The sequence below is a fragment of the Poecilia reticulata genome, chromosome 4 (assembly GCF_904066995.2).
Source record: "Poecilia reticulata chromosome 4, P_reticulata-male-v2, whole genome shotgun sequence".
In the NCBI taxonomy this organism is placed as follows: domain Eukaryota; kingdom Metazoa; phylum Chordata; class Actinopteri; order Cyprinodontiformes; family Poeciliidae; genus Poecilia; species Poecilia reticulata.
In genome coordinates this window covers 33,603,576-33,747,754 of record NC_088833.1, presented here as the reverse complement: position 1 = coordinate 33,747,754, position 144,179 = coordinate 33,603,576, and the positions used below count along the sequence as shown (strand labels likewise).

Below are 144,179 nucleotides of genomic sequence, written 5' to 3'. Positions count from 1 at the left end.
ACTCCAGGAGCCTCATGTATAAAAGAGTGCGCAATTTTCACACTAAAACTTAGCGTATGGACAAATTTAGAAAAGTGTGGCGCACAAAAAAATTCAGATGTATAAAGCTGGATGTACGCACATACCTGCTCACCGTTTTATAAATCTTGAAATCTTAATTTGCGGGAAATAGAGTGCAGCCGCTGGTCTGCCCTGTCGCCACCCATAAATACATATGTAAATTAGTATAAATACCGGGAAGACTGCCAACATTTGAAGCAATAACCATGGCAACGGTACTTGTTTGCAGCAGTACAAGTACTTATTGTAGTAATAATTATATATTTTATTTAAAAGGTATTTTCAGGGCACATAAGGTCACCTCATAAAAAATAAAAATAATACATTAAGAAAAAAATTCCCAGTAGAAAAAAAGGAAAATAAAGAGATCCAAGTGTAAATGCTTGTTTGAACAGCAGAAAGTTCAGCTGGGATGTAAAGACAGATAGCATGCCAGAGAGTCCATTGTGGTGAGTGGGGAATGTGGAAGTTTATTAAATTCATGTTGCAGAATGGAGATGCTTTCTGTCAATAAAGGCGCATTCATAAAGCTGGCGGCTCGACTGAAGGATGACTGTCTCAACTTGTCAACAGCTCCAGCTGGACCGGTAACGCACGGCTCCTTCTTCCTGCGCAGAGCTCCAGGATTGGTCAGTGTGGGCAATCTAAACGCTAATAAATCATAATCAACATTTTCCAGCAGATCAATATAGTCTACATAAATAAAAGAAGTCACGTTTCAGTGTAGTTAGGTGAATTTTGGCGCTTTGTAGTTTCTTATTGTCCACAAAAAAAGTTTGCGTGGCTGCCGCACATTTTCATGTCAAGTAAAAGGTTTACGTACAGTTACGCAAACTGTCACGCCACGTTCATTTTTATACACACTGTCTTGTGCATAAAATATGGCGGTGCACATTTTTTGTGCGTACGCATGCTTTATACATGAGGCCCCAGAACTCACTGACTAAATAGCATACATTCAACAACGTTTACACTGTGACTTAAAGGAAATGGAACCAAAATAAAGACAATACATACCTGCATTCGTGGTGGAAATGAGGGTTCTCTTTGGCCCCATGGAGGCTGATCAGTCTGGTTCCCCCAGGGGAGCTGCTGATCAAATGAATTCCAAGACGGGGGACCCTGCTCAGAACCCCCTGGCCCACTCCAGGGGCCTCCATCTCTCGGAGGACCTCCACTCCAGTTTCCTGGTTCTCTCTGCTCGTTCCACATTCCCTCATGACTGTTCCACGGAGGACAGGGAGGTGGGGGCTGGTTCATGTCAAAGGGAGGCTGGGGAAACAGGCAGTTTTCTGATGTGTTGCATTACTTCTATGCTGATGCTTATTTACAATATGATTATTTTAATCTGCATAAATAGGCTTTGGTTGAAGCTTTGTGTTGTCAGATTTTTAGACCATATAGATGGCCTAAAAAAAGCCTGTGAATGACTGTGAAGACTCCTTTCTTGCGTTTATATGACCACAAAGCAACAAGTCAAAGTTGACTCAACTTTCATCATGTTGACTTTGACTTTAAAGAAATATGCAATCATGCAGCCCCTAACATGCAGTAGAGATGTCCAATATGACATAATATTCATATCACAACAACAGGGTTTATACAAGAATTCTAGACTTGAATTCACTACCTTTTACTATCTATTTTTACTACCTCTACAATATTTTTTACTACCCACACAAAATTGAGCAGCAGTGTCTTTTGGGGAGCAGTGAATTCTCGGGGTGCACTGAGATACATGTATGGTATCAGCTGACGAATCGTGTACAGGTAAAATTTTACTACTTTTCCTAAAATTGCATTAGAATTTCAATTTTGGCTCATGTTCTCTCTGCCATCTGTTTGTAATGCAGTTGGTGATGTGATTTAACTTACGTTAGTAGCAGTGGTGTTTAGGCACCAGAGTAGCTCAGCTCTAGATGTCAATGGTACCAGTAAGGTCTGCCTGTCTGCGCCACCCGTCAGCTTTCTACTGAGGTGTGACGGCAATACTTGGTCGTAGCTGAGCTTGATGCCGCACCAAAAAATTAAATAGGCATCTGCTCCCCTGCGCAGGAATCCACTGCTAATGAACGGTAGATGCTCCGCTCGGTTTGATCAGTCACGCCGTTGCAGATCAGATTAATATTTGTCCTGCATACTTTACAAAGCGCTTCTCTGTCACCTGGTCATCAAGCCAAAGTAATAAAAACTTATATTTTCTCATGGCGAGGCTCAAAATGACTCACTAGTATCAACATGTTACGCATGTGCACAACAGATCGGACAGCGGAACCAATCAAGTCTATCAACGTCAGCTCATGTGCTGGGAGTAGTTATAATTTTCAGTACAGATTTTTTAGTTAAACGAACTTAAAACAAAAAAGTCAGCATCAATGTAAAATTCTAAATATATTGAAGGGCTCATGGAAATATTTTTGAAAAATTTACTACCAAGTCAAATTCTATTTGTTACCTTTTACTGGCCTTAATTAGGGTTAATTGAATTTACTACCTCTTGGAAACCCTGCACAAAATATATTGTGCAGGGTGGCAGTGTCACATTATGTTTGCATTACAATAGAAACCACAAAGAAAAATTTTGTTTAATGCATTTATTTGTATGTGTTAGATTGTTTAACACTTGTTTTTTTGGATGTTATTTGAATGTAATGTTTCAACTTTTATTTTAGGTTGCTGCCAGGTCTCCCTTGAAAAATCTCATTTTAAGTGAGACCTGGCAATGATCAGCAGCAGCACATTAATCTCAATGATGACTACCTGGTTAAATCAAAGTTAACCAGGTTAACCAGGAGCTGGCCATAAAATTAGAATATCATGAAAGTTTACTTAAATCAGCTTTTCCATTGAAAAAATGAAACTTGTATATTATACTTGTTCATTACACAAAAGAGTGATATATTTCAAATGTTTATTTTGTTTAATGTTGGTGATTTTTACTGACAGCTAATGAAAAGGTCAAATTCAGTATCTCTGAATATTTTGAGAAGGTTCAATATTGAAGGCACTTGGTGCCACACTTTGATCAACTAATTAATTCAAAACACCTGAAAAAATCTTTAAATGGCCCTAAGTCTAGTTTTTTAGTGTAAGCAATCACGGCTACATTTAAAAATGTGGGGGAGATTCACAAAAAGTGGACTGCAGCTGGAGTCAGTGCTTCAAGAACCACCACACACAAATATATGCAAGACATGGGTTTCAGCTGTCGCATTCTTGAAAATGAGACGGCATCAGAAGTGTCTCACCTGGGCTGAAGAGGAAAAGAACTGACTGCTGCTGAGTGGACTGGTGTTGGTCCACTGTGTTTTATGAGGTCCAAGGTCAACACAGCCATCTACCAAGGGAGCTTTAGAGCACTTCCTGCTTCCTGCTGCTGACCAACTTTATAGAGAGTGCCAAAAGTAGCAGTACCCGGTTTAAGAATCCTGGCATCCCTGTTCTTAATTGGCCAGCAAACTCTCTTGACCTTCACCCCATAGAACATATATGAGCTATTGTGAAGAGGAAGATGCGATACACCAGACACAAAAATTCAGAAGAGCTGAAGGTCACTATCAAAGCAACCTAGACTCTCATAACACCTGAGCAGTGCCACAGACTGATCGGCTGAATGTCACGCTGCAGTAATCCAGACAAAAGGAGCCGTGTTCTGTTTTGAAGTTATAAATGCTATATTCCCATTCAGTCGATTCATTCGGTACAACACAGAGAGTATGGGATATCACGCCCCCACGTGGCCTAACTGAAGACGCCTTTAGGCAAATGACGTGTGATGACGGGCGGTAGGCCCCGCCTGCATATAAATACACCCCCATCACAGTCATTCAGTTCTTACACTCTTCACCTCGCTGAGAACACCTAATTTCCAACCCGTGCTTTCTAGTTGCTGCTAGCCAGCATCGCTCTTGTTTTTTCCAAAACTAGCTTAACTGCTCCAGTTGGTGTTAGCTACTGTGTCTGCCCTCTGAGGGCTAGTTGTAATTTTCTCATTTGTCCATTTTTATTTTCTTTGGTTTCATGGTTCGGGATCAGCACGAAGCAAAAAATGGCGAACCATAAGTCTTCCGTTTGCCCCATGTTCTCAGAAGTGCAGCTTCACGCTTCACGAAAAAGACCAGCACGAAGCATGCCCCGTCAGCCTTGGAATTATCCACACCAGAAGAGCGTTGTCGGAGCCGGACGCTTGTGCTTTTTGTAGCCAGCTTCGGCGCTCCATGTTTGAACGGTGGGTAAAGTTTGTGCAGAAAGTGCTGGGAGAGGTTACAGTGTCACAACAAGACCGCATTATCTCAGAGTCTATGAATCCGGTTTCGTCCAAGTCTGACGAGGACGACGGGGCCAAAGCTTTCACTTCTAGCTGGGCAGCCCCCGCTTCCAGCTAAGCAGACCATATGGAGTATATGGACAAGTTAGCAGAAACGGTGCAGGACATCTCACTATCATCTCGAGTCTCAGAGTGACGATGAAAAGCTAAACATCGGCCTGGAAGGTCACAGTCTTTTGGAAGACGATGACAACAACTTTTCCACAGCCCAGTGTCCATCTGCTGCAACTGCCTCTCCGGTGGGTCAGGACGACACATCGTTCGTTTCCCTTTGCCAGCGTCTAATAAGTTAGACGTCGAGTGGCCAACCCCTTCGCCTGCTCAGAAGGTGTCCTGGTTCACTGGATACTACCTTCCGACAGAGTCGGCTGTGGTTAAAAACCGCCTGCCCATGTTCCCAGATTTTGTCTCGGAGCTAATGTCGTCCTGGAACAAACCATTGTCCACGCGTGTTATAGCACTGCAGCCAGCTGATCTTCACAGCACACTTTTGTTCGGTTTTATCATCTGGATGTGACAGCCCCTTTGTGGCTCACTCTGTTCTTTCTGCTGGGTTGGAGGTTTCAAACCAACTCAGTGCATTTGTTTCAGGTTTGATGGCTGCTCCGCGGGGTGTGTATACAGTATATGTCCCATACTCTGTGTTGTACCGAGTAAATCGACTGAAAGGGAACGTAATGTTATGCATATAATTACTGTTCCCTGAAGAAGAAGAACGAGGTACAACACCCTTTTTCTGCCCCGCTGTAGAGCGGCCATCGAACTCAATAATGACTGTGCCATCACAGTCATTGTGATGGCACACACAATGATTGTATTTATATGCAGGTGGGGCCTGCCACCCGTCATCACACGTCATCTGCCTAAAGGCGTGATTAAAGGTGCCTTCAGTTAGGCCACGCTGGGGCGTGATATCCCATACTGTGTTGTACCTCGTTCCTCTCCTTCAGGGAACAGTAGTTACATGCATAACATTACGTTTTCAGTATGTATACAAAAAAAAAAGGGGGAAAGTCTGCCCTCATGTGTTCTTTTCAGGAATTGCAACCCTTGCAATCTTTTGTTGTTTTTGAAATAAACCCTATCGAACAGCGGTTGCGCTCTAAGACACAGTCCGCATTCACTTTGTGAGGTCCGGTCAATTGATTCTGCAAACATCTTTTCTTTATGGTCGAATTGCCGGTACGTATTGTGAAAATATTTATGATTGTTTCTGTGCTATATGTAGCTTCCTAATGTGCTATTTTGACTGCGAATAAGTATTTTTTAATTATTATTTTATTTATTTATTTTTTTTGCCGTTGTGTAATTAACTGTTACCGTATCGGTTGCCTAGATACACTTATAGATGTTCGGCAGAAACTCTAGTTAAGTGTAATTTATGCGGCGTATACCGATATATTTATTGTGTCTTTTGTCTTGTTTTCAGTTTCACCCTTTTGTCAATAAACCTGCTGACAACGGCCTTCGGTCTTCAGAGTCGTGACATGAGAAAGGCATCCTGCCTTTGCATCAGTGTGCGTCAGTAACGGCACAAGCCCAACTAAGTATTAAGTGCTGTACATTTCGAAATATCTTTTTTTGTATTGGTCTTAAGTAATATTCCAATTTTATGAGAAACTCAATTTGAGTTTTTCATTACTTGTCAGAAATAATCATCAATATTAAACAAAATAAACATTTGAAAAACATCAGTCTGTGTTTAATTAACAAATATAATACACAAGTTTCACTTCTTTCAATGGAATTACTGACTTAAATCAACTTTTCATAATATTCTAATTTTATGGCCAGCACCTGTATCTCTTTATAAAAACAAATTAACTTTGAACAAATTGCATTGAACCAGCTTTTTCTTCCCAGTGTTGTGACTGGAACTTATAGTTAGATGGTATTCAAGCACATGTATCTTTTTAAGGAGGCAAAACAAAATGCCACCTTTGCCACCTGTACACTGTCCAGCGGGGTTGCACTGTGTGCTTTTACAAAGTTTTTTTTGTGTGGTTTTGTAAAGATCACCATCCTTCCCCACAGCACTTCCTCACTATCTGACCGCGACATTTGCCGAGCTCCTGAGCATTGCGCGAAGACCCCGGGAATTGGGAAGGTTAAGAAAAGGGGTCCAAGGGACCCAGCGAGCTTTACCCTGTGCACATCCCGGCAAGGTTGCACTGACCTTGCTTGCGCTTTTACCCCTTGGTTCCCCGCTGTCTGACCGTGACATCTACCGTAATCCTCTTGAGCGTCACGCCAAGATCGCTGGAGGTTAAACCCGAACATCATGCGATAAGGAAGAGCATGATGAGGAAGAGCAGGGTTTATGGTTGTAGCTCAGCTGGCTCTGTTTTGATACCAGCTGATTACATCATCAACTAGCAGATCTCTATCGAGGCCTCTATCATTTCTACCATATACTGGATATATTGCACATTCCTAACTCGCACATATGCGGAGATGATCTAAAAACATCTGAAACCATGAAGAAGGTTGTCACTTTTCACAAATACAGAGATACATGGACGTTTACCGGCTGGTTGGGGTTCCAGGGTCCGACATGCTGAGGCTCAAACCACGTAGGCTTGTTGGGTGGCATATCAGATGGCCCACTGGAGTTTTTAGGGTCTTGTGATCTGACTGCAGCCCCGTCAAAGTCTCCAGGAGGAGGGCCAATCACAGGTGGCTTCACATCTCCTGCACCTAAAAAGATAAAATTAGAGCTATAGGAGACAGGCTTGTTATGGCCACCTGAATACTTTGATTTGGGTTGACTTTGGGAGTGTGTCAGTTTTTTTTTTTTTTTTTATTCTTTATTCAAAATTCTACTAATATACTTTTGTTTTTGCTTCATTGTCACTCAAATCTTTGAGATTATGAAATATTTTTCTGTATGGGAAAAGATAACCTGACTAAATACAAAAAGCAGTTTTGTTTTACCCTGATTTTTCCAATAAGGGAGAAATGGTCCGACACCCCACCTGGCAATCTGGGGAATAGTAATTGCCTCACTTATTAAAAGTAATTAACTGCGATTAAAGAGTAACTCACCCCAAGATCAACGTCTTTACTGATAAACTGTCTAAATAGGTTATTTAGGGATCTATTTTTACGTTTGTGTGAATTTTGACAATTTTGTGTAAATGTATTAATTTGCATTTTTTAGTCAAAAATGATTTTGTCCTGGCCTCCTTTGGTCAAACAGTGCTTAGCCAGTTGGATTCTCCTACTGGTTTAAAACAGATCACTCACTCAACCCCATGTTCGGGTGTAAACCCGTTGCACTCAGACACATGCCCCGCCTCGGTAGTGAGTGAGAAGTTGGAATAGCGAGCGTTGCCATGGCAACCGCTGATCGGTAGCAATAAGGCCCCAATATACTCGGGCGTACCTCAGTCCGCGGAGGTCTGCGTGGAATTGAAGCGGACGTCCACCGGCCATGTCCGCGCAAGGATAGATTTTTATGACCGCGTATGCGTACTCAGTGTCGCACAGTAAACTGTCTGGTGGAAACAGTGTTCACATCATGTGACACTGGGCTGATAAGGTTGATAACTTTATTCATATAACCCAGAGTTATACGAGTTCATATTGTTTCAATGTTGAGATTAACATAAAGTTGTCAGGGGGACGTGATGGACACGTAAGCGAAAATACTTAACAGCAACAGGCTTTATATATTCACGCAAATATTGACATGGTGAATAATGCAGAATTATGAGAACAAAAAACAAGACATCATCCCATACTTCTTTATCAGCAGCGGAGCAGAGAGGTGGTCCGATAAGTTGAGTCTGACTCTTTTTTTTCTCCCAACGACGGCAAGAAATAATGATCGGGTATGTGCTCATTTTCGATTGCTGCACAATTATTACACTGATCACAATTGTGCTTTCGGAACATAATAAACAGAGCTAATTGAATGGATCCCTGATTACAGCTAAAGCCAGTGCAGCCTCTTGCTGCTCCTCTGCCCGCAGTAGGAAGCTGTGCTGCTGCGGGCAGCGGTTCACTGTCTTTGCCGGATGAACCGACATGTCACTGCCTTTCTCTGTCCCGCACCACGAGGTGAGTTAAAGCTTCTCAAATGGAGAAGAAACAGAGCTAGGTGCCCAAATAGATAATCAAACTTGCTAGTTCTCATTAAGATTGTGTGAAATAAAGGAATCTGTCACGAGAGAATTTCAGGTAATCAGTACGTTCGAGTATGAAGACACAACCGTCCGCAGACAGTCCGTGCGGTTCATGGAATGCGCACAGTACGCCCGAGTATATTGGGGCCTTTATTCAGCTTTACAAATGTGCCAATTATTTCCAATATGGACACAGAGTGGAATTGGTCTGCTCTGCTCTAACTACTGACGACAGTATTCTGCAGGACTATTGATTGTCAGGCTGACGGCAGTGTTTGGGAAGCAGGAAGTGCAGCTCAGGACACAGCAAGGTTGCAGCTGAGCTGAAAAGTGTTAACACCATAGCAGTATCCAACAAGACAGAAAAAATGAACTGTGTCGTTAGTTTTTCATAGTTATAACAGTTATAAGAGCTTCTAAACTTTGTCATTACAAAGTTTAGAAATAAGCAACAGCTCTTCTTTCATCCTGACCACAGCCCCTGTGACCCTTTTCGCTCATCCTCACACTCAACCTCTCTGTTACTTAATTCGCCCACTTTGCAGGAATTTTTCAAAATTTGTTTGGCGTGGGGTTATGCTTTGAATAACCTTTTTAGAAAGCTGAGCTCAATTTTACAAACATTATTATTGATGTACATGTGTAGTAAGTAAATTAAATAAAAACCAAAAAGTATCTTGAAGGCCCATGTGACCATAGCAACAGAAATAGTAAGTAGGGGAACAGAGCCGCATTAGATTTGAAAAGATTAATCTTGAAAAATGCATAAAATTACCAAGTATTTGAAAGTAAATATTGGACTGACTCCTTTTTTTAACATTAAAACTGAACAAACGCTCAGATCGTTTGTTGGACTGATTCTCTTACCGGCTTGGGTTGTAATAGGCGGGGCTTTTTCAGCTTCAGCAGGGGGAGCTGCTGTTCCTGCAGGGCAAGCCTGCTGCTGCTTCAAACTAGTAACAAACTTCTCATGTTGGGTCTTTAAAGCCTGAATCTGCTGCTGAAAGGCCAGCTGGATGGGCTGCACCACAGCAGCATACTCTGTTATAAGGGAAGCCTGAAAAATCAAGAGCAAAATCATAAAGAGTTCCAGACTGACTACACCTAACTACCAAGGTTTAACTTCTCAATCATTCACAACTATGCAAGCAAACATATTTTGATATTTGAACAAAATTATCAAAATATAAACAAACACAGCTCAACCAATGTGAAAGTAAACGGAGTGCATCGTTAGTCAGGCCAGTAAAATGAAAGACTGATGATTGGCTCTTTAAAATGAGTCACTGATGAAATGCTCCATGGGTACTGTGAGACTGAATGACTTTTACACAGACCTGGTACTGTCCAATGCCAAGTGCTGGGTTCTGCAGCTGCTGGATGGTCTCTTCATCAAAATACCTGTTCTTCTCCCAAAGCTGCAGCAACTGCAGAGATACAAGGAACCATGGGTTGTAATCAAAAAGACGATGAAAAGCTGCATCTCCATAAAAAAAAGAATAGAATAAATACATTAATTAACTTCGGGCCTTTTTGCAAAGCAGGGCCCGGAGCTGGGTTTAGTCCTCCATTTGAGACAAGCAGAGGGGTTTGAAGTCAGCTGCTACAGAGATAAGACATTTTCTAGAACTCTTGTCAGAGTTTGGACTAGACTTACTTGATGTCCATCATTTTGACAGACAGCATAAAAAAATCCCACCATACTCTATTTTCACCTATTGAACAGCTGAAAAGAGAATCTAGATCAGGGGTGTCAAACTCCAGTCCTCGAGGGCCGGTGTCCTGCAACTTTTAGAAGTGCCTCTGCTGCACCACACCTGAATAGAATAATTAAGTCATTAGCAAGGCTCTGGAGAACTGAGGAGGTAATTAAGCCATTTGATTCAAGTGTTTTGTACCTGTGGCACATCTAAAAACTGCAGGACAGCGGCCCTTCAGGACTGGAGTTTGACACCCCTGATCTAGATTGTGCCATCACACACCAAGCAGATTGATATATTACACTTTTTCTTAGCAGTGACAAAAACCAACCACTGTGGCCCCAGTAACTACATATAAACAATTCCCTAAATTATGAGCACCAGCTTGTGCTTAATCAAATGTTTTAAGGTTTTAATGTTGATCTGGGTGCTGAATCTGAGAACTGTGCTCCACTGGAGACTGGAAATACAAGCACCACTCTAGCCAAAGTTTTGAAATCAGGGAACATTTTTCCATTTTTTGATCAGAAGTTAGTAAGACTCTGTGATGAAGGGTTTTCTGGTCAGGAGGAAAAGAAGCTCAGAGATGAAACTGATGATTTTTTAATGCAATACAGAAAGAGCAGGAAAAGACAATGAGGAATGAAAAAGTGTTCCACCAGAAAAAATTCAAACAACCAGGACCAGAATATAACAGGACTGGGCCAGGGCGGGACCTGTAGTGCAAAAATACCTGTTTTCAAGATATTAACATTTTTTTGTAATCTACTGCCAGTGATGTCAATAACGCGTTACTAACGTCGGACCACTTTTTTCAGTAGCGAGCAATCTAACGCTTTGCTATTTCAAATCCAGTAGTCAGACTACAGTTACTAATCAAAATCGCTTTGCGTTACCATTTTCTTTTGTAATTTAACTTTATTTCCTCTACACATCTTGGGGAGTAACCGCCGTTTCTATGTGACAGTATAACCAGAAACAGAAACAAAGGAGGGAAGAGGGAGGTGCGCATTTTGTTGCTGATAAAACAGGAACTATTTTGAGTCTGATTATTATAAGCAGCTTTGGGCTTGTTTTTTTCCCCCTAAAGTTGCTTGCAGATTTAATGAGTCGCGTATTGGGGGTTTTGGCCTTGCAAATAAACAGACATAAACCCCAGAATTTGTCTGACATCCAGTTAGTTTTGGTCAGACTCTCCCTGTCCATCATTTCCCGGATGATCCGTCCCGCTGTGTCTTTGTCAATTTCAAGTTAATATATTACCTGTGAATGACACCGAGCTTTGCATTGCGCTCCAGAAAACTGCAAACATCGAGACTGATATGAACAGTGCAATAAACATGAAAACAGCCACGAGTGAACGTGTCCATAAAGTTGTGCAACTAAACGCCATTATAATTATTAATAGCACAAATCTGTACAGCGGGTCATCTGAGTTGTAGAGTGGCAGGAGGAGCTCTGTGCGCTGCGCTCTGACAGCAAAAACAGGGCCGTAACGCACAACCTGGATGATGGGGCGGAGGGGGCATCTAAAATCCTATTTATAATTTGCCAGACAATACTGGAACACCCAAAAACCCGCACAAATTACTAAAGTTTTTTTTTTTTTGTACTGTTGTAACCATTAAACAATCTCCCCTTCAGTTCAACCATATAAGTGGAGACACATTGTTGATGTTACCATTATAAAATAACTTGCAGTTAAGTTTTGGCAAAGATCAATGTAATTTTCACAGGTGGTGAAGCGTCGTCAGCAGCTGCTGAAAGTAACTAAAAGTTACTTTTAATGTAACTTAGTTACTTTCTAAATCAAGTAATCAGTAATCTAACTAAGTTACTTTTTCAAGGAGTAATCAAGTAATCTGATTAAAGTTACTTTTTAAAAGCAACTATGCCATCACTGTCTACTGCATAAAGTAATGCACAAAACTGAACATTTGAGTTTCATTTCACATTTCTGATACCCCTCTCCTTGGGCTGCCACCTTATCGCGGTGGAGGGGTTTGAGTGTCCCAATGATCCTAGGAGCTATGCTGTCTGGGGCTTTATGCCCCTGGTAGGGTCACCCAAGGAAGACAGGTCCTAGGTGAGGAACCAGACAAAGTGCAGCCCGAAGACCCCTATGATGAATACAAACTTTGGACTGCGTTTTCCCTCGCCCGGACGCGGGTCACCGGGGCCCCACTCTGGAGCCAGGCCTGGAGGTGGGGCACGATGGCGAGCGCCTGGTGGCCGGGCTTTTACCCACGAAGCCCGGCCGGGCTCAGCCCGAAGAGGAGACGTGGGTCCCCCTTCCGATGGGCTCACCACCTGTCCGAGGGGCCAAAGGGGTCGGGTGCATTGTGCTATGGGCGGCAGCCAAGGGAGGGGACCCTGGTGGTCTGATCCTAGGCTGCAGAAGCTGGCTCTTGGGACGTGGAACGTCACCTCTCTGGTGGGGAAGGAGTCGGAGCTAGTGTGCGAGGCTGAGAGGTTCCGGCTAGAAATAGTCGGCCTCACCTCGACGCATGGCTCTGGTTCTGGAACCAGTCTCCTTGAGAGGGGCTGGACGTACTTCCACTCTGGAGTTGCCCACGGTGAGAGGCGCCGGGCTGGAGTGGGCATACTTGTTTCCCCCCATTTGGGCGCCTGTACGTTGGGGTTCACCCCGGTGAACGAGAGGGTAGCCTCCCTCCGCCTACGGGTGGGGGGACGGGTTCTGACTGTTGTTTGTGCTTACGGGCCGAACGGCAGTTCAGATTACCCACCCTTCTTGGAGTCCTTAGAGGGGGTACTGGAGAGTGCCCCTCCTGGGGACTCCCTTGTTCTACTGGGAGACTTCAACGCTCACGTGGGCAATGACAGTGAGACCTGGAGAAGCGTGGTTGGGAGGAACGGCCCCCCCGTTCTGAACCCAAGCGGTGTTCTGTTGTTGGACTTCTGTGCTCGTCACGGATTGTCCATCACGAACACCATGTTCAGGCATAAGGGCGTCCATATGTGCACTTGGCACCAGGACGCCCTAGGCCGCAGTTCGATGATTGACTTTGTCATCGTCTCATCGGATTTGCGGCCGTATGTCTTGGACACTCAGGTGAAGAGAGGTGCGGAGCTGTCCACTGACCACTACCTGGTGACGAGTTGGCTCCGGTGGTGGGGGAGGAAGCCGGTCAGACCTGGCAGGCCCAAACGTGTAGTGAGGGTCTGCTGGGAACGTCTGGCGGAGTCCCCTGTGAGACGGAGCTTCAACTCTCATCTCCGGCAGAACTTCGAACACGTTCCGGGGGAGGTGGGGGACATTGAGTCTGAGTGGACCATGTTCCGTACCTCCATTGCCGAGGCGGCCTATCGGAGCTGCGGCCGCAAGGTTGTTGGTGCCTGTCGCGGCGGCAACCCTCGAACCCGTTGGTGGACACCTTCGGTGAGGGATGCTGTCAAGCTGAAGAAGGAGTCCTACCGGGCCTTTTTGGCCTGTGGGACTCCAGAAGCAGCTGATGGGTACCGGCTGGCGAAACGGCATGCGGCTCGGGTTGTCGCTGAGGCAAAAACTCGGGCGTGGGAGGAATTTGGAGAGGCCATGGAGACAAACTTCCGTACGGCTTCGTGGCGATTCTGGTCCACCATCCGGCGTCTCAGGAGGGGGAAGCAGTGCAGCACCAACACTGTTTATAGTGGGGATGGTGCGCTGCTGACCTCAACTCGGGACGTTGTGGGCCGGTGGGCGGAATACTTCGAAGACCTCCTCAATCCCACCAACATGCCTTCTGTTGAGGAAGCTGAGCATGGGGACTCTGGGCTGGGCTCTGTGGTTTTCGTCCTGGTCGTGGAACACTGGACCAGCTCTACACCCTCAGCGGGGTCCTGAAGGGTGCATGGGAGTTCGCCCAACCAGTCTACATGTGTTTTGTGGACTTGGAGAAGGCGTTCGACCGTGTTCCTCGGGGGGCCCTGTGGGGGGTACTCCGGGAGTATGGGGTACCGGGACCTTTGACACGGGCTGTCAGGTCCCTGTATGACCGGTGTCAGAGTCTGGTCCGCATTGCCAGCAGTAAGTCGGGCTCGTTTCCGGTGAGAGTTGGACTCCGCCAAGGCTGCCCTTTGTCACCGATTCTGTTCATTACTTTTATGGACAGAATTTGTAGGCGCAGCCAAGGTGTTGAGGGGATCCGTTTTGGTGGCCTTAGGATCGCATCTCTGCTTTTTGCGGATGATGTGGTCCTGTTGGCTTCATCGGAACGTGATCTGCAGCTCTCACTGGAGCGGTTCGCAGCCGAGTGTGAAGCGGCCGGGATGAGGCTCAGTGCCTCCAAATCCGAGGCCATGGTCTAGAGCCGGAAAAGGGTAGAGTGCCTTCTCCGGGTCAGGGGGGTCGTCCTGCCTCAAGTGGAGGAGTTTAAGTATCTGGGAATCTTGTTCACAAATGAGGGAAGAAGGGAGCGGGAGATCGACAGGCGGATTTGGGCAGCGTCTACTGTGAAGCGGGCGCTGTACCGGTCCGTCGTGGTGAAGAGAGAGCTGAGCCAAAAAGCAAAGCTCTCGATTTACCGGTCGATCTACGTTCCCACCCTCATCTATGGTCATGAGCTTTGGGTCATGACCGAAAGAACGAGATCACGGGTACAAGCGGCCGAAATGGGTTTCCTCCGCAGGGTGGCTGGGCTCTCCCTTAGAGATAGGGTGAGAAGCTTGGTCATCCGGGAGGGACTCAGAGTAGAGCCGCTGCTCCTCCACGTCGAGAGGAGCCAGTTGAGGTGGCTCGGGCATCTGGTAAGGATGCCTCCTGGACGCCTCCCTGGTGAGGTGTTCCGGGCACGTCCCAGCAGGAGGAGGCCTCGGGGAAGACCCAGGATACGCTGGAGGGATTACGTCTCTTGGCTGGCCTGGGAACGCCTTGGGATTCCCCCGGAGGAGCTGGAAGAAGTGGCTGGGGAGAGGGAAGTCTGGGCCTCCCTTCTGAAGCTGCTGCCCCCGCGACCCGACCCCGGATAAGCGGAAGAAAATGGATGGATGGATGGATGGATTTCTGATACCATGAAATGTGACTAGAGATTAGCAAGTGTAGAAGGATTTACCCGGGTAATCTTCTGCTGCTTCTCTTCCTCTACTGCTAGAAAACTAGTGCAGTAGATGGGAACAACCACCTTCTGCAATGCCGCCAACAAATCCTTCTGCTGCTTCCGCTGGCTGGGATAAAAAAAAACAAACAAAAAAAAACACTAATATGCTTCAATACACAAAAAACATTCCAAGTTTCTAAATCAACAATACTGCTTCTTTTTAAATTCAATAAACTTATTTTAAATTATATCTGAATATACCGATTCGTAACTAATTTCTCGCTTGCATAATAATAATAATACAAATTATATACCAGTGATGAAGAACGTCATTGGTTAAATAGATGAGGTGTAGGCGGAGCTCAAAATGTGCGCTGTCAACAGTGATGCGATTACGAAGATGTGATGCCATCAGTTCACAGTGCTGTGGCCCCTTAGCATTGTTGAACATCCAGTTTTTACCAGCCTGAGAGGAAGACCACTTTAATTGTCAGATAGAAAACTTTGTTTTAGATATCTAAATAGCTTTTGACCACATCGTGTTTACAGAGATGGCATCTTTAGTGCAGGTGTCGATGATGGGCTGCAGCAGGTTGTCGAACTCTGTGATGTCCAACTGAGTTTCTACCAGAAGCTTCTGGATCTGCTGCTCCATTGCCAGGGTGATGGCAGCAGTCACTTGCTCCTACATGAAAAACAAAACAATATTTTGTATAATTCAACTGAAATGTATTGAGGCGTAACAATATCTGACTCAAGATTGAGTTTACAGGAACAAGTTGGGATTTTCATATTACATTTAACAAAACTTCATAGATCGAATTTATGCTGCAAAGACACAAATCCTAGATTTGTATTGATTTTGCGACAAACTCAATAAACTGACGTCTTTTTTCTGATTTATTTTCATCTCTTCAGATCAGTTGTCACACTAGTCTGTTTTACTGTCTGTCATTTTGACTCAAGGAATAAAAAAAAACTCTGTTGTATCCTATTTTTCAATGATTTTTAAATAATATTGACACAGGCTATTGAGTTGCATTTAATATTTATCCAGTTAAATATTCAAGTTAACAAAAAATCTGGATTCCATCCAGAGGTCGCGTTAACGGAATATTTTTCATATTTGACAGGTTATTTTTATAAACGACAGGAAAATTTAAAGTCCGTCGGTCATTTGACAGGACCAAACTAAAAGGTCGGAAAGACCTTTTAGTTTGGTCTATAACTCTTCAACTCGTGTTGAAGAGTTATAGACCGGACGCTTTGGAGCGTTAGGAAGTCCATTCAAAAACTTTGGTAGAAATGGCGCGTTTAATTTCAGTCTCCATTACATACAGAACAAAGAAAACTAAAGAGAATACAATGCTGAATCCATTTATAGTCTAAACAGAGGAGTCAGCAGTTTATCTTGAGGAAATAAATAAAGGTACACAAGTTAATTTGATCGTAATATGCGCAGTGCACTGTGGCTGCACAACCAATTCGGCTCTGCTGCTGCGAAGGATTAAACTTAACATCCTGCGGATTTAGCAAATGGAGTTGAAGACGTTACCCTCCCATACCCAGAAGGGCAGTGGTGCTTAGAAGCACGGCAGGAGCAAGAATTGTATGCTTCGGGGAAGTGAAACCACGCAAAAAAAAAAACAAAAAAAAATCCCCATAAAAGCACAACACATGGTAAAAAAAAAAAAAAAAAAAAAAAAGTTCAATGGATCAGTTTGGTTCAGGCAGATCCAACTGCCCGATGAACTAGCCCAGATTTCTCTGCAGATGCTAACCAGGAGGAATTTGTGAAGCTGTGCGTTCAGACCCCTGCAGGTGAAGTGCTGGTAATTTAAGTGGAGTGGTTTTAATTTATTATAAGTTATTGGGGGAATAGTCATTGGTTTTTGTCACTATGAAGAAAAAGTTAGATGCATATATGTGTGATGGGATCTGTATTCACGGTTCAACTGGGTGAATATTAACAAAACCGCATAAAAAGGCGGCTAAATAGCCAATGTTAATGTAATTATAATTTGACGAGTAAAAATAGAACATGTCCGATTTTTTAAAATCCTGTCGGTTAAAATGACGGAGAACAAAAAAGTCTAGTGCGACCTCTGATCCCATCACACATCAAGCAATTTTTTGGATCACACCAGTTTTATCTGTTATGACTGTTTATAAATGCACTAAGAACAGCATTTATAAATGCAAATACAACTACTATTTTTGTTGTACAGTTTGCTGTACAATGACAATAAATCAGATCTGTCTAATCTATCCAACACATGTAAGTTTTTCTAGACCTGTTGCCGTGGCCTCCGACAACATCCCTGTTAACCGTAGAGCAAAAAGTAATATACTGACCAGAATGCCCCGGCACAGTCAGCTTTTTGCTTTTGGAGCAGTCTTTGATCCACATGCATTCACACTACTTTCCAACTGCTAGAGTTCACTTTAGCCAGACGAAGACCTAGGTTTTCAGGCGAATCAGAGTTCACTTTTTAGTCCATTTGGAATTCAAATTTGCATTCACTCTCCCCAAATGACTCAAACTTTCAACCTTTTTCGGGCCAGCGCCCCCCTATCCATTATCCAGGTCCCTTACCGCCCAGAAACTGAATTCAACTTTGCACTGAATATTATTTTATTGTTAACATTACTATCACTATTGTTGATGTTTTGACTTTTATGGTTGTTTCTGTATTTATCACCAAAAATAATTTCCCAGAGAACAAAAAAGCTATGCGAATAGAAATTATTTTTACAGGTGTACAAAAAATGTAATGGACATTCAACTTAAAATCGGTAGGCCTAACAGCAGCCAATCAGAGTGGAAAAAATATTCCAATATAATATGTAATATACCTTTATATTATTTTACCTTTTATCTGAAAAACCTTTTATCTGAAAACAGCGTCTGTTTGTTCTTGCTCTGTATTAATTATTGCTCGAAAGGTCTTGCCATACCAGTTTATTCCTCTGTATTTAATTTAGTTTCTTAGTTTATTCTTGCATTTTGTTCTTTGTGCATTTTCATTCAGTTTTCTTTGATTATTATTGTCCTCTCTTGGATTAGATATGTTCTCTTTAGTTTCTTTCCTGTTGCTAGTTCATTTTATTGTTTTTACTGACGCTCACCACCTGTAATCTTCACTCATCACCTGCTGCAGCGCTTAATCATCATGTGTTTTACCTTATTTGACACTAGGCCTGTCATGATAGCAAATTTTGCTGGACGATTAATTGTCTAAAAAATTATTGCGATAAACAATAATATTGTTTCAAGACCTTTTGACACTGATTTAATGGAAATGACTAATAATGCATGCAATTTCCTGCCATAGACAGATGCACTTTATTTTCAAAAGAACACACAACACAGGAACTGATAAACTAAATCAGTTCCAGTGTTAATGGATTCTCAGTCTCCATTAACAAAAAATTATGAAGTCTGTATACTATATTGCCGTTCAGTAATCACTAGATTTAAATAGAGACGACGGGCACATCCGACTATCTAATGCAATAGTTCATACTACACAATTTCTTGCCCCTATTTTCCCCTTACGATAAATCTTAGATCGTTGGCCGATCTAAGATTGTCGCTGGTGATTTCGTAAACGATCATCCTGTAGTGTGATTTAGATCGTCGTGGCCGCTCCGATATAAATCTGGGGTTTTCCCCGACTGGGAGCTTAACGCTGAATGTGACAGGTAGCCAATCAGAAAGCGCAGATTCTCCTCCGTACTTTCCGAGGGAAAATAATGAGGGGAATCCCAAACAGCTGACACGGCGCAACATGAAGTCCAGGGACATTGGAGATGATATGTGGAAACAACATTAATATTTATTCAAAATTTTGTGCAAAGAATATAGAAATGATAAGGAGAGGAGTTGGAGCCAAATTGCTACCGCCGTTGATAAACCCGGTAAGTTTTCAGCTGTTCTTCGTTAACGTGGCATAAATAGGTTACAATGATTTTCATTAAGTCATGACTTTACGCTGACTCTAGCCACATACATTGCAGGTAGATTCTAGTAAAGCATTGATTAATGCCTGATTTTAAAATTACTTTATTTTAAAATCAGGCATTATTTTGTGCCCAGGTGACTGGACACCACACAGCACGATCGAACCCAATCGAACCGTTACACCTAGGATTTCTGTCGGCTAATGTGTGGTCTCTCAGGTTTTGAAAATGGGCCGACAACTTGTGTAGTGTAAGCTGGACATTACACTAAGGAAATAGGAAGGGAGGGTCAGTGGAGAGCACAGGAGTTGAGCCTTTTTCATTCAGTGTCATCAGCAGAAAGAGAAAAAGGCAGGAAGAGACGATAAAGCCGATAATTAGAGGTCGATGGGTTTAATTTATCGTGCGATTAATTGATTTATCGTTTATTGCGACAGGCCTATTTGACAATCATATTGATTTTTCACTGTTAAGCGCCGAATTCTCTGTTTTTATGCCCTGATTCACATCTAGTTCGTCGCTCCGTTCTATGTCCCGGTTCTCCTGTTTCTGAGTTTTGCACAACGTGCACGTCTTTTTTTTTTTTACCCCCCTCCGGTGCAGTGTATTGATGGAAAAAAGCAGATTTGAGTAAGCTTTTTAAAACTGAAAAAAAATCCCGATATATTCTGATGATTAAAATTCAAAAGTGCTGTGATACTACCGTTTCATACCAAACCATAGAGCACCAATATTAACTGTATAAAATGAAAGCTGTCTATCGTGGTATCCACCCACGGAAGGATTTTTTACTATTATTATTTAAATGGACTCATTTTTCAGAGGGATACACAGTAAGGGTATCATGATTTTAGTCATTACATGTAGGCCTGTCGCGATAAACGATAAATTAATTAATCGCACGATAAATTAAACCTATCGAGCTCATTTTAATTATCGGCTTTATTGTCTCTTCTTGCCTTTTCTTTTCTTTCTGTTGAGGACACTGAATGAAAAAAGGCTAAATTCCAGTGTTCTCCACTGACCTTCCTATTTCCTTAGTGTAATGTCCAGCGCACACGACACGAGTTTTCAGCCCATTTTCAAAACCTGAGAGACCACACACTAGCCGACAGAAATCCTAGGTGTAACGGTTCGATCGGGTTCGATAGTGCTGTGTGGTGTCCAGCCACACAGCCATTATTTTGGACTTGTAGCCCAAAATAATGGCTACAAGTCCAGTTAACTAATTTTAAAATCAGGCATTAATCAATGCTTTACTAGAATCTACCTGTGATGCATGTGGCTAGAGTCAGCATAAAGTCCTGAACGAATGAAAATCATTATAACCTATTTATGCCACGTTAACGAACAGCAGCTGAAAAGTTACCAGGTATTTCAACTGCGGTAGCAATTTGGCTCCAATTCCTCCTCTTGTCATTTCTATATTCTTGCACGAAATGTTGAATAAATATTAATGTTTCCACATATTATCTCCTATGTCCGATGGACTTCGGGTTGCGCTGTGCCGTGTCAGCTGTTTGGGATTCCCCTCCGTAATTTCCCCTTAGAAAGCGCAGAGGAGAATGCGCGCTTTCTGATTGGCTACCCGTCACCTTCAGCTCCCAGTCGGGGAAAACCCCTGATTTAGATCAGAGCGGCCACGACGATCTAAATCACACTACAGGATGATCGGTTACGAAATCACCAGAGACAATCTTAGATCGGCCAACGATCCAAATTATCATAAGGGGAAAATGGGGACAAAAAATTGTGTAGTATGAACTACTGCATTAGGTTGTCGGATGTGCCCATCTTCTCTATTTAAATCTAGTGATTACTGAAGGGCAATATAGTATACAGACTTCATAATCTGCACTCTTTTGATTGAAAGCAGTATTTATTTCCACTTTGGCTTTATGCTGTTTAGTTTTTATTCAATTCCTTTTTTTGTTAATGGAGACTGAGAATACATTTTATTTTTGTTTTTGGTTGGTTTATTTAGTTTATCAGTTAGTGTTATGTGTTCTTTTGAAAATAAAGTGTATCTATATGGCAGGAAATAGTGTACATTAGTCATTTCCATTAAATCAGTGTCAAAAGGTATTGAAACAATATTATCGTTTATCGCAATAATTTTTTAGACAATTAATCGCTCAGCAAAATTTGCTATCGTGACAGGCCTAATTACATGTTTATCAGAGTGATATTCCGTTGTCCTTCCATGAAAATGTGCAGCATTCAGATGAACATTAAAACACTTTTCAATATAAGTTGCTGACAAAAGCACTGACAAAACATGTGTACAAAAATCCTCAATAAAACATAAAATATTTTAAAATCAGACAACAGACAAGTGAATCACAGCAACGTCATCAGCCGGTGTAACGCTGAACTGATGCGGTGAAGCTACTAGTAACAGGAACGCGGAGCTGCGCCAAGAAGCTACAAACACTGAAGAGAAGGAGAGTTGTCGTCGATACAGTTGTTGGCAAGCATGTTTTACTGTTACACAATAAAGCTTTTGCAAGTTGCTCAAAGTCTAAACTGGTATTGTTGTTCATTTAAGGTGTAAAGTTTACCTTCGAGCAAACACCCCCCCAAAGGAATCCCAGCACCCCCCTTTTGTAAAGATGCCGTCCTCTGAATGCCCACCGGGGGGCGGTACCGCCCCCGTTGAGAAACGCTGTACTATAGGCTTGATAAATGCATCACTTCAGTGTTGAATGTGCTATTCAACCAGATGCGCTCCAAAGCGACCATTACTGTCCATTACTCTTTCATACACAATCAGCTCCCAGTCAGCAAAATGCATTTAGTTTATTGTCAGATGATATTTTGAAATTATTTTTTTTTAGTGATTGATTTAGTTGTCAACATAATATACTATATGAGTAAAGTTGAAACTGTCTGTGCATGGGCTTCAGATTTTTCGGTGATTAAAAAATTACTCATTACAGAAAGTATTCCCTTAATGCAATCCCTTCTTCAGAATTATGGGTAGTGCTTCAGCTATGCCTGATCTGTTATTGGGATGTAGCTCAATAACATACCTCCAGACATTTAGCCACTGGTTGTTATAGCGATACTTTCTGCCTCCTTCAGTATCTGAACAAGTTGCAGTTGTTACGTATGCAATGTCAGACATTTAGGTTTAACTTGCCCAGTGAGAGGCCTACTGGAGGTGGAAACACTCTCCTGAATATGCCAGACCATGAAACAGCATACCGCTCGGTGGAAATGAGGCAAAAAGAGGCCAACAGTGTGTCAAGAAAATACTCCTCATACAATCAAGTCACTACCATTAGAGTCAACCATTGCTACAATAAGGGATGGATCAATACTTTTGTTTTTCACTCCAAATTCTCACCCTGCCATCTAAATGTTGCAGCTTAAATCAAGACCTGTCGGACAAGCAGACATTTGTCCAGTCCGTCATTGGTCAGTTTTATTGAGCTGTGGGACTTGTAGTTTCAGCTTCAAAATGTTGGTTGAATCTAAAGGAAACAGTCTTTGCAAACCCTATTGATGGCTGTGCAAGAAACCCAATAGATCAACTGTTTCTGAAATGCTGAGAACAATCTAAGGTCAGAATCCAAAAACTGTACCACATTCAAAATTACTTCAATTCCACTTTTTTACCTTAGCCTTATACATGGTTTAAACAACAGGTCATCTTCAGCATGAACAAAAGTCTAAAAATGTTTTATATAAAAACTTCAACAAGTATTAAGAATGTGAGCTTTAAGTGTACTCAAAGTACCTAGTAGCTCCATATTAATATTTCTACACCAGTTAATCTTTGGTGACATTTTGCCTTTGGGAATGGTGATGTAGATAGTCTTGCGCTATGGCTTCAATTATTGTTTCCTCTTTATTCTATTACCTGTCTGAGAGTGTGCAGGTGCTGCTCTTGCTGCTGCAAGTTCCACTGGCTCTGTTGAATGAGCTCATCTATCGAGGGCGCAGCTGACAGAGCAATTGGAGGTGGAGGAACCAGCTGCATTGATGGAGGGGGAATGTCAACCACATCTTTGTTTCCAGGGTTGAAAAGATCTACAAAAATAGAATAACATTCACTTATTATTAATAAGGCTCCAGAAAATAATCAACTCTTTGAAACACTACTGAAATGCTACAACTGCAATGATCCACAGTCGATGTACACAGACATAAATGATCACCGTTTCACTCTTCTATTTACAGTCAGCTCCTCTGAGATGCATTAATCATGGGCCTAATAAAATGCTCATTTAGGGACATCAGTGACATTGCTTTCACAGTGTCAATGCAAAAGTCAGAACTGAATGGTGCCGCTACGCTACATTAACTGCTTCGTGTCTTTAACTACATACGTTGCTGTTGCTCCATAGCAAGTTTGCACTTATAGTAGCTGAAATATTCTCCCCCAAACAGGAAGGAGAATTTTGGGTTGTCCTTCTGCTTCTCCATGGTCATCTTTTCAAACTCAGGCCCATTCCGAGCCACGAACTGGGCCAGTTTATCAATCACATTCCTCAGCTCTTGATCTGAAAAAGGAAAGGATAAGGAAAATCAGATGAATTTGTAACCAAAAATCAATAAAAATGTATGTAACTTAAACATTCTTTAACATTTCCTAGACTTTTAGAAATAGCTGGTTAGACACAAAGCTGAAGTTGGCTTCGGATTGCAGCTTCTAGTCTCTTGACTAGAAGCTGCAATCTCTTAACTAATGAGACCATTCTGCCTAATTTTTCACGACCTTGGCAATCTTTAATCTGTTTTTGTTTGAATGTTTTTACTAATTAGGGGCATGCCATAGCAATGCATAAGGAGAGCAGTACTGACTTGCGAAGCAAGTCAGTACTGCCTCCATGCATTGCATGGCAGGCACCTATTGTTCTACACCTAATAGAATGTCTCTTTATTTATTTTTCTTCCATTACCGTTAATGCGGCTCGTACCGCTGCGTGCCCACCCACAAAAGTGGTATCAAATCGTGCGGCTCGATGCCGAGAAGGGAGCTATTATTTTTATTGGGGATTGGAGTTAAAATGATTACATAAATTAATAAAAACGAAAAAATTTGAGATTTTGTGTCTCACAGAATCAGTAATCTTTCTCTATGAAACACACACACAGGACTGTTTATGGCTGACTCAAAAACCCTTTTTAAATCCCCCTCACAGGCATAAATATCGCCCTATTGGTCTGAAAGTTGGTCATAACATAGATACACATGCCTGCTCATGTACAATGTTTACAAAAATTTGCTAGGGCTTATGCTTTTTGTCAGGGTCCTTCAGACTAACGCCTGGTGTCTCCCAAGTATAGAAACTGTGTCTGAAGAGGATTTTCCCGCTCTTTGGCTCTCACAGCTGCAGGGGATTAATTACCATAGCAACAGAACAGTGTCTGGAACTGCAGCTCCCCAGGACTGCACTGTAGGGTTTACTGGTATTTACAACTGCTTGTGTTTTCAGCATTATACTACTGATTCAAGACTATAACCATTACACATATGTCCCCCCATGTTAAAATCTGACATAAATAAGAATAAATAGTTGATTAAAAGTCTATGGACAGAAAATAACGTCGCCGCTCCTTTAAGGAACCAGCGGCACAGACGCAGCGCCTGCGATGCTACAGATCACAAACCTGACAGAGAGAGCAGAAGAGGATTCGTAGGAAAAGAGCGGTGATGCTCAGCAAGGCAGTTCATTAGCATTTGTACAAAAGTTAGCATTTCACTGTCTATGACTAGTGCACTAGCACTTTTACCTAAAGTTAGCTTTTACCTAATTTTCTCATTAATTAGACATGTTTAGTATACTGAATAGAGTAGTAAAATTAAAACAACATGGTCGTGTTGCTCCACATGCTACTGCCAGCATTTAAGCTAACATTAGCATATTGGCTAATTTTAGCTTATGCATCAATTCTAACATAATGAATGGTACAACTACAGTTTATTAAACATGCTTCTGCCTCTCCAAAGGTTATTGACTACGTTGCAGCTTTCTTTAGCATTAATGCTAATTTTTTAACATCATAGCGCTGCGTCAAAGCCGACAGGCACACTTTGGCATGCCCCTTTAAAATTTCTGCAGGAATTTTCTAGTTATTCTTCCATCACCGTTAATGCGGCTCGTACCGCTGCGTGCCCACCCACAAAAGTGGTATCAAATCGTGCGGCTCGATGCCGAGAAGGGAGCTATTACTTTTATAGGGGATCGGAGTTACGACGGCGACGTAAAAAGCGAAAAACGAGCGAAATTTCCAACTGCCGAAACGTTAGAGTGTAACTGAAACCAACTGCCGCTTTTTAGAGTGAGAAAGAGGGTGGAATTTTCACCCAAAAATAATTTTGAAATTGTTCTCATGGCCGTAAAACTTGTGCTATTGGTATGAAAGTTGGTCAGGAGATAGCACCGCATGTCTGCTCCGGTAAAATGTTTTCGAAATTTCTCTATGGCTTACGGTTTTCTGTCCAGGTGCTTCAGAGCAAAGTGATGGGACATGACCAACTGACGCTCCTCCTCAGTGTTTAATATAGGTTTTTGAAAAATTACTGAGCTCACCACACACCATTTTTCTCTCATCAGTGCAATTATTGTGAATGACCTACAGATATGAATCACGGGACTATCGGAGACGACAAGTAGCCCTCTCATACGCTTCAAACGGTTTTTGGATCGGCATAACGGTTCCCGAAGGGGTCGTTCAGACTGCTTTTTTCATGAAAAGTGACTGGGTGTTCTCAAAGTTGCATGAAGTGTCTCTCACACACACACAGCAGTTGGCAGAGGCTTGATCGCTATGGCAACTGCTGGTTTGGCCTACAAGGTCTCTGTAGTTCTAAACATGGTGGAACACCATAATACAGAGGGCAGAGCAGAAGGTCAGAACTACAACATGGCGGATCATTCAGTTATTACAGAGGAGGGCTGAGCTGGAATGTAGAGCTACTTGCTGTTTTGGGCATTATATTGGTGGATTAACCAAACCACTGTTACACATTGGATTAGTGTGTCTATTTAAAATGAAGTTTACTGAAAATTTCAAAATAAAAGCCCTGACATTTTTCACATCAGGTTATTGGTCTTTTGGGCTTTATTGGACTGGTTTAAACAAACCAGAGTTGCACATTGAATTAGCGTGGTCATTAAAATGAAGCTTACTGAAAGTTTCAAATTAAAAGTCTGCCTATTCCTCTAGTGTTAGTGCACCGCCGAAGGCGGTGCAATAATATTAGCCTTTTTTATGTCATTTATTTCTCAGGATAGTGAACTGCCTTGCGCAGCAAGGCAGTTTATTAACATTAGCACAAACATTAGCATTTCACCCCCTTTGACTATATGCTTCACACCGTTTTTGGATCACTCTACAAGATCCTGAATAGGAAGGAGATGTTTGGACTGCTTTGTTCAGATAAATTAACTGCTTCAAACCGTTAGAATCTGTTTATCCCTTTGTGTCTCACTCACACAATAGTTGAGCTGCTCTTTAGAATTACAATGACTGAAGGTCAGAACTACAACATGGCGGAACTCTCAAATAGCACATAGTGATGAGCTGGCTCTTAGATCTGCTTGCTGTATGGGGCATTATTTAGCTGGATTAACCAAACCACAGTTACACATTGGATTAGTGTGTAATCCACTGTAAATAAAAAAGCTATTGTAAAGCTATTCTAAATAAAGCTTACTGAAAGTTTCAAAATAAAAGCCTTGACATTTTTCACATCAGGTCATTACTCTTTTGGCCTTTATGTGACTGGTTTAAACAAACTACTGTAACACAATAAATTGGTGTGGTAGTTAAAATGAATTTTACTGAAAGTTTCAAAATAAAAGCCTTGGCATTTTTCACATCAGGTATTTCCTTTTTTGTGCTTTATGTGACTGGTTTAAACAAACTACAGTAACACAATGAATTGGTGTGGTAGTTAAAAAGACGCTAACTGAAAGTTTCAAAATAAAAGTCTGCATATTCCTCTCGTGTTAGTGCACCGCCGTAGGCGGTGCAATAATATAAGCTTTTCTTATGTTATTTATTTCTCAGGATAGTGAACTGCCTTGCGCAGCAAGGCAGTTCATTAACATTAGCACAAACATTAGCATTTCACTTCCTTTGACTAGTGTACTAGCACTTTTACCTAAAGTTAGCTATTAGCTAATTTTTTCATTTATTACACATGTATACTGAATGGAGCAGTAAAATTAAAACAACATGGTCCTGTTGCTCCACATGCTACTGCCAGCATTTAAGCTCACATTAGCATATTGGCTAATTTTAGCTTATGCATCAATTTTAACATAATGAATGGTACAAGTACAGCTTAGTCAACATGCTTCTGCCTCTCCACAGGTTATTGACTACGTTGCAGCTTTCTTTAGCATTAATGCACATTTTTAGCACCATAACGCTGGGTCAAAGCCGACGGGCAAACTTTGGCATGCCCCTTTAAAATTTCTGCAGGAATTTTCTAGTTGAATCTACATTCTACTTTAACTTTGACATCCCAAGGACCAATTTGTGTTTCACACTTTGAGTTAGTGTTTAATGTTCTTTTTTGCTATTGTTCATAAATACAGCCATATAATAACAAAAACACCCTGAAAAATATACGCCCAAAGGTTTAAACTGGAAAAGGCCGTCTTGTCTTAAAGGGTTTCTTCTCATTTCTGACACACGATTAATTTGACAAGCATTTTCTTTATTAACTGGTATTTCAGCTGCTTTTGATTTAAAGAGCATTTTTCATTTTCTTAATTAAGTGAAACTCATATTTAATTATACACAGTAAACCTGAAATATATTATTTTATTCAAGTTACATTTTGCAAGAAAAGTTAACTAAATCAATAGAAATGTACCAGTATTTGTTGCTGCGATTGTTTAAAAAGCATTCTGAGAATTATTCAAGCAACAATTCAGTGTAAAGCAATGGAGAAAATCAGATTCCATCTACAGAAAGCTGCTTTACAAGGTCACTGGGTCCCGTCAGCACACAGATGTTAGCTGACAAGATCTAGAAGCTTTTTAATATTTCATTAATGATGTGTGTAATTCCTGCAACAAGGGGGAAATCTCTTGCCAGAGACGGTGCTCAGACAGGTAGGAGGTTAGAGAACAAGTGATTATCATGTAAAGGAAAATCAACATCAATCTGTACTTTCTGAGCTGAACCAGTTCTGAGACGGCCCAGACGCAAAAGTAAAAAAATAAACACACACGTATCAATATTTTTTTATAAATCATAAAAGGTTTCACTAATAATAAACTGCGTTTGAAAAATTTTGCTAATGTATAATAATCTAGTCGGAGCTTGAAGAGCGTACATTTAGTTCTTAAACAAGAGCAGGTTCAAGACTAAACGGTGAAAAAATAAAGTGGAATGGCCCTGAAGCCTATTAAAACGTCATCGTTTAAATTTGCCTTTTAACTGATGGTCACCTCATAACTTAGTTTTTTTGTTTTGTTTTGTTGTGTGTTCTACTTTTATTCATTTATTTTCACTGTTTACGCTACTGATGAATTTTACACGTGCAGCCCTTTAGTCGACTATTGTTTTAAATGTCCTGAAATATGAAAACTTCTTTTTAGACAAGCCTACTCCACTTTTAAATGACTGTCTTTTTTTTATTGTTTTTGATTGTTGATTTTATTTGTTTTTAGCTGCACCATGTAGCATTTTGAGATTTTTATTAATGAAAAGTGGATTATAAATTAAATTTATTATTATTATTATTATTATGAGGCAGCAATAGCTAAATACCTCCGTTACACATAATCCCTCAACATTTAAAGCAAAGAATGCGCCGCTGGAACCGCACCTTTATTCACCGAGTTAGCTGGAGCGGCTAACATCGTGGCTATTAGCTGCGATGCAGCAGAGCTCTGCTCACCTTCAGGAGGGTTCGGGACATCCATGTTGGTTCTGTGTCACAGCCAAACGCTGTAGCTCAGGGTATAAAGCGGCTACTATAGCTGAAATATTCAATTTTTCATCCAACGACCCTCACAAAAATAATGAGCAAAAACACAATTCCGTTGTTGTCCACCGGAAGAACTTAACAGAAGCAGCGCGAAGAGGGGAGGAGTTGCTAGTCCACATACTACAGCGATAACATTAGATACTGCCACCTGCTGACAGAAACCCTTTTTAAATAAATAATTAAACAAACAAACAAATTAATGCAATAAAGAAGAACCTCTCTAAAAAAATCAATGTTGGTAACCAAGGCAAAAGATGTCTCTCGTCCTGCTGTCACTCACTGCATTAGCTCTCTAGACCTACCTCATAAATAAACCGGAGAACCTCGCCATAGTGTCGCAAAAAAGTAAAAAATAAAAAAATAAATAGAATGCGTTGTACAACTTATTCTGAACCCTTATTCTGAGCCCTTATGAGTTAAATGGTTTAGAGTTCCATACTTTAAATAATCCATACAAGATAGATTGGTTAAGCCAGTTGATCAGATGTTGGGTGGCAATTGCAAACATTCTTGTTTGTAATTATATATTGATAAAATCCCTATGAACATGTCTGCATTTTTTAAAATCTTTTATTTATAAAAAATTCAAAATAAAAGAATTTATTTCACTGCCAGACTTTTTTGTCATGGAATCAGGGACATTTTGTAATCTAAAGAGTAATCTCTGTTTTCTGGGAAATGAGTTAGATAATTTAATATTGGTAAATCAATTATTGAACCCGGATGGTATGTTGTCCCCCTTTTGAAGAATTTAACAATTTTGATTCTCAATTGTCTTAGTTGTTCTTTTTTTCTTTTTCTTTTTGTATATGCAAATGATGTTCATGAAGTGCACCGTTCTGTCTAAAAAGCTTTTAAAAATACAATTTAGAGAAGAAACTCAACTTCTATCCGCAACCATTTCACATGTATTTTCAAATTAGCTGGCCTAGAATTTGTTCTCTGAATAAGTTTCCAAAATTACCCAGTAATTTTTCCAACTCCCTCTAAGTTAGTTTGATCTCTCATTATAACGTTTCTCCACGTTTTTTTTTCTTTTTGGGGGGAGAAGGAGCGGATCTTTGTGATCACAAAGAGGATGTTAAAACGTATTTCTGATTATCAGTCTGATTTTGTTTCTTACAAAGTTTCATGATTTCAAAAGTAAAATTATGCATCATAAGCCACTTTTTGAGCTCTCTGAATGATCTACAACTCCATCTTGAGATAATCCCACATTTTAACATATAAAAATGAAAAGTAACTTTAACTTCATAACTTGCATTTAATCTATTTAATTAATTTATTGATACATTAATTTATTTATTCTCTCTTTAATTGTTCTTAGAAGTTGAGCACGGATTGATGTGATAAATATCTGTAGAAAATGCAAACTCTTGAAAAACAGATTAATCCTCCGGACCACTTGGTGGCAGTACTTCCTTCATGTTCAGATTTGCAAAACGCGTCAGAGAAGAAGAAACCTCAGCAATATTTCGGCTTCTGGACTCGATGTCGGAGGTTGGTATGTTTATGTCAAATGTTCTGCTTCTTTGTTAAGAAGGTCAGAGGTTGTCCGGGACTTTCTGTGTGTGGTTAGGTGATCGTAAGAACAGAGAATTGGTCTGTGTTAGTGGACACGCGGCTCTAGTTCAGGCTGCCTGTCAGTTGAATTTTGAACAAATTATAGAATTACGTGTTAGCTTCTGCTTGGACTGTGTTATGAGATTGTTCAATAAACTAGTGATGATCAGATAAATCTTTATGAAGCAGTTAAATCTTTCCAACGACGTTATTTTGGCTTGTTCTTGCTCGCGCACACCCCCTGCAGGTCATGAACTGTAATGGGTAAAAGTGAATTTTCTCAAAACTGTGTTAAATAAATTTAACTATTGTTGAGAAACGAGATATTTTCTACTTGTTGCTCGTTGTTATCTCGTCTCTCCAGGTCCGTTAATGTCGTGTGTAAAAGTGAAACCACAAAGATAACAGTCATTGTTCAACTTCACAATCATCCAGAATTTATTCAAACGATCAATTGCATAAAATCACACTAACAGCTCAACATAATCATCAGAAACCAAAGCCACAAAGAAGAAATTAATTACCTTCGAAAAATACAAACATACGAAGACGCGCTTTCGGAGACCACTGTGTGCGGCAGTTAAGGCAGTTCCGCCCCTGTTAGCTCAATTACTTTTATATCAAGGCTGGTTCTTTACTGTCTGACGTACGGTTTAGAGGTGGTCTCAAACAGCCCGTAATGACGTGTTGCTGTTTGCACGCCAGAGACCATGCAGGTAAACATAATTAAAACTAGCATAATTAAACAAATATTTCCAACACAATGCATATTTCTCGTGTGAGCAAATGATCAATCACGTGTGTTTGTCTCTTATTAGGGGCATGCCATAGCAATGCATAAGGAGAGCAGTACTGACTTGCGAAGCAAGTCAGTACTGCCTCCATGCATTGCATGGCAGGCACCTATTGTTCTACACCCAATAGAATGTCTCTTTATTATTTATTATTCTTCCATCACCGTTAATGCGGCTCGTACCGCTGCGTGCCCACCCACAAAAGTGGTATCAAATCGTGCGGCTCGATGCCGAGAAGGGAGCTATTACTTTTATAGGGGATCGGAGTTACGACAGCGACGTAAAAAGCGAAAAACGAGCGAAATTTCCAACTGCCGAAACGTTAGAGTGTAACTGAAACCAACTGCCGCTTTTTAGAGTGAGAAAGAGGGTGGAATTTTGACCCAAAAATAATTTTGAAATCGTTCTCATGGCCGTAAAACTTATGCTATTGGTATGAACGTTGGTCAGGAGATAGCACCGCATCTCTGCTCCGGTAAAATGTTTTCGAAATTTCTCTAGGGCTTACGGTTTTCTGTCCAGGTGCTTCAGAGCAAAGTGACGGGACATGACCAACTGACGCTCCCCCTCAGTGTTTAATATAGGTTTTTGAAAAATTACTGAGCTCTACACACACCATATTTCTCTCATCACTGCAATTCCTGTGAATGACCTACAGATATGAATCACGGGACTATCGGAGACGACAAGAAGCCCTCTCATATGCTTCAAACGGTTTTTGGATCGGCCTAACGGTTCCCGAACGGGAAGGGGTCGTTCAGACTGCTTTTTTCATTAAAAGTGACTGGGTGTTCTCAAAGTTACATGAAGTGTCTCTCACACACACACAGCAGTTGGCAGAGGCTTGATCGCTATGGCAACTGCTGGTTTGGCCTACAAGGTCTCTGTAGTTCTAAACATGGCGGAACACCTTAATACAGAGGGCAGAGCAGAAGGTCAGAACTACAACATGGCGGATCATTCAGTTATTACAGAGGAGGGCTGAGCTGGAATGTAGAGCTACTTGCTGTTTTGGGCATTATATTGGTGGATTAACCAAACCACTGTTACACATTGGATTAGTGTGTCTATTTAAAATGAAGCTTACTGAAAATTTCAAAATAAAAGTCCTGACATTTTTCACATCAGGTTATTGCTCTTTTGGGCTTTATGGGACTGGTTTAAACAAACCAGAGTTGCACATTGAATTAGCGTGGTCATTAAAATGAAGCTTACTGAAAGTTTCAAATTAAAAGTCTGCCTATTCCTCTAGTGTTAGTGCACCGCCGAAGGCGGTGCAATAATATTAGCCTTTTTTATGTTATTTATTTCTCAGGATAGTGAACTGCCTTGCGCAGCAAGGCAGTTCATTAACATTAGCACAAACATTAGCATTTGAGCCCCCTTGACTATATGCTTCACACGGTTTTCGGATCACTCTAAAATATCCTGAATAGGATGGAGATGTTTGGACTGCTTTGTTCAGATAAACTAACTGCTTCAAACCGTTAGAATCTGTTTATCCCTTTGTGTCTCACTCACACGATAGTTGAGCTGCTCTTTAGAACTACAATGACTGAAGGTCAGAACTACAACATGGCGGAACTCCCAAATGTCACATAGGGATGAGCTGGCTCTTAGATCTGCTTGCTGTATGGGACTTTATATAGCTGGATTAACCAAACCACAGTTACACATTGGATTAGTGTGTAATCCACTGTAAATAAAAAAGCTATTGTAAAGCTATTGTAAATAAAGCTTACTGAAAGTTTCAAAATAAAAGCCTTGACATTTTTCACATCAGGTCATTACTCTTTTGTGCTTTATGTGACTGGTTTAAACAAACTACAGTAACACAATGAATTGGTGTGGTAGTTAAAAAGACGCTAGCTGAAAGTTTCAAAATAAAAGTCTGCATATTCCTCTCGTGTTAGTGCACCGCCGTAGGCGGTGCAATAATATAAGCTTTTTTTATGTTATATATTTCTCAGGATTGTGAACTGCCTTGCGCAGCAAGGCAGTTCATTAACATTAGCACAAACATTAGCATTTCACTTCCTTTGACTAGTGTACTAGCACTTTTACCTAAAGTTAGCTATTAGCTAATTTTTTCATTTATTAGACATGTTTAGTATACTGAATGGAGTAGTAAAATTAAAACAACATGGTCCTGTTGCTCCACATGCTACTGCCAGCATTTAGGCTAACATTAGCATATTGGCTAATTTTAGCTTATGCATTAATTTTAACATAATGAATGGTACAAGTACAGCTTAGTCAACATGCTTCTTCCTCTCCACAGGTTATTGACTACGTTGCAGCTTTCTTTAGCATTAATGCTAATTTTTAGCATCAAAGCGCTGCGTCAAAGCCGACGGGCACACTTTGGCATGCCCCTTTAAAATTTCTGCAGGAATTTTCTAGTTAAGTCTTGTTAGGTATCTTTTACATTCTGGTCAACACACCTGTCATAGTGAAGGTACCCCCTCCTTTTCATGAATGAAAAACTCATGTAATAACTACAGGGGCAATTATGTTTTCAAACTAGCTCAGTGTTAACAGTAAAGAGGAGTGCACAATAGATATAGGGATCCTTTAACCTTTGTTTAAACAGCTTCCTAAGCCTCATCATCAAATCTTCCTGAATTTCTGGCCACACACTAAGGTATTAGGACAGCTGATACCATGTTTCCCAGTTGTGTTGATATGCAGTTCTGCTACAGGATGGCCACTGTGGAGCAGTTGACCGCTATAGGGCAGGTTCTGGTCAACCCAGATCTGGACCTGTCGCAGCGCTTCAGAGCACTGTTCACCTTGAGGAATCTGGGAGGTAAATCTGCAAGAAGCAATTTTAAATATTAAAATTAAAGGTGTTTTTATACCAAAAATACTAAAACATGTTATTTCATGGCCTAGGATCCCATTTCCATAATGTACTGTGGTCCAGAAGGGCCAACAAAATGAAAAAACCATAATGGAGGTTATGAAAAAATTTGCTAACTCAGTTTTTGTTGTTGGTTTTGCATTCTGTTGACCCTACTGGGCTACGGAAAATTGTTACAATATTATGTTTTGATTAGCTGTTGTAAGTTAGTGTTCAGTATAATATGTCAGAAACATTTAGACTTTATCATTTAGACTTTAGACGTTAACATTACTAATGATAATTACTGTTCTGTGTGGGACAAGACTTTTTTCAGCTGTATATTTGCCAGTCCAATCAACTGGTTCTGACAAATTTTCAAGTTTAAAATGTGTGGAACATCTGGATTTACTTGAATATCTTCTGACAGGTGCTGAAGCCATAGAGTGGATCAGCAAGGCTTTCACTGATGATTCGGCCTTACTGAAGCATGAGTTGGCCTACTGCCTGGGCCAAATGCAGGACAGACGGGCCATCCCGGTTCTTACAACTGTTCTCAAAGATACCAAGCAGGAGCCAATGGTCAGGCACGAAGCAGGTGAGACCTGGTATGGAGATGTAACAACTTTCTGTCAAATACATGGCATAGAGTTTGTCAACCATTTATTTACAATCAGCTGGTACAAAATACACTCACTGACAAGTAGACCCCCAGAGAGGACAGTTCAGTTTGGTTTATACCAGACGCCTCATGCACCGCTCTTGCCTATTGTCGCTGACGAGATGTAGGGCCGCCATCTTGGAGCGGTCGCCCGCTTCACTCAGCGTTATACATTTGGCAGGCGCAATGAAGTATCAGCGCATCTAAATCTGTTTATTATCACTGAATACTAAACAGATTTTCACACTTTTTTGCGAAAAATCTTATTCCAACAGCTTTCATAGCTACATGTACAAGGACATTTATTTTTAAAGTATTTTTGAGTTGGGTTGATATATGATTGACCATATTTAAATATTCTTAGTGGGGAAAACAGAATAGAATAAGAATAGAATAGATTGATGTATGATGAGTATTTTATAAAGCACACAGCCACTCAAGATTTGTTTGTCTACTAATATCAATACTAGAGGTGTGCCGATCGATCGGAATACTAGAGGTGTGCCGATTGATCGGCCACCGATCATTATTGACCGATTTGCGTGAAAATGTGTATGATCTGTGATAGCCGATCACAATCTCTTGTTGGCGATCGCCTGTATCTCATTCGCAGCCTGTGTGTATAGCTGTTTCCTCTTTCCTTCACACTGCGCAAGCGCGCAGCAGTTTCACACTTAAGCAATATGGTGTGAAACTTGAACGCTCCGAGAGTAAACGTTTGGTGTTGGGGTGGAAAATTACCTTTTTATAAGTGAAGTATGACTGTCCAGTTAGAAATTAAAACCTTTGTCCCCTTCATGAGACTATTTACTTTTAATTTATAAGACTCAACTGACTAAACATAATGAACAACTTTTGAGTTGGTACTTACCATTATTTCTTATCTCTGGATTTATAAGCAAGAAACATTAAAATAATTATTTAATATTTAATTTGTATCAACCTATATGTAGTCAGAGCTTTAAACTCAAATTTTACAAAATAAACAGAGACAAAATGTTTTCATAAAAATTTATTTACAATAACATACAATCAGATATTCAGCCAAAACGAACGAAAAAACGAACTGCCTGAAAATACACAGACCGAGCCGTTGTCTGATTTCCGCTTTTGGTTTAAAAAATGAAAAAACGAGTCTATTTTCATTTTCTCATTTTTCATTTCAAACGAAAAAACCAACTGCCTGAAAATACATGGACCAAAGGCATTTCCCACTTCCTCACATCCTTGTCTTTAGGAAACCTTCAAAACAAAAACAGGAGATTTGGGAGGTGTCTTACTTCTAGTAGAGTGAAATAATTACATATAAATAATAGTCTTTTCCACTTGTGTCAATTTTTTTAATGTTATAATACATAATATAATATTTATAATAATATTGTTTTATTTCTAAGGTAGGCTCTTAATTTAAATCAATGTTGGGCAATAATTAAAACTTTTTAAGATTTACAAAATCTCGGCTACCTTTCATAGCGGAGGCTGAACCCTGGTATTAAACCAAGCACTATAGCTAATATTAACTGTGAGGGAAGTAAAACAAAGTGCTACAAATGCAAGATGAATTTCAAATCTTAACGTTTAAGCACTCTTTCAAATAAAGTTATTCAACTTGAAAAATGGAGGTGAATTTTAGAAAGCAGTATTTATTAATAAAAACAGGATTAAATTAATATCATAATTTAACTCTTCATCTGATGTTAGAAGACCAAATTTTATTATATTAAAACTTAAAAATGGAGTAGATTTCTTGCACAATACCTACTTTTGAAATTTTTTTCGCAAAACATTCATGAAGTTGTAATTGAAAAAAGGTCCATTGTGTCAAAATCTCAGTCACAAAATGCACAGAAATTCATTTTTTAATTTCGTTCGCAGAAAGTCATTGCATGGCATGTACCTTCATACATACTTATGAAAAAGTAGCCCGCATTCCTGCCATAGTGGCGTGCCGAGTGAATCTTTCCCCAGTGAACACAAAAGTGTACATGAGAATTTTTGAGGAATTTTATGGACAGTTGATGCTGGAAGAACGCGAGTACGCCTTCTTCCAACAGGACGGCGCGACTTGTCACACGTGTCACCGGACACGAATACGGGAGGCATTTACAGAAGACAGGATTATCACCAAAGGATTGTGGCCACCGAGATCGCCGGACTTAACAACTTGTGACTTTTATCTGTGGGGCAATTTGAAGGGAAAAGTGTACGCTAATAACCCGAGTACTTTACAGCAGTTGAAAGACAATATTCGTAATGCAATTCAGAGCATTGGTGCCCCAGAGTTGCGTCGCATATATGACAATATGTTAAGGCGCGTTGACGCACAAGGGGATCATTTCCAGCACTTTCTGTAAAGAATGAGTAAAGATTTTGGCATTTCATGTTCTTTCTTTCTTTACGGAAGGCCGCCAGTAATACTATAGTAACGCAGGCTACTTTATTGTGGGCCACCCTGTAGTTATGAATTTAATATATAATTTTTTTGTGGGAGTGGAATAGAAAGCTATTTGGTTCTTATTTTCTTTAGATATATCATTTATGATTTTTAAACAAATTGGGGGGGGGGTTTCAGGCTAGAGGGGAAAAAAATAATTTCAGAGTTCCTTATGAATTATCCATTAGTCCTTTTATTTTTCACAATTTTTAAAAAATATTTTTTTATACATGTGCCGTACGTTTGTCTTTAACTTGACCTTTCTTTGCACATTAGCTCCACTTTATACCTATGGAGAGCCATTTCAGCCAAAATTAAATAAATAAATGGGTGAAATAAATAAAAAAGGAGTAAAATAAATCTGAAAATGAGTGAATTAAATAAAAAATATGTTAAATAATTTTGCTTTTTTATTAACCTAATTTTTCATTTATTTATTTTTCATATGATCAATTTCTCAATTTCCTTTTTTTCATTAATCTATTTTTCATTTACCCATTTTTCATTAATCTATTTTTTCATTTAACCATTTTTTAATTTAGCTTTTTCATTTATTTATTTTTAATATTATCAATTTCTCTTTTTCATTTATCTATTTTTCATTTATCCATTTATCAATTGTTCATTAATCTATTTTTCATTTAACCACTTTTCAATTTCCCTATTTCATTAACCCAATTTTTTCATTAATTTATTTTTCAGATTATCAATTTCTCTTTTTCATTTATCTATTTTTCATTTGTCCATTTTTCATTTATCCTTTTATCTATTTACCCATTTTTCATTAATCTATTTTTTAATTTAACAATTTTTCAATTTCCTTTTTCCATTAACCTGATTTTCTATTTCCCAGTTTCATTAATCAATTAATGATATATCCCTTTTTTATTTACCCATTTTTCTTTTATCTATTTTTCATTTAACATTTGTTTGAAAAATTGTTACTTTTCCCATTTCCCAATTTCCCTTATTCATTTAGTATTTCCTTATTTTCTTATTTATCACATTCTATTTCCCCGCAAAACTTGGAAAAAATAAATGCAAATGAGGAGAGGCACGTCATCAGGCTACAACTTCCCCAATTGCTTGGTTAGCGTCACACCCATACTTTGCTTCAAGAAAGATGGCGACCTACTAACCAGTTATCAATAAGCTGAAGCTCATTAACTTCATTAGAAAATAGTGTTATTACTCCTGACTTTAGTTCTCATGTGGCCGCTCAGACAGAACGTGTTCCAGTTGGCGGCTCTCATGGACTCAGAGCTTCACCGTCGGGAGTTTTTATAGTTTGAACGAAGCGGCCGCTGAAGTTGGCTTAAGATTGAAGGTTCGGGACACCTTCGTAGCTACCAGCTGTGATCCAACTATAAGGAGCAGATTTTACTGTACATCGTAAGTGAACTGCAATATCCAGAGGCAGCTCTATGGAGAATCGAGCAGAAAGAATGAGAGTGGAGAGCCTTGGAGATCTTCGTCGGAGGCCATCTTTCAGACATGCACCGCTGCTGTCCTTCCAGGATCCTCCGGTTGCCCAGACGTTGCACGGTAAGTTACCGCTGATGTTTGTTTTCCAACTACAGTCATATTTAATCAATAGGGCTCAATTACGATCACGGAAGGTTTTGAGTTGATCTCGGCAGTAGGTGACAAACTGAACGCCTCCAGGATGTTGAGACCAGCACGTCCTCTGATCCAATACATCTTATTAAGGATAAAATCAACAAAACGTCTTCAAATTAATGGACCAACAAAATTAATAATCTCAGTAATTATTGTTTAAACAAGGTGCGTGCATTTCGGTACCATTACAAAAATAAAAAGGGACTCAAAGACCCTGATGAGAAGAGCGAAGTTTAAATTGGCTAATGTTCATGAGGAGATGCTTGTTAACCGAGAATTAAATATGAAGCCTGAAAACCTAATATCTTAACGGACTGAATCCGTTGTGTTTTTAGTTAATCTATGCTGGGTTTGTGGGGCGCAAGCGGTTGCCACGGTAACAGGTTGATTAAACGACAGTAATAAGGTAGGAGAGCTTTAGAGTCGATCGCCGTTATTTTACCTTTGTAAACAGACAACCTGAATACAGTGACATTTAGTGAGGGTACAGAATGGAGAATGGATAAAAGCTGAACTCCTGCTACAATCTTTGCCTCTCTTGGTTACATCCCTGAGGTGTGCCAAGTGTGGCCCACATGCATATGCATATAAAGTAAATATGACTATTAATTTAAGCAGTTCTTTGTATGTATAACTTGCCCGCCTTAGTTTGCCTGTTTTTGGTCAACATATGTGCCTCAACATTTGGTTACTGTTCCTTAGAGGTGGACAGAGGACCCACAATTTATACTCCAGGAATAACAGTAGCACTTCAACATGTTTTTACTCAAGTAAAAAGTAGCTGAATAAGAAATTACACAAGAGTAAAGAAGCATTTGGTGAAAAGTTTCAGTACTGAGTACCTGATCAAGTTATAAATTATTTCATATCTTTAAAAAATTACACAATTAGAAGGCCCAAAATATTATGTTCAGTGGAAATTTTGGTATTTTAAAGACAAAATTAAAAATTTGTTTAAGTAATAGTGATGCTTCATAATAAAATGACTTGAGTAAAAGTAAAAAGTCCGTAAATGAACACAATCATTATTCAATAAATCAAGCTGTGTAAAATAACTGTTAGGGTTGCTATTAAGAACCCAATATGTCATGTTTGTTCATTTCTACGTTGTCGTACATACAAGGTACTCCACTCACTGTTTAGCTTCATTTTGAAGAATCTTCAGTGTAATGAAACCAAAAAATAAAACAGGTCCAAAACTTTCAATCTGTATTCTATTTTTGTAGCTTTGTTCTATTAAGATTGTTTCGTTTATTTTAAGCTACAAACAAACCATTTCATTGTCTCTGGGACGTGAAAACATGAGATTTGATTAAATTAGAACTTCACAGATTAGAAGGAACACAGATTTCAAAATAAAACATTTTGTTTATTCAAAACAGTAAAATACAGACGGTTCATGCATATCAATTCTATAAGAACAGGCACATTTTTCTTAAATGAATGTGTCACCAGTGCATTTGGCCGGGTGTTCCTGCTCCAGAAAGGTGAAGGTCTGGTCATCCTGAAGCTTTGAGCCCAGTGGGAGTCTGAAGGGAAACACTGAGACCAGAGGCCTGCAGGATGGACTGCATCTGAAAACATACATGATGGAAACATTAATGAATGTACTGCGCCAAAAAGCTGTACTTTTGACCTGGTGGCGATGGAACCAGTTATGGTAGATCTGAACTTTGGTTTGATGACCCAAATATGAGAAGCTTCAGACTGACAGGAGTTGGGTTAAAGCCACATCTTGTGAAGTTGGTATATTTTTCCTCCAACAGGATCCAGAGGAATCGCAACAAACCAGAAGTTGGACTAGAATTTATTTCAATGTCATTTGTGAATGTCAGCTTCTCATTTTCAACAGTGGAGCTTTAAAAGTTGAAAGGTTATTTTGGAGATAGTTTTAACGCATCAATATTTCCACTAAATAAATAGCATGTTTGATACAGGAAAAACCTCTCAGACTCAAAGCAAGATGCCAGAGCGCACAAAACTTTAAAAAAATATTAATTTAATTTCACATAATTATCGCGGTAGAAGCCATTTGTTTGTTACTTAATGAAATATAGTCGCAGACGAACGAGGTAGTTAGTCCAAGTTTGTCGTTTATTGAACGTTCATAAACTACAGCAGCTGTAAATGCATCTCAGCCAGTGGCGCAACTACACATTATTCAGGTGGATGCGAAAACATAGATCTGCGCCCCCCTTCCCCCCGAGGGAAGGAACGTCAGGGTGAAGGAGCGAAGCTCACTCAACAACCCCCCCCCCAGGCGACGATACGTGAAAGGTAAAACTCGCTACATTTACCTCGTTATGTGCGCGAGGTAAGGCACGCTGAAGTGTATGGGAGAACATCGGCGTGCCACCCCCTCCAGACGGGGTTTTGGCGCGCCCTCTGGTGCTGCGCCCCTATGCGTTGCATACCCTGCATACCCACTTTTTGCGCCACTGATCTCAGCAAAGGTAAACAAAGGTAAAACAGGGCGATCGACTCTAAACCTCTCCTAACTTTTTAATGTCATTTAATCAACCTGTTGCCGTGGCAACCGCTTGCGCCCCACAAACCCAGCAGAGATTAACTAAAAACACAAAAGATTCAGTCCGTTAAGAAAGTCCGTTAAGAAAAGTCAGTTTTCAGGCTTCATATTTACTGCTCTGCTCATCAGGGTCTTTGAGTCCCTTTTTATTTTTGTAATGGTACCGAAATGCACACACCTTCACACCTTGTTTAAACAATAATTACTGAGATTATTAATTTTGTTGGGCCATTAATTTGAAGACGTTTTGTTGATTTTATTCTTAATAAGATGTATTGAATCAGAGGACGTGCTGGTCTCAACATCCTGGAGGCGTTCAGTTTGTCACCTACTGCCGAGATCAACTCAAAACTTTCCGCGATCGTAATTGAGCCCTATTGATTAAATATGACTGTAGTTGGAAAACAAACATCAGCGGTAGCTTACCGTGCAACGTCTGGGCAACCGGAGGATCCTGGACGGACAGCAGCGGTGCATGTCTGAAAGATGGCCTCCGACGAAGATCTCCAAGGCTCTCCACTCTCATTCTTTCTGCTCGATGCTCCATAGAGCTGCCTCTGGATATTGCAGTTCACTTACGATGTACAGTAAAATCTGCTCCTTATAGTTGGATCACAGCTGGTAGCTACGAAGGTGTCCCGAACCTTCAATCGTAAGCCAACTTCAGCGGCCGCTACGTCCAAACTATAAAAACTCCCGACGGTGAAGCTCTGAGTCCATGAGAGCCGCCAACTAAAACACGTTATGTCTGAGCGGCCACACGAGAACTAAAGTCAGGAGTAATAACACTATTTTCTAATGAAGTTAATGAGCTTCAAGAAAGCATACTTTGCTTTCTTGAAGCAAAGTATGCTTCAAGAAAGCATACTTTGCTTTCTTGAAGCAAAGTATGGGTGTGATGCTAACCAACCAATTGGGGAAGTTGTAGCCTGATGACGTGCCTCTCCTCATTTGCATTTATTTTTTCCAAGTTTTGCGGGGAAATAGAATGTGATGAATAAGAAAATAAGGAAATACTTAATGAATAAGGGAAATTGGAAAATGGGAAAAGTAACTATTTTTCAAACAAATGTTAAATGGGTAAATAAAGGTATATATGAGAAATTGATTAATGAAGCTGGGAAATAGAAAATCAGGTTAAAGGAAAAAGGAAATTGAAAAATTGTTAAATTAAAAAATGGATTAATGAAAAATGGGTAAATAGATAAAGGGATAAATGAAAACTGGACAAATGAAAAATAGATCAATGAAAAATAGATCAATGAAAAAGAGAAATTGATAATCTGAAAAATAAATAAATTAAAAAATTGGGTTAATTAAATAGGGAAATTGAAAAGTGGTTAAATGAAAAATGGGTAAATGGATAAAGGGATCAATTAAAAATAGATTAATGAAATAAGGGAAATTGAGAAATTGATAATATGAAAAATAAATATATGAAAAATTGAAAAAGCTAAATTATTTATTTAACAATTTTTTTATTTATTTCACTCATTTTCTTCATTTTTTGATTTATTTCACCCATTTATTTATTTTTTTAATTTTGGCTGAAACGGCTCTCCATAGAAACGGCTCTCCATATATACCAAACTAACGTTTAGCCATAAAAGAGATGGGTTTTTTCCGAGTAACAGCTGAATATGTAATCATGTCTCTTATTAGTCAAATTGAAGGGAGAATTGCCTTTAGACTGTTAAATTGAATATTAGTACATTTTAATGTGTATTTTTTTGCACATTAAATATGGAAATATTAATATTAAATATTATGCTCTGTATTCAACAAGACATAACAAAAAACATTTGAACAGCAAAATATGTCTAGCGATGACTTTGGAAAGCGAAAATACCTTTACTGTACATTTAAAATCAACATGTTTTTGTTGTAGTTGTACTTTTTAGCAGCACATGCATAAACTGTGGCTGGCATTTTGGATGTTGAAGTTTCAACACAGAGGCGTTCTGTCCCAATTCTCGCATTTTTGCACGCTTGTAACCTGCACACTCAAACCCTTATGTGCACTTTGACCGAGACCACACTTCACAGAGGGGCGAAGAGCGCAGCCCGAGTATTGGGACTGGGCCATTAGACATTCTATGAGTGTGTCTGTGTGCATTACCTCTTCTACTGGCTTGGACAGGCAGTCTGTTAATCAATTTGAACACTGCTGCCACCTAGTGACTTGAGGGTTGTTTATCATGAAGAACCAGTCTTGAAGTCCTCCTGCTTCTCATGCTCCCCACCCCGACACCTCGCCACACACACCCACTGTTTGAGGAGTACTGGTTTAATGGAATGTTCCACACCTGATTATCATGCTACCTGAGAGGAAGCAGAGAAGAGTAGTACAGGAGATGGATTCACATGAAAGGGGTATTAGCAATGAGTGTGATATGATTCACTGTCTGCTTATAGGGGAGGCCCTTGGAGCAATTGGTGATTTAGCGGTTGTGGAACTGCTGAAAGAGTACAGTCAGGATCCTGTCATAGAGGTAGGAACACAAACACAACAGACTCTTGGATAACTAAATGCTTAGAATTCTGAGTTTTCATTTTTAGTTAAACTAAATGATCATATAGAGTAATTCAGGAATGTAGCAAAAAGTTAACTTTTTTTCCCACAATTCTTAATATTTAACTTATTTCGATGTTTCAAACTGATCGGTGGTAAAATGAAGGCCTTAAAATATCTTATTTACATAAAAGAATAATTTGGTCTTATAGCTGCACTATGGGGTGCTGTGGTGGCACAGGGGGTAAAGCACAACCCACGTATTGAGGCCTTAGTTCTTGTGGCTGTGGTCGCAGTTCAATTCCCGGCCTGGTGGCATTTGCCACGTCTTCCCCCTCTCTCATTACCCTGTTTCCTGTCTAACTACTTTCAAAGAATGGCCACTAGAGCCAGCAAAACCTTAAAAAAAAAAAAAAGCTGCACTATGTAACATAACAAATATATATTTTTACAAACTGTCACAATGTTATGATGTTATGACAGTATGGTATGAAATAGATATCTATGAAAAAACTGAGCTCCTCTGCCTTCTTCCAGTGCTAACTATAAACAACTAATCAGAGTCAGGAGGCGGGTCTTAGGTTTAAGCACAATCTCATGTGGTTGCTCGTCCCTCTCCCCCTTCCCCACTTGCTCTCTGCTGTAATGCAGCTATTAGAGCACTGCTTCTCAATTCCAGTCCTCAGGCCCCCCTGCTCTGCATGTTTTAGATGTGCCTCTATTCCAGTACAGTTGATTCAAATGATTGCATGACCTCTTCTGCAGCCATCAAGTGCTGCAGAAGCCTGTTAATCACCCACAGATTCAATCCAAGTGTGTGGCAGAAGGGAAACACCTAAAACATGCAGGGCAGGGGGGCGTGAGGACTGGAATTGAGAAACACTGTATTAGAGAATGTTGTGGAGTTAGCATGGCCATCAACGATGGCGAATAAACAGTTTTCCTGGAACGGTTAGCTGTTTTTTCTGCCATTAGCATATTTAAGCAGCATTGATTGACAGCGTTAAGACCCTCCTCCTTGCTCTGATTGGATGTTTCTTTTCGGCAGCAGTGCGTTTCTTCAGACGGCAATAGCAGCTCAGGATGGAGGTGGAGGACATTGATCTTTTGACAGATTATCTGTCTCATTCCATACCGTCAAGACATGGTGACAGTTTTAACAAATCAGTGATTCTTGAGAATAGGGACAAAACAGGTCCTGTGGATAAAGCACAAAATTTGAATAAAATATACACAAAATCAAATTTTTTCAAATGTCTGACTAAACTAACGTGGGTCATGTGAGCACACCAATGTATGTTTTCCTCGTGTTTGCTGAATATTTTTTATTTTAAACATTGTGGTAGGTGGATGGTGTCTGTAAAATCCCTTGTCCTGGAGCAGAATAGTTTAAAACAATTAAAGGGATACTAAGATAATATACTATGACAATTACGTATAAGTATTCATATAAATAATTATAAAAGTATCAATAAATTGAATTAAAAATAATTTTTACATATTTTCCAACTCCATTGAAATTTGTCTCTAGTTTTTGTCAACAACGTCAGACATAAAAAGAATGTAAAAAAAAATCAGGCATTATTGGGGGGCATCAGAACTTCTAAGGACCCCGTGACCTCTTCCTTTGCTAAGAGGGCTAGGCAGCTCTGGTTAGCTTATGTTATTGTTTAGTTTTTCTTCTGTTTTATTCCTAAATTGCTCGTCACAACCGTGATGTTTCAACACCATAACTGACAATTTACAAAATTTTGATGAAATTTTGTGAAATAAAAGCTTAATTCTGGTATGCTGTAAAGATTTCATGGACCTGATGAGCTACAATATGGCCTCTTCAGAATAACATCATATAAATTGAGGTAGTTTGGCATTTTGTCAACTCAGTCAGATGTCAACTCCATTAGAGTTTTTGTGACTCTTTCAGTGAAATTGTTGACAAATCTCACTTAAATGTGCAAATAATTAATTTTAATGTATTTTTACGTAAAATGGCATTACTTCACATGTATCACTAGTTTGTCACCACCTTCAGTTCTGTGTCAACTCCGTCAGATGGACTTTTTGTTGTTTTTTGTTTTAAGTAATATTTCCTTTGTTTCTTGAGAAGCATTTGTCTGTAAAACTGAGTAAAAGTATCACTAATAGGGTCATTAAAAAATTATATTTATTTTGTCAGATGGTGATGACAAAGTTCTGGGTCAGGTCAATTAAAAATGTAATTTAAAAAAAAAGGTTGCAACTGGGAGCCTGCACCTTTTTACATTTCCAAAACATTATTTGTCATATTTTCATAAGGTTGAGAAATAATAAAATTTAAAAAATGGGGAAAATTTAAACCCATTTTGTCCCTATTCTCAAGAATCACTGAAATATGTAAAAACTAGAGGTGTGCCGATCGATCGGTCACCGATCATAATCGGGCCGATTTCCGTGAAAAAGTGCATGATCGGTGATCGGCGATCATTGGCTCTTGTTGCCGATACCGATCACCTGCTTCTCATTTCGCAGCCTGCCTGTGCAGCTGGTCTCCTCTTTCCTTCACCCTGCGCAAACGCGCAGCAACAAATCCTAAGCGATGTGGAACTCTAACGCACTGAGTGAGTGGGGAAGTTTGCTTGTTGCGGCGGAAAATTGAAGCACGTCAAAATGCATCAACACAACGAAGCTAATACGACATAAAAACAATGCCATACTTGACGGAGTTTGGCTACATCGAGGCTCACTGCAGTAAAAAAGACATATGGAGGATCAGATAGCAGGTAAAGCAGCGCACAGCTTAAATTTTGTCATGGCAGCACTATTTAATCTTGAATGTGTAGGTTTTTTTTCTCTTTCTCACAGGACTGTTCTGCCAAGTAAAAGTTTGAGTCACCTGACACATTTTTATTGTGTTCTGTAACTCAAGGCGTTTGAGACTACCGTTAACGAGCTACTACTAGACCCTTGCTAACTACTTAGCTAGCTTTTAGGTGTCTATCATGTATAAGTGCAAATTTATGGCCAGTTGGGTTGATGACATTCATTGTTACCACTGGCTCACTTCTTTTGCCAACCCTTACGAGTCTAAAAGCATTCTGTCAAAAATAAATAAATAAATAAATTTAATTCAGAGCATCATTAAAAATTTATTTAAATTAATTAAATGAATTAAAAGTCTTACATTTGACTTGCTGAAGATATACTTCTTTCAGTGTCCATAGAAGCCTAATGGCAAAACTTATTTGTCCATATTTTGCCTCTGATTTTCAGGTAGCAGAAACGTGTCAGTTGGCAGTTTGTCGACTGGAATGGCTTCTTAGTGGCGGAGAGACACAGCTGAAGGATGGCATTACCGATAAGAACCCCTACTGCTCCATAGACCCAGCTCCTCCAGCATCCAGAAGGAGCGTACCAGAGCTACGCTCTGTGCTGCTAGATGAAAGTCTGCCACTGTTTGAGCGCTACCGGGCCATGTTTGCACTACGGAACCTGGGCACAGAGGAGGCTGTGGTTGCCCTGGGTGATGGTAGGTCGGTCACGGAAGTCTGCAAATAGATCAAGGGGTGTATTCACACCAGGAAAGTCAGGTCTGTTTGTTTGGTCCGGACCAAAAGCTGACATTATTTTTTTTTAATTTGGTGTGGTTTGCTTTCACATTATGCTGTTTTGCAAGCAGACTATAATTTGTTAGCAAAACCACACAGGTGACGATCACTGCTCCTATTTGACAGAAATGATCGAGGGACAGAGCACAGACCTGGGAAAAACAAACATGGAATCCTACTTGCTGCATTTGTGCTGTAACTGCAGTGCTATTTTGAATGTCAAGAGCAGCTCATTAAACACTGGTTTTCCAATGGAATGTTTCTAACTTTGGATCAGCTTTGGCAAATGTGTGTTGCAAGCTGAATCAGATGAGATGCGAGATACACCACTACCATCAGCCATTCCTCCCACAAGTGCTGTTCTCCCAATGCAGCCTGCTAAGCTAGGTCCACCTAGTGATTTAAATGACAGTGAACCATCTTGGACCATACTGGGTAGCTAGTTACCCAAAGTGTGTATTCAGTACATCACTAAGATCATTCAGTCCTTCCTGGTACAAACACAAGCATGGCTAGAATACTCTGTTAAGCGAAATGCATGCTTATGTTTTCTCTGTCGGAAATATAGCACTGATAATGAGAGGGATGTTTTTACCTTAACCGGTTTTAACAACTGGAAAACAGTACTTGATCAGGACAAGGGGCTACAGAGACATGTGTCCAGCCACAATCATATTCATAATTCAACCACCTGGACTCAGCACAAAGACAGAGGCTAGGGGGACTGTGGACTCCTTGTTGGTTGGCAAAACACAACTTGAAAACCCACAATCAAGAGCCCATACTCTTGATTACTTTATCAAGAGTCTGTTAAGTTTCTCTGTGTGATTGAGTTGGGGCTCCGTGGGACTGCAGAAACTTTGAAACAAGATGGGCATACAGCTGACATTGGTGATGTTGCTTCAGGTAACTGATGGAGTACACCTTAGAGAAGGATGAGAAACTAGGAAACATTACTAAAGGTATCCTAAAGAATGCAAAATATACATTTAAGGATATCCAAAATAAAATAATTCAAACACTCGCAGAGAGGGTGCTTGCAGAAGTCAGGAAAATGTATGAAAATGCTGATTCTACAGGATTTTGCCTCAAAAGTGATGGGACCAGGGACAGTCAATGTGAAAAATTTGACAGTGGTGCTCCGATTTGTCAGCAGTTCCATGCCAGAAGAATATCTAATCGGATAGCTTGACTTGGGTCAACTTGATGCAGAGTACATCACCTCTGAGATACCGTCACTACCCTCTGATGCTGGCTACAGTGTTGACAACATACTTAGCCAGTGTTATGATGGAGTGTCTGTGATGAGTGGGGTAAGAGTGTACAATCTCTGCTCCAAAAGAAGCTTGCAAGACATGTAGCACATTCACTGCTACAATCACCAATTGCACTTAGTGGAAAGTGTATTATTTGAATGACAATAATGGTCGATGGTTGCAATAGAACCCTTTTAACCATAATAAATTGAGAAACTCATGATCGCGTATACTCGATACATTGCCCAGGCCTTATGCTGAAGCATAACATGTACGGCTGAAGATGCCTCCCTCAGTTTTCCGCCTGCCCCCTCATGTAACCATGTCTAGAACCAGCCCTGGTTGGCTCACATTGAGGCCGGTCTGTACTTAGACCAGAGGCGAACCATAGAGGTGGCTTGGAAGTGGACTCAGAAACCCTCGAAAAGTAGGACTCAGCTCTGTTCTTTGGTCTGCACCAGGATTCGCATGAGTGTATTCACACCTTTACAAAAGGTCCAGATCAACGTGGGAAACAAACTCTGGTCCATTTAAAACAGACCAAATGTTTCAGCTGTGAATACACCCTAGATGTGCATTGGCCTGTCACAATAACAAATTTTGCTGAACAATTGTCTAAATTTTTTTTGCAATAAACAATAATATTGTTTGAACACCATTTTAAACTGATGTAATGGTAATGACATAATAATGCAAGCACATCCTGCCAAAAATAAATACACTTTATTTTCAAAAGAACGCTTAACACTAGAACTGGTAAACGAACAAAACAACCAAGGACAAAAATAAAATGGACTCTCAGTCTCTGCTAACAAAATAAATACACTTGAATAAAAACTAAACACAACATAAAACCAAAGTGGAAATAAAAAGTACATTCAACAAAAAGAGAACAGACTATGAAGTCTGTATACTATATTACCCTTCAATAATCATTAGATTTAGATAGAGAAGATGGGCATATCCAACTGCCTCATGCAATAGTTCACTCCTCCCTTGCGCTAAGGAAATGAGGAAGGGAGGGGTCAGTGGAGAGCACTGGAGTTGAGTCTTTTTTCATCCAGTGTCATTGATAGAGAAAAAGGCAGGAAGAAACGATAAAGCCTATGAATTAAAATTAGGTTGATAATTTTCATTTTTTATGCGATTAATTGATTTATTGTTTATTGGGACAGACCTAGAAGTGCATCATATGATGACACACCAAATGGCTCATCCCAGTAATAAACTTGTAACATCTTTCTCTCTAGGGCTGCAGTGCTCCAGCGCTTTATTCCGTCATGAGATCGGTTATGTTCTGGGCCAGATGCAACACCCAGCAGCCATACCAGCACTGCGGGAAGTTCTGGAGCATTCTAAGGAGAACCCAATGGTCCGACATGAGGCAGCAGAGGCTCTTGGGTCCATTGGGAAAGAGGAGTGTCTGGCTGTGCTGCATAGTTACCTTAGAGACACAGAACGTGTTGTCAAGGAAAGTTGCGAGGTTGCCCTGGACATGCTGGAATATGAAAACAGTGATAAGTTCCAGTATGCAGACGGACTGGTCAATCTGCAGAGTTAATTATTACCACCCTGTACCTCACAGAGAGTTGCATGACTGGGACCTTGATGCATTAGACAGGGTTCCACTCCAGGCTGGATACATGAGGGATGTTATCCTTCATACTTTCCAGGTCCTGAAGAGTGTGGAAGATATGTATTTCTTAAATGTGTATAATCATAATACCATTACTTCCTTTCTTACTTTCTTGAATCATTTTCTTCCTTCTTTCCTTTCATTTTCTTCCTTGTTTCCTAACTTACAGTCTGGTTTTTGCAAGTTCCATAAATGCATAATGGGCTTCAGTATTCTATTGTTACAGTGAATGTAACGGGCTAATCATTTTGAAAACTTTAGTCTGGAAAATATATTGGATCCCTGATTACACTTTGAAAATATACAGAAAGTAAAAAATAAATAAAATGAAAGACACTTTGTCTGATTGATTTTTATTGCTCTACTGCAGTTTTTTTCAACCCTGGTCCTCAAGGCACACTACTACCCTGCAAGTTTTAGGCATTCCCCTGCTTCAGCACACATGGTTTCAATTGATGGCTGATTAACAGGGTTTTGCTTAATTGCAATCATCTGAATGAGGTGTGTTGAAGCAGAGGAACATGTAAAACATGCAGGTCAGTGTGCCTTGAGGACCAGGGTGGGAAATTCTGCTCTACTGCATGGGCTGATGGGGAGCAGATAGCACTTTAGCTTGACTGCTGTATTTATGTATATTTTTTGTAACCTCATGAATCCCACATGTTGGATTTCATACATTTTTGTCTCTGTGCTCCACCAGGTCTGTTTACCAGTTTCAGGACCCAACCAGAACCCTGAAGTGTAAATTACCTTGAGAAATAATGAGAGTTGGTTATATATAAAGCAGGCTTTAATGCCGAAAAATGATCAAATGTTACAAGCCATACACTGCCATACAAATGGAACAGATACAGAGTTACATTCACCATCCAGGGCTGGGGCCACACATCGCTCACCGTCTGGATGGAACCAAGTGAGGGCAAGACTGTAGTAAATGTATAGCTTTTTATTCTTTTCTGCAATCTGTACCCTCCAAGGGTTGTAATAAATTTCAGTTTGTTCATGTATGCCTGACGTCAGTCATACAAAAAACATGGTTGTGTAAGCGGTGGCGGGTGGGTTGTCAGCAGATTAAACAGATTTAGATGCGTTGATACTTCATTGCGCCTGCCAAATATATAACGCTGAGTGAAGCGGGCGACCGCTCCAAGATGGCGGTCCTACATCTCGTCAGCGACAATAGGCAAGAGCGGTGCATGAGGCGTCTGGTGTAAACCAAACTGAACTGTCCTCTCTGGGGGTCTACTTGTCAGTGAGTGTATTTTGTACCAGCTGATTGTAAATAAATGGTTGACCTACTCTATGCCATGTATTTGACAGAAAGTTGTTACATCTCGATACCAGATCTTACCTGTTTCGTGCCTGACCATTGGCTCCTGTTTGGTATTTTTGAGAACAGCTGTAAGGACGGGGATGGCCCGTCTGTCCTGCATTTGGCCCAGGTAGTAGGCAGTGGCGGAGCCAGTGCCCCCCCCCCCCTCAGTGGTGGAGCCAGAGGGGGGCCACTGCCCCCCCCCCACTGTCATCTGATTGGTCCCCCCAGTGCCCCCCCTCCCCCCTGATGATTGACATGTAACAGCACCAGGTTATTCCTGTACATTATTTGGAATCATTCTAAGTCAACCTAATATCTAAAGAAGAAAAACAATAATAAATATATGAAAAGAAAATGTATAAAACTTTATATAAGTCCATGTGATGACATAAATAAATAGATTTAGATCAGACGCGATACCAGCCTCCTTTATACTCATAAAAACAAGCTGAAATTGATCTCCTGGGTGTTTCACTTGCTGCGCTGTGGTGCAACTCAAAGGCTAAAGCACTTCATACCTGGTGGTGATGGTAAAACACCAATAAGTTATTTATTGATCCTCCGCAAAAAAGAGAAAAAACCGAAGAGGGGCGATAATGTTCGTAGTTTGGAGCAGAGGTGGCGCTAGAGTTTTTTCGTTGTCCGTCAAAGAAAAAACTAATTTTATTTCCAATTTGTAGTCATCAAATGAAACATTTATTTCTCTGCGAGAGCGTTTTTGAAATCTGGTAATATTTCACGAAATGACGTGATTAGAAGACTACAGAACTCTGATTGTTTCCTGATCCCGCAGCGGGAGAAAAACCAGCCGAAACGGATCAGCTGCTGGACTCTCCAAAGCCTCTGGTCCGTTAAAGCGTCCAGATCAGAGATGATTCTCTGACAGATATTGTTCTTAGTATGATTAATAATGAGCTCCACGATGTTCTCTGTGCGTAAAGTTGAAACTCTGCGCACCAAGTGTCAGCTGCGCTTGATCACATTCTGGACAGAAACCAGCGAACTGCTCTCTGTTCTTATCAAGACGAGGCTGAGGAGGGAATCTGACATATTAACTCAGTTAAGTTTTTACTAGTTTTGTTTTTAAAACACCATTAACTAAACAGTGTAACTATATATTGTATATTTGGCGTTTGTCATCTCATGTGTGATTAATTGGAGCGTAACGGTGGAGCATTTATGCGCATTTATTGCCCAGCGCACGTCGCTTGTTTCTGCCTAACGAATCTGCACTTTAATTTCTTTCCTCTCTCAACAGTCAGCTGTTATTCCTCTACTTAAACTACAATAAGTAGATCACATTCTCTTTAGGTTTTCTCTGTGTTCTCCAAACTCATTAAATGTAAACTCATTAGAAGCCCGAACCACCATCAGGCAAATAATTCTGGTCCGACCAGAACTATTGTTACCTGTCAAAGCAGAGCTTCCTAACCAAGGTGTCCATAACTCTTCAACACGCTGTCAGCTCCCGGTCAGAAAGACGCATTTAGTTAATTGTCCATGAGATGATATTCAGAAAGGATCTTTTGATTGATTTTAGTTGCCTCTGCGATTAATTCTTTGCATAAAGTCTATCATGTCTCCATGTGCGCCAGTCAAAGGTGTTAATTATAACATGTCAAATGACAGAGGGGCTTAAAAAATAACCAAATATTCAGTTTGGTTATTTTTTAAAATTATATAGCCTATATATTGTTGGGAATGGAAATCCCGATCGACGAATCATAATTTGTATTGACACACGGAGCATAAAATCAGCCAAGAAAAGCATTCAGACTTTACTTATTTTATTCACTTTCAGCGCTGAAAGGAGACGCTTTTACCATTACATCCGAGAAGAGTTTCTAAAAAAGTCTGTAGCGCAGGGGTCCCCAAACTTTTTCCTGTGAGGGCCACATAACCTTTCTCTTCTCTGGTGGGGGGCCGGAGTTTGTAACAAAAAATAGGAGTGCCTAAATGTCAAAATATATTGTTTTCCAGAAAGCACAATCAAATAACCCTCTCTGGGTTCTTCACAGAAAAAATCCAGGAAGGATTATCCGTATTTTACGAACTATGAGCCGCACTGGACTATAAGCCACAACCCCAAAGTTCAGTTTAGTTTTTTTTTTTTTTTTTTACCAGTAAATATACACATAAAAGCCGCAGATATCTCTGCCGCTCCAGGTTTTCCACAACGATGCAGCAGCTGCAGAGGGGGGCGGACACCCAAAATTTGAGTCTTAACAGGTCAATTGAATATCACATTTATTAGGTTAAAAAAGAAAAAGTTGCCAAAATTAGATTTAAAAGAACTGATTACGGTAGTTTCCGAACGGTAACGGTAACAGTAAAAGTGCTGATCCTTCGTGTTGCTACTAGCATGTGCTAAATCAGTGGTCCCAACCTTTTTATTACTGCCGACCGGTCAAGACTTGGAAATTTTGTTGCGGCCCGGGAGGGAGAGGGGGAAGCGGAGGGGGAATGAACAGTCAGATAAGGCTTCTACATGTTGGTGTTCCCACTAAATGCTGAATATGCCCCATTTGGGTCGTCTTGGCCCTTTTATCGCAACCTGTGGGGTTTTCCCTGACTGGGAACGAGAATACAACCTGCTGAATGTGACAGGTAGCCAATCGGAAAGCGCGGTGACGTAAGAACAGAGGGGAATCCTAAACAGCTGACATATGAGCGACGGAGAGTCCGGTGGATATCGGAGATGATATGTGGAAATGTTTATCTGAAGGTCATTATTATGTTTATTCAGTTAAAAATGTTAACTACGAAAAAACATACTCACCTCCAAATCATAGTGCAGCAAATAGTGCGGCTGCTCGTCGTCTTTTATCTCTAAAATGACTCCACAAACTATCACTATTGCTTCTACATCGTCATCCGTGTTTGGTTGTTCTAAATTCCCGCTATGTTGGGGTTTTTTCTGAATTATTCTCTGAAATCGGGATGTTCGTGACTAGAATCGGTTCGTGTTGCTCCTGCCTTGGACACACGAACCGATCGAACCTGTTGGACTTTTATCAGCTCTGTGGTCACAGAGGTTTGGAGAATCGGCCGAAGATTCTTAAATCTTTCCGTCTAAACCAGACTTAAGACTCAAGCTCCACTCATCTCCTCTCGACCACTGCCCAAACGCTCTGACACTGGTCGCTATGGTAACGTTTACATATCCTTTCAAAATAACAGAAGCGCCACAAAAATGAACATTTTACTTTCGTGAAAATTTTAACTCACGTTAATGACTAACGGGAGCCCTGAGCTTGTTTCTCTGCAACGAGACGGTCCCATCGGACTAATGAGAGACAATGACACCCGAAGTGTTGCTTGAGCCCAGCCTGCTTGAGTGGCAAAGCATCTGTTTCTTAATTTTGGTGCTTGTGCACCAAAATTGCACAAACACCAAGGTGCAATGTTGGCGCGCAAGAAACCAGACTTCCAATGATTTAATTCCTGGTTGAAGAAAAATCCACATATAAAAGGCTTGCAGTCAGAAAAATACGGTAAATGAAAAAATAATCTGAATGCTCTCTGGTATTGTTCAGGGGGCCGGACCAAATGTGGAGGCGGGCCGGATCCGGCCCGCGGGCCGTAGTTTGGGTACCCCTGCCTTAAATGAACAACAATGCCAGTTTAGACTTTGAGCAACTTGGTAAAACTGTATTGTGTAACATTAAACCATGCTTGGCTGCAACTGTATCGATGGCAGCTCTTCTATTCAGCGTTTGTTAGCTTCTGTTAGCTTCTTGGCGCAGCTCTGTTCTCCTGCTACTAGTAGCTAAAATCACGATACCCTCACTGTATCCCTCTGAAAAATGAACCAATTTAAATAAAGAAATCAAGAAATCCCTTCATGGGGTGATACCACGATAGAGAGCGTTCATTTTATAGCGTTAACACGGTGCTGTAAGTGGTCCGGTATGAAACGGGGGTGATAGAACAACACAGCACTTATAAATTTCAATAATCAGAATGCATAAATTGTTTCCGTTGTTTTAAAAGGTTGATGTCAGTCTGCATTTTCCCCATCGATACGTTTCCCGACCGCCCTGCACCTTAGGGGTTAAAAAAAAAGACGTTCACATCGCGCAAAACTCTGAAATAGGAGAAGCGGGACATAAAACGGAGCGACGAACTAGATGTGAATTATGGCATAAAAACAGAGAATCCGACGCTGAACAGTGGAAAATCAACACATCATGTGTTGATTTGGCGGCGCAGCAGGTGATGAGATTACTGATGGTGAGCGTCAATAAACGATCAAATAAATGTAGCAACAGGAAAGAAACTAAAGTGGACATAGCAATAAACCAGGAGAGGATAATACTAATCAAATGAAACTAAATGGAAATGAATAAAGAACAAAATGCAAGAACTAGAAAATTCCTGCAGAAATTTTAAAGGGGCATGCCAAAGTGTGCCCGTCGGCTTTGACGCAGCGCTATGATGTTAAAAAATTAGCATTAATGCTAAAGAAAGCTGCAACGTAGTCAATAACCTTTGGAGAGGCAGAAGCATGTTTAATAAACTGTAGTTGTACCATTCATTATGTTAGAATTGATGCATAAGCTAAAATTAGCCAATATGCTAATGTTAGCTTAAATGCTGGCAGTAGCATGTGGAGCAACACGACCATGTTGTTTTAATTTTACTACTCTATTCAGTATACTAAACATGTCTAATTAATGAGAAAATTAGGTAAAAGCTAACTTTAGGTAAAAGTGCTAGTGCACTAGTCATAGACAGTGAAATGCTAACTTTTGTACAAATGCTAATGAACTGCCTTGCTGAGCATCACCGCTCTTTTCCTACGAATCCTCTTCTGCTCTCTCTGTCAGGTTTGTGATCTGTAGCATCGCAGGCGCTGTGTCTGTGCCGCTGGTTCCTTAAAGGAGCAGCGACGTTATTTTCTGTCCATAGACTTTTAATCAACTATTTATTCTTATTTATGTCAGATTTTAACATGGGGGGACATATGTGTAATGGTTATAGTCTTGAATCAGTAGTATAATGCTGAAAACACAAGCAGTTGTAAATACCAGTAAACCCTACAGTGCAGTCCTGGGGAGCTGCAGTTCCAGACACTGTTCTGTTGCTATGGTAATTAATCCCCTGCAGCTGTGAGAGCCAAAGAGCGGGAAAATCCTCTTCAGACACAGTTTCTATACTTGGGAGACACCAGGCGTTAGTCTGAAGGACCCTGACAAAAAGCATAAGCCCTAGCAAATTTTTGTAAACATTGTACATGAGCAGGCATGTGTATCTATGTTATGACCAACTTTCAGACCAATAGGGCGATATTTATGCCTGTGAGGGGGATTTAAAAAGGGTTTTTGAGTCAGCCATAAACAGTCCTGTGTGTGTGTTTCATAGAGAAAGATTACTGATTCTGTGAGACACAAAATCTCAAATTTTTTCGTTTTTATTAATTTATGTAATCATTTTAACTCCAATCCCCAATAAAAATAATAGCTCCCTTCTCGGCATCGAGCCGCACGATTTAATACCACTTTTGTGGGTGGGCACGCAGCGGTACGAGCCGCATTAACGGTAATGGAAGAAAAATAAATAAAGAGACATTCTATTAGGTGTAGAACAATAGGTGCCTGCCATGCAATGCATGGAGGCAGTAAGTCAGCACTGCTCTCCTTATGCATTGCTATGGCATGCCCCTAATAAACTGAGAAACTAAAGTAAATACTGAGGAATAAACTGGTATGGCAAGACCTTTCGAGCAATAATTAATACAGAGGACTGTATGGCAAGAATAAACGGACACCATTTCCACATAAAAGGTAAAATAATATTGTTGAAATGTCATGGGTTTGAGACCATATCTAGTACTGAGAATAAATATATCTTACAGACCATAACAGTAAAGAACTGATCACTTATTTATGTTTTTAATTAGATTTAATATATTAATTTCTTCAATATTATTTTTCATGTCAGTGTTAATGTCATGAGGCTGATGACTCCATGACACTTTCAATTTGACTCGTTAGGATTTTATTAAGAACCAGATTTGTTCTTTGTAATTTCTGTCCAGTAAAACTATTAATCTATAAATCAATAGACAGGTCTATATAAAGATATAATCCATGTTTCTGTCTCATATTTGTTTGGCATTAAAAGGACCTGGAACTTTTGTTTTTCCACTGAAAACTCTGGTTTGCACAATAAATACCATGTGGGTGAAGTTTTATGGATGATGCTCTGATTTCCCATTCTCCTGAAGGCAGCACAGAGCTGCACCACCAGAAACTGACAAACACTGAAAAGAAGAAGAGCTGTAGTTACAGTTCTGTCCATGTTTTAATGTTGCAGAGCTCAGTTGTTTTGCAAATAGTTCAAAGTTTAAACTGGCATGTTGAACATCTTTTATCTGGTCATTTTGTGGAATATTTAACAACTAGAAAATGGCACAAAATAAGAATATTTTATCCACTCTGATTGGCTGCACCGAGTTGCACCGATTTTAACTTAAATGTTCATTGCCTTTTTCGTAGACGCCTGTGAAAATAATTTCTATTCCCATGACTTTTTTGTTCTCTGGGAAATTATTTTTGATGATAAATACAGAAACAAGCATAAAAATCAAAACATCTACAATAGTGATAGTAATATTAATGATAAAATAATAGTCCGTGCAAAGTAGCCTACAAATTCTTTGGTGGGGGGCGGTGAGGGACCTGGATAAAGGCTAGGGGGGCGCTGGCCCAAAAAAAGTTGAGAAACACTGGGCTATAGACGTATCTTTCTCGCTTCCAGCTTAAACAGAATGCCCTCTATATACTCATCTTTGGTAATACTCAGGAGGTAGAGGCTTCACGGACTCGTTAGACGAAGAGCTGGTCAGTAGTCAGTCAGTAGGAGTCTGAGAGGAGGTAGGGGTGTGGCTGACTATTGCGTAATAACACTGGCTAAAAGCTAAACAGATTTCCACGCTTCTTTTTTTCCCGCAGGAAACGTTATTGAAACAGCTATCACAGCTACATGTACAAGGACATTTAATTTTACAGTAGTTTTGAATTGGATTGATGGTTGAGGATATTTAAATATTCTTAGTGGGGAAAATAGAAAAGGAACACAATATTCTGATTTGATGTATGATAAGTATTTTACAAAGCACACAGCCACTCAATATATATATATATATATATATACAAACACAAAATAATACAGAAAAACAAATATGATTCAATGATAGATATTGACACTAGGCAATACATATTTATGCACACACACACACACACACACACACACACAGACACACACATATATACAAACACAAGATAATACAGAAAAAAAAGATGATTCAATGATTGATATTGATATTAGGCTATACATATACATATTTATGCACACACACACATATATATATATACACACACACACACACACACACACACACACACACATATATATATATATATATATATATATATATATATATATATATATATATATATATATATAAGATTTGCGAGGTAGCGCAAAAGAAAAGTCTTACAGAGGGCTCTGTAACTATTATGTCTAAGTTAGCGAGAGAGAGAGAGAGAGAGAGAGAGAGAGAGAGAGAGAGAGAGAGAGAGAGAGAGAGAGAGAGAGAGAGAGATAGAATAAATGCATGACGTGGAAGTAGTCGCAACGACTCTGTTTCAGTAACCATAGAAACAGTTGCGCTTGCCTGTGAGAGTTGTTTGTGAAATTGTTTTGACCTCCATGTGAAATTGAGGAACATGGATAATGTATTAGGACGCAGAGACTGTAGAGACGCCGAGGTTTTCAAGGCTTTTCTAATGAAGGACAGTACGAAGAGCAACCGGAATCTGTAAGTAATGTGTTTCTGTCAGTTTTACTTCTTCACCACCGTTTCGTCCACTGTTAGCTTCTCTGTACAAAAACACGTAATTTCCCATCATTATTCAGAGCAGAATTCACAGTACATAATATAGTAAGTATAATTATGTCCTATACTGCAATAGAGCTGCAGATCAATGATCACTTCTTCGAGTTTAAGATAGATATAATTTAGAAAATAAACTACTTCAGTTCCCTAATTGGAAAATCCCAAAAACGTGTCCAGTTTTGTTTTAAACGCTACCACAGCTGAATCATACATAGAGGCGGTCATAGCTTGTTTTATTTTTTTGTGTGGGAAATGTTTGTTTTTTGGTGTTGATTCCCCTGATCGGTAATCTGCTCTATTTGCTCGTTGAGCTGTTGTCTGTCGGTTGCCATGGCAACGGGTCCGCGTAAAGCGGACACACGGAGCGAGAAAAGGCAGAAGAAACGTTGTTGGAGCTATTTTTTCTTTATTTCATTATCCATTTGAATTTTGTTACTTTATTCTTAAATTTCTATTTTTTGTATTATTTACAGAGTTTATTTGTAGGTTGATAATTGTTGATTTTATTTATTTTTTTGTTTTATTATTTTCTTATTTATTTTCTAAATTTAGACAGGAAGTTGTAACATAACCACTATGTGTGTGTTTTTTCTGGATAAATACATTGAAAGGTAAATGTATCATATGGTTTGTATAAGTTGTTGTTATTTCGTTGAAAAAATATTCCGTATTTCCACTTCTAAAACTGATTTTTGGGCAGGTCATATTGGTTTTTTAGGTGTGGCTGACATAATGTATAAAAAGGGGCGTGTGCGTCGGCGCGCAGCGGCGCAATTAGAGAGGAAGACGTTCACGGGAACGTCTTCCCGTCTTCCCGCTGCACGGGAGACTTCCCGTGAACGTCAAGTCTCCCGTGCAGCGGGAGACTTGAATTGCCTGAATGTTTAGAATAAGTTACAAATCGAAGAAAAGAGATAAAACAGCAATCAAGGTTCGCCCAAGCGCCACGGATCGAGCGCTTTAGGAGCTGGATTGGAGCTTGCACCCAAGAAACGCCGCCAGGTGCAAGAGGACGCCAATTGGCTAGAGGATGAGGACGGATCGAGAAGACGCTACCGGGGAGGAAAAGAAAGACATTCCCGGTGAGATCTGGACTTTACGTTTCTTTTTGGGGGATTTTTGGTGGTACCACTCCTTTTTCTAATTTTTGGGGAGGGTTTTTTTTTTTTTTTTTTTGACGTCTTGGATTTTTCGTTTTGGATTGGGACTTTGGATTAAAAGGGAGAAAGACTCCCAGGATATGGAACTCTTTTGTAGACAATATTCGCAGTAATAAGGATCGAGAGTTTTGAACATTTATCTATTTGGGTTTCTTTACTGACATGAACTGAGTGAATTAAATCTATCCTAAACTTATTAGGAGTAATTTTTGGTTACTGATTTATTTATCAAGATAAAGATTATTTTCTTAGTTTGTGGTTTTTTTGTATTAAATCATTGTGGCTAAAAGTCAAACAAAATTTCATTCTGAGTGGTTGACTATTTATTTTTGTTGTCAATTTAACTGGTGTAACATATTTTACCTGATGCCTGTGAAGTATCCCCCTTGTGTGTATTTGTGAGTTCCGCTTTAAATAGAAGCCGAATTTTACAAAGTAATGTGGGTCAGTCCACATAGATAAGTGCAATGGCCTGGAGAAGGACCAGCAGGCATTTGGGTTTGGGGCCGATGGTTTTTAAGAGTGGTAGCATGAGAATAAATGAAAGTTTGACGTCTGTAATGGGGTATATGCCACGAGACGTGGTGACGTATTTCCGTTTGAATTTATGCCACATAGATTGGTTCCGGGTCCTGCTTGCTCCTATTGTTCTTGGCCAAAACTGCAAGATCTGTACCATGAAAAAGTCGCAAAACTTAAAATATCTGTGAGCTACTGGTACAACAATTGAGTTTTTTGGTGTGCCGTTGTGTCCAGTAATTTAGCCGGTACCATCCAGTGCTTAGTTTTTTCATTTTCCTGCTGATATCAAGGCGACAGCAGACTGCAGCCAGAACTTAGCCACTACTGCTAACACCCGGTTTGTAGCTGCCTGCTAATTCAAAGTTTGAGGATATTGAAGATCCAGCGTCAGAAACGGGAAGACGGAGGTTAAAAGTGAGCTGTATGTGCTTCGTTCACTGGAATAATTTGTTGGAGGAAAATAATGCCAGAGAAAATCCACTGCTACGGGAACAGGCTGAGAACAGAAGCAGCGATTCGGCACAAGGTAAGTCAATATGTGTGTTGATGCGTTTGTGTTATACGGAGTATGAAATTATTTTTAGGCAACTCCTTAGTTTTTGTTTATATGACAATTATATAAAATACATTTAACATGCAGTCAGAGCGACGAGCCCCTCCGATACCGAGCAGGTAATTTAAGAACAGCCGAGGGCAGCAACGCTTCAGCCTGATACAAACCACACAACTAGTCAGTCAGATTAAGGTCCAAAACCTTTGTTTTACAGCCGTTTAAGTGGCACCGACCCACATAAAAAACCCACAGAACAAATGGTACAAATCACGTATTTCCCGAATCCCGAAAATATGACATCTACCTTTTGCTTTTTCATAATTATAATCCACATTGGAGTGAATTTTTTGACTTGGCTGCTATAATCTGTTCTTGCATTACACAACGTAATTTCTCTTTTTTTCTTTTTTCCCTCTGAGCTTCTGCTTAGAAAATGAGGTTATTAAGTTACATTCTCCTGCTGCTTTTTGTTTTTAAAATGGTAAATTTATATTTGCCTCGGCTTTTATCAACTAATGCCTCTCATATGTATAATTTTTTGTATTACTGTTGGTGCAGATATTAGGCGAACATTGTGCTTTGCCTGCTAGTAGTTTAAATTAATTTCAGATGCACACTTTCAAAAGAGTATTCAGATTTTAACATGCATTTTCTAAGTAGTAAATATTTTAGTTCACTCTTACTAAGTAACTTCAGTGATGTTGCACCTCTGAAACATTTTTTTTGCAGTTTCTTTGTGATACCAGAACTATTTCACTTAAACATTTAATTTCCTGAGATATTGTCAATTTATTTTCAAACAAAACTCTCAAAAAGAGCTGAGGATTTATTAGTTTTGATTACGTTGTGCAGCTAAATATGGACGCTTATTAGTTTTTTGTTTTAAATTTTTCAGGTTTGCATCGCAACACTTGCCCTGCGACAGACTGGCGTCCTGTCCAGGGTGACCCCGCCTTTCGCCCGGAGCTGGAGATAGGCACCAGCACCTCCTGACCCCACTGAGGGTCAGGAGGGTGACAAGGGTGTCAAGAAAATGGATGGATGAATGGATGCATCGCAACACCTTGTGATGTTTCTGAGCCTTGATTGAGCCAATGGTGGCCAGTACGGGGACCAGGATATTATAATTTTAGGTTTTGTGCTATATATGTTGACACAGTTAAAGAGAATCTTGTTGTAGATTTGAAATTTTGTTTGGGTGTTTTTTTCAAGATGGATGACATAACATCTCAATCAGAACATGCTGAGGGAAAAGATACTGATCAGGATGAGGAAGAAAGTGGAGCAGGTCTTCTTGTAGATCAGGAAGAGGCAATTGACAACAGAGGAGGAGAAGCCTGGGTTACAAGGAGAAATCCTGTAGGTGAAATAACTTCTCTGATTAGCTCCCTGTATGTATCAGATAATGAAGTTGAAGAAAGAGAGGAAGAGGAGGAAGAATATCTTCCTATGTCAGACATTAGAGATATTAGGAGTGATTTAACTAACATGGGGGGTAGGATTACATCATTGGAAGAAGATTTCTGGGCCTCTGTAGATAGTGCTTTGAATAGGGAGCAAAACATCAGGACATATATAGATAGGAATGTTGAGGCCATGGAGCAATGCATGAGCACAGCCTTTAAGGAATTTGAAGCTAAGGTCGTAGACTGTTTGCTGCGGCGAGATGAGAAGTGGAGGGCTGAAATAGAGAAGCTAAAGCGCGCTAGACTCTCTACAGCTATTCATGCTCTTGATAGTATCAGACCAAGTCTCCCCGTGCCTTCTGAGCATCTCTTTTCCACCATGAGGCCTACTTTACCTGAAACTTCATCTCCACCTTTAGCCTTACCTGTATAAGGTCTACCACAAGGAAGCCTTGGACCTTCACACCCCCCAAGGACGGATCAAACTACTGCCTACATCACTCCAGGGATGGTTCCAGTTATGCCATCAATAAACAGTGGGATGGCAGACTTCCCGGCATCAACCTCCCACTTGACTTCATCAAGCCGAACACCTGTGATTTATTCCAAGCCCCCTGTGCACTTGGAGTTTCCCACATTTGAAGGTTCAGGAGAAGTTTCTGATGTTTTAAACTTCATTGATCAGTGTGAGACGTATCTAACAGTAAGACCCCTGTCTGATCCTGAATTATTGGGAGCCTTAACTGCTGTCTTAAAAGGCTCGGCTCGGAGTTGGTGGTGTGGCTAAAAACAAGATACACAACTGGCTTGATTTTAAGATGCCCTTGGTGCTGCTTTTCTACCTTCGACTATCTGTCAGAAGTAGAGAAGTTAAGAACATGGTCCATGCCAAAGCAATGTCTGAGAACTTTGCCTTTGAGTATCACACTGGTCTAAGAGAAGCCGGACATCAGTGACAGAGCTGTGAGGAGGATTCTAAACAACTGCAATCCGAAAATACCAGCTTTCTGCGTGGCACGTCACAACCATGGATCAATTAATAAAGGTGTCCCAGGTTGAAAAGATTGTGCTGGTGTCAAAATCTACTGGGGGAAAGTGGATCAGCACAAGGCCAAAGGGAAAGGCCCAACCAGGGACGCCAGAAATCCCAGAAGGTCAGCCGACTCTGTATCTGTTCAGCATGGCTCTGCATCCTCCCTCCTTCATGTTCCATAGAGGTGCGCGACAGGATGTATAATGCTGTACTGGATACAGCCTGCACCTATTCCTTGATGAGAAATAGTCAGTGGAAAATAATTGCTCGAGAAAGGGAGGTTTTGAAGCCAGCTGACAACCAAAAGTTTGCACTTGCCAATGGCAAAACATATAGTGCCTTAGGGAAGGCAACCATCTTTTATGGGTGGCATGGGATGATGTGGTCTTTAGAGACCTTTGTGGTGGAGGATAATAACCTCACCTTTCCCATCATCTTAGGTCTCGATTTTCTGACCAAAACTTCTGCCATTATCAACCTAGGCGACCACACATATGGGGTAAAAGGGCCAAAAGGTTATACTTTTTACCTTTTTTCATCTTCAGCTGCAGCCCCATCATCTGTGCCTGCCAGTTCTTCTCCAATTCATCTGATCCTGGCTCTGCCCATAGAGGAGAACAAGGCATCAACCACAGAGTCATATCCTTGGATGACAAAGCAACCACCAGAAGTCCAGAAGCTTTTGAAGGCCTGGCCATCTGTATGCTCAGATACATTGGGTAGAACATCTGTGGAAGAACACAGAATAATGACCACAGATGAAATACCCATTCGCTGCAGAGGTTACCGGGTGTCTCCTTTCAAGCGGCAGATAATAAAAACACAGATTGATGGAATGCTCAAAGATGATATAATAGAGCCATCACAGTCTTCCTGTGGGTCCCCTGTTGTCCTTGTTCCCAAACCGGACAAATCTTTTCAATTTTGTGTGGACTACAGAGCTTTGAACACCAAAACTCTTCAGGATGCCTATCCCCATGCCCATCATCCATGAGTTGTTGGAGTCGATGACTGGAGCAAACATTTTCAGCACCCTGAATTTAAAGTCTGGCTATTGGCAGTGGCAGAGGACAGCAAAGCAAAAACTGCTGTTATTACCCCATTTGGACTTTATCAATTTAAGTGCATGCCATTTGAATTGAAAAATGCAGGAGCATCCTTTCAACATTTAATGGAGAAGGTTTTAGGAGAGCTACGTGGAAAGATCTGCTGTGTGTACATCGATGATGTGATTGTCTTCTCCGCCACTCCTGAGCAACACCTGAAGGACCTGGACACAGTATTTGCAAAGCTACACCATGCCAATTTGTCCCTCAATCTTAAAAAATGCAACTTTTTCCAGTAAGAACTCAAGTTTCTTGGACACATTGTGTCAGCAGAAGGTGTTCATGTGGATTCAGAAAAAACCCACACCATTACGGCTTATCCAATTCCATCTAACCATAAGACTCTTCAGAGATTCCTCGGGATGGTTGGTTGGTACCACAAGTTTATCTCACACTTCGCAGACATAGCTACGCCTCTTATCAGCTGCTCAGAAAGATGTTGGGGTGGAGTGGACTGCCAACGTGCTTTCATGACACTGAAGAAGCTTGGTGGATCCCTATACTGGGGCAGCCAGATTTCGAGTTACCATTCCAAATTCTACAGACGCAGCGATGTTGGTCTGGGAGCTGTTGGTCCAACACCCCGATGAGGAAAAAGTCATGCTTTGCTTCAAGATCATGAAAGGAGCAGAGCAACTATCCCTCTGAGAAGGAATGTTTGGCGTTGTTTGGCCGTGAAAGTGGAGACTTTTGTAGAGGGTACAAAGTTCACTTCACAGACCATTGCTGCCTTAACCTGGCATTCAATTGCCCCAGAACCAGTTCTGATTAACACGCTGGGTTTGAGTTGCAAGACTTCAATTTTGAAGTACGATATAGAAAGGATGCCAATGTAGTGCCAGACGCTCTATCACGAGATGCTACTGACTCGGCTGGACCAGACAATGTAGCCTGAATTCTGCTAAAGCAGTTGGATTACCCCTATCATTAGCAGAAATCAAGGAAGCTCAGGAAAAAGACTCGGACCTCATGGATATGGTCCAGGACCCGAGATACCAGAGACCTGGCAGGAGCCTCTTCTGTAAAGTTCACGATCTCTGGTATAGGAAAACTCCTCTAAAAGATGGCATGAAATATCAGCTGGTGTTTCCCAAGTCTTTGGTTCCTCAGTTTCTCCAGTACTTCCATGATCGTCCGTTGAGTGGACATCTGGGCAGGCTAAAGACACTTCTCCGGCTGTTGGAGGTTGCATGGTGGCTGTCAGTCCGTAAAGATGTGTGGACTCATGTAAAGACCTGTGCAGTTTGTCAGAAGTACAAACCGGACAATCAAGCAGCAGGTTTTCTGCAACCCACACCTCTGACTGAACCCTGGGCAAAACTTGGGGTCGACTTGATGGGACCTGTTCCACGCAGTAAAAAAGGAAATGTCTTCCTTTTTGTTGTGATCGATTAAATCACAAAGTGGGTGGAAATGTTTCCTTTAAGAGACAGCAAAACACAGAAACTCATCACTATCCTCCGGGAGGAGATATTCACTCGCTTTGGAGTTCCTCAAAGCCTGGTGTCAGATCGGGGACCCCAGTTTACCAGTCAAGAGATGTCCAGTTTTTGCTCTGCGTGGGGGGTAAAACATCATTTTACCACCAGCTATCATCCCCAATCTAACTTGACTGAACGGGCTAACGGAACTATCAAAACAATAATAGCTTAATTTGTTGGACACCAGCACAATTTATGGGACCAACATATCTAGGAATTCCGTTTCGCCATCAATAGTGCTCAACATGAAACCACAGGGAAAACCCCTGCAGAGCTAATGTTGGGACGTCAACTTCAAGGGCCATTGGAAAGGATGATGGCCAAACCACCATCACCTCAGCAAACCGTATACAAATTGTTGGAGTGACACAATGAGATGAAGGAAGAAGTCAAACGGAAAGTTGGGATAAGTCAAACCCGACAAGCCAAATACTATAATGCCCGGAGGAGGGGTGCACACTTCCGGCCTGGAGATTTGGTTTGGGTCAGGTCTCACCCCCTTTCCAAAGCAATAGATAATTTTTCCGCAAAGCTAGCGCCAAAGTGGTCAGGACCAGCTACAGTGAAGAAACAGTTAGGCCCAGTAAATTATCAGCTCCAGTGGAAAGACCAGCAGCAAGAAACAGACACAGTTAATGTGGTTAACTTAAAGCCCTATTTTGGGGTTCAGCCTCCCTTGCCTCCGGCTGGGGGGAGGGGAGGGGGATTGTAACACAACCACTATGTTTGTGTTTTTTCTGGATAAAATACATTGAAAGGTAAATGTATCATGGTTTGTATAAGTTATTTCGTTGAAAAAATATTCCGTATTTCCACTTCTAAAACTGATTTTTGGGCAGGTCATATTGGTTTTTTAGGTGTGGCTGACATTAATGTATAAAAAGGGGCGTGTGCGTCGGCGCGCAGCGGCGCAATTAGAGAGGAAGACGTTCACGGTCAGGTCCGTGCAGCGGGAGACTTGAATTGCCTGAATGTTTAGAATAAGTTACAAATCGAAGAAAAGAGATAAAACAGCAATCAAGGTTCGCCCAAGCGCCACGGATCGAGCGCTTTAGGAGCTGGATTGGAGCTTGCACCCAAGAAACGCCGCCAGGTGCAAGAGGACGCCAATTGGCTAGAGGATGAGGACGGATCGAGAAGACGCTACCGGGGAGGAAAAGAAAGACATTCCCGGTGAGATCTGGACTTTACGTTTCTTTTTGGGGGATTTTTGGTGGTACCACTCCTTTTTCTAATTTTTGGGGAGGGTTTTTTTTTTTTTTTTTTGACGTCTTGGATTTTTCGTTTTGGATTGGGACTTTGGATTAAAAGGGAGAAAGACTCCCAGGATATGGAACTCTTTTGTAGACAATATTCGCAGTAATAAGGATCGAGAGTTTTGAACATTTATCTATTTGGGTTTCTTTACTGACATGAACTGAGTGAATTAAATTTATTCTAAACTTATTAGGAGTAATTTTTGGTTACTGATTTATTTATCAAGATAAAGATTATTTTCTTAGTTTGTGGTTTTTTTGTATTAAATCATTGTGGCTAAAAGTCAAACAAAATTTCATTCTGAGTGGTTGACTATTTATTTTTGTTGTCAATTTAACTGGTGTAACATATTTTACCTGATGCCTGTGAAGTATCCCCCTTGTGTGTATTTGTGAGTTCCGCTTTAAATAGAAGCCGAATTTTACAAAGTAATGTGGGTCAGTCCACATAGATAAGTGCAATGGCCTGGAGAAGGACCAGCAGGCATTTGGGTTTGGGGCCGATGGTTTTTAAGAGTGGTAGCATGAGAATAAATGAAAGTTTGACGTCTGTAATGGGGTATATGCCACGAGACGTGGTGACGTATTTCCGTTTGAATTTATGCCACATAGATTGGTTCCGGGTCCTGCTTGCTCCTATTGTTCTTGGCCAAAACTGCAAGATCTGTACCATGAAAAAGTTGCAAAACTTAAAATATCTGTGAGCTACTGGTACAACAACCGAGTTTTTTGGTGTGCCGTTGTGTCCAGTAATTTAGCCGGTACCATCCGGTACCATGAATGGATGCATCGCAACACCTTGTGATGTGTTTCTGAGCCTTGATTGAGCCTCTGTGCCAATTACCTTTCCACTGGATCCTAGCACCTGGACCAGCTGATGGCGTCCATCAGTCCACGGTCTGCCTAATCATCACAACGTGGACTAACTTTTTATTTACAGTACTTGACTTTTTATTTACAGTACTTGGTTAAACTATGATCTTGAAACAGGAGCACCAGATATGCAAAAAATCTACCTGCAGACTTTGTTGGCTACCCTGACACTGCAGTCAACCTGGACGGGGCTGAGCCGGACTTCCTCTCCTCCAGAGTGACGAGTTTTCATCACCAGTAAAGGCAAAACAAGTCTGATGTCTGATTAGCTGCTAGGAAGTATATTATATATTCACTGTTCATTTTGCTATCCTGTTACAATAAAATTTAATCTACATTTCACAAACCTTTTTTTTCCCCTTTTCTCAGTGTTTACGTTATATCAAGTATTTGCATGTAGATCAGGAATTCAAGTGATATGTTAAAATGCAACACTTTTAGGTAATACCAGAAAAGAAATGTGAATATTAAGTAATATGTTGTTAGTCATATTATTCAATATACTGAATAAGGCTGGATGATACAAGATTTTTTTTCATAGCAGATTTGATTTTAATCGATTCCTCCCGCCCTCAATTTCTAGAATAAAATCACAGAAAATACTTTTAAAAAATGTCTTTATTTCAATCATCTGTTCTGTGAGTTGTATAAAGGAGAATTACTGTCAGGATACAAGAAATTTTAATTGCAAGAATGAGTCATTGTTACAGCAGAATAAAGATGCAATTTCATAATGTCTTAAAATTACAAGAAGTCGTTTTAATGAGAAATAAAGATTCAGATTGATCTGATGTAACCAGCTCAGTCCTTGTGGTTCTGACATTTGTCAGTAATCAAGAGGATGTACATTTCCACCTCAACTGACCAGGTAAGCATTAAGGTAATAATAAAAAAATAGAGCAAAATGGAAACGGAGCAACTGATCTAAATACTTTCTATATAAAGAAAAGCAGAAAAGTTAATAGCAGGAGAAAAGTTGTTGGCAACATTAGCTCAGCCAATCTCTCCCTCCAGGAAGCCATCAAACAGAACTGTCCAACTCCAACTATAATAAAGATAAAAATAAAAAAAAAAGAAAACTGAAAGTTAAAATAACAAATGATGCCAAATTAATAATTCATATCTAATGCGTTCTGGGATCTATTATTGACATTTTACATATTTCACAAATCAATTAGAAGGTTTCACAAATGTTTTATTTATTCTGCTGTTAGTACAGAATAATCTAGCTAGGTTTGAAATGTCTAGGTGTTGTAGTTTTTAAAGTACAACACATTAAAAAAGCTCAAGATAGTGAAAAATCCTTTAGCTATTTTCCGAATTAGATGCTACATTCTGAAGCTAACTTCAGCTTCGACTGATGGCTTGGGCACAATATAGACATATCTATATGTTATATATCTATATCTATATACAGCATAGATATGTAGATTGCACACTGCACAGACAATCAAAACACTTAACATTTACATAGCATCTTTGTAAGCTTGTCCCTGTTAGCTACGTCAGACATATGAGGCATTATGGTGAATACAAACGATTTATTAACTTGCCTTCAAAGTTATTGTGAAGTTTGATACATCCATCTTAAATCCTTTGTTGTTGTTGGAGCGTTTCAGGACGTCTGAATAATTATATAAGCATCATTAATAGTCCTGCAGCAACCGAGGAGCCACTGTTAAAATACTGTTGCCTGTGCACCGGAAGCATTCTATGTGGCTAAAAAATGCGGAAGTGCTAAAACGGAGGTCCGTGGCATATACCCCATTGTTTGGTGAAAGAGGAAAATAAATAACCAAGACCAATCAATAAGTTTGGACATTGAACCTTGTTTTGCCTGTCTCTAGAATCATGACCCCAGTGCCTTAGTAGCGGCTTGGTGGAACTTTTATTGGATGTTTGGCTTTGCGAACAGTCAGAAGTGGTTCTGTTTGGTTCTTCACCTGTTTATCAGCTTTATTGTACCTTTATTGTGGCGCCACTGAAGCCGCTGCAATTCCTAAAAACAAGCGACAAAAACTGAGCTAATACCCTGTGTTCTAAAAACATGGTGATATTTATAACAGTTGTCAAACTACGGTTCCTACAGCATATTTAAAATAAAACGATTGACCAATATAAGTAGATATTCTCCTTTTCTTGTATCTTGACAGAACCAACAGAAACTAAACTGTTTATAGATTTGTATCGTGGAGAATTGATCAAACATCAGTTTTCTAATCTTTATTTTAAATCGTATTTAATAGATATATTGAATAACAAATGATGGCGCTACTAATATTTTTGTGACAGATTTCTCCTTGTCCTGTATTGGGATAAAATGGTTTTCTGGACACATTGCATGTCAATTGATATGCATATCAGTAATGCATATCAATTAGCAGGAGTATGAAAGATGTGAAAATAATTAACTATACTACATTAAGAAATTGTATTTAAGCCTCGGTGCTACATGAAGCTCATTTTGAAACAATGCAAGTTAAAAACAATATTTCGTATTGTTTTTAATACGAAATATTAAAAACAAACATATATATATATATATATATATATATATATATATGCTGCCACCCTCTTGCCACCCCATAAATATTTTTCTAGATCCGCCCCTGGACTGAATTAAATTGAAAGTAACTTTTTTTCTTCCAGCTATGAACACCTGACCCAGTTACTCATCAAAGTGATTGACGAGCATACTGAAAATGCTGTGGATGTGGTTGAGGAAATGAGCTGTGATGTAAAGCGAGCTTTATTCAGCGGCATACAGGGACCTTTACGAGAGGTTCCACAAGTTTCATCTGCTGAGCTGCTGACAGAGCAACAGCGCATATTGTTTTCCCAGCCAGAAGAAGTAGTAGCCCAAGAGGATGAAATGGTATTGGCTTAATATACTTACACTTAAAAGTAGTTATATCATTCTGTGAAGTTGAATTTTCTTTATATATATATATATATATATATATTTATTTATTTAATTTTTTTTCTCTCTAGGGAGAAACGGCTCTTCCAAATGTGAGTGAGATTGCTTTCTATCTGGAGCAAGCTGAAGTGGGTTTAGGCAGAGAGGAGATGCAGAGAATTTTCCTTGCTCTTAAGCATCTTGTTGACTCTGAGGGACTACCACGATGCCGGCTGTGGGGAAAAATTTTGGGAATAGAGAGTAACTATATTGTTGCAGAAGCTGAGTACAGAGAGGGAGAAGAGGAGCAAGAGAGCATTGAAGATCAACCTGCAGAGGAGGAGAAGGAGCCTGAAAATTCAGAGAATGAGCAAGTGGAGGTGAGACAAAATATCCACTATTCCACCAGTGGAACAGATCAGGCCATACCTGTTTATCCTTGTAGGGTCCTGGGGGTTGGGCTGGTGCCTATCTCTTGTACTGTATACTGTTATACAACAAGACCAAATGGTCAAAACAGTGTCAGCCTACTAGAGTAGTGATGAAAGAGAATAAAATATGTGCACATCTGTCCAATCAATCAAGCATGAGACAGAGTCAAAAGGAACAACAGACAGTTCAGTAAACGTAGTATAAAACAGTTCACCATAAAACACAGAATATCAATAAAAGATTAAAGCAATAAATTAAAATGACAATAATAATAATAATAATAATAATAATAATACAGGTCCAAATGGTTATAGCAATTATTTTAGCCCATTATTTTGCATCTATTGAAAGATATATGGAAAGATTGAAGCCTTTTTATTTTATCAGATTAGCGTCACTGATCACAATTTTATATTCAAGGCAATTGAGTTGTTTATGTTATGATTAGTTTTTAGTTTAACCCAGACAGGTCAGAGGCAGAGAGGTGAGGTGAAAAGCTGTACTGATGAAAAAATAAAGAATTACAATTCTGGCAGAAACATGACATGACACAGAACACCGGCAAGAGTGCAACAATTTAGACTCCAGCAATGAACCAGAAAGTCACAGGTTATATAATGAGGCAGGGTGAAAAATGACAAAGGAAGCAAGTGAGTCAATCAGAGGGGATGTGTAATAGCTGTAGCAGCGTGAGACCAGGGGAACTATAAGAGGAATACTACTTAACATAATGAGAACTAAACTAATATACAAAAAGCTCACAAATGAAGGGGGAATGACTAACACTGATTTGTACAGAAAACAAAACACAATAAATGACTAAGAACGGCATGAACTATCCTAGTAAAAAAAGTGTACTAAGTATATTAAATTTTAACATACTTCAGCATACTTTAAGTACACTTATTATTAATGTACTTAAATTGTACTATCTTGGAACAACCTTTTAGTACTTAGTATATTTTAATAGCATTTAAATTGTATTAATTTACAATTTTAAGTATACTTAGTATACTTCAACATACTTTTATGGAACAACTTCAAGTAGTAGTATACAAGTAGTATACTTTAAGTATACTTTTTTATGTAATATTCAAGAGCTTGATTAGCTTATTTTGAGAATACTAATTCTGTTAAAAATACATTTAAAATCTACTATGAATGTGTTTTTTAAGTATATTTGAAATATAGAATTAATATTACTAGTGTAATATATATTTTATATTTCATTTTTGATTTACTGCTATTGCTAATAAAGTCTAATTTTAATTACTCATAAAGCTCTTTACTCCTACATTCCTATTTTGTACATTACATGCATAACTACACTACAGTACTTACATTGAAGTGTAAGTATAATTGTTTTATGCTACAATTATATGGAAAGATTAATTACACAAGATGTTCCAGTTAAATCAAATATTTTGTTTTATTACTGATATTTTAAAATTATCCAATTTTAATCACAACTTTATTAATTTTACATATATTATCAGTTTACAACATAAAAGTTAACACATTGAACATGAACATTTAAATGTTACTAAAAAAACAAGACAGTTAAAAATGGTAATATATTGAAAGCACAATGTAATAATAATTACATTGTGCTTTCAATATATTATCAATTTGGTAAGACTTTATTTGATGGGATGTACATAAGACTGACATGACTCCGTCATAAACATGAAGGAGTCTTTATGAATGTCTGTTTTCATGAAACAGACATTCATTATTTACCAAATGTCATTATTTATTTGGTAAATAATGACATTTTTAATGCAAAGTTACTTTAAAAGTTGGATTAAAAGTCCATTAAAAGTGCCAATTTTGCATTAGAGTGTCATTATTTACAAAATAATGCAAAGTTGGCACTTTTAATGGACTTCTAATCCAACCTTTAAAGCAACTTCTCATTAAGTATCATTATTTACCAAATGACACTTCATGACACCTTTAAGAATGTTCCCAACAGGTGTTTATGACAGTATCGTGTCAGTCTTATGCACACCCTGTCAAATAAAATGTTACCCATATTTTTCAAGAGTACATTGCCAATATACTATAACAGAATTTTACAAATTGTCAGAACATTCAAAGTTTAAAGTAAACCTACTTGTAAATGACTTTATTAATACATATATATATATATATTTTTTTTTTTTGTTTTGTTTCCTCATTTGGCTAGGAGTTGTTTGTTGCCTTTTGACCGATGTTTTGATTTAAAGCGGGTTTTTGGGGGGACAAGGTTGCTAGGCGATCTACACAAACTTCTGACGGTAACTGACGGTTGGCTGTTATGGACATGGTGCAGAGAGTGAGCGAGCATACGAGTCACGGTTGAGGGGAGATGACTAAGGAATAGTCCAATTAAGGTCCAGACAATCAATTAACTAGCGCTTGGTTGATGAGGGAACAAGGTGGGTGTTTTGATGAGTGAATTGTATTTATTGAGCGTGATGTTCATGTTTCGACATGAAATGGTGTTAATATTTGATTAACTGTCGAACAGTTGAAACAGTTGGAATACGTTTTAGTTAATTTGTAATATAGAAATGTTACAGTTAAATAAATACATGTATTGTAAATTTAATGATATTACATAAAGTAAGGTTTATAGGTTAAGGTAAAAGGTTAGGACTACTAAGAGTTACTAATGGTATTTTATTTGTATGTTTGTAGCTCTTACATGTACAAAGGCTGTTGAATAAAGAAACGTGAACCATCAGTTAAAGAGACCATCTTTTCAACCGGGACGCTATAATGCTTATGAAAATTAACACAATAAAACAATAGGTATACTTTAGAGGACATGTGAAAAATATTTCACCAAAGACAGAGTATTGTTTTAATACAATGTCACAGGACTACTGCAGACAAACTGACATTTCTTCTTCCTAAGAACAGTGAGGATCAACAGAACATTCCCATTCACTGCACTTTACAGAAACCTGCAAAAAAGAACAATAGAGCAATTAAACAGAGAAAGCATTTGTATTTTAAAGAGTACAGAAAAACGGCAAAAAAAAAGTAAGTCTTACAATTTTAAGATGTTGTGGACTCGCTATGAAAGTGACATCATCAGAACTGATGATGATTGGGACCAGATGCCTGGGGTGGAAAAACATTTCTGAGTGACTTCTTTGCCTGTTTATGTTAGAAGTAGAAAAAAATAGTCGGCAATATCAGAGTCAGTTGATGTTGGCATTAACTAAGAAGCTGTTTTAAGTGTGGACTTAAGGGAGACAAACTACCTTAAAAGCATGATCTGAACACGCTGATCCTTTCAGGGTGGTGAGGGGGGCAGGTGGTGCCCATCTCCAGCAGCCATCAGATGAGAGGCGGGGCTCATCCTGGACAGGTCATCAGTCCATCACAGGGCCCTGAAAGCTAACAATGAATAAAATGCATGAAAGAGAAATGGTAGATTAATAAGGGGAATAAATTCTGTCCAATTATTTTTTTAAATCAAATCATGTTTATTAAGCACTTAGTGTTGGTAACACACCAGTTTTCTGTTAAAAATGTAGCCAGCTGCTCAGTAAAAAAGAAATCCTTCCACCATGAAGACGATGTGGAGGTTCATCCTCAAAACTGGTTGGTGATCTGGTGGAGCCAGAGCCTCTTCTGAGACAGGAAAGTCTCTACGTTTTCTAATTCCTGATCCCTGGCTTACTCTTTCGTCTTAATTTGCTTAGACTGCAAAATATGTTGAAGATAAAAACAATGACGAACGAGTTATAACAGCAGGCTCACAATATCAAAGTCTCTTTGGCATACTGAGCTCAATTAAAACCAGGTTAAGTTTATGAAGAAAACTATCAAGTCGCAACAAACAGATCCTTTATGCAGTTATAACTAGAGTTGCTACCTTTCAGAAATCAAAATAAGAAACGCCCACTAATGCGCATCTTCCTAGTCTCATAAGGGGGCAGGGGGGGACTGCGGCGGTGTTCTGTCAGATAGCCATACATGTCAGAATAGCATACATGTAGTAAGCACGCATGCGCATTCTGTAAGAGGTCCGCGATATTGAGAGGAGCCGTCATCTCGTCATACGCGAGAAGAGAAAACAACAAGACCCAATCTTGTTGTATCTTGTTAAAACGTGAGACTTCTCTCCAAAATAAATCATAAATAAAGCTTTGAATTTTATTATTTTTCACGTCACCTTTTTGTAATTATGTACAACCAAGTTAAATTAGGTGAATAATAATTATCATGTAAATTATACTTAACATATGACTTGACATATTATTGTGTAAATAAGTGTTGCCCTACAACAAATTTGCGACCTGTCCAGGGTGACCCTGCCTCTCGCCCAGAACGTTAGCTGGAGAGGCACCAGCAACCCTCCCGACCCCACTATGGATGGATGGATGTAAATAACTAATCATGGAAATTATATTTCACATATAAATGTTAAGAAATCATTTGTTCTGCTTTAAAAACGAACATACATTGACACTTCAAATCTGAAGTAGATTATTCTACGCCAATGGCAGAATATTTCAAACCTAGTTTGTGATTTGTGAAATCTTTATCTGAATTGTGAAACTTCAAAAATGAGAGATTTAAAAACCTTTTCGTATCTGAAATGCATTAGAAATGAACTATCACATTTACAATATTTGCTATTATTTTAGCCTTCTGTTTTCTTTCATTTTTTGTCCTAGAGCACCTGCCTTTCTGTTTGGCTGTTGTGGCTTACAGGGATGCATTTTAACGTGAGAGGAAGTCTTTTATTTTGAAGAATGCTTAACAGGATCTAGTTTTGTCTTTTGCCACTATTTAGCCTTCTGTTGATTTCGGTTGCTTGGTTACGAACAGCCGTTGCCGTTGTTCAGCAAGTGTACTGTTAAAAGAAAAGAATCTGAACAGAAAAGGTTCAGCAAATACATCTGAGCCTCCGTTATAATCGCTCTTTAGGCATTTCCCGAATCAGAAGCTACAATCGGAAGCCAACTTCAGCTTCGATCCAGACAGTCAGGAACGCCGCTACAGCTAGAGGACCGAATTGACGTTTCCTTCTGTGCAGGCCCGTTTTATTTAGGATCCTGCTCAGAGTAGCATGCTATTAATGGTTTTAACCACAGTGCAAAGCAGCATCCGTATCCGTGTAGACCAAACATGAAGGGAAACCTGACCAATTCCTGTTAGCCACTGTAATAGCCTAGCATAATATCGCCACTTCCTGGACATAAAATTATCACGTTTATACAATATAAGTATCACGTTTTAACAAGATACGTATCACGTTATAACGTGATAGCGCTCGAATTTTTTTTTCCCTGCGTGATAGCAATGCTCTTCCGTAGCTATCTGACAGGCAGCGTGTCGGTTGGTCTGTGTTACCCAGAAAGCAGTTGGGCACAATATCGCAACACCAACACCGTGAGTGAAACAATGACTGGGGCAGCCTACTATCTGATGTACTCAGGGATCACTTCTTTATTGTTAAACATAAACATTTGTAGAATACTGATCAACTCGCGTCCCGTAGCGGTTCAATACGGGACGCTACGTTTAATAATCAAATACGGCACGGTTCCGTATTTTAGGGTGGCAATCCTAGTTATAACATGAAGCTGAATGATTGTTATAGTAATATTCATAAAAGTCACAATAAAATAATTATTTCTGAAACCAACATAAGTTTGTTTATATCTTTACTGCACTGTTTATAATTAAACGAAGATGATTGGCATTTTGAAGCAAACTTACCACCAGCTAGCAACACGTTAGCAGCCTTCGGTTCCTTTCGTGACCCACATTTCATTTCCATCCGGTTCTTGTCCAGTTTTTTTTTTAATTTTTTTTATTCTTGTCCAGTTTTCTTTTCGTCTAACTCGGACTAGGACGTCACAAGTTTGAATTGACCAAAACTACTAACTATTATCAAGGCTCTCTCTACTTTAAAATATTCTGTGAGTAAAAATGGCAAATTTGAACCGCGTCTGTAATACCATCCTGTCTGTAATCTTCTCTGACTCATGGCTTCTTCTTTTCTTTTTATGGTGCTTTTCAAAAAAAACTGAAAGTGTGCAATACCGCCAATATCTGGTCCGGAGTGTGAACTGGAGCTACTAACAGATGTTACATCATATCTGAAAATGGATTAGGTAAAGACAGCTTCCGTGTTATAGTTAAAAAACTGAAAACAACAGATCATATTCAGATATAAAACTGAAGATACCTGCTACATTTAGTGTTAACGACAAATATTGTTTTTGTTGTAGGACTTCTGTCACTAAACTGTCAATGTTTGATATGTTGAGGCATGAATTTGTTAAACAACATTAAATCAAGTTCCACTATTATAGTCCATGGCCCAGACCATTTTTTTTGTCCATTTCAGGGTGGCAAAGTCTATCAATATTTTTTGAAAAGATACATGTCTCTAGTTAATATAATAAAAAATAATAAAAAAGTCTAGCGCGACCTGCCGCCCAACTCACACACATCTTCATTCACAGTCTTACTTGTAAATCGATTTTTCGTTTCTTGGACATTATGATGTTAGCTTGTCGATGTCTCAGTTATATTTGCTGGGAAAATCAATAAGCAGCTTGAGGTGACTCTGCTGCTCATTACGGCGAGAAGCCGTAATGTTGGCTGGTAACAATCGGAATGCATTATGGGAGATGTAGTTTGTAGTCAATTCGTACTCAAAACCTATTTTAAGTCAAACATGTGCCTATAAAACGGCGGGGTGAAACATATGGTTTAAACTATTTCTGGTTTCGTACTATATTCTGCTTCTGCTAATTTATGCTGTTTGTTACGTTTCACTGCTCAACTGTTTCTGGTTCTGTACTAATTTCTGCTTCTTACCAAGGTTATGAGGGGCCGTTTAGGACAAAATCTATGTTTTGTCTCTCACACACTACAAGAAACTCACGCACACTCAAAAAAACATCACGCACACTCCAAAAAAACATCACGCACACTCAAAAAAACATCACGCACACTCTAAAAAACATCACGCACACTCAAAAAAAACATCACGCACACTCAAAAAATACTCAAATTGCGTATACATACTACTAAAATGTCTCACGCACACACATTTTATCTTTCTTGCACACATACACTGTACTAACAACTCGCACACGCACACAAATGCTATCTTTCTCGCTCACATACACACTACTAACATGTCGCACACACACACAAAAGCTATATTTCTCGCTCACATACACACTACTAACATGTCGCACACACACACAAAAGCTATCTTTCTCGCACACACACACAAATGCTATCTTTCTCGCACACATACACGGTACTAACTCGCACACACACACAAACGCTCTTTCTCACACACATACACGGTACTGACTCGCACACACACAAATGCTATCTTTCTCGCACACACACACAAATGCTATCTTTCTCGCACACACCCACAAATGCTATCTTTCTCGCACACACACACAAACGCTCTTTCTCGCACACATACACGGTACTAACTCGCACACACACACAAACGCTATATTTCTCGCACACATACATGGTACTAACTCGCACACACACACACACAAACGCTTTCTTTCTCGCACACATACACTAGTAACTTGCACACGCACACAAATGCTATCTTTCTCGCACACGTACATAAATGCTACCTTTCTCGCACACATACACTGTACTAACAACTCGCACACAAATGTTTCTCTCACATACACGAGACTAAAGTTGCGCGCACACACTCACACACACTCGTTTTATGTATGTGTGAGAGCGAGACTCGTTTTTTTGAATGTGAGAGCGAGACTCTTTTTTTGAATGTGTGAGAGCGAGACTCGTTTTTTGAATGTGAGAGCGAGACTCTTTTTGAATGTGTGAGAATTGTCACGGAAGAGGCGGGGCATAATTTTTTGATCAACTGCGCATGCGTTGATCCTAAACTATAAGCTTCGATTGTTGACTCACTGTATGTTCTATTACTTAGTATATTTGTGCTTTTAAATATATATAGAACTTTAAACTTTCTTGAAGAAAGAGTCTGCTATACCGAACATGGCTAACTCTAGTTCAAAACGAGGCGGTATCGGACCGCAGAGAAGTTAGTTTCAAGTTGGATATTCGATATTCGAGCTCCGGGGAGTAGGGGCGTTTAGCACAAGGTTGATCCGATTTATGAACGCCAATGTCGGCCGGGGGTTCTCCACAACTCCCGGCCGCAGCGCACCAAGGTTTACTCTTTCTTCTTCGGCACTAGTTGGCGCCGGTTAATAATTCCTGTAATGCTGGCACCCAGTGGACAGATTGTACTACAGCAATTTTGCTATTTCTAATCAATCAATCAGATTTATTTATTTCTATAAATAAATCTGATTATTTATCATGCGTTGATCCTAAGCTTATAGTTTAGGATCAACGCATGCGCAGTTGATCAAAAAATTATGCTCCGCCTCTTCCGTGACAATTCTAACACATTCAAAAAACGAGTCTCGCTCTCACACATTCAAAAAACGAGTCTCGCTCTCACATTCAAAAAAGAGTCTCGCTCTCACACATACATAAAACGAGTGTGTGTGCGCGCAACTTTAGTCTTGTGTATGTGAGAGAAACATTTGTGTGCGAGTTGTTAGTACAGTGTATGTGTGCGAGAAAGATAGCGTTTGTGTGTGTGTGCGACTTAGTACCGTGTATGTGTGCGAGAAAGATAGCGTTTGTGTGTGTGTGCGACTTAGTACCGTGTATGTGTGCGAGAAAGAAAGCGTTTGTGTGTGTGTGCGAGTCAGTACCGTGTATGTGTGCGAGAAAGATAGCATTTGTGTGTGTGCGCGACATGTTAGTAGTGTGGATGTGTGCGAGAAAGATAGCGTTTGTGTGTGTGCGCGACATGTTAGTAGTGTGGATGTGTGCGAGAAAGATAGCATTTGTGTGTGTGCGCGACATGTTAGTAGTGTGTATGTGAGCGAGAAAGATAGCATTTGTGTGCGTGTGCGAGTTGTTAGTACAGTGTATGTGTGCGAGAAAGATAAAATGTGTGTGCGTGAGACATTTTAGTAGTATGTATACGCAATTTGAGTATTTTTTGGAGTGTGCGTGATGTTTTTTTGAGTGTGCGTGATGTTTTTTAGAGTGTGCGTGATGTTTTTTTGGAGTGTGCGTGATGTTTTTTTGGAGTGTGCGTGATGTTTTTTAGAGTGTGCGTGATGTTTTTTAGAGTGTGCGTGATGTTTTTTTGGAGTGTGCGTGATGTTTTTTAGAGTGTGCGTGATGTTTTTTTGAGTGTGCGTGAGTTTCTTGTAGTGTGCGAGACACAAAACATAGATTTTGTCCTAAACGGCCCCTCATACAAGGGCGTAGGAACGAGTCTGTCATTGGGGGGAACGCATATCGGAAACCTGACAGATCATCAAACAATTATGCCATCAACACATCAGTAATGCGTTACTCTAATCTGACCCTTGTTTCAGTAGCCATTTTAACAAAAATAGTAAAAGATTATTAAGGCTAAGGGGGGCGCGGGAGGGAGGCGGTGGCGGTGTTGGTGTTCCCGCTAAATCCTGAATATACCCAATTTGGGTTGTCTTTGAGTTTTTATCGCAACCTGTGGGGTATTTCCTGTCTGAGTCACGGCCTGCTGAATATGACAGGTAGCCAATCAGAAAGCGCGGTGACGTAACAACAGAGGGGAATCCCAAACAGCTGACATATCGCGCAACTGAGAGTCCGCTGGATATCGGAGATGATATGTGGAAATGTTTATTATTAAATCTAAAGGTCATTATTATATTTATTCAGTTAAAAATGTTAACTATGAAAAAACAGTCACCTCCAAATCATAGTGCAGCAAATAGAGCGGCTGATCCCGTCGTTTTTTTTCCACCGCCTTTTCTTTTTGTTACGTCTTTTATCTCTTAAAATGACTCCACAAACTATCACTATTGCTTCTACATCGTCATCCGTGTTTGGTTATTCCAAATTCCCGCTATGTTGGGGGGCTTACTGAATTATCCTCTGGTATCGGAATGTTCGTGACTGGAATCGGTTCGTGTTGCTCCCAGTGGCGGAGCCAGAGGGGGGGCCAGTGCCCCCCCTGTCATCTGATTGCCCCCCCCCCAAATGATTGCCATGTAACAGGACCAGGTTATTCCTGTACATTATTTGGAATCATTCTAAGTCAATCTAATATCTAAAAAAGAAAAACAATAATACATTTATAAAAAGAAAATGTATAAAGCTTTATATAAGTCCATGTGATGACATAAATAGATTTTTATCAGGCGCGATACCAGCCTCCTTTATACGCATAAAAACAAGCTGAAATTGTTCTCCTATGTTTCAGTTGTCCTGCGCTGTGGTGCAACTCAAAGGCTAAAGCGCTTCATACCTTGTGGTGATGGTAAAACACCAATAAGTTGTTTATTGATCGTCCGCAAAAAAAAGAAAAAACCGAAGAGGGGCGATAATGTTCGTAGTTTGGAGCAGAGGTTGCGCTAGAGTTTTTTCGTTGTCCGTCAAAGAAAAAAATCATTTTATTTCCAATTTGTAGTCATCAAATGAAACATTTATTATGTCTCTGCGAGAACGTTTTTGAAATCAGGTAAAATTTCACGAAATGTGATTAGAAGACGACAGAACTCTGATCGTTTCCTGATCCCGCATCACTTCCCTCTGCGGGAGAAAAACCCTGCAGAAGCGGATCAGCTGCTGGACTCTCCAAAGTCTCTGGTCCGTTAAAGCGTCCAGATCAGAGATGATTCTCTGACAGATATTGTTCTTAGTATGATTAATAATGAGCTCCACGATGTTCTCTGTGCGTAAAGTTGAAACTCTGCGCACCAAGTGTCAGCTGCGCTTGATCACATTCTGGACAGAAACCAGCGAACTGCTCTCTGTTCTTATCAAGACGAGGCTGAGGAGGGAATCTGACATATTAACTCAGTTAAGTTTTTACTGGTTTTGTTTTTAAAACACCATTAACGTAAGCAGTAACTATATATTGTATATTTGGCGTTTGTCATCTCATGTGTGATTAATTGGAGCGTAACGGTGGAGCATTTATGCGCATTTATTGCCCAGCGCACGTCGCTTGTTTCTGCCTAACGAATCTGCACTTTAATTTCTTTCCTCTCTCAACAGTCAGCTGTTATTCCTCTACTTAAACTACAATAAGTAGATCACATTCTCTTTAGGTTTTCTCTGTGTTCTCCAAATTCATTAAATGTAAACTCATTAGAAGCCCGAACCACCATCAGGCAAATAATTCTGGTCCGACCAGAACTATTGTTACCTGTCAAAGCAGAGCTTCCTAACCAAGGTGTCCATAACTCTTCAACACGCTGTCAGCTCCCGGTCAGAAAGACGCATTTAGTTCATTGTCCATGAGATGATATTCAGAAAGGATCTTTTGATTGATTTTAGTTGCCTCTGTGTTGAACTCTTTGCGTAAAGTCTATTATGTCTCCATGTGCGCCAGTTTAAGGTGTTAATTATAACATGTCAAATGACAGAGGGGCTTAAAAAATAACCAACTATTCAGTTTGGTTATTTTTTAAATTATATATATAATGTGCACACACACATTTAAAATTGCTCTTATGCATGTTACGCAGAGCGGCTTGTAATGTGGGGCTCACCTACCGGTCCGGGATAAATCCATTCTCCTGTCTCTTCTCTGGGCCCTTTCCCCTTTGCAAAGAAACTTTCCAAAGACATCTGATCTGTTTCTTACTCATTTTGCTGCTTGTGGGCTCAGTGTTGGCGCGCAAGTAACCGAGAGAATCCGGTTAAAGGATTTTCAAAATAAAAGATCCTCCAGACTCCAATAATACATAAAACGGAAATATTTCACTATTTCCTGCGCGGCCCGGTACCAATTGGTCCACGGACCGGGGGTTGTGGACCACTGTTTTAAACTATACACAAAATATATTTAAACATATTTAAAATATATTTTAAATGTACACTTGAGCAAGTGTATATTTGCACTTGGGCAAATATTTATTTTGTTCACTTAAAGTATACTTTTATTTAATATATTTCTTAAAAGTGTATTTTGGTACAATTATATTTAAGTATGTTTAAAGTTATAATGCCAAAATTGGTTCAAGCATACTTTTAGTATACTTTGTATATGTTTATTGGTAGTACACTTAATACTTAGTAGAGATGTGCCGATCAGGTTTTTTCCTGCCGATCACCGATACCGATCACATAATTATTATAATTCTTTTTATCATAAACACTACCGGTTACATTATGTGGAAAAAGGAACCATGAATTCACCTTAATTTAGACAAAAACTTGTTTTTAATAACTTTTTCCAAGAAGAAAACTAAACAAAACAGGCATTCTGCAAATTGTACTTCTATCAGTAATACTATCTTTAACAGACTGATAACATATGGAGGCTCTGAAGAGGCTAAATAATGCAAAGAGCCAAAATAAAACCTCTCAACATTGCCAAAAAAAATTCAAGTATAAAACTTAACATTCAAAGGCAAATACAGGATCCATTACAATAAACAATCCAGAGTTACTGAATGAAAACTTCCTGATAGCATGGCAGCTAGCTGATTACTGCTAGTTCTGAGTGGCTGTTTCTGACTGAGCGGAGAGCAGGGAGGAGATTGATTTTTTTTTTTTAGAGATCATCGGTCTCATGCCAGGACAGCGAAAGTTTTAATACGTATGTAAAATGTATTTTTTAGGTTAGATGCTGCAGCTTTAAACAGAGGTTCAGTGAGAGTCACTACCAGGTGGAGCAGAAGCGGCGCTCCGTCTGCTCCACCAACAGCTGCGGATGTGACAGCTGTTTGTCAGATCCGCAGCTGTTGAACTGCTGTAGTGCGTAGCAGCGGTTCAACAGCGAGAGCAGAACCAGCGTCTTACATCGCAGCTCGAAGACTTAAATAATTTTGCGGGTTATTTGTTTAGCTTTCTGACCGTCATGCTAATCCGGGTGAGTGTTTGTAGCTGTGCGCTGCTTTACCTGCTATCTGATCCTCCATATGTCTTTTTTACTGCAGTGAGCCTCGATGTAGCCAAACTCCGTCAAGTTTGGCATTGTTTTTATGTCGTATTAGCTTCGTTGTGTTGATGCATTTTGACGTGCTTCAATTTTCCGCCGCAACACGCAAACTTCCCCATTCACTCAGTGCGTTATAGTTCCACATCGCTTAGGATTTGTTGCTGCGCGTTTGCGCAGGGTGAAGGAAAGAGACCAGCTGCACAGGCAGGCTGAGAAATGAGATGCAGGTGATCGGTATCGGCAACAAGAGTCAATGATCGCCGATCACCGATCATGCACTTTTTTACAAAAAATTGGCCGATTATGATCGGTGACCGATCGATCGGCACACCTCTAATACTTGGTATACTTGAAGTATACTTAAACAAATGTAAGTATATTTGAAATATACTAAAGTACTTTTTTTCACTACAGTATGGAGAAAATCACAAACAATAATAAGCCATTGTTAAATGGCAGAGCAAAAATGAACAGAAAAACAAAACAAACCATAAACTTCAGTAGATGATGATAGTTTAGGTCCAATCCCTTCACATCTTTTAGGAGATGATTCCTCTGTAAAAAATGCATTCTGCTCTTTGGTGTTATTTGTTTTGTTTTTTCAGGCAGATCCTCTTCCTCAATCAATTTATAAACCCCAACTTGATGCACCGAAGGAGGCCATTGGAACAGGTGCAAATAAATTTGCTTACTACGTGTGCAAAGAGCCAGGTCTTCCTTGGATAAAGCTCCCATCAGTTAGTCCTGCACAGATCAACACTGCTCGTCAGATCCGTAAATTCTTTACTGGAAACCTGGAGAGCCCCGTTGTAAGCTACCCACCATTTCCTGGGAATGAGTCTAATTATCTGAGAGCACAGATTGCTCGGATCTCTGCTGGCACACAGGTTAGCCCTCAGGGTTTCTACCAGGGAGGTGAGGAGGAAGACGACGAGGAAGACGAGATACCCCGAGACAGCTTTGAAGTGAACCCTGATTTTGAGGAGATTCCTGTTAGTGAAATGGCCGAATCATTGTCAACATGGGTCCATCATGTCCAACACATCTTGCAACAGGTAAATCCCTTCTCTCAGAAACAGGAATATTTTCTCAATTTCTCCATACATTTACTGAGTAATCACTGATTTTAGGGACGCTGTACTTGGGTGAACATAGCTGTGAAACCAGATGAAGAGTCTAATGAGGATGAGGAAGGTGATGAGAATGAAGAAGAGTCTGAAGAGGTGGAGCCTGAGGTTGGACCTGCTTTGCTCACACCTCTATCCCAAGATGCAGGTCAGAGAGTTTTTAGCAATGACTCTTCGACAGAATATCTTCAAGTTTATTGTTATGCAATAAATGTGTGTGTGTGTGTGCGTACACAGACACAATATTCTCTGGATTTTTTTTTTGTAAAATTTGTATTTCACTATTGAGATGAAGCTATGATAAAACCCTTTCCATTTTTTGAGTGAAAAAAACTTGAAAAGTTGTACCAAATACTTATTTTTCATTCTGCATTAAGCTTTATTTTAGAAAAAAAAAAAACATTCCCCTGGTAAAAGTATGTAACTCAAAAGTTGCTTACCAATCTGGATGAATGTGTGAGCACTGTGGGTGCAGTTGGGCGTCAAACATCTTTTAGTGCCATGTTTGACATGGAAAGCACCCGGCAGGCTCAGTACTTTCACTGTCTTCTTACCATAAACTGTGAGTTGCATTATGTCAGAAAACAAAGGTTTTTATTACGTTGCAGACAGTTTTGGTCTTTTAGCTTACTCCATCAGTGGCATTTTTGTGAGACTCTGTTTTTAACAGGTCCATCATATCACTTTTATAATGGCACAAGTTATTTAAATTTTTTTAAATCCTGCAGTCTTGTTGAGCCAGCGGAATCTTACCTTTTTTTTTTCCTTGTGTCTTCAGAAATGTTCAATACTTCTCCATGGAGCTCCAAGGTGTCCACCATACTGACTTTTCAGCATGCTATAGCTGTGCTGCGTTCTAACCTCTGGCCAGGAGCATTTGCTTATGCATGTGGAAAGTAAATGCAGGAAGAGATTAAACTGTTTTAGTGTTTTCTCTCTGTATGGTAATACTATAACTAACAGACATGTCTTTTTCACCAATCTTAGGAAGTTTGAGAACATTTATATTGGATTGGGTCTGAAGTATGTAGGGGAGGTGTACAGCCCACCCATTCCCCCACCACCACTAATGGAATATCAAAATGGACCAGAAATCACAGAGGGCCTTGACCCAACCCCAGAGGAAGAGCAAGCTTTGAAAGAAGATTTAGAAGAGCAGCAAGCAGCCCTGGAGGAGGCAGAGGCGTCAGAAGACGATGAAGATGAAGACTAATAAATATATAATTGAAATTTAATTGTGAAGTGAATTAAATTAGAAAATAGATTTCAATGACGAATTACTATTTTTCCAATTAATTAAAAACTCATCTGGTCTAGGGCTCAGCAATAAATCAATGAAAATAGATGTTGACAGACATATTGTCAATATAAATAGAAAATTTGTCGGATAGAATGTTCAATAATTTCACTGAACTCTGATCCAGAACTACACAGCATTCTGGGGAATGTAGTTGGAGGAAAAGCTTTAGCTCCTCTCACAGCTAGCCAGGCAAGGTGGGTAGCATCAACTACCTCATTTTCTTTGGTTACCTAGCAACCTGTTGAGTAACTTGTGCAGCAGTTTCAGGTTTATCCATCGTGCTTCATAACTTCGTACCTTAAAAAAAAACAAACAAAAAAAAAACAGCAGCATGGAGAGAAATGAGAAAAGCTGGAGGAAACTGAATAAAGCAGGGAAGGTCATGCCACCAGTTTGACAGTATTTCAGGTATTTAAAACAAAAACTAATAAATAATTATTGATATTGACTGATACAAAATCCTTGTATCATAATTAGTTTTTCAGCCTGCGTTGTGTCTTGTGGGAAATAACAGCCAGACAACAGCTGAGCTTAAGGCACTTTTAATGCTCCTGCATTCAAATAGCAGAAAATAGTAGCCAAAACAGGATTTTTCTGATCACAGTGTTCCACAGCGCCTTCTCCCACGGAATCCGAACAGAAAAAGCCCGTGCGACTTGTGTAAAATAACACGTAATAAACTAAAATTAATTGCAATAATTAATAACTAGGCCTGACTGCACAGTGGCGCAGTTGGTAGAGCTGTTGCCTTGCAGCAAGAAGGTTCTGGGTTCGATTCCCGGCCCCGGTCTTTCTGCATGGAGTTTGCATGTTCTCCCTGTGCATTCGTGGGTTTTCTCCGTACTCCGGTTTCCTCCCACAGTCCAAAAACATGACTGTTAGGTTAATTGGCCTTTCCAAATTACCCCTAGGTGTGAGTGTGAGTGTGTGTGTGTGCGTGGTCGTGTCCTGTGTGTCTCTGTGTTGCCCTGCAACAGACTGGCGACCTGTCCAGGGTGTTCCCCGCCGCTCGCCCGAAATGTTAGCTGGAGATGGGCACCAGCAACCCTCCCGACCCCATTAAGGGACAAGGGTGCAAGAAAATGGATGGATGGAATAACTAGGCCCAAACATGAGCATAATAATCTTAAACAGTACATGAATAACCGAAAAACAATTAGACAAAATATTCCCACCAAAAGCAATGAAACATTACATACTTGCATTCAAATAGCAGAAATGGTAGTCAAAACAGGATTTTTCTGATCAGTATTCCACAGCGCCTATTTAACCATGAACAGTACTATTTTCAGAACATGGATGTAGCATTTTCATTAGCAATGTTTCATGTAGCATAAGAGAAGCTAAATATCTAACACAGTTCTATCAGTTTAACAAAGTTCAAGTGCTCCAGAGAACATTACTTTACAAGAACAGTAATCAAACTATTACTTATTATACTTAAAATACACTTATTGAACACAGAAAATAAAACTTCATACCTTCTCCCACGGAATCCGAACAGAAAGAGCGCGACGGAGTGAGTGGGAAAACCTTTCACGGACTATAATGGTACGATCCGTTAATTTCTCTTTTTAAACCCCAAACTGACACTCAAAACAACAATCCATGAACTCAATATGTTTGACAGTAAAGATAATAATTCACATTTTCATTCACAACACATCAAATTTTAATAAAAATAATTTTGAAACGGGAAGTTACTCGCTGTTTTGCAATGGATCTGCCGTCTTTTCAAAATAAAATCTGCCGGTGCTCATATGATTTCCTACCGGAATAGCTCCTCATTTGACAATCTAGTGTAATAACATCACACTGCTACACTAGTTCTAAATTCAGTTCAATCGATCAATCGATCATCTTACATACTTATCCCCAGTGGGATCACCAGGGGTGCTGGTGCCTATCTCCAGCAGTCAACAGGCCAGAGGCGGGGTCACCCTGGACAGGTCACCAGTAAAAATCGACATGTATAGGTCATGACATTCACAGATTAACAAATGGAATAACATTTATATTATTCTCTGCTGTTGTTGCTCACATACACTATTTCATTATGGCAGGTTTAAATCGAACTCTTGTTATCTACAAAAATACTCTGACTGAGCATTCCATACAACCAGATGGACCAATTTATAACACTGGGAGTTTTCTTATCACTTCGTTCCGTACTCCAGCTCAGCAGATGGCAGTAATGCACATTTAGTCTGGCACATTTAACCGGCAGTAGATCTTATGTGTTAAACGATTGCAGGAAGTTGGAGGGTCAGTTTGTCACGTGCTATTTTAGAACTCTCCAGAAACATGGGCGCCTGTTTGAAGATGGCTGGTGCTCTTCAGCGGATCCACAGAACTCAGCTGTTCAGGCGCGAAGCAATTCCGTATCTGACAGAGGCCACCGGTCAGCTCCGGCTCCAGCCGTCACCGCGCTACAACACCCTTTCTTCCGTCGGCACACCGGTGACTGAGGGCTGCAGGCTGACCCGTCACCACCGCTGGGTTCGGGTCGCGGGTTTACCCCTAGCTCATACAGCTACCTCCACGTCCCCTTGTGGACTAAGCGTACCAGCTCGGTTGTTGAGTAACTGGGCCAGTGGGGCAGGTTTCTCTGGGGAGGACGGCGGGGAGAACGCGGCTTCTGGAGGAGATGAGTCTGGAGGGAATGGAGAAGCTCCCTACAGCGGACCGCAGATGACGGCTCTCACCCCCATGATGGTCCCGGAGGTGTTTCCCAACGTTCCGCTGATCGCTGTGAGCAGGAACCCGGTGTTTCCCCGTTTCATAAAGATAATCGAGGTGAGGATGATGTAATGTTACGTGTTTTCAGTGGCTCCAAGGTCACATAGCGGGTGGAGTGAGAGCGACACGTTGCTCTTAAATCCTGCCTGATTTTCCCCCCTCATTACATTATAGTTAAATCAGCCATTCAGAAGGTTATAGTGACTACAAAAACCATGGGCGACTTTCTATCTCTTCTGACGATCACTCAGGGTAACAAATGAGGGAAATTCATTAAAAACTTGGATAAATTATCTGTGGTTCAATGTCCTGCTAGTTAACAACAGAACATATCACCGAACCTTTCAACAGATTGTTTCATCAGACTGTGAAATGCAATGCATTATAAATCATCAAGAGCTTTAAAAGTGTTTGACATCAAACTGATGTTGCAGGTATTTTTGAGACTCCGATTCAGGCATTTTGGGGACGTTTCTCCTTTTATGCAAGTTCATAATTTACCTGAAAATAAGTGTATTACGGTGGTAAAAATGTATTTAAATAGACCAATTGGTTTCAATAATCAGTACAAGGTTTCCCCTCAGAAAACTTGCTATGCCCTATGGTCGGGGCGCTAAGGCTGCCCGCCGTGTTTTAAAAAAATGTTACGTTGACGCGAAATATAAAACTTTTACATTGATGAATGTATTAGTAGAAGACATTGTTGACAATGCTTATTCACACGATTGTAGTCTTAAAACAACGCATAAAAAATACTGTTAAAATAAATATTTTTTGTACATCTATTAAACCCCGAATAAGTTAATGCCCATGAGTGTTTTTAGATTCCAAAACTCTTTTAAGCAAATTTACTGATCACAAATTTGCTTTGTGATCAGCAAATTTATGCTTTACTAATCACAAAGCATGAATGAATTAAGTAGGTGTTGAAGGACACCCAGATCTCCAGGGGCCCCATAATTGCTAACATTTTAACACAGACCGTAGCGCTAGAATTTTAACATTTGTTTGCTAGAATTTTAACATTTGTTTGCTAGAATTTTAACATTTGTTTGCTAGAATTTTAACATTTGTTTATTCAGAATGACAATGCTGTTAAATTTAATTTATTGGTTTCAGCAAGAATAAATTAAAATATTTTAAATTGTGTAACATTTAAATTAAAGATTTTAACCCTTTGATGCGTAAGTGGGTCCCTTTTGACCCGGTGAGGTAATTTTCTGCAATATCTTTGTAATGAAAAGTTTTCATCACTTCATATTCCAGGTATTCCTCAAGAAACATGTTACTGATATCATGCAATGTCAATCATGAGTACTGTGACGGTGTTATTGTCACGAATCAACATGTTAGCCTTCTTCAAAGTTAGCCAACACTAGTTATCTAACCAACTAGCTAACATTACCACCTATACTTTATTGGGCATGTGTATTATTTGTGTGTGTGTGTGTGTGTGTGTGTGTGTGTGTCTGCATGTGTCTGTGTGTCTGACACCTGGATGAGAAAACCAAGAGAGAGAATGTGTTGAATGACATACAAAACCTGTTGATCAATGTGTTCAAGGTTCTTTCTTTTATCATCTCAATAAATAAAATAAAAATTCATAGCTATAGAAATAAATGCTTAAATAAATGAGCCAGAAAAGTATAGAGTGCCTTCTTTGGGTCAGGAAGGATGTCCTGCCCCATGTGGAGGAGTTCAAGTATCTCAGGATCTTGTTCACCAATGAGGGAAAAATGGAGCAGGAGATCGACAGGCAGATTGGTGCAGCATCTGCAGTGAAGCAGGCGCTGTACCAGTCTGTCGTGGTGAAGAGAGAGCTGAACCAAAAAGCGAAGCTCTTGATTTACCGGTTGATCTAAGTTCCTTCCCTCGACTATGGTCATGAGCTTTGGGTCATGTCCGAAAGGACAAAGTCACGGATACAAGCGGCCAAAATTTGTTTTTCCTGTAGGGTGTCTGGGCTCTCCCTTAGAGATGGGGTGAGAAGGACAGATATCCAGGAGAGACTCAGAGTAGAGCTGCTGCTCCTTCATGTCGAGAGGAGCCAGTTGAGGTGACTCGGCATCTGGTCAGGATGCCTCCTGGACACCTCCCTGGTGAGGTGTTCCGGGCACGACCCACCGGGAGGAGGCCTCGGGCGGGAGGAGGCCTCGGGGAAGACCCAGGACACACTGACAATGTTTCTCAGCTGGACTGGGAATGCCATGGGTTCCCCCAGAGGAGCTGGAACAAGTGGCTGGGGAGAGCAAACTCTGAGCCTCCTTACTTAGGCTGCTGACCCCGTGACCCGACCTCGGATAAACGGAAGATGGATGGATGGATAAATAAATCACACACATACACACACTCACATGCGTGATACACATAGCATAATCGAATAGAGACAGTAATGTTAGCTAGCCTGGTTAGCTAGCTAGTTTCAAGAAACGTGCTGTATTGCCCCCCACCCCCGCCCTGCTCACACACACACACACACACACACCCAGACATACATAATGGATTGACATTTCATCATTGTTGTTGTAAAATTGCTGCTGTTGTAATTTTGTTTTAAAAATGTTCTACAAATTGTCAGAAATGTTCTACAAATTGCTCGAAAAACGTTTAAAAAAGTGAAAAATAAAAATATTTCAAACATGAAATAACTCTTGTGTGAAATAAAACACAGTAGAAGGTATTGTACAAAACATTATTCTGAATCAAAATGATAAAAGTAGCATAAAAACACATTGATTGTAACCCGGGTCAAAAAGGACCAAATCACGGAAGACTGTATAGTCAGTCACTCACGCATCAGAGGGTTAAAGAGCTGGTAAGTTTACTTAAAGTGTAAAATTGCATCTTCAACAATCTTCATAGTTGCATTGTTTTGTTACCATAGCTACAGTCTGATGCTGGAAGTTTAATCTTTTGAGCTCTGTTTGTTCACAAATATTTGTGAACTTGCAATTATCACTGATTGCTTTTAAGTTTGGCCAATTAAAAAAGATTTCACTAAGTCCATGGTGAGATGTTCTTGGTGGTACTGATGATCTTAGCAGGAAGAGGGGCCCCTAAATCAAATTCTGCTCGAGACCCCATACAACTTTGGACCGACCCTGCATGACGAGCTAAAGCAGTAGCTCTGCACATCTCTCTGCTGGATGGGACAAAGAAGTAGATTTAATTTATGAGGGGCTAGTAGAGACCAATTATTTAATTTTAAGAAGGACTCATCAAAAGCAGACATTTAATAATATTTTAACAATTTAATGGAGTTTATCAATTCATTCTGGGACAATGTCCCTTTGAGGAAATTCATGATGTTGATGCGGCCCAAATTGAAAATGAGTTTGACATCCCTTTTCTGCTGGTTATAATGTTTTATGGACATCTAAAAACGTTCACCCTCCAAATATCTCAATACCAGAACTATTCATGTCCTGTGTTGCCGCCTGAAATGAATTGGGTGGGGGTGGGTGGAACCACTCCAAGCTAAACAGAGCTGATGCTGAAAGGGAAAAGGCAGGGTTATCGGCAAAACGTGATGAAAAGATGACTGCTTCAAAGTTCCATCCAGGCACTGGTCTCCTGAAATGATGCTTCAGGTTCTTCCTGCATGTGCTGGTAGGTGAAGAACAAGAACCTGATGGAGCTGCTGAGGAGGAAGGTGCGCCTCGCTCAACCTTACGCTGGAGTCTTTATGAAGAAGGATGACAAGTAAGTCAGAAATGTTTCTCTTGATTTGAGTTCACAAAGGACATGATTTGTCCTTTGATATTTGCTAACTGCTTGGACCTATCAGTGAACCAAGTAATTTCAATGACTGCTGTTGTGTCTTCCAGTAATGAGTCAGATGTGGTCGAATCCCTGGACTCAATCTATTCCACTGGGACCTTTGTTCAGATCCATGAGATGCAGGATTTAGGAGACAAGCTGAGGATGATCGTTATGGGCCACCGCAGGTCAGATCCAGGTCAGCTGATACCATCTTAAACCGTCTCCATGTGTGCAGCTCTGCTGATTCTGTGCTCTGGTTTATCAGGATTCGGATAACAAGACAACTGGAAGTGGAGGCCGAGGACGTATTGGCATCCCCTCACTGGTCAGAGTCTGAACCAGAGCCTCAGGTCAAAGCTACAGCAAGACGGAAGTCCAAACGCAGCCGTAAGGACCAGCCGACCTCCCTGGCAGAACAGCTGGAGAACAAGGTCTGTTCAGTGCTGTTAAAACAGCAAGAAGCATTTCAAACAAACAATAGTTTAAACTAGATTCCTCTCATGCCCATCTTGTGAATTGTGGGGGCTTGTACCATTTTTCTGATCATATTATTAAATTGATGAATTACAGTTTCCACCTCAACTTTTCTGGGTGGACTGGGTGCATTTTTCAGAACAGAATTGAGATTCTCAAAATGTCTTGTCAATCTTGAAATCATTTTCTCAGTGGTGCACATTAGAAAAGCAGTTTTATTTCAACAAGTTGCAAATGCTTGTTGAAAGAAAGCATTTCAACAAGAAAGAAAATGTGACAAAGGCAACATTTTCAATTGCCTTTGTCATGTTGATCAAAATATTTTATACGGAAGTTAAGTAGAAGGAAAATTATACATGATTCAAATTATATTTTTCAAATAAAAAACTGAAAATGTGAGGTTGGCATTTATGTCCAAAGAATAGGCAAAGACTGGGAGAGGGGGCGCAAACGCTGCCGTTACCATCCACGGCAACAAAGCCAAACAAAAAAAGGGGCTCATACTATAAGCTACGTCCTGACAGGATGAAAAATCAACTGAAACTGAAAGGGGCAAAAACACACCCATAACCAATTAGAGAAAATGACAAACTTAGATGCTAACACCGTTAGCTCAATCCAAAACCAACTGAGGTTGGGGCGGAACACTACCATCACCAATTAAAGCAAAAATAACAAATTTAGAGACTAATGCCAATGGCTGAGCTCCAGTGTGCGTGTCAAAAAAGTGGTCAGAAACTGAGTTGGGAGAGGAAGTGCAAATGCTGTCATCACCAACAAACAGCAGATCAACCTGACACATTTCCTAGGAGGGCGATACAACACTACTCCAGCCAACAGGCTATATGGCTTCTGATGACGGTGAAATGATCCAAGAGCCAAAATACTGATGCCATGCAAAACTAACTGCACGAGAGCAGAAAAGAGAAACATTAGTACTCTTATTTGCAAGTTCCTCTGCATATCCTTGCATTAGGGGGCACAGTTAAGAGCTTTCGTGTCTTGTAAGATTGTCTTACTCCCAGGAAGATGCCAAAAACTGATAGAAAAAATTGGTGATCACAAGTCAGAAAAAAACTTGCGCAGCTGCTAATGAGGACCATGACTATGTCCACGTGGTTCTTGGCTCTCTTCAACGCGAGGCCAACGATGAAGAGGATTTTCTGCCATTCCCAGTAACCTCAAGTAAACCTCATGTTGCCAAGAAACCTTTTCCAAATGTTTCCAAACTACTAGCAACATAAACTCCAATAATGTTACTTCTAACTTGCTAACATGATCAGCACAAAAAGTGTGCCTTAGAAACAAAGCTGGGAGATATGCTAGAAGAGATTAAAGATATCAAAAAGAAAATTAACTGTTGAAAAATGTGTGTAGCTCAAGGAAAAGGATACAACATCTTGCTTAATCTGCACTACTGAGATGGAGCTCAGACTGGAACCTCAGACTGTATGAAGTCACTGAGGCTGAGAAGGACATGATGGAGAGCTGTTACGTGTGCCAGGAGGTTCTTCCAAAAGACAAGGGCTTCAAATTTTCATTGATATTGCTCATCGCCAGCAACTCCCGCCCTCATGCTACCATCATGCGCTTGATGCAAGGAGATATCATGATTACACATGGAAAGCTGCTAAGGGAAATGACTCCCTGAAAATAAATGGATTGTCTTGCCCTTGACCTTTGCAAAGAAGATTGTGAGGCCCAGCAGAAGCTATGGCCAAGCATCCAAAAGGCTCAATAAGAGGATGATCAACCTTGTTCGTAGGGGGCCGTGTTTTCATCAACGGTATGGAGATTCCCTCAATGTTTACTCAGATGCGAGATTAATTGCGAATAATTTTTCCTTCCTGGTGGGTCCATTCTACTATTCTGAAAGTTTATTCTATGTTGCAAATTAAGGTTTGAGACTTTAATAAGGTACTGATCCACAGAGTATGTTATCTATACTACCTTCAATGACTAAGTTACTTTTCTTGTTGTTTAAATATCATCTCTTTCACTTATGTCTCTTTATCCCAGGGGAATGCATATTATGCTTTTTAATATGTTAAAAAGAATAGCGTTATTTTTGTTTGCCAAAAAATTCAAATCTGATTTTTGTCTTTTTCAGGAATGTCACTCTACAGTTGATGATTTTATGTCTTTTTTAAAATTCCAATGGGGTAATTCTGTTTGGCTTTCTCATGGGTCTAAGCATTCTGCAGGAGTTATGACTTTAAAACACAGATTCAATGGGAATTAGGGTTATTGTAAACAAATATTTTAGTAATCGAGTAATCTATTGATTATTCTTATGATTAATCGAATAATCAGATAAAAATATATAAAATAAAACATTGGTAAATCTAACATATTAGCAGTATTACCATCACATATCACCAGTCCAATTTTTCACATTTGAGCTAACAATAACTTTTCTGTAGTTTAGAAAATTAACCTGTGACAATATAGCTCACTTTCTAAGCTGAAGAAAAGTTGTACAAAAATCTGAAATTATATTCAGTGTAGGCAGGTTCACAAATATGCTTATAAAAATCTCTATACTCCAGCTTTTCGTTTATGTATTCATCTTCAGTCAGTTTAATAGATGAACTCTCACGTTACCCAGACATTTATAGCTTTTGTTTCTATGTTAGCGACGGGATTTGACACTTTTGTTCTTCACACACAGAAGCATCTACCAGCTGCGTGCCGCCACGACGTGCTCCGTCATCCATTTGTTGAGACTGGGATGATGTGAAATAAATTTTCCCGTTCGTCCGTAAAGCTACACTTATGTTAATCATCTAATGTGCAGCTGCCCGCAATGTTCAGTCTATCCGCTCACCTGTATAAATACACCTTCAGCGCTCTTCCCCGCCGTTCACTCTGTACATCGGCCACCAGGAAGCAACTCCGGGAGGAGAAAAGATGCCGTACTCCAGGCATCGCGCCAGTCATTTTAAGGATGCTTATTGGTCCCCCGAAAAACGACAAAAACCTGGACATTATCATGAAATCGAATCTTCCCAGGCCAAACTTGAAAACTGGACATTATGCTGCTAACACTTGGCTTTCGTCAACAACTCAGGCGGAAGTGAGAGCGCTGCTCAACAGAAGTAATAACCCAGCCGGAACATGGTGCATAAAATAATAAAACATAACTTAACAAAGCTTTGAGGCAGATAAATTTTCCTCGAGGAATTTTAATAATCGAGGTACTCGAATCGCTTGAGGAATCATTTCAGCCCTAATGGGAATATTATTTTTACTGAATATGATTTACTGGGTCACTTTATCAACTGTTCTACGAAAATCAGCATTTCATTTCTGACAGTGTTTATTGTTTCAACCAGGGCTGTTTATTAATGAATATTTTAGTAATCGAGTAGGAATGAAGGACTTATCATGTTGTTAATGAAGTGTGTTGATCAGGTTTCAGAAGCTGACCTGAGTCCAGAGCTTCAGCCTTTGCCTTACTCCAACATTCTGATGGTTGAGGTGGATAACGTTCAGCATGAGCAGTTCACGGTCACTGAAGAGGTCAAGGTACCCAACACACAGCACTCGCAGCAGAAACGTCCTGAAAGGGCTCAAGCATTCTCAGAGGGTCTTTGTGTGTTGTCAGGCACTTACAGCTGAAATCGTGAAGACCATCAGGGACATCATTGCCCTCAACCCCCTCTACAGGTCAGCCAGCAGCTGAGCCTCACCATTCTCTACTCATGTTTGCTTTTGGTCTAGTTGTTCTTCATGTTGTTGTGGGTCATTGAAGTTGCCATGTGGGGGCCTCTAGAGAGCACTGACATACAGCTAGTACGGTGTTGCCATACCTGAACAGATGGACTTCAGGCTGCAGCCTTTTTCTGCATCGTTACTTTCTTACTGAATTGCCTCAGCCACTAACGGCTGCAGCTGAAATATTAATATATTTTATGTTTGTCACCTCCATGATTTTCAGTGACTTACAGTATGAACAAACTAATTCATGTGTTAATTTAATTGCAATTTGTATTTAACGGAAACGCCACAATTGCAAAATTGTGTTTGTTCGGCATTTGCGCAATACATACAAAATTTTCAGCACATTTGTACCTGGAAACACAGCTAGTTGCTGACCTTATCCACCGAAAAGATCGGTAGATAAGCTTGATCGTTCATCACTCAATAGAGCTTTGGAACCAGCGTCACTGCGTATCACATTGTGGGGCATTTATTGTCACGTGCAGTCGCTCTGCACCATTTTTGAAAGCCACAGAACAAAACAAACTTAATTCTCGTGCTTTTATTGTGCTCCCCGCTGTATCTTCTTCCATAATGCTAAAAAGCAGTTCGAAACAAAATGGGCTATATCGCGACAAGCTTCTCCCAGATACCAATAAATGGTACATGGACAAAAAAATGGCTAAAATCGGAAATATCGACTTGTTTGAAATAAAAAGTTGGAGCAGAGACCCTAATTTTAAGATTTTACTTCTTTTAAGATTTTACTTAATTTTACTTCTTGGAGAATTGCTATATGTAACTCACGGGGGTGATAGAACAACACAGCACTTTTAAATTTCAATAATCAGAATACAGAAATTGTTTCCATTGTTTTAAAAGGTTTATGTGAGTCTGCCTTTTCCCCATCGATACGCTTCCCGACCGCCCTGCACGTTAGGATCTTAAAAAAAAGACGCGCACATTGCGCAAAACTCTGAAACAGGAGAAACGGGACATAAAACAGAGCGACGAACTAGATGTGAATTATGACATGAAAACAGAGAATCTGACACTGAACAGTGAAAAAATCAACACATGACGTGAAACACATGATGATTAGGCGGCGCAGCAGGTGATGAGTGAAGATTAAATTTAGCAACAGGAAAGATATTAAAGTGGACATAGCAAGAAACCAAGAAAGGATAATACTAATCAAAGGAAACTAAATGGAAATGGATGAATAACAAAATGCAAGAATAAACTAAGAAACTAAAGTAAATGCAGAGGAATAAACTGGTATGGCAAGATCTTTCGAGCAATAATTAATACAGAGGACTGTATGACAAGAATAAACAGACACTATTTCAGATAAAAGGTAAAATAATATTGTTGAAATGTCATGGGTTTGTTGAGACCATATCTAGTACTGAGAATAAATATATCTTACAGACCATAAAAGTAAAGAACTTATCACTTATTTATGTTTTTAATTAGATTTGATATATTTATTTCTTCAATATTAATTTTCATGTCAGTGTTAATGTCATGAGGCTGATGACTCCAGGACCCTTTCAATTTGACTCATTAGGATTTGATAAAGAACCAGATTTGTTCTTTGTATTTTCTGTCCAGTAAAACTATTAATCTATAATCAATAGACAGGTCTATATAAAGATATAATCCATGTTTCTGTCTCATATTTGTTTGACATTAGAAAGGCCTGGAACTTTTGTTTTTCCACTGAAAGCTCTGGTTTGCACAATAAATGCCATGTGGGTGAAGTTTTATGGATGATGCTCTGATGTCCCATTCTCCTGAAGGCAGCACAGAGCTGCACCACCAGAAACAGAAACACTGAAGAGAAGAAGAAGAGCCATGATTAATGTAGTTACAGTTCTATCCATGTTTTAATGTTGCAGAGCTCAGTCGTTTTGCAAATAGTTCAAAGTTTAAACTGGCATGTTGAACATCTTTTATCTGGTGGAATATTTAACAACTAGAAAATGGCACAAAATAAGAATATTGTTTCCACTCTGACTTACTGCTGTTAGACCTACAAATTTTAACTTGAATGTTCATTACATTTTTTGTAAACGCTTGTGAAAAATAATTTCTATTCCCATGACTTTTTTGTTCTCTGGGAAATTATTTTTGATGATAAATACAGAAACGAGCATAAAAATCAAAACATCTACAATAGTGATAGTAATATTAATATTAATGATAAAATAAGGGTCAGTGCAAAGTAGCCTGCAAATTCTTTGGTGGGGGGCGGTGAGGGACCTCTGGATGAAGGCTAGGGGGGCGCTGGCCCAAAAAAGGTTGAGAAACACTGCTCTATAGTAAGGAAATCGGAGTCGATTTCTAGATTCATCCTGGTGAAAAGCATAATGCTGAGCTTTTCTTTGTGTTTAGATCAGCATCTCTCTTTAGATGGATTGATAATTAAAGGCTTCATTCCACTACTCTTAAATCAAGGGAACATTTGTGTCAATCCTGACATTTCCTTTCAGTTTATGACTGAAAGTATCCAAAAGTGAGAGTGTTATTGGTAAGCATCTCTGAGTCCATGTATTTGTATCCATAATGTTTTAGTGATAATGGTGGCATTTTGAGTTTTGTGTTATGTTTGTCAGAGAGTCAGTGCTTCAGATGATGCAGGCTGGTCAACGGGTGGTCGATAACCCCATCTACTTGAGTGACATGGGGGCCGCGCTGACGGGAGCTCAGTCCCAGGAGCTGCAGGATGTCTTGGAGGAGACAAATGTATGAGCTTTTCCCTTAATGCCTGTCTGCTTCCTCTGTTAATGAAAATGTGATGCTTTGCAGTAATGACCAGTGAATGAAATGTTCAGGCTGCATAAAAGCTTTTGGATGTCCACTGAGAGAAATTTGGAGTAGTATGCCACTCATGTTAAAGCAGTCAAAGCGGATTTTTACAACGTTCAAACTAAAAAGCAGTCAAATCATTTTTGGTTTTTGCAGATTCCAAAACGTCTTTACAAGGCTCTGTCTCTTCTAAAGAAGGAGTATGAACTGAGTAAACTGCAGCAGCGTCTGGGCCGTGAGGTCAGAGATCATAATCAAGCATGTGAGCACTTTCCTGCCCTTGCACAGCCCACTATGTGAACTCACTCCTGACTTTGTGTGCTTTGGTCTGAGGTGGAGGAGAAGATCAAACAGACCCACAGGAAGTATCTTCTCCAGGAGCAGCTGAAGATCATCAAGAAGGTACGGGATCAGGAGGAGCTGGAACTCTTGCTGCGTAAATAGCCGTAAATAGCCATTACTATTAAATAGGTTATAATGATAAGGCCGCGTTCGTTTACTTTAAATTTACGTCTGATGTAGTAGGTTTTTACAGGATTTTCTGTCTGAAATCTGAATGTTGGTGAGAGAAATAGTTCGTGTGTGGTGTTTTGCTATTGCTGTGTGGCTGGACACCACACACGGCACGATTAAACCTGATCGAACCCATTATACTTACGATTTTTTTATCGGCTAGAGGTTTTGAAAATGGGCAGACGATCAGCCGACAATTCTAAAATTGTGTAGTGTGAGCTGAGCATTACACTAAGGAAATGAGGAAGGGAGGGGTCAGTGGAGAGCACCAGAGTTGAGCCTTTTTTCATTCATTGTCATCAATAGAAAGAGAAAAGGGCAGGAAGAAACGATAAAACCAATAAATTAAAATGAGGTCGATAATTTTCATTTATCGTGCGATTTATTGATTTATTGTTTATCGTGACAGTCTTACCCAGACTACTCCTTTTGTCCTCAAGGAGACAGTAATGGCTTTAAAAACAGGATGAACCTTTGTTAAATTAAATATTACAGATGCTCCGATTAGGTTTTCTGCTGCCGATTCCGATACCAATCACCAATGAGGCCAATTTCTGCCGATCACCGATCTCTGCCCATCACCTGGATTGAGTGTTAATTTTTTGCTTTAGGTATAAATGCTACTATGTGATCTTACAAAATTAAAAAAATGATCTAGCAATAGATTCACCTAATTTAGGCATAAAACATGCAAAATACTTGCAGGCACAATAGAGCAGCTACTCAGTCAAAAGGACGACTGAAAAACCTGCAATCAGTATAGTAATATTTAGCAGTAAGGCTCTCGGTATCATAAATTATACATGAGTCAAATAAATCTGCTTATATCAAATAATGTCAAGTATAAAAGGAAACATTCATTCAAAGTCGAACGCAGGCTGCATCAAAATTAACAATCCTTCCTGATAGCATGGCTAGCTGATCAATGCTGGTTCTGATTGGTTGTTTCTGACCGAGCGGAGTAATTCTGCAGAACACGGGAGGAGGCAGAGATTGATTATTTTTTTCAGAGGTTATCTGTCTTGTGTTAAGACAGCAAAAGTTTTAATGTATATCTAAAATCTTTTCTTTTTTTAAGTTACATGTTGCAGCTCTAGAGGTTCGTTGTGAGAGTTCACTGCAGGTGGAGCAGAAACGACGCTACATCTGTAAAATATTACTACCAGTAGCACGTAGCGGCGGTTCAACAACAAGAACAGAACCAGCATTTTACACCGCCAGCTCGAAGACTTAAACTATTTTTCAGGTTATTTGTTCAGCTTTCTGACCGTGATGATAATCCCGGTGAGTGTTGGTAGTTGTGCGCTGCTTTACTGGCCGCTCCGGATGTCCTTTTTTCCTGTATTGAGTCTCGATGTAGCCAAACTCCGTCAAGTGTTTGTTTTTTAAATGTCGCATTAGATGCGTTGCATTGATGCATTTTGACTCTCTTCACCCCCGAGGTAATTTTCCACCACAACGCACATACGTCCCCGTTCACTCTCAGAGCGTTACATTTCTAAACCACATTGCTTAGGACTGCTGCGCGCTTGCTCAGTGTGAAGGAAAGAGGAGACAGCTGCACACGCAGGCTGCGAATGAGATACAGGCGATCGGCAACATGAAACCGTGATCGGCGATCACCAATCATACACATTTTCACGCAAATCGGCCGATTATGATCGGTGGCCGACCGATTGACACACCTCTATTAAATATGTAAAACTATAATTAGATTCTAGAGAGAAGGAAAAAACATACAGATGGAGAACTTTGACCTTATTAATAATTTGAGTTAATTCCTTGTAAATCACATTGAAAAGAATAAAAATAAGTTAATCACTTAAAGGTCACTTAAATGTATTTTCTAGACATTTTATTGCACAATCCAGTAGCTGTTAACTTCAATTATTATAAAAAATGCTATATATCAAATATGACTTAAACATTTTTCTTCATAATTTAATACTTTAAAATTGGGTCTTTCTCTTTAAAATATTCCTGCTTTTTCTGAAACTACCTTCAGGAAGTCATCGCAGCATCGCTTTTTTCACAGCTGAATGGTTGCTACGGGAGATTAAAGGATTTCTTAAACATGTATGAAAGAATCATTGCAACACTCCAATTATGTTTTTGATGAGGGAATAACATAACATGATATAAAGCTAAAATTATTTTGTATAATGCTGCCCCTTTAATAGACTGTAAGAAAATACATTTTTTTCTAGTAACACTTTTCTACTTGACATGCATAAACTCTTAAATGTTCTCACCTTCCCTTATATCCAATATCCAGAACAATAATGACAGGAGAACTCGGCGTACTCTTAGTCATTCTGTTGTTGGCTGAGAAAATGCTTTTAGTTAACTCGTAACACTTCCTTAATAAAATGATTTGCTGCTCTGGTTATGTGTTTAAACCCTGCTGCTGGCTGGTCACACAAAACTTATGTGATCACTGTGGCGACCCGTGAAGCCAACTCCACCCACATGAGTCATCTTGCCACCAAGTGATGGGGGTGACAAAGGCAGGCTGACATTTCCCTGCTTCACTGATCAGCGTGTTCATTAAAAACATGGAGACTGCAAGAAATGGCTTGAGCAAGTCCTTGAGGTGTCTAGTGAAGGGGGTTCTGCAAATGTATGGTGCAGATGGGGCTCATTAACTGTTTGTGTCTTCAGGAGCTAGGTCTGGAAAAAGATGACAAAGAAGCCATTGAGGATAAATTTAGGGAGAGACTTAAAGACCGGAATGTTCCTCAGCATATCATGGATGTAATCAATGAAGAGCTGAACAAGCTGGGGCTGCTGGACAACCACTCATCTGAGTTCAAGTAGGTCTCTCTCCTTTCCATCCCTCAGCTAGGTCAAGAGCAAGACGGCCACAAAGAAAGTTACTTACTGCAGTAGTCAGAGCACACTGATGCTTCCATGTCATCCTCCATTTTTAAAAGTGAGCCAACAAATTAACGTATTTTCAACACTATAAGGGACACCTAAAAACCATCAATTTCCTCAAAAGCCAACTGTGGCTTATATATGGACCAATATTGAGCCACAACAGGTCTAGCAACCTAGCAAATGAAGTCTAAGCAGCCGCCGACTTCATTTTCGCCCGTAGAAGAAGCGCGCAGTGCATGCTGGGATAGTTGTCAGAAAGCTGGATTGTAATCTATTAATAAAGTTTGACTGACCTATCTACCTACCGACCGTCTAGAATCAGGTCATTTAGCACCACGTTCTCCACGAACATGCTGTGCGCGAACGGAGAAGGGTGACCATCGTCCGGCCACGCCCCGGCCCAGTCGCGGAAGGCGCTCCTCGCCGACCGGAGTCGGACTGTTTTCTTGACATTCCGTTTAGTGCAGCTTCATCTAGTGGATGCATAACATAACTCCAACCTCTACTGTAGCGTCTATTCTATGCGCCTTATAATCCGGTGCGCCTTATAGTGCGGAAAATACGGTACTGTTTCTGTTCCTCCATTGTTTTGACCACTTATAATCTGGTCTTTTCCTGCCATCTAACAAATTTACTCTACTAATTTTTATTGTAGTTTTTTTCTCTTTGCAAGAAAAGTATCAAAATAACTTTTAATCTTTAGTCCCACCCTCCATCTCTGAATTGGTTCAGTCAGATTTCTCTCATACATTACAGATGGATTTGTGTTGGAGAGGTTGAGGACCATAATGCAGGCTTTTGTTTGTTACTGATGCTCTGACATATGTGAACATGAAACAAGGCAAACTGTGTTTCAGTGTAACTCGCAACTACCTGGACTGGCTAACCAGCTTGCCATGGGGCACCAACAGTGAAGAAAACCTGTCATTATACAGGGCCAGGGAGGTTCTGGAAGAAGACCATTATGGAATGGATGATGTTAAAAAACGCATATTGGTAAGAAAAAACCCCACAGCTTTCACATCCAAATCAATCAAAGAAAGATCATTCCTCCATGTCCTGCTGGTCACAACAGCTGAGTGTTGCTTTTTGTGTGTCTGCAGGAGTTTATTGCAGTGAGCCAGCTTCGAGGCTCCACCCAGGGGAAGATCCTGTGTTTCTATGGCCCTCCTGGTGTAGGGAAGACCTCCATTGCCCGCTCCATTGCCAGAGCACTTAACAGACAGTACTTCAGGTTCAGTGTAGGAGGAATGACCGACGTGGCTGAGATCAAAGGTCACAGGTCTGCACAATCTGTTAATTCTCCAGTCTGACTGGAACATGCAGATCAATGGGAATGTTGTTTCTAGGACCCCACTGCAATGTTAAATTATGCATTATCATACACATACGTAATGCAGCTCTTAGAATGATATGGTGCAACTATTGACCCTATTTCAAGAATAGTCCACAAGCACATTGATTCAAACAGATGGACACTTAAAAGAAAAGGTTGGGTCATGTTTTGGCTACATCACATTATTTGTCTTATATGAACCCCATGTGGGTTTTTTTGTTTCATAGTAAAGAGGATCCATTCATCCATTTTCTTACACCCTTGTCCCTTAGTGGGGTCGGGAGGGTTGCTGGTGCCTATCTCCAGCTAACGGGGATTGCAGTATTATCATACTGCAATCCCATACGTATACATACATATACATATGTATACGTATGTATGTACGTATACATATGTACAGTATGTATATGTACATACATATGTACGTATGTATGTATATGTACATACATATGTACGTATGTATGTATATGTACATACATATGTATGTATGTATGTACGTACATACATACATACATACATACATACATACATACATACATACATACATACATACATACATACATACATATGTACATGTATGCACAATTTTCTGTATAAATCAACAAACCCAAACACATTTTAAAACGGAATCCTTTTTTTTCTGATTAGAACAAAAATTGTTTTTTCTCTCATCACATGAGACCCATTCAGATTTACTGATCCCATTTTAACAAATATCAGACTATTTGTGCTTTACATTAGTATAGTTCATGTTCATGCAGAGCCTATAAACTAAATCACTTTTTTGCTATAAATATGGCAATTTTATAAAAATTTCTATATTTGTGACCAGTAAAAACTTTTATCTTAATACATCCGGCATAATGTTTCTTCACTATTCAATTACATCAATGCCCATCTTGGACCACCACATTTGCCTGTTCTGGTCCCTGCAGGGATTATGAACAGGCAGATTCTAGTGTCCCCTCAACGCAACAGAAAAGAACTCTAAGGAATCAGAAAATATGAAATTGCTTTGCCTCTGTGCTCACAGCTGTTCTCATCCACCCCTCAGGCTGTGATTGATGATGAGATCGTTTTGAAGGACATGTTAATGAGAGGGGAGATTATTGAAGAACACAGTCTGAAAATATATTGTTTCCAGGAGAACATATGTTGGAGCGATGCCTGGGAAGATGATTCAGTGTCTGAAGAAAACCAAGACTGAGAACCCTTTGGTGTTGATAGACGAGGTCAGTGTGTGAGCAGGTATTAAGCAGCATTTGTTTAATAGCTGTTTAATACTTTTAAGCGGCTATTAAACACTGTTTTTATTAGCACCACATTTTTATATTAAAACTTTTCCAATTAAGTGATGTAATAAACTAAACCAATGTTTGTTTTCATTAGCTCTATTGTATTAAAGGTTTGAAAACAGTCTAAAAAAAAATCTTTCATGTAGTGATGGTGTTACTGAAATAAATTAACGTTTCATCTGTATAAGTTATTGAATAAGAGTGAAGATATTTTTCTAATAATGTACTAAGCTATTTTTTCCCAATAATTTGTTTGTTCAGGTGGATAAAATTGGCCGTGGTTACCAGGGTGACCCATCCTCTGCTCTTCTGGAGCTTCTGGATCCTGAACAGAATTCAAACTTCCTTGACCATTACCTGGATGTCCCAGTGGACCTATCTAAAGTAGGTGGAGCTTGCACAGTTGAGCTTAATCCTGGTAAAGGTGTGTGTTAGTCTTCTAAAGGTTTGGCATGCGTTAGTCCTCTAAGGGTTTGCTGTGTGTGTCCTGTATTCCAGGTTCTGTTTATCTGCACAGCCAATGTGACTGACACCATCCCAGAACCACTTAGAGACAGGATGGAGATGATCAACGTGTCCGGATATGTGGCCCAGGAGAAACTGGCTATCGCTGAGGTAACAAACATGTCGCCATAGTAACCGTTGCCATCATTGCTGTGTGAAATTTGACTCTTGCTTTCCTGTAACGACTGGGATATTTGGAAAAAGTAAATATCCCAGTGTGTGTGTGAGATATTCCAATGACTCCATTGCTAGTTTTTTCATAGAAATCTTTACATCTTTAGATACCTTGGACTTTGATTCTACCCTCTGCTGATTCCTTATATGGCGAATGTGATCTTGACCATTGGACATGTGACTCATACAATACATACACACACCACAAAGAGTCAGGGTTGCTGTGTCCATCCATCCATTTTCTTCCGCTTATTCGGGGTCGGGTCGCGGGGACAGCAGCTTCAGAAGGGAGGCCCAGACTTTCCTCTCTCCAGCCACTTCTTCCAGCTCCTCCGGGGGAACCCCAAGGCATTCCCAGGCCAGCCGAGAGACATAATCCCCCCAGTGTGTCCTTGGTCTTCCCCGAGGCCTCCTCCCGGTGGAACGTGCCCGGAACACCTCACCAGGGAGGCGTCCAGGAGGCATCCCGACCAGATGCCCGAGCCACCTCAACTGGCTCCTCTCGACGTGGAGGAGCAGCGGCTCTACTCAGAGTCTCCCCCGGATGACCAAGCTTCTCACCCTATCTCTAAGGGAAAGCCCAGCCACCTTGCGGAGAAAACCCATTTCGGCTGCTTGTATCCGTGATCTCGTTCTTTCGGTCATGACCCAAAGCTCATGACCATAGATGAGGATGGGAATGTAGATCGACCGGTAAATCGAGAGCTTCGCTTTTTGACTCAGCTCTTTTTTCACCATGACGGACCGGTACAGCGCCCGCTTCACGGCAGACGCTGCACCAATCCGCCTGTCGATCTCCCGTTCCCTTCTTCCCTCATTCGTGAACAAGATCCCCAGATCCTTAAACTCCTCCACTTGAGGCAGGACGACCCCCCTGACCCGGAGAAGGCACTCTACTTTAACCTTTTCTGGCTCAAGACCATGGCCTCGGATTTGGAAGCACTGAGCCTCATCCCGGCCGCTTCACACTTGGCCGCGAACCGCTCCAGTGAGAGCTGCAGATCACGATCTGATGAATTCAACAGGACCACATCATCCGCAAAAAGCAGAGATGTGATCCTAAGGCCACCAAAACGGATCCCCTCAACACCTCGGCTGCGCGTAGAAATTCGTTCCATGAAGGTAATGAAAAGAATCGGTGACAAAGGGCAAGCTTGGCAGAGTCCAACTTTCCCCGGAAACGAGCCCGACTTACTGCCGGCAATGCGGACCAGACTCTGACACCGGTCATACAGCCCGTATCCAAGGGCCTGGTACCCCATACTCCCGGAGACCCCCCCCCCCAGGATCCCACGAGGGACACGGTCGAACGCCTTTTCCAAGTCCACAAAACACATGTAGACTGGTTGGGCGAACTCCCATGCACCCTCCAGGACCCTGCTGAGGGTGTAGAGCTGGTCCAGTGTTCCACAACCAGGACGAAAACCTACACCGCTTTTCCTGAATCCGAGGTTCGACTCTCCGACGGACCCTCCTCTCCAGGACCCCTGAATAGACCTTACCAGGGAGGCTTAAGAGTGTGACCTCCCTGTAATTGGAGCACACCCTCCGGTCTCCCTTTTTAAACAGGGGGACCACCACCCCAATCTGCCAATCTAGGGGAACTGCCCCCGATGTCCATGCGATATTGCAGAGTCGCTTGAGCCAACACAACCCTACAACATCCAGAGCCTTAAGGAACTCCGGGCGGATCTCATCCACCCCCGGGACCCTGCCACCGAGGAGCTTTTTGACCACCTTGGCGACCTCGCCCCAGAGATTGGAGAGCCCAGCCCAGAGTCCCCATGCTCAGCTTCCTCAACAGAAGGCATGTTGGTGGGATTGAGGAGGTCTTCGAAGTATTCCGCCCACCGGCCCACAACGTCCCAAGTTGAGGTCAGCAATACACCATCCCCACTGTAAACAGTGTTGGTGCTGCACTGCTTCCCCCTCCTGAGACACCGGATGGTGGACTAGAATCGCCTCGAAGCCGTACGGAAGTCTGTCTCCATGGCCTCTCCAAACTCCTCTAACCCCTGAGTTTTTGCCTCAGCGACCACCCGAGCCGCATGCCGCTTCGCCCGCCGGTACCGATCAGCTGCTTCTGGAGTCCCACAGGCCAAAAAGGCCCGATAGGACTCCTTCTTCAGCTTGACCGCATCCCTCACCGAAGGTGTCCACCAACGGGTTCGTGGGTTGCCGCTGCGACAGGCACCAACAACCTTGCGGCCGCAGCTCCGATAAGCCACCTCGGCAATGGAGGCACGGAACATGATCCACTTAGACTCAATGTTCCCCACCTCCCCCGGAACGTGTTCGAAGTGCTGCCGGCGATGGGAATTGAAGCTCCGTCTCACAGGGGACTCCGCCAGACGTTCCCAGCAGACCCTCACTACATGTTTGGGCCTGCCAGGTCTGACCGGCTTCCTCCCCCACCACCGGAGCCAACTCACCACCAGGTAGTGGTCAGTGGACAGCTCCGCACCTCTCTTCACCCGAGTGTCCAAGACATACGGCCGCAGATCCGATGAAACGATTACAAAATCGATCATCGAACTGCGGCCTAGGGTGTTCTGGTGCCAAGTGCACATATGGACACCCTTATGCCCGAACATGGTGTTCGTGATGGACAATCCATGACGAGCACAGAAGTCCAACAACTGAGCACCACTCGAGTTCAAATCGGGGGGGCCATTCCTCCCAACCACGCCCCCTCCAGGTCTCACCGTCATTGCCCACGTGAGCGTTGAAGTCCCCCAGTAGAACAAGGGAGTTCCCAGGAGGGGCACTCTCCAGTACCCCTCTAAGGACTCCAAAAAGGGTGGGTAATCTGAACTGTTGTTCGGCCCGTAAGCACAGACAACAGTCAGAACCCGTCCCCCCACCCATAGGCGGAGGGAGGCTACCCTCACCGTGGTAAACCCCAACGTACAGGCGCCGAGATGGGGGGGCAATAAGTATGCCCACTCCTGCCCAGGGCCTCTCACCGTGGGTAACTCCAGAGTGGAAGTACAACCAGCCCCTCTCAAGGAGACTGATTCCAGAACCAGAGCCATGTGTTGAGGTGAGGCCAACTATTTCTAGCCGGAACCTCTCAGCCTCGCACACTAGCTCCAGTCCTTCCCCACCAGAGAGGTGATGTTCCACGTCCCAAGAGCCAGCTTCTGCAGCCGATGATCAGACCGCCAAGGTCCCCTCCCTCGGCTGCCGCCCGTTACACACTGCACCCGACCCCTTTGGCCCCTCCGACAGGTGGTGAGCCCATTGGAAGGGGGACCCACATCTCCTCTTCGGGCTGAACCCGGCCGGGCTCCATGAGTAAAAGCTCGGCCACCAGGCGCTCACCATCGTGCCCCACCTCCAGACCTGGCTCCAGAGTGGGGCCCCGGTGACCGGCGTCCGGGTGAGGGAATGCTAGATCCAAGCTTGTTGTGCATCATAAGGGGTCTTCGGTTGGGGTAACACACTGTAACACACAGGGTTGCTGTGTGTTACAGTTTAGTAGTTTTAGAGCCACGTTTTACAGCTGCAGCCAAAAAAAAACACAATATTGGAAAGGTTTGAACATTTGCCCTCTAGTTTTCTATTAAATGTTCTGCTCAGTCTGTGTCTGTGTGTGTGTGTGTGTTCAGCGTTACCTGGTCCCTCAGCTGCGAACACTTTGTGGCCTGACTGATGAGAAGGCCTCCATCTCCCCTGACGCTCTGGGTCTACTCATCAGACAGTACTGCAGAGAGTCTGGAGTGAGGAACCTGCAGAAACAGATAGAGAAGGTGAGTTCAAATTAAATTCAAAAATACTTTATTGATCACAAAGGAAAGCTAAATAAAATTATCACTGTGATTCATCACTTCCTCCTGTTGAAAAGGCATTTCTCTACAGAGCACCATGTAGCCCCACTGCCATTGCGAAATGTGGATAAATGATGCACATTTATTCACATTTATTCATTAAATTCCCATGGTTCCTCTGAACTTTTATTCCAATTTTATTTAGAACATTTTCATGCTTTTCACTCATTTCAGAACAGTGCTTCATTGTGCTCATTTATGGTCATTAAACCATTGACCTCTGGCCTATGAACCAACAAATGGCTTCTAAACTTCAACCAGACAATTTGTATTGAACCTGCGTGGAGCTAGTCACGTTTTGATTTATTTTGAAGTACAGCAAGGTAATTCCAGACTGCAAGCCGTTTTTCCATCCACTGCTTCATCTAGCATGCCTTGTTAGATCTGTGATGGGCATTATTTATGACTTGCTTAACTGTTCATTCGCTCAAGACAGATATTTTGTAATATTTGTTTTTTAAGAAAGTAACACTGTTGTATGACATCCAAACCAGCCAAAACAGGATCTGTTTATGTCTTTATTTTATAATCTGTAAATTTTAGTGATATTTTTGAGGCAAAATAAATTATCCTATCAGATTGACACCTTTAATGTCCTGGTAAATGACTTGTTATAAAACATTTACTAATCATTTAAGAATATGCCTTATTGTTTGTGCTGGTCCCTAGTGACACATAATAGCTCTACAGAGCCCTAGTGAAGCTAAGCTAAACCTTTCCTCCCTATGGTTCCATTCTCACCGAGCACCAACATGTGTCCAAGCAGCGCTGCATGGTCCCTGGAACAGATCTGTTGGTATCAGTTCAGCCATCTGAGCTCAGTCTGTCCTGGGAAATGTTAATGAACCGCCTGCTGTCATATGTCATGTCAGAGAAGGTGAATTCAAGTTGATGACATGACCCACTCTGTCATGTGTCTGCTTGTGTCTGCATCTGATTCCTCAAAAAGAACATCTCCAGGATTAGAGGACTTATGTCTCAACGATATCTAGAGAAACTCATTCATGCGTTTATCTTTAGTCGCATTGATTACTGCAACAGTGTCTTCACAGGTCTGTCCATCAAATCAATCCTCCAGCTGCAGCTGATCCAGAATGCTGCTGCTGGCGTTCCCACTAAAACCAGAAAGATAGAACACAATAACACCAGTTTTAAAGTCACTACACTGGCTCCCTGTAGCTCAAAATACTGTTGTTGGTTTATAAATCACTGAACGGTTTAGCACCACAAAAGATCTGCTGTCGTCATAACAACCTTCCAGACCTCTTTTGGTTCAGGTCTGCTCTGCATCCCCAGATCCAAAACCAAGTGAGGAGAAGCAGCATTCAGCTTCTTTGCACCACAAATTTGGAACAAACTTCCAGAAAACTGTAAAACGGCTGAAATACTGAATGCCTTTAAATCTCGACTAAAAAACCACCTGTTTAGAGTTGTATTTGAAACGTAATCAATTGCGAATTTAATGACGGCACTTAATGTAATGTTTTGATTGTTGATTCTATGTTCATGACTATGTATTTTTGTGTCTGTTATGATGTAAAGCTATTTGAAATGTGCTTTGCAAATAAAATTTGATTGATTGAAGATGGATTTAATGGCTGCTGATTGGCTGTTTGCAGGCTGGTCTGCTTCCAGTTGCACCCTCCAGCATGTACCACCTGGTCTGAAGGTGGAGAATTAACTCTAACATTAGAGTTAATTCTCATCAGTATCCTCAGCCCATAGTGCAGATGTTGTTGCACCAGACTGTAACCCATCCTTCTGCCCCCCTCCGAGCTCCTCCCTCACCTCAATATCTGGGTCTTGTTTTTCCATCTGCTAGGTGTTCCGTAAAGTAGCGTTTCATATTGTGAGTGGAGCCGAGGACTCGGTGGCCGTGTCGTCTGACAATCTGCACGATTACGTGGGTAAACCAGTTTTCACAGTGGATCGTATGTATGACGTGACCCCACCAGGAGTGGTGATGGGCCTGGCATGGACCGCTCTGGGTGAGACGAGGCCCACACAGTCTCCAGCTTTGATGATGATGATAATGATGTCCGAGCTGAACAGTTGCCTTGTGATCTGCTTGCCTGTAGGGGGCTCTACACTGTTCATTGAGACGTCACTCTGCCGACCACAAGGAGGGGCAGAAGCTAAAGGAGAGGGAACTTTGGAGGTCACAGGTCAGTGAGCTGCTCTCATGTAATGTGGGAAACCTCAAAACATAATTTCTGAATTTTCCCATAATCATCTCTGGTCAGAGTATTTCTTCAGGTGGAGTTTATTTTTTATAAACATAAGCAATTCATGTTGGAATCTTTCCTGACACCAACAGTAAGCAGAACTGATGGGGAGCACAGTGCAAAGAACACAATAAATTGTTTATAGTATAGCATCCTAAAATAATATCAGCTTCTTGAAAAATATTAGATACAAAAATTATTTATTAAAGTTTTTGAATTCATCTTGGTAATTTTTGTTAAACCCGTTTCCTATGAAAATCCAGCTAGCTTTTAGTTTTAATTTCTTATAGAGAAGATAAAATATCAGCTCCAGCTTGTCACATTTGTTGAATCATATGTTGAAAGGTTCATTCTGAAGATTTGTGCTTCTCTGCAGGTCAGCTTGGGGATGTCATGAAGGAAAGTGCAAAGATTGCTTCGACATTTGCCAGAGCCTTCCTCATGACTAAAGAACCGGAAAATGACTTCCTGGTCAGCTCCCACCTGCACCTGCATGTTCCCGAGGTAAAGAAACAGGATTTTCATTTATCACAATTTGGTTTTATTGGACTTGCGCACACATACACGCACACAGTGATAACTGTGATATCTGTGCCCACCGCTGAAGGGTTGACCCAAGTCACCATGTGTCCAAGGCTCATGTGACAACAATAAAAGGGATAACTTCAGAAATGCTGGCTGTAAGCAGGCGTGTGCAGAGAGGACGAGCCCCCACCCCTTTTATCCTTGATGCCCCAAGTGCCAGATTGAGGTTTTTTGGGTTGTTTTTTTTACATATGTTTTAACTGCTTGTGCCCCTCAATCGTAATATTTAGATAAAATAACAATTAACAAAATAGTCTGGCTGCCCTCAGTCTAATAATGACTGACAATTGTTGCCATAAAGCTTAAAAAATCAGATATTACCAGGGTTTTGTTTTTTTAGTAAAATGGCAGAAAAAATAGCTTATTTCATAATATACTTTATGACCAATGACCTTCTCTTCTATGGAGAGAATTTCATCTTTAAGCTCCTCACATGTCAGTTTGTATTTACAGGGCTTGAAAAGCTCCGGCCGGGGGCCGGATTTCTGGCTTTTGACCAAACGGTCCGCCTCAACCAAACTGTAGTGTCCGGGCTTTAAGAGCTCTGTCTGGGGCCCAGACTTTCAAGCAAAGCGATCATTGGACCAAACGGCCCGCCTATCTAAACTGTAGATAATAGACAAAGATGTCTGCCAATCAGAATTCTTGACCAATGACTGTAAAACGGTTTGAAGAAAAAAAGCGTGTGCGTTCGGTTCGGTGATTAAATCAAATGCGATATGAAGGAAGATGGAGTTTGTCTGACCCGGTAAAGAAACACGTTTACTTGAGAAAGGAATTGAAAACAAGTGGCGCTGGGCATGGCTAGAGGAAGGGGTACAGGAAGTTGGCGGAAATTTTTCCAAAAGGGGGGCGCTGGGATTCCTTTGGGGGATGTTTGGTCGAAGGTTACAACAATAAAACAATCACAACAATACCAGTTTAGACTTTGAGCAACTTGCTAAAACTGTATTTCGTAACATTAAATCATGCCTGGCTGCAACTGTATTGATGGCAGCTCTCCTTCTATTCAGTGTTTGTAGCTTCTTGGCGCAGTTCCGCTCCTGCTAGTAGCTTCACCGCATCAGGTCAGCGGCTGATGACGTTGCTGAGATTCACTTTGTCTGGTGTCTGATTTTCTAATATTTTATGTTTTATTGAGGATTTTTGTACATGTTTTGGCAGTTCTGTGATCATGTCAAAGCAGCAACTTATATTAAAAAATGTTTTATTGTCCGTCTGGATGCTGCCCGCTTCCATGGAAGGACAACAGAAAATCGCTCTTATAAACATGTAATTGCTAAAATCACAATAACCTCACTTTGTATCCCTCTGAAAAATGAACCCATTTAAGTAAAGAAATCCCTCCATGGGTGATACCTCGATAGAGATTTTATAGCGTTAACACCAGAGCTGTAAGTAGTCCGGTATGAAACGGGTGTGATAGAACAACGGTACCACAGCACTTTTAAATTTCTATAATCAAAATACCGAAATTGTTTCCATCCATCCATCCATCCATCCGTTTTCTTCCGCTTATCCGGGGTCGGGTCGCGGGGGCAGCAACTTCAGAAGGGAGGCCCAGACTTCCCTCTCCCTAGCCACTTCTTCCAGCTCCTCCGGGGGAATCCGAAGAAGTTCCCAGGCCAGCCGAGAGACGTAATCCCTCCAGCGTGTCCTGGGTCTTCCCCGATGCCTCCTCCCGGTGGGACGTGCCTGGAACACCTCACCAGGGAGGCGTCCAGGAGACATCCTTACCAGATGCCCGAGCCGCCTCAATAGGCTCCTCTCGACGTGGAGGAGCAGCGGCTCTACTCTGAGCCCTCATCTATGACCATAGATGAGGGTGGGAACGTAGATCGACCGGTAAATCGAGAGCTTCGCTTTTTGTCTCAGCTCTCTCTTCACCACAACGGACCGGTAGAGTGCCTGCTTCACAGTAGACGCTGCCCCAATCCGCCTGTCGGTCTCCCGCTCCCTTCTTCCCTCATTCGTGAACAAGATCCCCAGATACTTAAACTGAGCACGGTCGACACGGTCGAACGCCTTCTCCAAGTCCACAAAAAACATGTAGACTGGTTGGGCGAATTCCCATGCACCCTCCAGGGCCCTGCTGAGGGTGTAGAGCTGGTCCAGTGTTCCACGACCAGGACGAAAACCACACTGCTCTTCCTGAATCCAAGGTTCGACTATCCGACGGACCCTCCTCTCCAGGGAGGCTTAAGAGTGTGACCCCCCTGTAATTGGAGCACACCCTCCGGTCCCCCTTTTTAAACAGGGGGACCACCACCCCAGTCTGCCAATCCAGGGGAACTGCCCCTGATGTCCATGCGATATGCAACATCCAGAGCCTTAAGTAACTCATCCACCCCTGGGGCCCTACCACCGAGGAGCTTTTTGACCACCTCGGCGACCTCGTCCCCAGAGACTGGAGAGCCCAAACCAGAGTCCCCATGCTCAGCTTCCTCAGCAGAAGGCATGTTGGTGGGATTGAGGAGGTCTTCGAAGTATTCCGCCCACCGGCCCACAACGTCCCGAGTTGAGGTCAGCAGCGCACCATCCCCACTATAAACAGTGTTGGTGCTGCACTGCTTCCCCCTCGTGAGATGCTGGATGCTGGACCAGAATCGCCTCGAAGCCGTACGGAAGTCTGTCTCCACGGCCTCTCCAAACTCCTCCCACGCCCGAGTTTTTGCCTCGGCGACAACCCGAGCCGCATGCCGTTTCGCCCGCCGGTACCCATCAGCTGCTTCTGGGGTCCCACAGGCCAAAAAGGCCCGGTAGGACTCCTTCTTCAACTTGACAGCATCCCTCACCGAAGGTGTCCACCAACGGGTTCGAGGGTTGCTGCTACGACAGGCACCAACAACTTTGCGGCCGAAGCTCCGATAGGCCGCCTCGGCAATGGAGGTACGGAACATGGTCCACTCAGACTCAATGTCTCCCACCTCCCCGGAACGTGTTCGAAGTTCTGCCGGAGATGAGAGTTGAAGCTCCGTCTCACAGGGGACTCCGCCAGACGTTCCCAGCAGACCCTCACTACATGTTTGGGCCTGCCAGGTCTGACCGGCTTCCTCCCCCACCACCAGAGCCAACTCGTCACCAGGTAGTGGTCAGTGGACAGCTCCGCACCTCTCTTCACCCGAGTGTCCAAGACATACGGCCGCAAATCCGATGAGACGATGACAAAGTCAATCATCGAACTGCAGCGTAGGGCGTCCTGGTGCCAAGTGCACACATGGACACCCTTATGCCTGAACATGGTGTTCGTGATGGACAATCCTTGACGAGCACAGAAGTCCAACAACAGAACACCACTTGTGTTCAGATCGGGGGTCCGTTCCTCCCAACCACGCCTCTCCATGTCTCGCTGTCATTGCCCACGTGAGCGTTGAAGTCCCCCGGTAGAACAAGGGAGTCCCCAGGAAGGGCACTCTCCAGTGCCCCTTCTAAGGACTCCAAAAAGGGTGGGTAATCTGAACTGCCGTTTGGCCCGTAAGCACAAACAGTCAGAAACCGTCCCCCCACCCGTAGACGGAGGGAGGCTACCCTCTCGTTCACCAGGGTGAACCCCAACGTACAGGCGCCCAAATGGGGGGCAACAAGTATGCCCACTCCAGCCCGGCGCCTATCACTGTGGGCAACTCCAGAGTGGAAGTACGTCCAGCCCCTCTCAAGGAGACTGGTTCCAGAACCAGAGCCATGTGTCGAGGTGAGGCCGACTATTTCTAGCCGGAACCTCTCAGCCTCGCACACTAGCTCCGGTTCCTTCCCCACCAGAGAGGTGATGTTCCACGTCCCAAGAGCCAGCTTCTGCAGCCGAGGATCAGACCGCCAGGGTCCCCTCCCTCGGCTGCCGCCCATAGCACAATGCACCCGATCCCTTTGGCCCCTTGGACAGGTGGTGAGCCCATCGGAAGGGGGACCCACGTCTCCTCTTCGGGCTGAGCCCGGCCGGGCTCCGTGGGTAAAAGCCCAGCCACCAGGCGCTCGCCATCGTGCCCCACCTCCAGGCCTGGATCCAGAGTGGGGCCCCGGTGACCCGCGTCCGGGCGAGGGAAAACGAAGTCCAAAGTTTGTGTTCATCATAAGGGGTCTTCGAACTGCGCTTTGTCTGGTTCCTCACCTAGGACCTGTCTGCCTTGGGTGACCCTACCAGGGGCATAAAGCCCCAGACAGCATAGCTCCTAGGATCATTGGGACACTCAAACCCCTCCACCACAATAAGGTGGCAGCCCAAGGAGAGGCAAAACGGAAACAACAGAAACAGAAATTGTTTCTGTTGTTTTAAAAGGTTTATGTGAGTCTGCCTTTTCCCCATCGATACGTTTCCCGACCGCCCTGCACCTTAGGGGCTTAAAAAAAAAACGACGCGCACATTGCGCAAAACTCTGAAACAGGAGAAGCGGGACATAAATGGAGCGATGAGCTATGTGTGAATTATGGCATAAAAACAGAATCCGACGCTGAACAGTGAAAATCAACACATGATGTGAAACACATGACGATTAGGCAGCGCAGCAGGTGATGAGTGAAGATTACTGATGGTGAGCGTCAATAAATGATAAAATAAATCTAGCAACAGGAAAGAATCTAAAGTTGGCATAGCAATAAACCAAAAGAGGATAATACTAATCAAATGAAACTAAATGGAAATGAATGAAGAACAAACTGCAAAAATAAACTAAGAAACCAAAGTAAATACAGAGGAATAAATGGTATGGCAAGACATTTCGAGCAATACTTAATACTGTATGGCAAGAAGAAACGGACACTATTTCCAGCTAAAAGATAAAATAATATTGTTGAAGTGCCATTGGTTTAAGACCATATCTAGTACTGAGAAAAAATATATCTTACAGACCATAACAGTAAATAACTTATCACTTATTTATGTTTTTAATTAGATCTGTTATATTTATTTCTTCAATATTATTTTTCATGTCGGTGTTAATGTCATGAGGCTGATGACTCAATGACAATTTCAATTTCTACTCATTAGAATTTGATTAAGAACCAGATTTGTTCTTTGTAATTTCTGTCCAGTAAAACTATTAATCTATAAATCAATAGACAGGTCTATATAAAGATATAATCCATGTTTCTGGCTCATATTTGTATGGCATTCAAAGGACCTGGAACTTTTGTTTTTCCACTGAAAGCTCTGGTTTGCACAATAAATGCCATCTGGGTGAAGTTTTATGGATGATACTCTGATGTCCCATTCTCCTGAAGGCAGCACAGAGCTGCACCACCAGAAACTGACAAACACTGAAGAGAAGAAAAGCTATGATTTAATGTTTATGATGATTATCCATGTTTTAATGTTGCAAAGCTCAGTCATTATAGATAAAATAGATCAAAGTTTAAACTGGCATGTTGTACATTTTTTTTATCTGGTCATTTTGTATAATATTTAACAACTAGAAAATGGCAAAGAGTAATATTTTTTCCACTCTGACTGGCTGCTGTTAGGCCTACCAATTTTCAGTTGAATGTTCATTAAATTTTTCATAGACACCTGTGAAAATAATTTCTATTCCCATGGCTTTTTTGTTCTCTGGGAAATTATCTTGATGATAAATACAGAAACAAGCATAAAAATCAAAACATCTACAATAGTGATAGTAATATTAAAAATAAAATAATGGTCAGTGCAAAGTAGCCTACAAATTCTTTGTTGGGGGCGGTGAGGGACCTGGATAAAGGCTGGGGGGGCGCTGGCCCAAAAAAGGTTGAGAAACTGATTTAGTTGGTAATATTGCATGTTCTAAATTACTTGCAAAAACATTGACTGAAAGGAATCTTATTTAATGTTGAGGAATTTTTGCCTGTAAGACTAACCTTTAGGGCACAGACATTTTACATTTTGTTTTGAGTTGAAATGTACTGAAGTCTTATTTATGTTTGAGTTTTTAGCTTGTTAATTGAATTGTTAGAAGCAATTGTTAGCACTATTCAAAGACACTTTTTATTAAACTGTGGCAATTGCAACGGTATAGTTAATTTATATCATCACTATAAGTTTCAGGCTCAGGATATTTTTTTTTACTTTAAGCCCTGTATTTAACTACACCAGCTCTGTGTTGTGTTTGTTGTGTTTTTTAAAAATAAAATGTTAAACAAAAACAACTACAGTCTCAATCATCACAGCCCTCCAGCTCTACCAGCAACAGTCGAAAGAAAATCCCTTGATGAGTAACTGATTTTACTGACAGGCTGATTTAAATGACATGACAGGAAGGAAAGACAGCTGATCATGATTCTAACCTGTCGTAATTTCAGTATTTACATTGGGAAGCTAAACTTTAATATAGAGTGAAACAAGGTTTGGAACTGACCGATCTGCCCCATAAAGATGAAATATGAAATCCGATCAGACATACTCATGCACAACACTGTCACTAAAAACAACAATTTTCAATGTTGTTTTTTTTTTTTACAGGGAGCAACTCCCAAGGATGGACCCAGTGCTGGTTGCACAATAGTCACTGCATTGTTGTCCCTGGCAACTAACCGGTCAGTGCGTCAGAATGTGGCGATGACTGGGGAAGTGTCACTAACTGGCAAAATCCTGCCAGTAGGAGGAATCAAAGAGAAAACTATTGCTGTATGAAACACACACACACACACACACCCACACACACACACAGATAACTAGAACAGTCCATCATTTGGTCATGTGACACATTTCAGTTGCAAGCAAGACAATCAGTTAATCTTCAGGGTCTCCCCCAGTGTATTATAAGCCTGGCGGCCCGCCATGCTTTACTAGCCCCGCCGCCAGGCTAAGCGTTGCTTGTTTACGTTTCTAGGGGAAAAAAATAAATATATACACTCCTGATCAAAATCTTAAGACCAGTCAAAAAATTGCAAGAATTTGCATTTTGCACTATTGGATCTTAAGAAGGTTCTAAGTAGAGCGTCACAATGTTAAAGGAAAAAATCAGTGCAAGAGACAAGAACTTTTGAGCGGGGAATTTTCTGAAAACTGCAATTACACTCAAACATGATTTTTTTTCAGCTGATCAAAAGTTTAAGACCATAGTCTTTAAAAGCCAAAAGCTGTGCGAAAATCTGGATTCCATGTCATTTTCTGTCAAGTCTTTACACTGTTAAGGCCTCCTGATGGCAGAAGCAAAAAAGCTCACTGACTTTGAACATGGTAGGATTGTTGAGCTGCATAAGCAAGGCCTCTCACAACATGCCATCGCTGCTGAGGTTGGATGCAGTAAGACAGTCATTTTGCATTTTTTAAATGATCCTGAGGGTTATGGAACAAAAAAGTCAAGTGGTAGACCCAAAAAAAATGTCACCAGCTCTGAGCCACAGGATCCGATTGGCTGTCCGTCAAGACACGGGACGATCCTCTACCCAAATTAAGGCCATTACTGGTGCTGACTGCAGCCCAATAACCATCAGACGAGAGAAGGGCTTCAGAAACAAAAAACGTCTTCAAAGGCCACGTCTTCTTCAACGCCACAAAATTGCCCGTTTGGACTTTGCACCAAACATGGGACATTGAAAGGTGGAAGAAAGTTGTCTTCTCTGATGAGAAAAAATTTAACCTTGATGGTCCTGATGGCCGAGAGATGTCTGTCTCTCGGCTGGCCTGGGAACGCCTTGGGATTCCCCCGGAGGAGCTGGAAGAAGGAGTTTGGGGGGGGTTTCGGGTTTTTTTGAGCTATGGTCTTAAACTTTTGATCAGCTGAAAAAATAATGTTTGAGTGTGAATGCAGTTTTTAATAAATTCCCCGCTCAAAAGTTTTTGTCTCTTACGCTGATTTCTTCTTTTAACACTGTGAAGCTCTACTTAAGACCAGTTTTAAAAAACTGCAAGAATTTGCATTTTGCACTATTGGATCTTAAGAACGTTCTAAGATTTTGATCAGGAGTGTGTATATATATATATATATATATATTTTTTTTTTTTTCCGCACTGCAAGCGTCTCTTTTGCTCATTTCACTAGCAGAGCAGATATATTCCTAAAGGATAGGTTTATAGTTTATGCATTTAAACCCAACAGTGCGCGGACTAATCGCACAGCTGGCGCCTCTGCGCTTTGAATCGCGCACTGCCGCTGCTTTACCTCAGCGCGGATCGCGTGCGCCTCTTTTCACTCAAACTGGACACAGGCTGACCTATATGGATATTTACATCAACTTACTGTGAGGAATTATGATCCTTTGGAGAACTCTAGGTAAGAGTTTAAAACCCGCCGCGTTGGCTCTGGTTGCGTAGCTCAAAGTGAACCGCAGGAATAACTCATAGCGAATTCAGAAGTGCGTGTTGTGGAGTAGTGAGAATGATTTATCTTTGTAAACGAACAAAGATGCGGCGTTTACATCTCAACACGCTGCCTAGCGTGTGGCTCTGTGTCTGTCTTCCCTGTAAAGTTTGTCTGTGGTCCCGGTTGGCCGGAGAGTTTGTGGATAACGAGCAGCACTAACCACTATCATGCAGGTTCAGCCCAGTGAGGAGCTTTTGCGCTCTCCTTGGAGGGTCATGCATCACGCTGATTTCATATTATTTTTAGTATTATTTTTCCGGTTACACAATGCATCAAACCATATCAAATGCGTTGTCTACTTAGAGTTAATGTGTGCGGCCGCACGGAGATCTGATAAACTCGTCCCATAAACTCGACCAACCAAAATAGTTTCTGTGACGATTAAAAACTCAACAGACACAAAATGGAAGAGCTATTGAAGCCACATTAGCAGCATTGAATTAAATCTCCTGTTTGTTGCTCATCTCTGCGCAGTGCAGTGGATTACCTCATCATGCAGGGCGGGTCCAAGGCTGTGTGAGGCCTTGAGCAGAATCTGACTTGGGGGGGCGCCTCTTGCTGCTAAAAACATCAGCACCTCTAATAGCTTTTGTGTTAGATTTAGTGAAATATGGGAGAAGGGAGTAGTTTAATTGGCCAGCCTAAAAAGCAATAAGTTATAATCGCGGTTTGTATTTGTAAATTCAAAGATTAAACTCACAGCAACAGATTCTTGCTATGGTAATAAAACAATCTAACTATTAATATTGTTCTTTGAAGTTTTACAAAGTAAACTTGCCAGCTTCTTAAAATCTTGCATCTGAATGTTAAACAATTCAAAATCTTTTAATTTATGTTTGCCTAAACAATGGAATCAAATTTAAACAGCATTGATAATCTCAATAAACAAATATTACATTTATGCATCTGTGGTCTGTTTTAAAATATTAGTGTTTATGGGGCCCTTGAAGCCCTTGGGCGCCTGATGGAGCCACTGACTTAATTTGGATTAAACAGAAGTGCAAATTTGTTGTTTTTAGACTAGTTATGGGTTTAAATAGCATTTCACTGGAGATGTTTTCCCATAACGTATAATTACACAGTAATACTTTTACATTTCCTGTCAACTTAACATCTTTTAATACAAAAACACGGTGGACCACCTCAACGCCCCGACCACCGGGCTTAGCAAGTTTTCTGGAGGGAAACCCTGATCTGGTTACATTACCACAGTAGGGGTAATGTAGAACCTCATTGTAAAAAAAAAAAAGTCTAACGGCACTTTTAATTAGGTCAGTTTAGAGTTGCAGGCACCATGGAACATTCAGGCTCCAACGTACTTGATCTAGAGGTAAACAGTGGATGCTCAGTCACATGATTTTGGGACGTTGGTATTGCACACACCTTGACCAGACATGCCCCTTCCTGCTGGGGTCCTTCTACCTCCCCACATCCTCTAGTTTGCTTTTACAAAATGGTCACAGAGACAGCCACCTGTCTGCAGACAGCCTCCTCCATGGACAAGAATGTCCATATGCCAGTCTTATTGTTGAACTAATTATTTTGTGAAGAACCATAAACATGAGATTTGATGCCCCTAAACTGACAACCACATTGGACTGACAAAAGGCGCTTTTCCACTAAACCGCCTCTAACCGGTTTGGTCTCTGTCCGCCTCAGCCAGGCTTATTTTCCATAAGCAAATCTGGTGCTGCTCAGCCTGGCTGTTCTCAGATTGTCGTACCTACCTCAGGGGTAGAACTTGTAGCAACAAGCAGGGTACGGCAGACCATTAGATTAACAGCTGACCACATTCATTGATTGACTCGTGATTTACATCACTGACAACTCCAAAAGAACCTGTAATGTTTAGAATTTAACTCTTAGCTGTGGACTGCAGACATGATGTCTGCTCTCGGACAGCTGTACAGGAGAGTTTAATTATGATTTTATTAAGGAGCAGCAGCAGGAACACGTGTGGTTACTTTTGCAGCAGAATGACTGAATTAGCAGCACCACTAGCAACTTGTTTCTCTGAAATACGGATACTAATACAGAAGGGAGAAACAGTTTAGCTGTGGTCAGCTTTCTGATGGGGCTGCTGTTTTGCATCCATAGTGTGAATTTTATTTAATTAATAATAAAAAAAAAAAGTTTATGCATGGCTATTAGCTTACATCTTTTGACTGCATTGCCTAAATCTAAAAGGTTGTAATTATATTTTCCTACATAGCGAAATAACCAGCTGATTTGGGCCTTCATCATTATGTTTGGGCCAGCAATGAATTTCTGTAAGACAAAATTAAATATCTGGGCATATTTCAGTCCATCAGAACCAGAACCTTAAGGTTCTGCAATATTGAGTGTTGCTGCAAACATCAGCAGAGAATTGAACACAGCTTTTGCTGCTGCTCACAGTCTGCCCACAATACTGAGGAACAGACTGTATGATTGAAAATCTCACTATCTGGGGTGGGACCAAACCGCACATTAACCGGTTAGTGTGCAAATAGCCGGTGGAAAATGCCTAAAATAAGACCAACACATACCCTACAAAATAAAAGCCTTCATATTTTACACAGCAGGTAGTTACTGTTTTGGGTTTTATATGACTGGTATAACCCAACCACTGTTACACATGGGATTGTGGCCTTTTGAAATCAAGCTTGCTGAAATTTTCAAAATAAAAACCTCAGTATTCCTTACCTACTTTAGATAAGGAATCAGGCAGGCATTTTAACCTGAGAAAAGAGTACACTTGTGATTTTTAGACCTTTCCTTAGGTAGATAAGATCTGTGGATAAGATCAGCTTCACATGCAACTATTGGCCAATTGCATATCTCCCAAAATTAAGGAAATTGGAGCCGATAAATTGTTGCACCGTTACTTATTATCGTTTCTCATGTCTCGGCATAATACCATGATTATGGTATTTGCAGTAATGTTGTTTCCATCAGCTCTGACTATATGTTTCCCTGCCAGGCCCGCCGTGCTGGTGTAACCTGCATGATTATTCCAGCTGAGAACAGGAAGGACTTCTCCGACCTGCCAGACTACATCAGAGAAGGGCTGGAGGTCCACCTTGTGAACCACTACAGCCAGATCTACCCCATAGTCTTCCCATAGAGCATTTCAACGTGTAAAACTGCTCATGATTCTGGTATAAAATTGATATTTTTTAACCTTTAGTCCAGCTGTGGAGACATATGTCTAGGACCATCCCAAAGATCAAATGACCTTATGATCACAAGCATGCATCATGACTCAGAGGAGGAGCTGTGATATTTGATCAGGATGATGGCATTGGAAACAGCCAGGATCAAAGATGAGCTGGGACAGTGCAGTGATCACTGAGGAACTCGGGTCTGCTGCCGTGCAGCCTCTTTATCTACACTTCTGTGGATGGACACTTTCAGACATCGTTTAATGCAATATCAGACATGATCATATTTAAATAAAGTGTAAGAAAAAAACAAATCCAGTCATCCATCCATTTTCTTCCGCTTATCCGGGGTCGGGTCGCGGGGGCAGCAGCTTCAGAAGGGAGGCCCAGACTTCCCTCTTCCCAGCCACTTCTTCCAGCTCCTCCGGGGGAATCCCAAGGTGTTCCCAGGCCAGCCGAGAGACGTAATCCCTCCAGCGTGTCCTGGGTGTTCCCCGAGGCCTCCTCCCAGTGGGGCGTGCCCGGAACACCTCACCAGGGAGGTGTCCAGGAGGCATCCTGACCAGATGCCCGAGCCACCTCAACTGGCTCCTCTTGACATGAAGGAGCAGTGGCTCTGCTCCGAGTCCCTCCCGGATGACCGAGCTTCTCACCCTATCTCTAAGGGAGAGCACAGCCACCCTGCGGAGAAAACCCATTTCAGCCGCTTGTATCTGCAATCTCGTTCTTTGGGTCATGACCCAAAGCTCATGACCATAGATGAGGGTGGGAACGTAGATCGCAGAAAAAACTAAATACTAAAATGATTTCATTGTGTTCAGATTTTGGCAAGTTAAGTTTATTTGTGTAGCACATTTCAGCAATAAGTGTTTTACATTATGAAAACTACCTCATCAATTATGAAACGAGCAATGAACATTACATTTAATCAGATGTGAAATTGGTATAAAAAAATTAAAAATGAAGAACCAAGTGTGGCCAGACCCACCCTCTTTTATGTCAACTTATCCAAACACTATTTACTTTCAGCTTTTATATCAAAATGAAATGAATGGTTGAACAGACGCTGGATGGTGAACTTCAGCAAGACTTGATCAAAGGACGGATGATCAAGAGCAAGCTTGGTGGGAAAACAGGTTTTCCTATTTATCATGCAATAATAAATGGCATTTGGTTTTGGTTTTAATAATGAAGTAATGATCACAGTTTCTTCAGGTGAAATACACTGGGAATTGATCCAGTGGAATAGCTCTTTAACCAAACTTTTTAACTAGGATCAAAGATGAGCTGGGACAGTGCAGTGATCACTGAGGAACTCAGGTCTGCTGTCGTGCAGCCTCTTTATCTACACCTCTGTGGATGGACACTTTCAGACATTGTTAAATGCAATATCAGACATGATCATATTTAAATAAAGTGTAAGAAAAAACATCCATCCATTTTCTTCCTCTTATCCGGGGTCGGGTCGCAGGGGCAGCAGCTTCAGAAGGGAGGCCCAGACTTCCCTCTCCCCAGCCACTTCTTCCAGCTCCTCCGGGGGAATCCCAAGGCGTTGCCAGGCCAGCCGAGAAACATAGTCCCTCCAGCGTGTCCTGGGTCTTCCCCGAGGCCTCCTCCCGGTGGGACGTGCCCGGAACACCTCACAGGGGAGATGTCCAGGAGGCACCTCCCCGCTCCTAACAGCAGGATCTGCTTGGTGAACCTGTTTCTATCGACATTGAAATGAAACGGCTGAATGACACTAATGTATGCTCTCATTTATCATCAACAGCAGTTCTTTATTTTGTAAGAAAACATTGCAACAGCCAATGGGATATATTGTGATTGTGGTTCATGGATCACATGACAAAAATAAACTAGAAAACTGACGTGCTATGGGCAATTAGGCCTCCATGAATGTCTCAAGTGTTTCCAGGATCTATGCAGATTTCAACAAAGCTCCGATCTTAAGCTAAAGGAAATTGAAACATCAACTGAGAACTCCGTTTTCCTCTGGTTTAACCGACAGCCGGTAAAAGGAAGAGCGTCTTCTTTAGAGGCGTATACAACATATACCTAGATTTATTTACTCTGGTTTTTACTTAACCTGATGGAAATGTGCTAATGTAAGTAATCTGTAGCAAGACTTTATTAGGCACCATCTTTGTTACCAAATAAACAAGAGCATCTACTGGTGTAGGAGGTGTGATGCTGAGTGGAGTGGGGGAGGGGCAGACGCAGCAGCTTGCTCCTACTAGATGGGAGGATGCGCTGGAAGACGGGCTGGAAAGCCAGCCGGATAATGGGATTTAACATAACCGCATGAGCCGGGTCCGTCTGTTCCCCCCGTTCCTTCCCCCTTTCACACACCAGCTTCGGTGGCTGCTCCATTACCGCCTGCCGCTCCATACCGCGTCCCTGCAGTCGTTCAGCTTCTGCTCTGACTGGAGACAGGCGACGCCACCAGAGTCCTGTCGGGCCTGATCAGGTAAATCCAATGGGTCGCTGTGCAGAATCCGTTTCTCTCCCTCTTCAAGGTCCGCCGCTGTGAGCTGCTGCAGCCCGGACATATGTCTGGTTCTGCTGCAGTGTTGGATCTATGCGCATGCTGGTGCGCATAGATTTCACTCGGAACTCACTATGGTTCCGAGTGAAAAACACTTTAGACTTTCTGCCACCTTAGATTAACATTCATCACTTTATAGCCATATTATCATGTTAGAGGTATTGATCAACAGCAGTACTTTCACGTCCAACAGATACAAAGAAAACAGTACCTCGTTCTGTCAGTAGTTTCCTAGGAGACTTGTACGAGTATAATTCAAAATTTGAAAATGTAAAAAAAATATGTATGTACGTTTATTTTTTTCCCCATATTTTCATTTCAGAACGTGAAATTCACATAGAGTTGTTCCACATTGTGATTTAAAACCTTTATTTTTTGTCATGTTGATTATGGCCTAAAGATAACCTAAAATTCAGTGACTTAGAACATTTTTATATTATGAAAATATATAAAAATATTGGAAACTCATTTTGTTCAATTCAAAAATACTTTATTAATCCCAAAGGGAAATTAAATGTTGTAGCTCAGATGGCTGTTGGCAGGAAAGCTCTTCGGATCTCGCCCTATCTGTGAGATCTGAACACCCTAGCAGTCTGTACTGCACTGAATCTGAAGAAGATTCTGACTGAAGACACTCTGCCTTCCCACTGGAGTCTCATGAGGAGTCTCATGAAGTGTTGTCCATAATTTAAGAATTATTCTTTGCATCAGCATCTCCAGAGGTTCCACAGTCATCCCCACAACAGAACCAGAACAGAACAACAGAACTGATGCTGCTGCCCCAACAGATGATAGCAGAAGAGAAGATGTTCTCAACAACAGACTGATCTGCAGTGTCTTGCTGCAAACCTGGAAGGATCTTAGGTTCTTCAACAAGTTCAGTGTTAGGGACATATGGACCAATCAGAACTCTGATGTATGATGGAGCTTTATTATTTTTCAGAAGTTGTGTTCTAAACAAAAACAACTTCTAAACATTCTAAAGGCTGAAATTTAGTCATCTGGATTTTTATGTCTAAAAATCATGCCTGTGATTGGAAACATCATGATAAAGCTGAGTGTCCTAAGCATAAAAATAGAATTTTTTCTCATGTTGTTTGATGATTGATGATGGTGTAGTTTCAGTCAGTAGTACTGGTGGAACCACTGTGTCGGCACAGTGGTGCCGACACCACTGTGCCGACACAGTGGTGTTGGCACACCACACCTCACACCACCCTCACTGCAAAGCCAAAGATTGCGGTGAGCAAACAATATTGCATGAGTTCATTGAAAGTTTTGCAAAGATATATTTATGTCCAACTCTTAAGGTTGCAGCACAGAGTTTCACCATTGTGCTTGTCAGCTGGTATGAGTCCTAACCCTAAACCTGGTTGTGTGCTTCATGGCTTGGCATCTCTAGTTCGGTCTCATCTGTCTAAAGCATGTTGTGCCTTAAGAGTTTTGGTTCAGTCTGATGCAACATATACCTCACTTTGTTCTTATTCTGTTTGTCCTTTAACCCTGCCAAACAAGTTGCATTTGTTGTGTCAAGAATTTTAACCTTTGACCTGTTAACTGAGCTCAGTTAATGCAATATCAGACATGATCATATTTAAATAAAGTGTAAGAAAAAACATCCATCCATTTTCTTCCGCTTATCTGGGGTTGGGTCGTGGGGGCAGCAGCTTCAGAAGGAAGGCCCAGACTTCTGGGGAGAGGCCCCCAGAAGGACATCATATCCATCATATCTGAGGGATATCCCCAGACTCATTCCTACTTCCACTCAGGTAATTCCCTTCACATTCTTATCTTAAGTAAGTCCTGCTGGCTGCTGTTTGAGATCTTTTGTTGTTGGGAATAATTGTTCTCCCTGTTGAGTGATGTACCAGTGATGGAAATAGATGGATACGGCCTGCTAGCCAGACCAAAACAAGAGGGAACACATTTGCTTCACTGAGCTCATTGCTGATTTTTCTCTTCCATGGACTGTGTTAAAGCACACCTGGATATGATGTCCAATTGTTCCACAGCACCAGGCTGATACTTTCTCTCTTAAATCTAAAGCAGTGATAGTGTTTAGTTTTTAACTTGCCTTTTTTATGATTGCAGTCTTTTGGTTTTATGTGCAGAATATTTCCCTCATCTGTGATCAGTGCTCAGCAACACCTCAACTAAAATAGTAGGTGAATGATGATGGGAACATGTGTTCCAAACAATAAATGAGATAAAGCAATAAAGACCCGATGTGATGAGGCTGATGAATGCTCTGCTCTGCGCTCTTCCTCAGTCCTGCCTCTCAATGTTATGGCTGTGGGGTTTGTGCTTCTCTTGTCCCTCCTGCTCCTGTCCCCACGCCCGTCTCTGGGTGTGTCTTCTCCCTGTCCTGCTGGCTGCCGCTGCTACAGCCTCACTGTGGAGTGTGGCTCCACCGACCTGAGGGATATCCCCCGACTCATTCCTACTTCCACTCAGGTAATTCCCTTCTCTGCTTGCCACAGGTTGCTGTTTATTAGTAGTAATGGAAACACATTCACCATCATGTTTTATTATGCTCTGTTTCTGTTCTCAGACCATCTTCCTCCAGGACAATGTGATCAGTCAGATTCGTCGAGTGGACCTCACGCTGCTGAAGCACCTTCATTATCTGTATCTGCAGGTAACAAGCGGACAAACTTAACTCCACTGACATTCTTGCAGGTTAAACACTGGGACATTATCAGATTTCAGCAGTCATGTTTTTTGGAGGAAGCTGGGGTAACGAGAGAACCAGTGCACGCACAGGGAAACATGCAAACTTGGAATTCAATCTTGGGATATCAGGTTTAGTGGTATAAATCTGCACATGCTCCAGTATGCTAACCAATGGGTAGAATCAGTTAACACATGGGCCTGATTTGAAAATATGAAATATGTATACAAATATATTTTAGTTTATTTTCCTTTTCTATCCCTCCTGCAGAACAACACCATTTCAGGTGTGGAGCCTGGCTCTTTTCGGGACCAGAGCCAGCTGTTGGAGCTCGCCCTGAACGGAAACCGGATCCACTTGCTCACACCGAACATGCTTCAGGGGCTCGAACAGCTCCGCATACTGTACCTGTCAGGAAATGATATCACACGCCTGCTGGACTACACCTTCCAGGATTTACAGGTAAAACATATCGGAACACACTGAAGCTTTCATGAAGCTACATTTAAATGAATAAATTTGCACATCCTCTATTTCTCAGACAGTGAACAAAGATATGAAACCAAAGAGATTAGATCTGAGAAGTTGTACATATGCACTCTATTAAGATAATCAGTGAGAAACTGACAGTTTTATCTAAACTGTCCATGAGGAGACATGTGCTCATAGCTTGTCAGCAAGAGCAGTTTCCCTATAAAAGTGGCAGGTGTAATCTCCACATCTTGTAATCTCCACATCATTCTAAATTGAAAACGGCAGAACTACCTTAATCCTTCGTGGCATAGATTCAACAAGGTACTGGAAACATTCCTCAGAGAGTCTGATCCATATTGACATGATGGCATCACACAGTTGCTCCAGATTTGTCGGCTGCACATCCATGATGTGAATCTCTCGTTCCACCACAACCCAAAGATGCTCTATTGGATTGAGATCTGGTGACTATGGAGGCCATTGGTTTTTTGTCGTGTTCAAGAAACCAGTCTGAGACGATTCACGCTTTATGATATGGTGCGTTATCCTGCTGGAAGTATCCATCAGAAGGTGGTACACTGTGGTCATAAAGGGTGTCGAGAAAAGTCGAGCTCATCCCACTTCTCCATGCTGGAGATTTTAGTTTAATAGTAATAATAAATAAAATTACCTTAAAATTAATTACACAGGTGACATCAAGACCCAACAGTAGAGTCAGACGGTAATAAAATGAATCTGGTTGTGTGTGTTGTTATTGTGTCCTGCAAACTTTGCTTTAATTCTACTTTTTTCTATTTAATCATAAAAAATCAAAGTCAGGCAGAAAGAGAGTCATGAAACAGGAAGAGCTGGTTTTCTGAAGAAAAGGGGAAGTTTCTATCTTGCATCAGGCTAAAAATAGTTCAGACCATTCCTTATTTTAAAGCATTAAAGGTTTTTAAAGAATAAAATCTAAACATTTTGAGTAATTGGATAAAACCCAGAGTAAAATGCTTATAATAATGACTTATAATTATGCCAATAATTAATATCGGTTTAACCAGTGGTTGATGTTGGTTTGATTATAAGAATATTTACACTTACTCTTACACTTGTGGAAGTACTTAAAGGTGAAACAAGTAACTGTAATTTGGTATCAGATAATTACAATAATGGATTATTCTTGGTTTCTTGTCAGAAGTGTCTGTAATAACTCACATTATGATTGTAATAAGAGTAACTAATAAGTTGTGGTTATTATAACATTATAAATGAATGTTAAATCAAAAAGGTTATAAATGTGATTTTGACATTGAACTTGAAAAGGTGTAAAATGTTGTAACTGTAATTAAAGGTCACTGATGTTGTGTTGGAGGTAGATGGTAGGTGAAAGGTCAGGGGAACGGAGGAACTGATAGGAGAGCGGAGGTGACTAAGGCCTTATTGCTAAACTTCAACTTGCCTAAGAAAAGGTTGGGCAGGAAACAGAGGTAGGAGGAACTGTTGAGCAACTTGGGGACATTAAAACAGACATCAGGTCATGAGGTCTCCAAGGTGATGGATATGAGATCATCTGTCCAAGCAGTCAGCCAATGAGACAGGCACAGCAACAAAGCTAGCCAATGCTAACGCACCAAAAGGTGGATAAACCCTTTATAAGGTGGGTGCAAAAGAGCTTGGAGCCAAGACCGAGATGGACAAAGAACTCTGCAGCTGAAGAAGAGCCGGGGCCACAGAGCCGGAGACTGTTCTGCACATGGGGACCAACCCGTTAGCCCAGCAACATGTGGTTTCAAATTGCACTTCTCTCATCAGCTGGGTTTAGACCCCCAAAGACAAAGACCAAGGCAAAGATGAAGATAAAGATAAAGACAAAGACAAAGATAAAGACAAAGGCAAAGAACAAAGGCAAAGAGGAAGAACTGGTGTGTTCCTTCCGTGGGACCAGGAAGATCGTGAGACGAGGAGAAGGGAGCTACAGAGCTGCAAGACAGGAAGCTGAGGACCGCTACGCGCATGAGGAAGTCACCCTGATGCCCGAGACCTGCCGCTCTAAGTCAGTACTCTTCCTGTACTGGGAACCTCCTGCTGCTGCAACACCTTCTTCATCATCAGGCCAGTTCTGGGGTTCAAAATGCCAAACTCTGTCCGTCTCTCTCAAAGTTTCCCTCTTTTAGTTCTCAGTGTCAGCATTAGGGAAAGATAGGCTAGATTATTGATTTTACTTATTTGATTATTTCTGCTACTGAATTAAGCTGTACTGACCCTTGCAAAATTGCCTTACTAATAAAATAATTAGCATTAAGAAAATCTAAAAGATGTTGTGGACATTCAATTAATGAGTCACCTTAAAGTTCTTTGATGGTTGTGAAATAGCTATGAAGTTTGATTCTGGGAGGAAAAAGTAGAAAATGTTTTATAGGTTGCTTTTAGCCAAAATTAAAACAACACCCTTGGGACTCGCACGAGTCACTAAAACCAACCTGGTTCAGTAACAAGTGCAAGTTGTAATAAAGAGAAAGAGCGACCGTTAACAGGTGTGCTCTGTGAAGCTAGCTGGTTGCAGGCTGCTCAATCTGGCTAATTCACAGGGTGAAGAAGGTGGAACATCTGGAGGGGGAGGTCGTTAGAAACCAGGCTAGTCTTTCTCGATGCCAGCTTAAACAGAGTTTACTCAGTTCTGAACAGGGTAAAATCCCATCAGATTTAGAAAACTCAAATTACCCGTTAGATGGAGAGCTGGCTGCACATCTCCCTCCTCTGAGAAGGGGAAGTAGAGAGAGAGAGAAGGGGAGGGAGGTGTTGTGCAACAACAAGGGATGGACATGGTCAGCAACAATACTCAGGTAGGCTGTGGCGTTGACACGATGCTCAATTGGTACTAATGGACCCAAAGTGTGCCAGGAAAATATCCTCCACACCATTGTATCACCGGCAGCCTGAACCGTTGATACAAGGCAGGATGGATTCATGCTTTCATGTTGTTGACACCAAATTCCAACGTTTTTCCAATCTTCTGGAGTTCAATGTTGGTGAGCCTGTGTGAATTGTAGCCTCAGTTTCCTGTTCTTAACTCACAGGAGTAGCACCCATTGTGGTCTTCTGCTGCTGTAAACCCTAGAGATGGTTGTGCATGAAAATCCCAGTAGATCAGCAGTTTCTGAAATACTCAGACCAGCCCGTCTGACACCAACAACCATGCCACGTTCAAAGTCACCTTTCTTCTCCATTCTGAAGCTCGGTTTGAACTGCAGCAGTTAGTCTTGGCCCTGTCTACATGCCCAAATGCATGGAGTTGCTCCCAATCACTAATGTGCAGTTGGACAGCTGTGTCTAATAATGTGGCCGGTGAGTGTACAAGGAATGATGAAAGTATTAGAACAAATACCAGAGGTTCAAGCTGCAGTGTGTGAGCATGTGTGTGTGTAGTTTTTCTGGATCAGGTGAAGCTGTTCAGAAACATCAGTATGTGATGACACACCATCCAAAACCAGCTCATGCAAAAAGGAGTATGGAAAATGGTTTAGTTTGTTGAAGCAAACTAAACCATCTGAAATTATTCCATAATGATTATGCTTAAGCAGTACTTTCTGCTCATGTTGGTGATTTAAAGTCTGCATTTATCCCCAGCGTCTGCAGGAGCTCCACTTGCAGCAGAACAGCGTAGAGATGATAGCAGACAAGGCTCTGTTTGGTTTGACTTCTCTGGCTCTGCTGGACCTGAGCAGGAATAACCTCCACACCATTGGTCCTACATCCCTGCAGCCGTTGGTTAGCCTGCAGGTACTGCGGATTACAGGTGAGACTAGATTTTTTTTTTTTATAACTTCAGACACACAGGGATGAAATGAACATCGAACACACTTAGAGAATACTTTGTGTAGAAAAATAGACCAGAATCATATCTGAACAAGTTAGACTCTCCACACAAACAGGCTTGTTGAAGTTGTCATCAGAAAAAAAGGCTTTACCACAAACATTTGAAAATTAAAACAAGATCTGAGAAAGAATTCTAAAAAGAAACATTGATCCAATGAGGTGAATAAAGAATCGGGGTGAAAGGTTCACATCGTCTTGTCCTCATTAGCAGACAGGCAGCTGAAATCTGAACCAGCTGTAGATGTTGAACAAGAGACTATTCAATCTCACAAAACAGGGAGTTGCAGTAGTCCAGTTTAGCAGTAATAAAAAATGACTAACCCTTCCAAGGACATTATGAGAAAGATAATTCTTGACTTTACTAATAATTCTAGATAATTCTAGACTGGACTGGACTTCAATATTCTTAATTACTTGAGTAGCTGCTGATATCTAGTGTGAAGTTCATATCAGTGGCCCTTCCAGAAATACTTAAATGAGAAATATGTTGACAAACAAATCACTTCATGGTGAAATTGTGTGTTTTTGATATTTTAATGACACAGAAATTATTACAAAAAAAGAAAATCAGCTCCACTGATCAGCTCCCCAGTGGCCTTGGGGCCCTAAGCGGCTGCTTAGTTTGCTTTGCCTTGGGCCAGCCCTGGTCAGAAGTGTTTCCTATGCAGTACGCTGGTAGTTCAAGAAGAGTTGTCTATCATAAACTCTGGCATGGCATACCAGCACAAGAGTTTAAAGTAAGGCAATCTAGTTACTTTATAGAAGAGACAGTTCTTTAATTTTTGGAACTATAGAGCTAATTAAGAATTCCTATAGTTCACTACTGTCTTTGTCTCTGCGTTGCTTTGTTGTAGATAACCCCTGGCGCTGTGATTGTGCTCTCCACTGGCTGAGGAGGTGGATTGATGAAGATGGTCAGCGTCTGCTCAGCTCTGCCGAACGCCGGCTGGTCTGCAATGAGCCACCACGTCTTTCCCACCTCAGCCTCGTGGAAGTCCCACTCAACAGCCTGGTGTGTATCCCTCCAGTAGTTCAGCTGGAACCAAGAAGGTTAGCAGTCCATCTGGGGGAGAGCCTCAGGGTGTCCTGCCATGCCTCCGGCTATCCTCGGCCACAAGTAAGCATCCCACAGCAGCTTTGTCAACATTTGAATAAGTTTTTCAGCAGGAATGTGTATTAGAGATTCATTTCCATCTAAACCTATTAATAAATAGATATATAGGAATATAAGGAATATATTATAGTTACAAACTTCATAACAGGTATGACTTACTTTCAGACTTTTAGAAAGAGATTTTAATACCTTCTCACTGTTTGGAAATTATTTGTTCCATCAGTCTGGAAAGGTTCAGGAAAGTGAAGGTGGAGGCTGGAGGTGGAGAGCTGCAGCAGAATGAAAAAATTAACTTCTGAATGTCTCATTCTTATTTCAGGCCAAATCAAGATCTGGAATGTTCTCAAAGACCCAGTTGTGGCAGAATGTATTGATAAGATGGCCCATTAAGAAATTGTTAGAATATTAACTTTCTCTGCATTTGATGTTTCTTAAAATTAACTTTTAATCATATCACACTGATATAATTTGACAACATACAGTTAAAAACTAATTTGCATTGACTAATAAAGTAATATTTAAGCACACAACTGTTATCTTTAAGTTCTATTTATGTGGCCATCTGGAGTCTAAAGGACCATATAAATAATTCCTGTGGGCTGGAATTGTCAGACTCTTGGTTAAAAAAAATGCACAAATCACACAACAATCATGTGTTGCTTCTTTTGCTAGAAGCAACACATGTGTGTTATGATGAGTATTTATTTTCAGCAAGGGCACTCAAAGCCTCTACATGTTTGCAGGTGACTTGGAAGAAAGCATCTCAAAGTCAAGTGGTGGATTCCCCTCTGGGTCTGGTTCATGATCTGGGTGCTGGAGGAGGGGAAGGGTCAGAGGAGCCATCTGAAGGCAGAGTCAGCCTCCAGAAGACCGCCGGAGAGTACTTTGACCCTGACACTGGCAGTGGCATGCTGTTCCTCAGTAATGTGACTGTGGCCCACGCAGGTTTTTATGAATGTGAGGCCTGGAATGCAGGAGGTGTAGCCAGGGTGACTTTTCAGCTCGCTATCAACTCATCCACTTCTTCCTCAATCTGGGCTTCATGGTCTCAGGTTTCCTCAGCGTACTCTCCAGCTTGGCCCCGGCTGAGGAACCACAGCCCGGTTTTGGGTTCTGATGTGAGCCGGGAGCCACTATACGCTCTGGGTAGCATGGCCTTCAGTGCTCTGGGAGCTGCCACTCAGACTGCCATCGCTGTGGGTATCTCCCTGCTGGCTTTGACTGCTCTGCTGCTAGTAGCCATGATCTACAGCCGACATCACCAGCGGGACAAGGACGCCGACGGTGCTGAAAAGGTGCATATTGTTTATTCTATGACATATCCAGCAGCTCGCAGGATGCTGCTTGAGCAGCTGTAACTGTGGTAAATAAATTTAGTAGATGTTTGGAAGCAATATATAACAAAATAAGAGCTAATCTGCTCTTAATTAGAACAACAAACTTTCCTAACAGAACAGGAATATGAAGTCATTTTAACTGCATCACTAAATGTCTTTATTTTAAAAATAGTTAGTTTCCTCTCTCTTCATTATCTAATTCCTCATACTCCCTATAAAGTGGGCAATAGCCAAATAAATCAATATCGTTTCAATTCAGTTCATGAACTATTATACAAAATAAAAATATTGTGTTAAAGTTTAATATTTCTTGTTAGTCATCACAGAAATTGAAACAGTTATTTAATAGAAGAATTACACACAATAAAATATTTGAAGCTTCTATTTTTTTTCTGTTATAACAGAAAAATATGGCTTACATGTAAAAAAAAAAACACTCAAAATTCAGTGTCTCAGAAAATTAGAATATCACATTAAATTAGACCAATCAAAATATGTGTTTTAAGCATAAATGTCAGGTTTCTGAAAAATATGCACATCTCTATGCATCAATACTTGAGTGGGCTCCTCTTTCATGAATTACTGCATCAACGTGCTGTGATAATCAAATTCAAAAATACTTTATTGATCCAAAAGGGACATTAAATATTGCTGTAAATCATGTTTATGATTTTGCTCTTATGCAGAGCATGGCTCTTACATGTTAATTCAAATTCATCAAAGAGTTATGGTGATGGCTGGGAACAAGAAGGGTCTCCTGCAGCAGTTTGTATTACAGCAAGTTTGAAGAAACCTCTGACTGAAGACACTGTTAATCTAAGACAGTCTCATGAAGAGAATGATCAGTGTTGTCCATAATTTTCTTGATTTTTTTGAAAATCCTTTTTTGCATCATCATCTCCAGAGGTTCCACAGTTGTCCCCAGACCAGAACCAGCCTTCTGTATTAGGTTGTTGAGCCTTTTTAGGTCCCTGGTTCTGATGATACTGCCCCAACAGATGACGGCAGAAAAGACGATGCTCTCAACAACAGACTGATAGAAGATTTGCATCATCTTGCTACAAACCTTGAAGGATCTTATCTTCTTCAACATGTCCGGAGTGCTCTGATCCTCCTTATAGACACTTCACTGCAGTACAGTCTGTTGTCCAGATGAACACTGAGGTATTTACATTCCTCAACCAGCTCCAATTTTTCCCCCAAGATGGAAATAGGGCTTTACCTTTGACCCTGTTCCTCCTGAAATCTGCAATCATCTCCTTTAAACAAAGGACTGTTTATTTAAGATGAGATGATTTTTCCACACCATGACACAAAGCGGTCCACCAAATCTCTGTACTCTACTTCTTATCCATCTCTGATACAACAGACAACTGCAGTCATCTGAGTATTTCTGGAGATGAGAGAAGTCTGAGTTAAAGTGCCCTTTGGTGCTCCTGTGCTACTGATCACCTGGTTAGACACACAGTCCTTCAGTCTCACAAACTGTAGTCTGTTTGTCAGGTAGTCATAGATCTATGATGATGAGAGCAGGCTGCTGACTGCTCTCATCACTGACTGCTGTTTTGTCTTCTGAACTGACAAAACAGTTCAGACTGAATTGTGAAGAAACTGAAGAAATCAAAGAACATGATCCTCTCAGTGCTGCCTGCTTTGTCCATATGACAGTGGATTTATGAAGCTTCCTGAAGTGCTGACGCAGCGCTTCTTGAAGCAGTGCTTGGCCCTCTCTGGACTGCCAACAGGAGTCTTTCCAGGACCTTCGTGGTGTGGAATGACAAAGACGCGGTCAACCTGTAACAATGCTTAGGTGTAATGAAAGCCTATATTGCTTTGATAGCTGACTTTAGGTCATCTTCCTTGTTGCGTCTTGTCCACATTCCAGAGATTTTCTGTGGGGTTAAAACTCAGGAAGTTTGCTGGCCAATCAAGAACAGGAACACCTGTTTATGGAAGGAACTTTTGGTACTTTGACATCAGCATCTCCATACATCTTGTCAGCAGAAGATAGCACGATGAGCAGTAGAATGTTCTAGTAGACAGCTGCACTGACTCTAGACTTCAGAAACCCAATGGACCAGAACCAGCAGATGACATGACACCCAAACTACTCACTGGAAACTCCACTCTGGCCTTCCAGCAGCATAGATTATATTCCTCTCCGCTCTTCTTCAAGACTCTAGAACCCTGATTTACACATGAAATTCAGAATTGATTTTCATTTGGAAACAGGACTCTGAATCATTGAGCATCAGCCCAGTTCCTCTGACCTTGTCTCTGGTTTAGGAGTGGCTATTCGTTGGTGTGTGGCTCTACTGGAATGGATTTCACTCGACAATCTCCCAGAGGCTGTAGTTTTCCCTGTTGCTGCTGCATCTTTTTCTATCATACTGCTTCCTTCCACTCAATTTTCTGATAATGTGCTTGGATATATATAACTCAGAACAACCAGGTTCTTCAGCAATGAAGAACCTGGTTCTTCATTGCGTCTCACCACCTTGTGAAGGTGTCCATGCACTGCTGTCCAGTCAGCAGTGCTCCCCATGGTTGTAGCTGACTGAGCCAAAGTGAGAAACCAATTAAAGGGCAAGAAAAGCTTAGGTATTTGTAGTCACTTAGCTGACTAGGTTGAGCTTCTAATGTTTCACTAGTTACATTTTTAAGAGATACTGAATTTGTTTTTGTTATCTGTAAGCCATAATTATCAATCTTTCAATAAATAAAGGCTTGAAATGTGTCAATCTTCCTTTATAAATCTCTTAACTGTTATTCAGCTTGTTTGCTTTATAAGTTGTAGGATAACTTTTTGCTATAGTAACTAAAACAGTTCACTCTGTCTATAGTGGATAAAATATGGAATGTAACATTAATGTTACTACCAAGCAGTATTTTAGGCTGAAAAAATATTTGTAGAAATATCTTAGACATTTCAACAGACATGCTTATATGAATTAACCTGATAAATGTATACAACAGGCTATTTGAAAAGTGTGAACCTCTCAAGTTTTCCATTATTTCTGTATCCCAAAAGTGATCAAGGTGAATTTTAACCAGCAGGAGGAGAGCATCCTGTACGTGAATGACTACTCTGACGGCCCCACCACCTTTGCCCAGCTAGAAGAGTACCGCGATGAGCAAGGCCATGAAATGTATGTACTGAACAGAGCCAAGCCTGTGCTTCCCCCTGCTCTGCCCACAGCAGTCTCCACTACCAATCTGGACTGCCACGCACCATCTGACACATCCAGCCAAACCCTGTCCATTGGGCCAGGCAAAACTACAAATCCCACTGTCCCTCAGAACAAACAGGAGCAGCAAGAGATTGACATTCGAACCATGAGACGCATCGCAGGGGAAGGAGGGGAAGCAGAGCCTATTATCACATCAGAGGCTGAAGGGTTGTTTCTCAACCACAGTGGGGTGTTTATGGAATCTCAGATAGCTTATGAGATCCACTGCTAAAGGACTGCAGACAGACAGAACTGAAAAACCTTTGAAAAACCTCGTGGTTTCATTTAGCGATGAACGATAAAGGCTCCCCCTGCTGACGCGTTCTGGAACACCAGACTCACCCAGGACTGACTTGAACAATCCTGAACGAGATAAAGCTCACAACCTGAAAACAGTTCAGACGTAAACCACATCTGATGGACCTGTATGATGAGTGCTCTGATAGTCTATTGGGTTACCTGCTACTAAATACTGGTTTTGGAGGGGAGCTCTGGGGCTGGCCTCATCTTTATGAGACCATGACATCAGAAGACCTACACTATTAGTGTGGAAAGAAACTGGTGAAAAGTTGACCACGCTATAAAGTTTTTCCCGTTAAGTTCTAGGGAAAGCTTGTGTGGTTGGATAACATGTTCATCGATGTACAGGAATTTTGTTGAGCCACTAGAAGGATGTACAGTTAGATCAGGTGGACAAAACTAGAGTTTTGTAGATATAGATAAAATATTTGAAATCTGATTCAAATATCTGATCTCTTGCTGCTATCATCATTATAACTTGATGTTACATTCTGGGTAATAAAAAAACAGGGTTTTTCCATTCTTTCCTCCCCCAACATTTACACATGTGGACAAAATTGTTGGTACCCCTCACTTTATGAAAGAAAAACCCACAGTGGTCACAGAAATAACTTGAATCTGACAAAGGTGATAAAAAATAATTCTATGAAAATAAATGAAAGCGACACATTGCTTTTCAAACATGCTTTAACAATTATGTAAAAAAATAAACTCATGAAACAGGCCTAGACACCAATGATGGTACACTTAACTTAATATTTTGTTGCACGACCTTTCAAGGAAATCACTGCAATCAAACGATTCCTACAACTGTCGATGAGACTTCTGCACCTCTAAGCAGGTATTTTGGCCACTCCTCATGAGCAAACTGCTCCAGTTGTCTCAGATTTGAAGCCTTTTCCAGATGTCATGTTTCAGCTCTTTCCAATGATGCTCAGTCGGATTCAGGTAAGGGTTCATAGAAGGTCTCTTTAGAACAATCCAAGAACAATCCATGGATGTTAAATATCTGAGTAATATGTGCAACTGTAGTCATCAAGCTGCTTGGAGATGGTCTTATAAAATGTACCTTTATTGTGCTTGTCTATAATTTTCTTTCTAATCTCCTGAGACAACTCTTTCCTTTGCTTTTGCTGGTCCATGTTGAGTGTGATACACACCATGTCACCAAACAGCAGAGTGACTACCTGTAGCTCTATATATAGGCCCGTTGATTACAAGAATGTAATCAAGTGGATACACCATCATTTAACATGTCCCTTTATTTGATCACATTATCATCATTTTTGTCCAGGGCTGTTTCATGAGTTAATTTTTTAACTTAATTCTGTTGAAGCATCATTTATTTATTTTCATAGAATTTTTATTCATTATCACCTTTGTCAGATTCAAGTTATTTCTGTGACCATTGTGGGTTTTTCGTTCATTAACCGAGGGGCATCAAAATTTTGTCCATGTGTGTAGGTCCATCTTGAATCAATGACAACTTGGATTTTAATCGGTGTGGGCCTCTGCAACAGAGGTAGACTGAATAATGGATGGTCTAGAACATGTAGATTTCAGTAATTTTTGGATAAACCAAAAGCTATGTTTCGAAACTTTGTTCAAAATGTGCCATTTGTGCTTTAGAACATGAAAGAAAGAACTTTGTAAATAAAGGTCTAAAGATGAGTCCCAAAGTTTACTTGATGTTAATCCATGAACCAAAACATGTCTGAATCATGTCATAGCAACATCACAACATTGTTTCTCAGTAGTATATGATTTTTACACATTTGATACTGAGCCAAGAGCTAAGTCAGGCTTAGCTCAGAGATTCTTTGTAAATCTGTGGGCACAACTCTAGGATAGCATATATCCTTGAGGAAGGCAGCAGGCAAACAAACACCCATCACAACCAAGGAATGCATCGTAGGATCTCTAACACACAACTTTGTAGCAGTTGAGCAGTAGCAATACTGCCATGCCATCCATCTATCCATTTTCTTCTGCTTATCCGGGGTCGGGTCGCGGGGGCAGCAGCTTCAGAAGGGAGGCCCAGACTTCCCTCTCCCCAGCCACTTCTTCCAGCTCCTCCGGAGGAATCCCAAGGCGTTCCCAGGCCAGCCAAGAGACATAGTCCCTCCAGCTCCTTCCCCGAGGCCTCCTCCCGGTGGGACGTGCCTGGAACACCTCAACAGGGAGGCATCCAGGAGGCATCATGACCAGATGCCCGAGCCACCTCAACTGGCTCCTCTCGACGTGGAGGAGCAGCTGCTCTACTCAGAGTCTCTCCCGGATGACCGAGCTTCTCTCTCTAAGGGAGAGCCCAGCCACCCTGCGGAGGAAACCCATTTCGGCCGCTTGTACCCGTGATCTCGTTCTTTCGGTCATGACCCAAAGCCCATGACCATGGATGAGGGTGGGAAAGTAGATCAACCGGTAAATCGAGAGCTTCGCTTTTTGGC

At 41.0% G+C, this 144,179-nt stretch overlaps 5 protein-coding genes and 1 long non-coding RNA gene across 12 annotated transcripts in view; 4 read left to right on the top strand and 2 right to left on the bottom strand.

Moving 5' to 3' along the window:
* The window catches only part of cherp (calcium homeostasis endoplasmic reticulum protein), a 55,163-nt gene extending 25,808 nt beyond the window's left edge, over nucleotides 1-29,355 (bottom strand). The window contains exons 1-10 of the mRNA XM_008408186.3: nucleotides 29,085-29,355; nucleotides 23,548-23,721; nucleotides 23,079-23,248; nucleotides 15,798-15,935; nucleotides 15,565-15,716; nucleotides 15,266-15,377; nucleotides 9,852-9,941; nucleotides 9,382-9,571; nucleotides 6,915-7,084; nucleotides 1,078-1,332 (exon numbers count right to left, since the gene is read on the bottom strand). Of these exons, the coding sequence (XP_008406408.1) occupies nucleotides 1,078-1,332; nucleotides 6,915-7,084; nucleotides 9,382-9,571; nucleotides 9,852-9,941; nucleotides 15,266-15,377; nucleotides 15,565-15,716; nucleotides 15,798-15,935; nucleotides 23,079-23,248; nucleotides 23,548-23,721; nucleotides 29,085-29,109 (1,476 nt within the window). The 5' untranslated portion in view covers nucleotides 29,110-29,355. The remainder of the gene's footprint in view (nucleotides 1-1,077; nucleotides 1,333-6,914; nucleotides 7,085-9,381; nucleotides 9,572-9,851; nucleotides 9,942-15,265; nucleotides 15,378-15,564; nucleotides 15,717-15,797; nucleotides 15,936-23,078; nucleotides 23,249-23,547; nucleotides 23,722-29,084) is intronic.
* A 1,195-nt stretch (nucleotides 29,356-30,550) lies between these two features.
* Nucleotides 30,551-50,939, top strand: dohh (deoxyhypusine hydroxylase/monooxygenase). Of its 2 annotated transcripts, none has more exons than XM_008408184.3 (6): nucleotides 30,551-30,674; nucleotides 34,234-34,340; nucleotides 34,804-34,971; nucleotides 44,031-44,107; nucleotides 47,377-47,632; nucleotides 50,218-50,939. In XM_008408184.3, exons 2-6 carry the CDS (start codon nucleotides 34,235-34,237, stop codon nucleotides 50,526-50,528), a joined length of 918 nt encoding a protein of 305 aa, XP_008406406.2. In that variant the 5' UTR covers nucleotides 30,551-30,674; nucleotide 34,234; the 3' UTR covers nucleotides 50,529-50,939. The 2 variants fall into 2 exon arrangements, with proteins under 2 accessions (XP_008406406.2, XP_008406407.1); XM_008408185.3 differs by having other exon boundaries at nucleotides 30,625-30,678.
* Nucleotides 50,940-59,549: 8,610 nt separating this feature from the next.
* On the top strand, nucleotides 59,550-87,895 carry rsph4a (radial spoke head component 4A). Its single transcript, XM_008408182.2, has 7 exons — nucleotides 59,550-59,743; nucleotides 71,861-72,086; nucleotides 72,203-72,490; nucleotides 86,139-86,588; nucleotides 86,664-86,808; nucleotides 87,439-87,556; nucleotides 87,648-87,895. The coding sequence occupies exons 1-7, from the start codon at nucleotides 59,652-59,654 to the stop codon at nucleotides 87,871-87,873; spliced, it is 1,545 nt and encodes a 514-aa protein (XP_008406404.1). The 5' UTR covers nucleotides 59,550-59,651; the 3' UTR covers nucleotides 87,874-87,895.
* On the bottom strand, nucleotides 73,106-80,477 carry LOC145551533 (uncharacterized). The gene is made up of 5 exons (XR_014087406.1): nucleotides 78,267-80,477; nucleotides 76,051-76,241; nucleotides 75,797-75,932; nucleotides 75,584-75,689; nucleotides 73,106-75,493 (listed from the first exon to the last, which is right to left on the bottom strand). It is a non-coding gene; the product is annotated as an uncharacterized LOC145551533 (long non-coding RNA).
* A 2,290-nt stretch (nucleotides 87,896-90,185) lies between the features above and the next one.
* On the top strand, nucleotides 90,186-126,517 carry lonp1 (lon peptidase 1, mitochondrial). 2 transcript variants are annotated; one of them, XM_008408181.3, is made up of 21 exons: nucleotides 90,186-90,756; nucleotides 94,313-94,401; nucleotides 94,527-94,646; nucleotides 94,727-94,892; nucleotides 98,350-98,463; nucleotides 98,543-98,604; nucleotides 101,256-101,385; nucleotides 101,605-101,688; nucleotides 101,782-101,850; nucleotides 104,623-104,774; nucleotides 105,777-105,837; nucleotides 105,945-106,123; nucleotides 107,322-107,409; nucleotides 107,734-107,856; nucleotides 107,971-108,087; nucleotides 111,762-111,902; nucleotides 113,803-113,968; nucleotides 114,059-114,145; nucleotides 114,582-114,709; nucleotides 121,215-121,379; nucleotides 126,023-126,517. In XM_008408181.3, the coding sequence occupies exons 1-21, from the start codon at nucleotides 90,265-90,267 to the stop codon at nucleotides 126,164-126,166; spliced, it is 2,877 nt and encodes a 958-aa protein (XP_008406403.2). In that variant the 5' UTR covers nucleotides 90,186-90,264; the 3' UTR covers nucleotides 126,167-126,517. The 2 variants fall into 2 exon arrangements, with proteins under 2 accessions (XP_008406403.2, XP_008406402.2); XM_008408180.3 differs by having other exon boundaries at nucleotides 90,189-90,756; nucleotides 105,699-105,837.
* Nucleotides 126,518-126,762: 245 nt separating this feature from the next.
* LOC103464216 (leucine-rich repeat-containing protein 24-like) lies at nucleotides 126,763-143,403 on the top strand. Of its 5 annotated transcripts, none has more exons than XM_008408176.3 (9): nucleotides 126,766-128,670; nucleotides 130,860-130,909; nucleotides 131,018-131,202; nucleotides 131,300-131,386; nucleotides 131,690-131,881; nucleotides 135,503-135,671; nucleotides 136,606-136,868; nucleotides 137,609-138,160; nucleotides 141,257-143,403. In XM_008408176.3, the coding sequence occupies exons 3-9, from the start codon at nucleotides 131,035-131,037 to the stop codon at nucleotides 141,662-141,664; spliced, it is 1,839 nt and encodes a 612-aa protein (XP_008406398.1). In that variant the 5' UTR covers nucleotides 126,766-128,670; nucleotides 130,860-130,909; nucleotides 131,018-131,034; the 3' UTR covers nucleotides 141,665-143,403. The 5 variants fall into 5 exon arrangements, with proteins under 5 accessions (XP_008406400.1, XP_008406401.1, XP_008406398.1 ...); XM_008408175.3 differs by having other exon boundaries at nucleotides 126,766-130,517; XM_008408178.3 differs by having other exon boundaries at nucleotides 126,763-130,909; nucleotides 141,260-143,403.
* The last annotated feature ends 776 nt before the right edge of the window (nucleotides 143,404-144,179 follow it).

Excerpts from the sequence above, each read along its gene's own strand:
- LOC103464216 (XM_008408176.3), top strand. The coding sequence starts at position 131,035 with ATGGCTGTGGGGTTTGTGCTTCTCTTGTCCCTCCTGCTCCTGTCCCCA. Across the intron at positions 131,203-131,299 it reads TCATTCCTACTTCCACTCAG|ACCATCTTCCTCCAGGACAA; the intron begins GTAATTCCCTTC and ends TTCTGTTCTCAG. Across the intron at positions 131,882-135,502 it reads ACACCTTCCAGGATTTACAG|CGTCTGCAGGAGCTCCACTT; the intron begins GTAAAACATATC and ends ATTTATCCCCAG.
- lonp1 (XM_008408180.3), top strand. The coding sequence starts at position 90,265 with ATGGGCGCCTGTTTGAAGATGGCTGGTGCTCTTCAGCGGATCCACAGA. Across the intron at positions 94,893-98,349 it reads CAGAACAGCTGGAGAACAAG|GTTTCAGAAGCTGACCTGAG; the intron begins GTCTGTTCAGTG and ends TGTGTTGATCAG. Across the intron at positions 101,386-101,604 it reads ATGTCTTGGAGGAGACAAAT|ATTCCAAAACGTCTTTACAA; the intron begins GTATGAGCTTTT and ends TGGTTTTTGCAG.
- rsph4a (XM_008408182.2), top strand. The coding sequence starts at position 59,652 with ATGGATAATGTATTAGGACGCAGAGACTGTAGAGACGCCGAGGTTTTC. Across the intron at positions 59,744-71,860 it reads ACGAAGAGCAACCGGAATCT|CTATGAACACCTGACCCAGT; the intron begins GTAAGTAATGTG and ends TTTTTCTTCCAG. Across the intron at positions 86,809-87,438 it reads ACCTCTATCCCAAGATGCAG|AAATGTTCAATACTTCTCCA; the intron begins GTCAGAGAGTTT and ends TTGTGTCTTCAG.
- dohh (XM_008408184.3), top strand. The coding sequence starts at position 34,235 with ATGGCCACTGTGGAGCAGTTGACCGCTATAGGGCAGGTTCTGGTCAAC. Across the intron at positions 34,341-34,803 it reads CACCTTGAGGAATCTGGGAG|GTGCTGAAGCCATAGAGTGG; the intron begins GTAAATCTGCAA and ends ATCTTCTGACAG. Across the intron at positions 34,972-44,030 it reads AATGGTCAGGCACGAAGCAG|GGGAGGCCCTTGGAGCAATT; the intron begins GTGAGACCTGGT and ends GTCTGCTTATAG.